This window comes from Vipera berus (genome assembly GCF_964194415.1).
Source record: "Vipera berus genome assembly, chromosome: 1".
NCBI classification, from domain to species: domain Eukaryota; kingdom Metazoa; phylum Chordata; class Lepidosauria; order Squamata; family Viperidae; genus Vipera; species Vipera berus.
This window is the reverse complement of record NC_138202.1, coordinates 217,915,694-218,059,872: the sequence shown is the minus strand read 5'-3', so window position 1 is coordinate 218,059,872 and position 144,179 is coordinate 217,915,694. Positions and strand designations below refer to the sequence as shown.

The 144,179-nt window shown below is 40.3% G+C and overlaps 4 protein-coding genes across 14 annotated transcripts in view; 1 reads left to right on the top strand and 3 right to left on the bottom strand.

Annotated features, from left to right (window-relative positions):
* Positions 1 to 574: 574 nt before the first annotated feature.
* ODC1 (ornithine decarboxylase 1) lies at positions 575 to 10,025 on the bottom strand. 2 transcript variants are annotated; one of them, XM_081342773.1, is made up of 11 exons: positions 9,766 to 10,025; positions 6,054 to 6,201; positions 5,767 to 5,940; positions 5,512 to 5,684; positions 5,103 to 5,237; positions 4,929 to 5,010; positions 4,575 to 4,658; positions 3,641 to 3,803; positions 2,386 to 2,498; positions 1,551 to 1,765; positions 575 to 1,053 (listed from the first exon to the last, which is right to left on the bottom strand). In XM_081342773.1, exons 2-11 carry the CDS (start codon positions 6,153 to 6,155, stop codon positions 912 to 914), a joined length of 1,383 nt encoding a protein of 460 aa, XP_081198899.1. In that variant the 5' UTR covers positions 6,156 to 6,201; positions 9,766 to 10,025; the 3' UTR covers positions 575 to 911. The 2 variants fall into 2 exon arrangements, with proteins under 2 accessions (XP_081198899.1, XP_081198898.1); XM_081342772.1 differs by having other exon boundaries at positions 9,771 to 10,025.
* Positions 10,026 to 67,562: 57,537 nt separating this feature from the next.
* On the bottom strand, positions 67,563 to 107,862 carry NOL10 (nucleolar protein 10). Of its 2 annotated transcripts, XM_081333008.1 has the most exons (22): positions 107,773 to 107,862; positions 105,828 to 105,873; positions 104,498 to 104,596; positions 103,832 to 103,909; positions 102,290 to 102,327; positions 101,129 to 101,265; positions 99,962 to 100,027; positions 99,127 to 99,187; positions 96,612 to 96,697; positions 96,388 to 96,466; positions 95,174 to 95,323; positions 90,463 to 90,549; positions 89,580 to 89,646; positions 87,419 to 87,471; positions 76,968 to 77,094; positions 76,043 to 76,122; positions 75,647 to 75,745; positions 74,539 to 74,628; positions 72,198 to 72,371; positions 70,230 to 70,477; positions 69,577 to 69,679; positions 67,563 to 67,936 (listed from the first exon to the last, which is right to left on the bottom strand). In XM_081333008.1, exons 1-22 carry the CDS (start codon positions 107,836 to 107,838, stop codon positions 67,817 to 67,819), a joined length of 2,154 nt encoding a protein of 717 aa, XP_081189134.1. In that variant the 5' UTR covers positions 107,839 to 107,862; the 3' UTR covers positions 67,563 to 67,816. The 2 variants fall into 2 exon arrangements, with proteins under 2 accessions (XP_081189134.1, XP_081189135.1); XM_081333009.1 differs by lacking the exon at positions 90,463 to 90,549.
* Positions 107,863 to 112,353: 4,491 nt separating this feature from the next.
* ATP6V1C2 (ATPase H+ transporting V1 subunit C2) lies at positions 112,354 to 140,396 on the top strand. 9 transcript variants are annotated; one of them, XM_081313276.1, is made up of 15 exons: positions 112,354 to 112,692; positions 112,974 to 113,038; positions 113,892 to 113,983; positions 114,343 to 114,506; positions 115,829 to 115,896; positions 119,262 to 119,347; positions 125,509 to 125,603; positions 126,376 to 126,467; positions 127,837 to 127,935; positions 130,881 to 130,949; positions 131,996 to 132,088; positions 133,937 to 134,030; positions 138,375 to 138,472; positions 138,813 to 138,942; positions 139,697 to 140,396. In XM_081313276.1, the coding sequence occupies exons 3-15, from the start codon at positions 113,935 to 113,937 to the stop codon at positions 139,790 to 139,792; spliced, it is 1,233 nt and encodes a 410-aa protein (XP_081169402.1). In that variant the 5' UTR covers positions 112,354 to 112,692; positions 112,974 to 113,038; positions 113,892 to 113,934; the 3' UTR covers positions 139,793 to 140,396. The 9 variants fall into 9 exon arrangements, with proteins under 9 accessions (XP_081169402.1, XP_081169403.1, XP_081169408.1 ...); XM_081313277.1 differs by lacking the exon at positions 112,974 to 113,038; XM_081313282.1 differs by lacking the exon at positions 113,892 to 113,983 and having other exon boundaries at positions 112,356 to 112,671; positions 112,971 to 113,038.
* Positions 140,397 to 141,310: 914 nt separating this feature from the next.
* The window catches only part of PDIA6 (protein disulfide isomerase family A member 6), a 19,135-nt gene continuing 16,266 nt past the window's right edge, over positions 141,311 to 144,179 (bottom strand). The window contains exons 11-13 of the mRNA XM_081313274.1: positions 143,799 to 143,957; positions 143,105 to 143,201; positions 141,311 to 141,793 (exon numbers count right to left, since the gene is read on the bottom strand). Coding sequence (XP_081169400.1) covers positions 141,719 to 141,793; positions 143,105 to 143,201; positions 143,799 to 143,957 — 331 coding nt within the window. The 3' untranslated portion in view covers positions 141,311 to 141,718. The remainder of the gene's footprint in view (positions 141,794 to 143,104; positions 143,202 to 143,798; positions 143,958 to 144,179) is intronic.

Here is a 144,179-nt window from a genome sequence, read left to right as displayed (position 1 = left end):
CACCCAAGCCGGTCCGAGCTTCCTATTTCCCTCTCTCCGGCCAGGCTCCCGCAAAGCCTTTCAGCCAGCCCTGCTACGTACACATGGTTCTAAAACACTGAAAAATAAGATTATAAAGTTGAGTAACAAAGTTGTGATATTTGGTAGTGGTTACATCAGTGAAATGTGTATGGAATGAGTAACCATGGATAATTTCAATACTGAGAGGCTAAAGCATATATTAAATGTGAAGAAATATAATCACAAAACCTATAGTGAAGATAAAATATCCATCAACTGTTTCTATATAGGGATTACTTAGAAAAGCTACTATGCTTAATGAAATGGATTCCTAAGCAATGTAAACAGGAATGTACAAATCATTCTGGGTTTGTTTTGCTAAGATGATCCTTAAGGCATATATCCCATACTGTTAAAAGTGCAGCCCCTGAAAAGATGCTGATTTGTGTGTACTGTAGTTTTCAGCTTAAACTTTACAGTCAGTATGCAGTACTTTCTATATAAATCCAAAGGCGTGACAACTGAGAATCTTAACATCTACTCAGTCTAGTTCACAAACAAAAAAGAACTGCTGTTCTATTATTTTAATAGACTTTATTGAAAAACAATCAGGTCACAATAATATATGCAGACCATTCTGCCAAATATACAAGCTACAAATGCTTGCTTGACAGTCAAAGTTCAGTTTTAGTAGCATACTTGAGAAATGAATAGAAATCCATATAAAACAATATTCAGTTTCCATAGGAACACACAGATAAATGTGACCTCCCCTTCTACTTATCTATCTTGTTACATTTACACATACCCTAAGCTTTCCAAACATTTAAAAATTCTAGGAAGAATTAAGTTAATGGTCCCCAAAGTCCTATAAAAATTCATCCCTAAACTTGCACATTAGCTAACAGTATCTATACGTTAATGCTTGCTGAAGTACAAGCTGCCGGATGGTGTTCAATTCCACTTTCCCAGGCACAAGAGAGTGGCAAAGGGACATCCTGGTCCCCTACTTCTGCTTGAAAACCTTGCTTCTTTATCCGTTCCATTAACTGCCTAACATAGGAGGGAAAGGAAGAAAAACAAAGAGTTCAGCACAAATCTAAAAAGGATTAAGATATAATAATTTCTAAATATACCAACTAACTCTCAACAACTATTTAAAGAATGAAAAGGTGACACAGATGCCTATTTTGGTGACATCATTCCAGCTGCCCTACAAAAACTGAGCAGTGGATCTTGAGTTAAATATTGCTCTGCCCGTGTCATTCAGCTCTTCCAAGTCATCAGATTCCCTTCAGTTGCAAGCTTTATTTTGTAAATCCTTGGGTTTTTAAATATGTGTGTGTGTATGTCTTATAAAATTTTGCTACAGAGGGAGGAAGCCTGGTGAGAAATCAGCTCTGAACAAGGGCACTATACCTTGTAGAAAACCCAAACTCTTTCCTCTTCACCAATTTTTCAAATCACGTTTATTCACATTCAAATAAAATTAAAGGGACTCTCATTGCACTTTCTAGAGAATGAAAAACATAAACGGCAGGAGTACTAACCATGCTGTCCTTGACATTACATAGTGTATTGTTGGCCTTTGAAATCCATTGAAGGTAGAAGCAGCTGCCACAGTATAGGCTCCCATGTTTTCAAACAACATCCAATCCCCAACCTGAAGTTCTGGTAGGCCACAACGCTCAACAATACGATCAAGACCATCACAAGTTGGTCCCCATATACTACAAGAGTAGACTCTCTCATCCAACTTAGATTTCTGGGGGGGGGGAATTAAAACACATCATCAATTTGCATAAAGATCAATGCAAGATAATATATTGAAAATGTACTTTGTTAAAGGTACAGAAAATCAAGGAATAATCAAATCAAAGAGAATTTATATTCAACTAGAAAGTAGTATCTTTGCAGACTTGCTCAGAAAACATTTTCTAGTCCTCATGGCAGATAAAAAGATGGACGTTAACGTCAATAATCAAGAAATGCCGCAGAACAGCCAGGCTCTCTTCTCAAGCTGTCCCGAGACGTCACGAGTTTGACATGTCTGTTCTACAGCATTGTTGAGTTCTCTGGTAATTATGCCAAGGGATAAAAGCCCTGAGGGAAGAAAGTAAGTCCGCTATGACTTTCCTCCTCCCAAGACAAAACATAAATAAAACTGCTTAGTGTGGATTTTGAACTTTGCTCTTCTTCCACTGCATCGTGCTAAAATAAGAAATGTATACAGTAATTATAGTACTCCTGAGTGATTTCTCATTTCCTTTTCCTGGAAAGGGGATACATTACTGTACAGAATCTGGAGTTACTAAGTTGTCTGTCAACACCTGTTACCTAAAGCTATATTCCTATAGACAAGTTATATAAACATGCATTCTGTACCTTTTGCAAAACTGGCTTAACATGTGCATGATCATACAAGATGCAATTAAATGATCCATATACTCCATCATTAACATAATACATAAGAGTTTTGTCATTCAATTCTTCTTCATCTATTTGGAGAAAAAAAATGAACACTTTTATTACAGGTAGAAATTCCAATTCTGAACTTTCTGCCATATTTTCATTTATTAAAAAAAAAGCAAGCATGGTACTAAATCAGTATTGTTAGCCTTTGCATTCAGGTAGAACTTGAATTACGACCACAACTGAACTAAGAATTTCTGTTGCTAAGCAAGAGAGTTAAGTGAATTTTGCCCCACTTTACAACCTTTCTTGCCATGGTTGTTAAGTGAATCTGATTTCCCCAGTGACTTTGCTTGTCAGAAGGTCCCAAAAGGTGATCACAGGATCTGGGGACACCGCAACCATCATAAATATGTACTGTTTGCCAAGCATCTGAATTTTGATCACATGATCATGGAGATGGTGTAAGGATCATACGGGTGAAAAACCATTAAGTCACTTTTTTCAGTCCCATCGTTAACTTCAAATGGTCACTGAATGAACTGCTGTTAAGTCGAGGATTGCCTGAACCTTTTCACGTATGCAGTTTCACCATTCACACAGACAAAAAGATGGTAGACCCGTATTAAGGACAACTGCAAAATACAATTATTAAAAACGTGTGTGTCGAAAAACAAATTAGGCCAACCATCCCTCTACTTATTTTAAATACTAAAAGAGGTAGATAGGAAAAATGGATAGGCCATTTCTTGGTTCACTCTGCATTTTTTTAACCAGTAACAAGAGGCCTTTATAGGGAAAGGAGGACAGCAATACCAACATTTTCATACAGTAATGGGGGGGGGAAATCCTAAATAATAGCAAAAGGAAGGTTTTTTAAGTGTGAAGGTTAACATATTCTCATTAATGTGAATTCCACAGCAAATATAATTCAACTGCTTTCATATTACAAACTAGAAATTGTGAAACATAAAGAGAACTCTGGGCTGGGCTTTAAATGACAACTGTACCCTATTGTCTTCCTGATTCTAATGTAGCAAAGAGAGAATATTAATAGCCGGTCATTAATACAACTGATTGCTTTTCTCTCCTCTCGGCTCCCCAGTTTTGGTGAAGTTTTTATTTCTTTATGCCTTCTTGGCTATAAAATTTCTAATTTTAGAATTAGAAATTGTAACTGGAACTTATTTTTCCAGTTATAAAAAAATTCTACATTATTATTACATACCATCAGATCCAGTCTGTTCCTTTATTACAATCTTCTTCGCAATTATGTTAACAGCTAGTGTAAAAGCTGATGCAACATAGTATCTGCCGGGTTCAGCAATAATTTTCACCCCAGAATCAGGAGGAAAATACTTGTCCAAAGCTGGATTAATTACATTCGTTATCTTAAAAGTGAATCAGAGAAAAACAAAAATTAGAAGCAGTTTTTATGTAAATAAGATGTTTTTTCTGTAGTTTTACATTTTAGCTAGCTTTCTCCACTCAACTTTTACTCCAAGAGATTGCAAAAGAATATAAATGACAGGATATATGAAAAAACAAATTTGGCACTTAGATGTTAAATTAAATGTTATACTCTTTTTTAGGGAAAAGTACACTAATGCATGTTTAGAACAGAGGTTGAAACAATAATAGTTTGCACATCAATTTGATCATGACTTTTAACGTTTTCTCATATACAGTAAATTTCCGGATTCAACTAGTTTTGTAATATATTTTTGTGCATGTTTCAGCTATACATGTTCTTTCATGTTAGATTGGTCAGATAAAATTAGATGGGAAAAATGATTTTATCATCCTAATTCCTCAGATACATTAAAAGTCAGAGTTCCATTCTAGTACATTAAAATATCTAATTTAATCTATCCAATTCAAGCTTTCAGTTTGATATTTAGTAACAAAATGTTCCTGGGAACACTTTTTCAAGCTATAATACTGCTTTAAAATACAGGAATTCAAGATCATACAATAAAAATCCAGTGTTTGATTTTATCATAAAACAACTTGTTTTAATTTTAAAGATATACTGTTAACACTGGATATGCTTGAAAAGAAAACCAGAATCAAGATGGCAATGGAACAGAATTGTGAAAGTTTCTGTGTGAATCAAAAGTAATAACTATGTGTGCATGTTATGTGGTTTAAAACAGTCATACCTCTTCAAACTTGAGTTTTACATCTTCAGAGCCAGGAAAGCCACCACCAATATCAAGCAAATACATGTTGAAACCAAGTTCAGCCTAAAATGCAGAAGTATTAATTTAATAATGTTCCTAAAGCACCAATTTTACTACCTTTTACTACCATAAACACCAAAAGGACTTGTTAACTAAGCAATTATAAAAAGTTGTTTTAAACAAGATATTTAACTAATTCAAGATATCAGTCTAATTGATTCATAAAGAATATTAATTATATTTTAATACTTTGCATTCAACAATGAAGTAGAAACTTCCCAAGAATCTTATTAATGCTCAAATAAATTAGACAAGTGCTTAGATTGTACTTACCCCCATATCGAAAACGCAACGTGCATCAGAAATGGCTTGCACAAAAGACTCAGGATCCGTACATCCACTTCCAACATGGAAACTTGGAGGCAAAATTGGGTAGAGTTTAGCCATTTTTAAAAAAAAGCTAACGGAAAGAAATAGGTGCGTTTTTTCCAATTTTTTTTTACTTACCTGACTCCAATAATATGTAAGTCAAGCTCTTTTGCTCGCTCAAGCAACAACCTGCTATTTTTTAGTGTGGCTCCAAATTTAACACTCAGGCGACAAACTGCTTTTGAGTCATCTGTTGCAATTCGTAGGACCAGCCTAAATAATAGTTTAAAATTAATAAAAACTCTTAAAAATTTAAGCATATGCATTTGTATGTTTTAAAGAAAAAAAAATCTCTCAAGCATTTTAAGGAAAATAGCAAATCCTTTTTGCCAAACAAGTTGCACCTGTCTTTTTCTCTAAAAAAAATGAGCAAAACATTATTCCGCTCCAATTAACAAACTAGTAATTTTATCTGTTTTTTTATCTGTTTTTTAGTTACCTATAAAGACCAATGACAGAAAACCATTTGCTTGCAAAGATATCTTACTTGGCTTTGGGGTGGGCTCTTGTAATTTTCATCAACTCAACTTCGCTATCAAAAGTCATCATCTGTACACCGTTATTTGCAGCATGCTTAATTTGTGAGACCTGCTTGCATGGATTTGCATATATTATACGTTCTGGGGACACTCCAGCACTTTGGACCAGTTGTATTTCAGTCTAGAAGAGAATAATTAATTTCATATGCACACACATAAAACCTCAAATTCAATAAACCAACGATTTAAAGTTAGCCACTTACTTTACTGGCACAATCAAACCCTGCCCCAAGACTAGCCAGAGTCTTCACTATAGCAATGCTGTCGTTGCATTTGACAGCGTAGAATGGAAAAACTCTAGGAAGGGCTTTGTACCAACGCAAGTGTTTTTTCAGCACATCTCCAAGGTCGGCAACGTAAAAAGCATCTTTATCATCCTAAGGACAAAGACAAGATTCATAATCAAACATACAATTGCCAACTGTTGAACATTATGAATAGTTCCAGGCATTATTTTTTTAAAAAAATGTTAATTAACTAATATACTTACTGAAGAAGAAACTTCATTTATTTTTTGGTCTACAATATCCTTTGCAGTAAAGCCTTCATCAAGGAAACTAAAGTTGAATTCTTCACCACTAAAGCTGTTCATCTTGTTCAATATTCAATTACACCAAATTGATTTTTAATGGAACAAACTGTAAACAAAAAAAAATTTCTTTTTTAATTCATCATCTGAGTCAAGTCAAATGAAATAAGAACTACAGGAACTTGATGATACGTTCTTTATAGTGCAGTTTGACCAGAATAATTAGATGTAAAAATAGAATGCAAGTCAGTCTATTTGTGCTCATTACTCTGAAACAGCATGTGTATATAGTCTGATAAGCACTAAGGGGAAAGTCTTGGTACAATTACTTCTAGTAACATATCAAATTATCAACACAAAATACAATATGCAACAGCCAAAAACAAAATCATAACATGGAATTAAAGTGACCAGTTCTGTCAACTAGCTGCTTCATGAAATCCTGAAACTGTTACAAATGCCTAGTTTTTGATACCTTCAAGCCCCTTAATAGGATTACAAAAGTACAGACATCATTGGCATATAAATCACAATCACAAGTTACAAAATACTACTGAACTTTATATAATTAAAAAAATAAGGCAACTGGGAGAATGTGGATTTATTTATATCAGTGGTGGCTATAGGTGGAATGTGATAGTAGTCTACAAGCTATCTCCATACTTGGAGCCAAATGAGTGCAACCTACTCAGAGTATAGATATGTTCTGAACAGAACTGTCTTATAAAACTACTTGCCAAATGCAGAATTCTTGAAATCTCAAAAGCTTACTGAGAAAGTGTAAAAAAAAATTCAAAATGTATTTTTGCTGCCTTCTTTGCGCCAAACTAAAGCAGCTAAAATGTTTAAATGCACAGTAATTTTCCAACACTTATATTTTGAAACTGTTTCTTGGCAATCAACAAGAATATTTTTTTAAAAAAACAAGTCATGTTATCAAAAAAAGTAAGGAAAGCAAAATTCCTGAATACATCTTTACTGACTGTACTAAACGTTGTTTTATTACATCTCTACATAAGTTATAATACCTCTCCCTTAAATTCTACAAGGCTGCAATCCATTATGCAAGTGCACCATTATGGGTTTAAAATTCATACTGTAACAGTCAAATTCCCACAACAAACCCAGAATATACCTCTTGAAAAGCAAATACAGCTGAGCTTTCACCACAGTACATTAACAAGAATGCAAGAACATATGCTACTCTAGTTATTGTAATCATATTCCTCTTGTAATCCTAAGGTACCTTTATGTCCCAAAATTCCTTTTTTGGTGCCAAATAGTATCTTATATTTATGTGTGATTTTTTTTTCCTTGGCACTGTCCTGCAGGTGCAGGGGTCTACTTTTTTTTCACACCAACTGAGCATTGGGCCATCGGTTGCAATAGGAACTAACCAACTTATCACCAGAGCCTCATGTAGTGGGGCTGAAACTGGCCCAAAGTTACCCAGTCAGCTCACATTCCTCAAATGGGACTGGAACTCGCATCGCCTGATGAATTGTCCCCCAAATCACCCAGCTGGTCTCCTGGTTTCCAAGGTCTCCTGGTTTCTATGCCCCGCGCTAGATCAAACGGTCTCTCATTGATAACTCAGAAGCTCTAAATGAAAGCACCTCTTATTGATTCAAGTTGATTCACTGTTGATTCAAGTATGTCATTATTTTCCAGGAGTAAATATCCTTGCAAGGCTGCATTGCGATTAACCAACCTCATTTTACATTAGAAATACACCCAGGGCTTTTTTTCCTCATAGAACGTTCCGGCACCTTTTTTTGGATGGAACCTTGTAGGGTAGGCAAGGCAGGTTGTATGACACGTGCCGGCACCTTTTTCTTTTACAAAAAAAGCACTTGGAAATACCTCATCGGTTACATCAAGTAAACTCAAGAGCGGCAGGAAAAACTAGGCCAGCCCCCTCTCTGCCTTAGGGCCACGTCTGCCTTTTCAACCAAGCAGAGCTCCAGAGCCTCAGGATGACCAAGCATTCCCCCCCCACACTCCACCCCAGCTTCTCAAAACTGACATTACGTGGCACAGCACAGCTCTCCAAAGGGGGAGGATGGATAAGGAGGTCAAGAACCTACGGTTGCAATATGCATTTATTTGTGTGTGTGTGTGATACTACGGTTGCAATATGCATTTGTGTGTGTGTGTGATACTACGGTTGCAATATGCATTTGTGTGTGTGTGTAATACTACGGTTGCAATATGCATTTGTGTGTGTGTGTGTGTGTGTGTGTGTGTGTAATACTACGGTTGCAATATGCATTTATTTGTGTGTGTGTGTGTGATACTACGGTTGCAATATGCATTTGTGTGTGTGTGTAATACTACGGTTGCAATATGCATTTGTGTGTGTGTGTGTGTGTGATACTACGGTTGCAATATGCATTTGTGTGTGTGTGTAATACTACGGTTGCAATATGCATTTGTGTGTGTGTGTAATACTACGGTTGCAATATGCATTTGTGTGTGTGTGTGTGTGTGTGTGTAATACTACGGTTGCAATATGCATTTGTGTGTGTGTGTGTGTGTGTGTGTGTGTGTTTTAGGACAACGCTTAATAAAATAAAAGTAAAATCGACAGGCTTAAGGCAACAAGGCTGGCGGGTCCGACAGCCGCTTCTAAGCGGCTTCTGAAGTCCCTTGCGGAAGGCAGAAAAGCAAGGGAACACAACAGCAGCAATTTTCATTTTCTTCTTCAGATCTCCCCCCCCCCTTTAAAAACCAACAGCTATGCAGGCCACCAGCCACTCTGGTGAAGTTTCTCGTTTGGTTGTTTTTTCTTTCCTCCCTCCCTCCGCACCGTTTCAACACTTTCCCAACGCCGCTTATGTATCACGCTGCATCGAAGCCGCAAAAAGAAAGCCAAACCGCCGCAGTCTGTTTCATTCTCAACTTCTCCTCCCCGGCCCTCCAAACTCTATAGAGGGGGGAAATGGGGCTGGGGGGTGTCACAGCACCAGTCCCCCCCCCAGCCCGACATATTTCCCCGAAACTTCGTCTCTTTCCCTCACCCACCCACCCCCTCCCCTCCCCTCCCGTGGTCGTAACCGCTAAACCTCCGCAAAGGGGCAAAGGGCCTGGCCGCGGAAGGGAAAGGCGGCGTTATATTACAAATAGAGAGAGCGGTCAAAATTTCAGGGGTCCTCAAACTTGGCCACTTTAAGACTTGTGGACTTCAACTCCCAGAATTCCCCAGCCAGCGTAGCTGGCTGGGGAATTCTGGGAGTTGAAGTCCACAAGTCTTAAAGTGGCCAAGTTTGAGGACCCCCTGGGTCAAATTAAAGCAGCGAGGGGGAAAAAAAAAACACAAAATGGCTTGGGAACCGGCCCTGGTTATTTTTATTTTATTTTATTTTTATCATTGGACGCCGAAATGAATCTGCCCGGGAAGTAATTTAGGGGAGCGTTTTCAGGGCAGGAATCGGGGATTCATTCAAGGGACCCCGTAGCTGCGAAGCTCCCCCCCCCTCCCCGCGTCCAAACGACCATTTCGACGGGTGCCGCGAGATGGCTCTGAATTTCCCCACCCGGATCGATCCTTTTTTTCACCCCGTCCCCCACCAGCCAGCCAGCCCGGCCTGGGCTTTTTGCCTTCCGCCACCCCCCATCCACGTGGCCGGCCCGCCGCCCGGCCTCTCCGCCCGGCCTCTTCCCCTCACCTCACCTCACCTCAGGCGACGGCGGTCCCTTTTCAGCGGCGGCGGCAGCAGCAGCAGCAGCCTGTTTTATCCCGCGCGGCAGCTGGCGGAGGCCAAGCGGGCGAGTCTATACCCCTCACGCCTCGCGGCCTGGTGGTCCCTGAATAAAACCGGCGAGAAAGAGCCCGCCCCCGCCGCCGCCGCCGCCGGTGCTGCTGCTGCTGCTGCCGCGCAGGTGAGCGGCTACTGCCGCCGAGAAACCTCCCGACGTCCGCGCTTGACAAAGCCCGACGCGCGCCGCAGAGCCTCTATTTATAGGCCCCAGCCTGGTTACTATGACAACGCACCAGCTCAAACCAGCCCCGATCGGCTGCGACCGGGCCGCCGCGTTCGCCAACTGCTATTATGACGTCGGGCAGAGGTGGCGAATGTGGCGTGTGGCCGAAAGGAGATTCTATATATATATATATGTATATATATACACACTCATACTCACACACTCGCACACTCACACACCCATACACACACACACACACACACACACACACACACCCATACACACGCGCGCACACGTTTCGTACCTTCCCCACCCACCCCCACATACACACCCATATTTTTTTTTTATTTTTTTACCCAGAGACATTGCATAGAAGGGAAGAAAGTGAGCTTCCGGCCCAGATTAAAATTTTCACACGTGCGGCATTAGTGACAGGAGGTTACCATGTAAAGGTTATAAAACTCGGGAAAGGCAGTAGAGCTTCTGGTTGTTTCTTTTTATTGACACAATAGTATCTTGTCTTTTCTTCAGTATCTTGTCTTTTCTTTCCCAGATTGTTGGGGGCAATAAGCTGACTTTGTAATAATGCCGCTGGGGGGGGGGGGGCGAAAGCCCTAAATAAGCAGGCATATACATAGAATGAAGGCTATTGCTAAGCACATTGGTTTGTGCTTAAAATTGTAAGCCGCCCTGAGTCTTCGGAGAAGGGCGGGATATAAATGGGATTAAAATAAAAATAAATAAAATAATTATTATTGTTTATTCAATGTATATATTCGTGACTCTGGCCTGCTTCCAATTAAAGCATAAACCATGCCAACCCCACCCCCAATACAACACGCATTTAAAATGCCGGCCAGGTTGACGCATTTGTTCAAACCTACTTTTGTTCAACCTAAATGACGCAACAAGTCCTTGTGGTGGCGAGCCGGAGAGTAACTACAGGCGTTCACATTAATTCCGATAAAAGCACAGACAGCATTTTACACCTTCAAATATAAAGCTTATATGTGGCAAGTGTTATGTATATAGAGGATGTTTCCGCAGTAGTGAGCCACTGATACCACCAGGTGGCATGGTACCCTGTCCGGATTGGCAGGGTAGTCCTTGGCTGGAAATCCAGATAAGGGGATTGGTCCCAAGTATACCTGGCTAGGTATATAAGAGGGGCTAATAGCCCTTTGTCTCCAGTCATGTGTTAACTTCAATAAAGTTCTATTATGCTGAGCCCTGTTGTCCGGAATCATCCATGCGGTCCAGAACCCAGAAGGATGGAATGCTGCTTCACGCAGATCTGAAGTCACTTGGAAAGGGGGAAAGGCAAATCTTTCCCGAGAAACCTTCCAAGCGAAGCAGTATCCACGGACCGGGCGCACCATGGCGAGGTTCAGACACACCAGCGAATTCCGTTTTAACATCGACGAACCCGAGCAGTGGGAAGCGCACCTGGGACAGATCGAAGGGTTCCTGCTGATCAACAAGATCATGGAAGACCAGATGAAAGCAGCAGCCCTGCTGTGCCTCAGTGGCCAGGATGTATATGATGTGGCCGTCGGATTGTGCACACCGACGCCCGTCGCATCCGTCCCGTATGATGAACTCAAGAATAAGCTAGCTGAACATTTCATGCCGTCGAGGGCTCTAATTTTTTGGTGTTTCCAATTTTCCCAGCGCATCCTGCTCCCGGGCAAGACAACATCACACTACGTTGCAGCTCTGAGACAGGCTGCTCATTTGTGTAAGTTCCCTGATCTCGAAGATAGAATTCAAGACCAGGTGGTGTTCGGGCTTAGAGACCATCAGTGCTGACAAAAAATCCTTGCAAAACCGCCAATGAATCTGCGAAAAGTCCTAGACGAGGTAATGGCTCACGAGGCAGCCAATGGCACCAGCAAGCCCACACACCGTCCTGGCAGTAGCCCAGGAGGGACAATACATCATGAATGTGCCACGAACAGCAGATACGGAGAAACGGACAGAGAGGCAGAGATAGATGTGGTCCAGCAAAGGCCCGGGAAACAGCCAACATGGCGGGACAACGACAGAAGCCATCGAAAATACACATCAGTCAGCAAAAGCACTGCTTGCAGCTGCAGCTGCAGCGAACCAAGAGCAACCAACTACGCCAGCCAAAAATGTGCCAGCTGTGGAGGAAACCATCCGAGAGTGACCTGCAGATTCAGATCTGCGAAATGTCGCTCCTGCGGCAAGACAGGGCACATTGCAGCCGTCTGCCGGAACCGCAACTGGGACTGCCTGAACGAATTACAAGCCATGGCGTCGGCACTTGAAGGTACTGGGTCCCCGCAGCAAATATCACTGAAATCTGGGGGGAGCAGGTGGACCGTGTCTCATACGGAGATTCACCAGTTGCTCAAGCCTAAAATTATGATACAGGTCCATCTGCAAGGGGTACCTTGCACGATGGAGCTTGACTCTGGTTCCGCAGTCTCAATAATTTCATATGAGACAATTAAAGGAATTTGCAACCGGAGCAAGCGGAGAATTCCTTTAAAGCCCACCACATTGCTGCTGTCTGACTTTCAGCATTCCCCCATTAAAATCAGGGGAAAGACCACCGTGATTGTGGGGTTCAAGGAATTCCAGGGTCCTTTGGATGTCCTTTTGACCGACGGGCGGAGGACCAGTCTAGTGGGGCTGGACTGGTTCGATGCCCTGGGCATTTGGTTGGGGGGAGTACATAACATCCAACCCAAAAGTCTTGAATCCATCTGCAAAACGTTTGCAGACGTATTCGATGACAAGCTGGGTAAATACACACACCCCATTTAATTTAAGCTAAACCCAGGGGTCTTACCTATTCGTATCAAGCCCCGGAGAGTCCCATTCGCTCTCAAGCAAAAGATTGAGAGCGAATTGGATAAGTTGGTAGAACAAAGGGTGTTAGAGCCTGTGGAAGGGGGAGAATGGGAGACGCCTATAGTGACCCCACTTAAGGCTAATGGGGAAGTAAGAATTTGTGCAGATTATAAGGCCACGGTAAACTGGGCCTTGAATCCGCACACTTACCCGGTCCCGACGCTCCAGCATGTCCTCTCTGCAATACAGGGCGGCACCATCTTTGCAAAGCTCGATGAAAACGGGACTTAAATCCCTCTCCATTTGTTAAAAATTCATATTTCCTTTCCTTTGCCTCCACGTGGATATTTCAGTAATTTGCAGTGGAGAATTGGAAGTCTGAGCCAAAAATTCTCATACATGCATCTTGGTACCAATTTCCTCTTTCCCCTCCCATCGAATCTTTCAGCCACGCATTTCTCAAGTCAGCAATTAAGTATTTATCTCAAATTTTTAAAAGGCAGAGGAGGAAATTAATTAATATTCAATTGTTCTAAGTTCAGACAAGCAGGGCAGTTCTGAGTTTAAATCAGGGGCCACAGGCTAGAGCAGACTCCTACATTTATGGACCTTCAGAAATCTTGAACTCTCTGCTGGTCTTTGACCAAATAAAAGTTTGATTGGTGCTTGCTGAATTTTCTTTTGACAGGTACTACACCAGTCTGAACCATTACTTTGGACTAAGCATTCTTAAGGAAAAAGACTCTGAAGCATGCAGGAAATCATCTTTAAGTACACAGCCCCCTTGTATTGTTGGTTGAGTAGCTTATTATTTACTTACTAGGATTAGTATGGTGCCTAATACATTACATTATGTAATACAAGAATAACCAACTCATAATAATTTTGACCTGGAGAAAATATTCTATGGACGACTAAACTTTGATCACACCTGTAAAATTTTGAATGTTGCCTAATGCAAATCTGTTTGATTTTAATGACCTTAAAATATTAATAAAAAGGACCAGAATCTGGTTTTGACGCTGGACTGCCTGCAATGACTCTCTTTAGGCAAATGAGCTTCCAGGAAATTATTGTGATAGAATTTCTTAAACTTCACCAAAGCGAATGTTTCAGGTCATTGTCAGCTATGAAAAAACTCCAGGCTGGAGGTACAGATCCTCCTAATCTTCGCAGGAAAGCCATCTTATGCCCAAACCTGGCTTTCTAATTATAGAATCCAAGAAAACTAAAAATCAGGTGTCTATGATTTTGTCTATTTTGTTGTGTGCCAATACTTCTTCTATTGATAAATCAGGATCAAATCAAATATTTGGCAGATTCAAATAAACCATCAGCCACAGATTCTTTTTCGAGATCTATGTTTTTGGGTTATGGCAGATCACATAACAGTGGATCTGTGGCTTTCATAAATCTAGGTAGGTGTTCTGATATGTATTTTCATATAAATTACTGAGGACATATATTGTGTATTTGATTTTGTGCCATAGCAGGATTTCTAACAGTATTTTTGATACTGACAAATATATACATTTGCATATGTATGGGATCTATGACCAAGATCTAGGATTTACAGAAGAACAGTTCTATAAAACTACATTTCTATTATTGTTAGTGCCATCAATGAGCATCTAGTTGGCATTCATGTATAGGATCCATGGGGATCCATGTCTATCACCTTTGATTTCGATTTTGCAATACATTGGTACAATAAAGTTTGATGGCTATAATTTCAATACAGCCTATCTACATGAATAACAGCCATCTTTAGAGCTATGATTTTGAAAGCCTTAAACTGAGAATCTATATCAGAGAGATTCTATAACGATCTGCCTCCCAAATGTCTAACTTTGACACTGACATTTAGTGTGGATTATGTGCCATCATTTATTTTCCTGGGCTCCAAGATCACCGCAGATGGGGACTGCAGCCAAGAAATTAAAAGTTGTTTGCTCCTGGGGAGGAAAGCCATGGCAAATCTAGACAGCACACTAAAAAGCAGAGACATCACCCTGCCAACAAAAGTGCGTATAGTCAAGTTGCAATGTATGGTTGTGAAAGTTAGACCATAAGAAAGGCTGAGTGCCAAAAAATTGAAGCCTTTGAACTATGGTGCTGGAGAAGACTCCTGCAAGTCCCTGGGACTGCAAGGTGATCAAACCGGTCAGTCCTAGAGGAGATCAACCCTGACTGCTGTTTAGAAGGCCAGATCCTGAAGTCGAAGCTCAAATACTTTGGCCACCTAATGAGAAGGAAGGACTCAACCAATTAGGGCACTATATCAAAAGCAAACAGCCCGTATAATAGTTAATAATAGTTTGACGGAAGTGTGTAATATTGAAAAGGGCACAAGGCAGGGGTGCCCGTTGTCACCTTTACTATTTGTTTTAACATTGGATATATTATTGATTAAAATACGGGACTCGGAAAAAATTAGGGGAATTCAAATAAGAGATCAGGATTACAGACTGAGGGCGTTTGCAGACGATCTGGTTGTTACGGTAACCCAGCCTGAAGATTCAGTTGTAGAACTGATGGAGATAATAATGCAATATGGGAAAGTTTCTGGATTCAAGGTTAATATACAAAAAACTAAAATGTTGTCTAAGAATATGACAGTATCACAAAAGGCTGTTTTAGAAGAGCTAACGGGATTTGAAATTGTTAAAAGGGTTAAATATTTGGGGATATATTTGTCACCCTCAAATGTAAAGTTATATAAAAATAATTATGAAAAGTTATGGGGAAAAGTTCAAAAAGAATTGGATAGCTGGAAAAAATTACAATTATCTTTATTGGGAAGAATTGCAGCAGTGAAAATGAATGTTTTGCCAAAATTTTTATTTTTATTTCAAATGATACCTATTCTTAAAAAGGATTCAAACTTGGAGGAATAGCAAAAGGGTATTAATAAATTTGTCTGGGCAGGGAAAAGGCCACGAGTTAAATTTAAGATTATGCAGGATACGCGTGAGAGAGGTGGTCTTAAAATGCCTAATCTTAAACTATACTATGAAGCTGCTGCTTTGTCAGCGATAAGTGATTGGATTAATTTAACACAAGTGAGATTATTAAATCTTGAAGGCCATGATTTGTTATTTGGTTGGCATGCATATTTATTGTATGATAAGAAGGTGGATAATGTGTTCAAGGTACATATTTTAAGACATGCTCTGTTGCGAGTTTGGAAAAAGTATAGACATAAGTTAAATTATAAGATACCTATATGGGCAATACCAAAACACGCAATAAAAAATATAAGCGTTGGGTTTAAACATGATGTGACTACATATAAGGAAATTTTAAGTTTGGAAAGGAATATATGGTATTTGAAGCCGTATAATATCTTAAGAGAAGAAAAGATCGTACAAACTTGGTTTCAGTATGGGCAATTACAGGCCAGGTGGAAAGAAGACCAGAAAATTGGTTTTTCAACGACTGATGAAAATCTGGTAAAGCAAATTAGAGATCAAGGTCAAGCACATATTAAAAGGATATATCTTGCATTGATAGAAATTGATTCAGAGACAGAACTTGTTAAAGACTGTATGATAAAGTGGGCTCAGAATTTTCAAGAAGTCATTACAATGGATACTTGGGAAAAGATTTGGGTGAGAAACGTAAAATTTACGCAAGCTCAAAACTTGAGAGAGAACTTTTATAAAATGTTTTATAGGTGGCATTTAGATCCTAAAAAATTAGCAAGTATGTATCCGAACTGCCAGTCTAAATGTTGGAGGTGTGGTGGTGAAGATGCAACGTATTTTCATATATGGTGGACCTGTAAAAATGTTAAAGCTTTTTGGATTAAAATTTGGTGAAACATGCAAAAGATATTTAAGAAAAGGATAAAGTTTTGTCCGCAATTGTTTTTACTGGGCATTATTACTGATACTACTGTTGTGGACACTAAGTTGATGTTGAATTTAATTACGGCAGCAAGACTTTTAGTAGGGCAATATTGGAAGAAGGAAGAACTGCCGACTATAGAAGAATGGACTTTAAAAGTTTCCAACCTGGCGGAAATGGCAAAGTTCTCAGCGTACTTGAAAGACCATTCGCAACAGAGATATATTGTGGAGTGGAAAAAATGGATTGATTATATCCAGAACAAATATGGGACTAAAAAGTTTCACCTAGCATTTGAATAAGTATTGATGTGATATTTATATTGCTTGTAGTTATTTTATAAGAGTTAAAGTGCGATAGATTTAATAGTTTATTGTAGTTTGCATAAGGTAGATTATGATTGTATTTTTATACCTTGTATTCAGCTCTGGGAAGTCGGGGAGGGGGGAGGGAGGGGGAAGGGAGGGAGGTGTTGGGGAGGGTTGGGGAGGGGGGAGGGGGTTGGGAGGGGTTTTGTTTTGTTATAAAAATGTATTGTAAAATTTTTCAATAAAAAAAAGAGAAGGAAGGACTCACTGGAGAAGAGCCTAATGCTGGGAAATATTGAGGGCAATAGAAGAATGGGACGACAGAGAATGAGGTGGCTGGATGGAGTCACTGAAGCAGTAGGCGTGAGCTTAAATGGACTCCAGAAGATGGTAGAGGACAGGAAGGCCTGGAGGAACGTTGTCTATAGGGTCGCGATGGGTCGGACACGACTTTGCAACTAACAACAACAACAACATGTGCCATCAACTCTTGGCACATCAACTCAGATTTCTGTAGCTCAAACTTTCCTTTCTCAAATTGCATGTTTTGCACATCCTTTTTTTTAAATCTCTACTAACTTTAAAATGGAAGCCTACCTTCAATGTACTTGCCAGTGCATGGTTTAGGGGGGGGGGGGAAAGTAAAAAAGCAATTGAAACATCTACTTATAAGATTTCAGTAGCACAGAAGCTTACATTTTTATACTTACAAGTTTCTTAAAAAAACATTTTTTCGAATTCTGATTAGTAACTATTAGTAATTATCCAACATTGTAGCACAGCTTAGAGACATTCAAGAACAGGCTATACATTATATATGTATAATATAGATACATGTATCTATATTATAGATACATGTATCTAAGATACATGTATCTAAGGATACAAATCATTGGAGAAAGGATTCAACTGATGGGGAGGAAAAAGCTTGTTGAATAGTTCTATATTTACCACTAGATATTGCCTCCCATATTACAAAATATATTCTGTAGTGTAACAAATATGTCCTTTTTAGAAGACAAATGATTTATAGGTTTGATTTTTTTTAAAATGACAAGTTATGAAATACATGTTATGAAGTAAGATAACATGGATGCATCTGCCTATATCTGCACTTACCTGTACCTGGTTTTAAATCAATAGAGGTTTAATGTGGGACACAAAGACTTACTTCTCCGAACTTACTCAAAAACTGTCTTACAACACAAGGTTATAATAGCTCGTGAGGTAAACCCTAACAGCTGGTCTTTGATGATTTACAACTTACACATGGGCTTTTGCTGTCTTAACTAGCCGTTGAGAGAACGTAATCAAATCTCATTAAAATCTCTCCACACGTCTTCAGGGGAGGAAAAGCTAATTGTGTAAAGTTGCTGAAAGCTACCTTTCCATCTTTGTATTTTTTTTTTTACTATTTCCTGCCAAAATTCATTCATTTCAGATTTTAGAAGTACAATTCTGTTGAAAAATAAATTATTTCTGTTCATGTCAAAGCAAAGTAAAATTAGTGCCACTTGCAAGTGAGCTAAAGAGGTTATTTATGTAACTTACTTTATTTATTTATTTATTTATTTATTTATTTATTTATTTATTTATTTATTTATTTATTTATTTATTTATTATTTGGATTTATATACCGCCCCTCTCCCGAAGGACTCGGGGCGGTGTACAAGGCAATTAAAACACTATATACAACACATAATATACAAAAATTAAAATAAATTAAACCAAGTAGCCCTAAACAATAAAACACGTTCTAAAATGTAAAATTTAACATTTAAAATCTAAAATCCAAGTCCCTCAGTCCAGGCCGGCAAGTTCAAATAGCCAAGTCTTCGGGTCGCGGCGGAAAGAGCGAAGTTCGGGAGCCATCTGGAGCTCAACAGGGAGCTGATTCCAGAGGGATCACTAGATCTAGTGTCTAGTGGGCTTCTTGCTGATATTTGCTACAGCCTTGAAATAAGGTCCTGTAATACATTTTCTATGTCACATGGGGAACCTTTATCTGGAGGAATCCTCTTATAGATGGCAGAAGACTATATCCTAAAAGAGAAGAGACGAGGATCTTCTTATGTATTTGAACCTTAAAGAGGAATTACGGTGTAACTTCCAACCTCTCTTTAAATTAGGGGTGTCCAATCTTAGTAACTTCAGATCTGTGGACTTCAATTCCCAGAATTTCCCAGCCAGCATTCTGAGAATTTGAACTCCACAAATCTTACAGTTGCCAAGCTTGGACAACCCTGGTTTAAATGATACCATTCACTACCTATCCTTTGCATCTTAGGATTCTTCTTCACAAGTTAGTGCTGCTGTTTGGCCTATGGGGAAGTGCTGCCCTAGTGATGTATAGGAGTTCCAAAAAACACAGCGCACATTGGGAGATGGTTTAAAGTCAAGTAGGCTAGAGGCAGCATAGCTCTTTCCCTATTGTCATGAAGTGCTTCTATTTCTCTCGGGCTGCATAAAAAAAGATCTGGACTAATCCATATCTATAAAGAATCCCACTTACAACTATTGCTCTGCAAAACTAGATCTCAAGCCATCCTTCTCATTCCTCTGATTCTTTTCTTCCGATCTGAACATTCCCTGCTTTCCCAAATTGTCTCAGTCCTTCAAGATAGTGTAGCCGAGACAGGAAATCCAAACCATGACCACTAATACACCTTTTATGGTGACAGCATCTTGCAAGTCTGAAAGCATTTCCTCCCTCCCCTTGCCTAGAGAACTAGGGAGGATCCTGTTTGAGATGCTTTCTCTACTCCTGTTCCTTCTGTGGGCTGAGATATCTCTTATCTGAATATTGCCTGGCTGTGGCTCTTCTTCCTGTCTCCCAAGTTTCTTCTCATAGTCCAGGCATGTCAAACTGCCGGCCCATGGGCCAGATACGTCATGCCGAAACCACACCCATCCCATTGCCAGCAATGGGGAAAAAGTCACGATACGTTGTGCGACGTCATGTGACATCATGAGTTTGACATGCCTGTCATAGCCCATTACAGTGTGATTGAAATACACCAGAGATATTCCTGCAGATAGAAGAACCAGGCCCTTTCTTTGTTCCCTTGAGCCTCAAACACCAGATAACACTGGGAAACTAAGAAAGCATAAAAATAGAAATGTATTTTTGTTGTTGTTATTGTTATTATTTAGTGTATGATGAGAACATGGAAGAAGAGAAGAAAACATATATACCCAGGCCATGTAATTCTAAGTAAAACTTCTATGGGGGTACAGCAGTGGCCTCATAACTGGATGTCCAATTCAGCTATCCAGGCTTCTGGCTTTGCTTCATGCAGATCTTCTAGGCTAGGGCAAAGTTCCCCAACCTTTCTGGCTTGGCGACCTGGAAGGAAAGGGAGCAGTAAGGAAATGTGTGCATGCACAATGCACAATGCACAATGGTGATGCTAGCCTGCATGCACATGCACGTGGGCTGCATACACCCATGGCATTGTGCTGGTGCATGCACTCATGTGCAAATGGGCCGCTGGCACCCGTGTGATGCTGGCGGAGGTGCCAGCATCCCTGCGCATGCACAAATGGGACCTCTAGTGGTGCTACTGTGAGTGGGGTGGGGCTTGTCAGCTATTCCCAGGGCACAGTGGCCAACAGTGGCCATGGACCATAGATTGGAGTTCCCTGTTCTAGAGAACCAGAGAGTGCACGTTGTGGGCAATGAATTTAATTCTTTGGATATCAACACCATAAACGCAACATGGGGAATCTTTCCATCCCCATGGAAAGGGCAGAGGCCCTTCTTCCAGTATCACACCTAATTCTGTTCCATTTCAACCAGACGGAGCGAGTCAAGTCAAAACCAGGTGGTTTGGTAGAGGGATCATTAATGGTCAGTCCACAAGAAGGTACGTTGGACCATTCCCATATCCAGGCATTCTCTGGGTTAAACTGGGTAGATGTTAAGTGAATGGCCATTTTCCAACCTGGCTTATGAGATTTTAATCTTGTGATGGGCTGTGCTTTGTCCTGGTGAATAAGGAGGACCTTGTGGTTCAGCATCCTTGACCATAGCCAAATGAGAGCTTGTTGTCTTCTAATGTGAGGTGATATGATGTTGCTAAGTAATGGTAACCAGTGCAAGGAAAGGATGTGCCAGAGTTGATACTCATTGTCTGGAGGAGTTGGCTATCGACCATTTGGGTGTGGGCATTGTTAAGCCACACACTGGCACAATACTCAGCTGTGTAATAAACCAAAGCCAAGGCTGTTGTTCGGAAGGTTAATGATCTGTCCAGTGTTATTGCCAGGTACTTCAGGGAGTTATTATATTATAAAATACAGTTCTGGTACTTCAGTGAAGGCTGGAAATTTGTGTACCTATTGCTGAGGTGGAATATGGCTAATTCTGTTTTTTTAGACATGGTTGGAGGTGACAGTTTTTGAAGTAGTCATACATTTCTGGGAGATCTCGAGATAACATGCTTTCTGCATCACTGAACTTGATCCTTTTGACTGTGAGATTGATACCATCGGCATAAAGAAATTTCCCAGAAACAGTTTGATGTACAAGTTAAAAAGAACAGGGGATAGCCTGTTCCTTGTGGTAGTCCATTATTCATCATGATATCTGCTTTTATTGAATTCTGTGAAAACCTGAAATAATAGATTTCAAAAAAAGAAAAATAGAAATGTACATATAAACAGTTAAAAAAAAGCCAATAATAGATGCCAACTAAATATTTCTCACCAAAACCGTCAACACAGAAAATAATACTAGCTTCTGACCTTGGAGTTTGAGGGAAGAGCTAGATTGGTATGGCCTTCCAGAAAGCCAACAAAATGGGGTCATGTGGACTTCAGGAGGGAGACTCCTCCACAGGTCAGGTGGCAGAGAAGAGATATCTCCTAGGTCCCACAAGATTACATTATTTTACAGAATGAATTTGCCCCAGGTCCACATGAGACAAGTAGAAATCACTGAAAAAAAGCAGTCTGGGCCCATGCCCTGAAGGACTTTGAAGATGATGACCAGGACCTTGAATTGGACATAGAAACCTTTTGGGACCTATAGTGTAGCTCAGATAGCATACCAGCTGCAGCTTTCAAATCCTTTTCAAGGACAACCCCATGCAAATAAAGCACCTTGAAATAGTCAAACAGGGAAGTGACTAAGGTATGAGTAATTAAGAACACAATCTCTCAACCCAGAAACAAGTGCAACTGGCTCGTGAGCTGGATTTATACTAAAACCCTCCTGCTCGTGGCTGCCATCTGTTCCTCAGATAGTTTAGGAAGGCCCCAGATTTTGTACCAACTCAGTCTGGGGGTGATGTGACTAACGAGGGTAAGGATTACGCGGAGACAGCAGGCTCGGGTTACAGATTTATTGAGGGGGAATGGCAGCCTATCCAGTTAGCAGTGTGAGGTCTCCAGATCTGTGGGGTTCTTAAAACTCAGCTTTGCTTGGTTGAGACAGAGCCTGTTTTTCCCCATCCAGATTGTCACAGCCTCCTGGTCTGGAAAAGAACCTGGGGAGAAAACAACCCAGGCAACCCATGGTTAAGTTGTATATAGAGTATTGATAAGCCTTAACCCCATGCCAAGGCAGATTTTCATGGTGATCTTTGGGAAGGGACACCTTCTATTAGAAGTAATGTGCTTTTTCTGATGCAAAAAGAGCAGAAGCTGTTTGCCCCATGTAGGAAGTGACCTTGAGCACCCTTGGCAAGGTAATCACATCCTTGAGGCATACCACAACATAACTTGTACTTATCTCTCAATAGATGGGCCCTACTTCCCCTTCTCTTTTGCATACATGCACAAAAACACAGAACTTAGTTGTCTCTCTCATATATGCACTTGATTTATTTCTTAAATACACATTGGATATAATATGTACATGTAGGATTTTCCCACTAGCTTTCAATTCGTCACTACATACTACACATACTATAAACTAAATAGGATTGTCTTTCTACCCAGGAGAAGAGAAATTTTCTCCTTTTTGTCACAATGGCATTTAGCTAAGGTTTACCTCTACATTGTCAGATCTTAAAAATCATCACTTAAAGTTTCTTTCGAAAGTGGGGTTAACTGCAAAAGCAAATAATTATTATATTGTTTATTGTTATTATTATTATTGAGATAAGACAGATTATTTTTTAAAGAAAAGTCTGATTTCTTAAACAATGTAATAACATACTTTTGAAAGAGTAGTCCCACTTTTTTAAAAATAATTTTTTTAATTTAAATTTAATTAATTATGCAGCTCTTTTCCTGGATACAAAATAAAATTTAGTAAAATGTGCTGGTTAGTTTTTAATGACCCTAGGAAGTAAGCACAAATGTAAATAGGTTACAAAGCCCTTGTCTGTATATGTCTAAACTCTCAAGAAGTACATCCAAGGTGTACAATTTAATTTTCCTGCATGAATATCCACCCAATGCTGACAGGCCAAATTGCTTTTACTTTGAAAAGTAGGTCAGTGGTTCAGCAGTGGAGCATCTGAGGTAAAAATTAAAGGGAAAGTGGCAAGTTAGCACATGATATTCCTTTGCTCCCACAGCAAGTTTCTCTGGAACATGGCCATGTATGTCAGTGCAACTATTCACTCCAGCACAACCTGCTTGGGCTGGGTCATATGACCAGAAATCTACTTTATATAGTCTAACCAGAGATCCAGGTATTGGGTAGAGGTATCAAAAGTTGGAATTAAGATTGCCAGGAGAAATATCAACAAACTAAAATATGCAGATGATACCACTCTAATAGCAGAAAGTGAAGAGGAACTAAAGAGCCTCTTGTTGCAGGTGAAGAAGGAGAGTGCAAAAGTTGGCTTAAAACTTAACAGTAAGAAAACCAAGATCATGGCATCCGGCCCTCTCAGTTCCTGGCAAATAGATGGGGAAGTAATGGAGGTAGTGACAGATTTCATTTTCCTGGGCTCCAAGATCACCGCAGATGGGGCCTGCAGCCAAGAAATTAAAAGACGCTCCTGGGGAGGAAAGCCATGGCAAATCTAGACAACACACTAAAAAGCAGAGACATCACCCTGCCAACAAAAGTGCGTATAGTCAAGGCTATGGTCTTCCCAGTTGCAATGTATGACAGTGAAAGTTGGACCATAAGAAAGGCTGAGCGCCAAAGAATTGAGGCCTTTGAACTATGGTGCTGGAGAAGATTCCTGCGAGTCCCTTGGACTGCAAGGTGATCAAACCAGTCAGTCCTAGAGGAGATCAACCCTGACTGCTCTTTAGAAGGCCAGATCCTGAAGTTGAAACTCAAATACTTTGGCCACCTAATGAGAGGGAAGGACTCACTGGAGAAGAGCCTAATGTTGGGAAAGCTTGAGGGCAAGAGAAGAAGGGGACGACAAAGAATGAGGAGGCTGGATGGAGTCACTGAAGCAGTAGGCGTGAGCTTAAATAGACTCAGAAGATGGTAGAGGACAGGAAGGCCTGGAAGAACGTTGTCCATGGGGTCGCAATGGGTCGGACACAACTTCGCAACTAACAACAACAACAATCAGCCCAGGGTTTGTGAAACAGGCTGTTCTCTTTTCAGATTATCACATCAAAGTTAGTTTTATTCAAATGGGTCATTTAAGGGTTTGCTAATTCTGCAGTCTTTGACTAAATTTGTGTATTGCATTATTACTGGAGCATAACTTTCTCATTGTGATGCGGTAACTTCTTACAGTATGTATGTATTATATTAAAACCATTGCAGTAATTTTGTTCTACCTATGTCAGCAGCTTTAGGCAATTAGATCTTTATATTTATACATTAGGTTTTCATACAACAAAGTGGTTTCAGTTTTTTGCTTGTCAGAAGCAAAACTACCCTGTCTTGATAGAAAACATTAGGGAGGGATTAAAAGTAGTTATTCAGAAGGAGTTTCAAATAGGATGCAAGTATGTTATACATTTCATATAATTTATGTTCCAATATATTTGTGCGTATATGCAGAAATCCTTGACATGTGACCACAAATTTTCCGTTGCCCAAAATTTCCGTTGCTAAGCAAAACAGTTATTAAGTGAGTTTTGCCCCATTTTATGACCTTTCTTGCCTGAGTTTGTTAGGGGAATCCCTGAAGTTGCAAAGTTAATAACACAGTTGTTAAGTGAAACTGGCTTCCCCATTGACGTGGCTTCCCAGAAGGTTGCAAAAGGTTGTCACAGGATCCTGGGACACTGCAACTGTCATAAATACACGCCAGTTGCCAAGTGTCCAAATTTTGATCATGTGACCATAGGTGACCCACAGTCATAAGTGTGAAAAACACTCACTTTTTTAAACTGCCTTTGTAACTTCAGATGGTCACTAAATAAATGGTTGTAAGTCAAGGACTACCTGTACTGGCGAACATGGGCACCATTTGTCCATGTTGTATATTCAATTATCTTCTTTCTGACTTTTACGAGGTGAATGTAATCTGAGGAGTATTGACATGTTTCTGCCCAATTTATCTCTGCTCTGCTTTGGATCCATTCGCATATAGCGTCCCGATGGAAGAAAAGGGCCATCATTTTATTGAATTGATCTCCTGTAAGATTAAAAACTAATTCTTGAATTAATATAAGAACATTTAATTATCTTCTTACTTCATAAATACAATATTTACAGAGAATAAGATGTGATTGTAAGAAGCATAGCTTTAAAAAAAGGACAGCACCAAGAGTGAGAAGGCTCTTGGCATAGTTCAGTGGAAAATGTTCTTAAAATGAACCATATACCTTCTTGGGTTAACAAGGCTAAAACCAGGGTAGGAGGCTAGTTTGTCTTACAATATTGTCTTCCAATAAAGGTAATGGTGGGTTTTTTATCACTTAATACAATAATCCAGAAGTAGATTAAATGTCTAGATTACCATGTGCAAAAAACATAGTTGCCCTCAAGAACAAAGGATTGGATGGTCAACTGAGAAGCAATTGTCCAAGGATGTTTCAAAATAGTATCAAGATATGAGGCCAATATGAACTTAGCTCAGAGCTTCTAAATGTCCCAAGAAAAAATAAAAATAAAATGTAGGGAAATGAGTCCAGTACAAAAATACTGAAGATACAAAATAAAATGTAATACAGTATATAGTATACATTACTGTATACACTAGTGGTTCTCAACTTTTTCTTCACCATGGACCCTGTTTAACTATCTTTTGTGGCCATGGACCATGGCCATGGACCCCCAAGATTTAACTGAAGACTCATAACATTTCTTCAAAACTTTGCAGACCCCCTCGAGAGGATATCACAGCCCCCAGGGGCTCATGGACCACAGGTTAAGAATCACTGGAATACAGTAATTATACAAAACAGAATGTTAATTACATTCTGTCAGTCACAAGTAGACAATATTAACTTAGAGCAAAGTACTAGATTTATAAAGAAGACAAGCATAAACAATTTTATCCTAATCAGGGATAAGCAGGAAATTTAATAAGCTATGTTCCATCGTAGCTCTCAGCAGGGAAAAATCATACCTTCCATTTTAAAGGATGGATATGCTGGTGTTGATATTGGTATAATTATACTTTTCCACATAGAACAAAATATTAATTTAATGACCTAAGATGAGAATTACAGGTAAGATAACATCTGCTTTAATTTCCAGGAGTTAACTGCTTAATAGATGGACAAAATAAAGCAATATGAATTAAGAATATTGTCATAATGTTTGTTAAATGATTTAATATACAATAGGAATAGACGTATTCACAATTTTCACCTTTTTAATATAAAATAGTTCTGTGGAAAAACCCAATGAAAGAAACACAAGACAGCAACACAAAACAATAATTCTTACTTTAAGATTCAGAGTTTCAGTTTCAATTTATTACAGCCAAAGGCCACACATAAATCAAACATCCAAATAAAACTAAACAGAACCATCACAAGAGGACATAGCAACCATGCAATGACTGGGCGACCAAGGTCTGCCTCGTTTTACAGACAGTATATCAAAAACAAGCTAGCTTCAGAAAAACGATTCAGAGGTTTATTTTGCTAATAATTTTGGAACATAGCAAACATAATAACACAATATCACTTACATTAATAACCCATTGCAATGAGGTCCAATGACACAGCAGTTCCAATAAGGACAGCTATAGGCCAATGGCAAAATCAATCAGGTCCAGTCCCAACTCTTTATGCCCTTTCTCGTCCTAAGACTGTTGACAGATGGTCAGCAATCTTACACCCTCTGCTGATTTTTTTGCTGACTTTTGCTGACTTTCTACTGACTTCCTGCTGACCTTCTGCTGAACGTACAGTAGTGGCCAAAATTGTGGAAACCTTTTGAAAAAAAAGTGTATTTTTGAGGTTTGATGGCTAATAACACCACCTTTTGGGGAGTAGTACCATAAAATTATATATCAATGGAAAGATAACTTAATCAAGAATGCAACAAAGTTTGTTCATTTATCTGTTCTGTATTCCATGAAAAGTTATAGCCAAATAACCAGAAAAAGGAAGCACAACTTGTTTAGGTTGATATCAGGTAGCTTTCCTTTTATCTGATTGTAGCCAATGAGTGTTTAGAGAGCCAATCAGGTGTCATCTTGTTTTGGCAATGAGCCAATCAGATCACAGTAGGATTCAGTTATTGATGTCATGTATTGAAGCTGAGAGGAGGATATTTGTCAATGTGTTATGTGATCGCTATCAAGTTGGTTGGTTTTTTTTTCATTTAGTGAGCTTGTAAAATGTAATAAAATTAAAGTAATGGTGCAAAGAGTTGACTGGTTGCCTAGAAAGCCACGTACAATAGTACCGTATTTTCCGGCGTATAAGACGACTTTTTAACCCATGAAAATCATCTCAAAAGTTGGGGGGTCGTCTTATACGCCCAGTCGTCTTATACGCCGGAAAATAGTACATAAATCAATCGAGCGCCCCCGTTCTTGCAAAGCAACTTCAAGCCTCCTTAGTCCAGTCCCCCCTCCAACGTGACTCTCCCTTCCCACCCCCAAGAGCCTCTCAGCCCCTTCCCCTCCCCCTTGCAAACGCCAGACCCCGGGAGCTCTTGCGTCTATTCCAAAGGGTGGGTGGAAGGAAAAGCCCCTTTCGGCTCCGGCTTGGCTGCAAGTCAGCGAGCCCGGGAAGGCATGCCCTCCCCTCTCACTGTGGAGGAAGCAGGGCAGGTTGGCGTCTGGCGGGAGCCGGCAGGGCAGTCCTGCGCACGCGCGTGCTCCCCAGCTCCTAAGGAGTCCTCGGGGAGCCATGGCAGGCGCCTCACGCTCTTCCCTCTTGAAGCAGCATCAGCGGAGCCGTCCGGCGTCGGGCGGGAGCCGGCAGGGAAGTCCTGCACACGCACGCACTCCCCGGCTGCTAAGGAGTGCTCCTTAACAACCGGGGAGCGCGTGCGTGCGCAGGACTGCCCTGCCGGCTCCCGCCAGATGCCAGCCTGCCCTGCTTCCTCCACAGTGAGAGGGGAGGGCGTGCCTTTCCGGGCTCGCTGATTTTCCGGCGTATAAGACGAAAAATCTTGAAAATCATCTCAAAAGTTGGGGGGTCATCTTATACGCCCAGTCGTCTTATACGCCGGAAAATATGGTATTATTAAGTGAGCAAGGCTACAGTTATAAAGAAATTAGAAGAAACATTGGTGGAAACGTAACCAAAGGTGGCATTTCTACTGTACACTTTTCCCAAAAGGTTTCCACAATTTTGGCCACTATTGTAACTTTCCACATATACCCATGTACTGTACATTGGAACCCGCATCCATCAGCTACTTTCAGTTCCCTATTTCTTACTGTTCCAAGCTTTATGTTCTAAATATATTTGAAACAAGCAAGCTTAGCAAAATCACATTAAGTAAAGTACAATTGCAAACTGCAAAATTAAGCATTGCACAGACTTTGGTTCAATACTTTTTCCATGAGGCCTGATTTAGTTCACCTGGGCCTAAACCTTGCATAGAAAAACAACAGCCAATATTTTCGTTTTCCACAATAGCAATATAAAAGTATAAAACTAAAAACTGATACATGACAAAAGAATTGACTCTGTCATTTGGTAGACTACAGCTGCCATTTAAAGCAACATCTAGAAGATGGCATCCTTAGCATATAGGGCATTGTGCTCAGCAAATTGTTGTCCCACGGCTAGGGATGAAGTAAAATTCAATAGGAAGTCTAATCAGACTCACAAAAGAGATACAGTCCATCTTGCTCTTCATCTCAGGCTGCAAGGCCAATCTATTTGGTAATTAACAAAAGCTTTTGAAACATTTGTCTCATTGTTTTAATCACCTTCCTCCAGAACCTCTGTTTCTTAATAAATTTCTGCTTCACAAAGTATATTTCCCTCTGACGTTAACATTTCTAATATATTCCATCCCAGCCTAATATTGTATAACAGTCTTGTGTACTTACTTTGAAACAATGATCTTATTAAACTACCACAGTAATGGCTTTATATCATGGGTGGGCAACTGTTTTAGCTGGAGGCTGCAATTTATAGAAAAAGAATAGGAGGCAAAGGGAAGGTGAGGACAGTGACCTCACAACTTCACTTAAGGGGGTGGAGATGGGATTTTGACTTAATGTACCAGTTTTTCTCAGTAGACTAGTTTTTCTTTCTTTTGTGTGTTTGCTGCCTGCCAGAAAACCAGGAAGAAATCATACCATTGTCATCCAACAAGGATATGCAAGCTGCCCTGCCAAGAGTTAAGAATATGGGATCTTTGGGCCACAGGTAGCAGCCACACCTGATTTACACAGAGGTCTATTTATCTTCTCTGGGAGGGAAACATCTTACATTGTTGCACAGGTTGTTGGCATTTAATTCTACAGGGTGGCTTTGTTGTCATCTGCAATAAATCCTCTAATCCAGTCAAGCCACATCTGAGAATTTTGGGGCAACTCAAGCTAAAGAGTTAGGCTAAACCAGGAGGGATCTCTGGGTTTTTGTTGTTGTTGTTGTTGTTGTTGCTGAATGCAGTCTGAAAAGGCAAGTACATTTTTCCATCAATTTTTAAATTCCTCTTTCTAGTTACTTCCATACATTCCCTAAAATGTCCCTCTATCCCAGGGCTTTTCAACCAGTGATACGGGTACCACCTGTGGTACATTAGCACCTGGCAGGTGGTACATGATCATCCTAGAAAAGTAGTGGGGGAGGGGAATGAGCTGAACTGGTGGCAGCACCACACAAGCCTGAGCGAGAGATGGCTGGAGCTGCAGGGCTGTCAGGGCTCAGTGGAAGCGCCAGGATCAGCGCCAGGCTCCAGCTGGAGCTTGGCGCTGATCCCGGCACATCTGCTGAGCCCAGAAGAAGCGCCAATCAGCTGGAATGTTGCAGCATCTCCAGGGTCTTGTGATTTACATTCAGATGCTTGGCAACTGATTCATATTTATGACGGTCACAGTGTCCCAGGGTCATGTGAAGTGACCAAAACCTGCTGCAAACACCCAGCAGAGGGGGGGGAATAAAAACCAAACACACCCCACCCCACCCCCGCTGCCAATCCTCAACAGAAATGCTCACAACAATGAAAACCTCGGACAGGAGGAAGTGCGCCGCCAGGCCGGCAGGCAGGTGTCTTGCTCAGCTGTGGCTTGGGGGACACGTTTTCCAGTGCCATTGTAACTTTGAACAGTCACTAAGCGAACTGTTGCAAGTCGAGGACTACCTGTACTTCATCACTTTTTTCCTTTTTTTTGTCATCACGTTTTTGACATCTTGCTAGGCGACTGGTGGTACTCGGATGTTGCCATATCCTAAAAGTGGTACAATGGGTGAAAGAAAAGGTTGAAAAGCCCTGCTCTATCCATCCATACATTTTTTTAAACTAGATGAAGAGAATGAGAAAATGTCACTCATGTGCACATGTTGGAGTGGACTTTGGATCAGGGCCACTGGCCATGGCTATTAATGTTGGACAAATCTTTATTTAATTATGATGTTGCTGTGTAAGACTACATATGCCCACTATCATAGTAGCTTGAACCAATAAATGATTTTATTACAATGTCTTGCTTTGACATTCATTCTGCATATTTAAAAAAAAACTTTGTTGGTAGATGTCATGCGAATATATTTTAAAATCAGCTGTCTATGTATGTTTCTGCATATTTTCAGGTTTAATGAACTTCAGCTAGTAGCCTAGAATTCCTCTGTTCGGCTGGGGAATTCTGGGAGTTGAAGTCCACACATCTTAAAGTTGCTGAGATTGAAAAACATTGGTCTAAAAAAAATCTTTTTTCACTAGAGAGACCAGAGAGACTCTGCAGCACAAAGAGGAGGCAATGAAACCTCAGCAGAGTTCTATGATTATATCCTAAAGAGTGATTACGTCCTAAATACAAAGTCTTCAAGTGGGAAAAAAATGTCTTGTAGAGTCTGGTCCAAACATAATAGACCAGGAAGCAAGCTTTAGACACACATGAATGCTTTACTTGGTGTTCAGAAGATATTTGGCTAGTGAGAACAACTCTCACTGACATTATAACCTGGTTGGAAATAGTTTGTTGTCATTACATATTCTGAGGATGGTCAAATGTAAGGCAAAGTTCTGACCCAGAATCAGAATTTTCCTTTGCTGGGGAGAAAGTGGGGGGAAAGGAAACCACAAAATGGCTGTTATAGCTATCTGATTAAATTAGCCTCAGTTCCAGGGACTGGTGGCCTGAAAATAATTTTAGATTCCGCCCCCCCCCCAGTTCAATAAACCAAAACAAGCCTCACCTAATCTGGAAAAGTATCCTGCCAGCCTGCACACATCTGAAATGTAACACACCAAAGTGTACATAGACTGGCTTGAATGATGCATTCTTCAGAGTATCAATTTTGGGTTATTAACTTGTGAAATGGGTTGAACAATTGCTTAAAAGGTAAGATGTTAACAGGCAATTAATTCATCCAAACAAATCAATATTAAATGAAAGAGGATATCAATGTAGCAGACTGTTATAAAATACAAATGAACTCATGAATAAAAATGAGAGAAAATATGAAAACCGGCAAAATATCAGCTTAAACAGAGAATTACATTGCTTCTTTTTCTAACTTTGCTTTTTTTTTACTCTTACATAATTAGCACATGCACTCACATAACTCAGAGAAAAGCCCTTTTATGTGTCTAATGGTCTTTCTTATCCACCAATGAGTGTCCTACATTGATCATCCAGATGCTTCCAGATATTTAAAGTCAAATATGGAGAGTTTAATCTCCTAATTAAACACTGCAGCAATAATCCAGTAAGGGGCCCAAATCCAACAGTCCTTGTGAAGTGTGCAGAGATAGATTTTCCTGATTGCCCAATGCAGGACATTATAAGCAAGAGTAAAGAATTGGACAGCTTGGCCAAATATTATGACCACAGGAATCAGAAACAACTGCCCCCGTCACAATGGTTTTATGCTCTCCTATAGTTGTGAGAATTGCTCCAACACACCTGAAAATGCAATGCTAGAAGAAAGTGTAGAAAATAACACTGATATTTTCTGCAACTTCTTCTAGGAGATATCTGGCTCGTAAAAATGAAGAGAAAACACCACAATGGTAAATAAAATTGGCATAAGAAGGGAAGACGTCATATTGTATTTTAAACTGTAGAATTTATTACCATGAGATGGAGCGATAGCCTTGGCTAGTTTTCGAGGGCAATTAGATAAAGTCATGGCAATGAGTCACGATTGTTGCTGTGCATGTATTCAGGATGTGTCTCCGTAACACTTGCTGGCAAACATGCACAGGAGGGTGCTATTGTACTGGTGTCGCGGTTACGTTCTCCACATTGGCATCTGGTTGGCTGCAGTATGCTGGTTTAATATGTCTTTGATCTGATTGATACTCTTACATTTCATGAAATTGCATGAATTGGTCCTTTCTACTTTAGAGTAAAATGAATATGAGCAGATAAGTACCAGATTTTCTTGGTTTATCCTGAGGATTTGAACTAGATGTTATCCATTTTTTTCTCTTCCAATCCAATGTCCAAAATTGCTAAAAAAAACAAAACACTGTACCATTTTGCACCCATTACTGAAAGCATTGGGATGGAGAAGTGGTGCTTTCATATAAAGGACTTTTTTAAAAAAAAAACTGAGGGTTCAAACCATTTTTTCCATGTCCCTCCAAGGAGCTGCCATTAGGACTAACATCCTTCATGTCAGTCCTAATGGCAACTCCTTGGAGGGACATGGAAAAATGGTTTGAACCCTCAGGTTTTTTTAAAAAGTCCTTTATATGAAAGCACCATTCATTCTTTATTGAGAAAAGCCCTTAGTTATGGAGAGTTTGCTGAATGAATGTTGGTCACGCTCTGATGGGTATTTAAATGCTGCTACGTATCATTTAAATATGCCATTTAAAGTTCTTAAAATAGGCCATTTTTTGCCACAGTTTGCCTTGGCTTAAGACCCATGAACCCTGCAGGAAAGATAGAATAGAAAACTTTGAAATAAACGAAGGAATGAATGGAGAACCAGAATCATCCAGTACCGGAAGAGCAAAACAAATCTTTAGTTAATTACAGCACTGGACATACTTAAGCTTCTTGTGAAAGGAATTCAATTTGGTTTGACTAATCTGTAAAATACTAAGACTATGTCAGCCCCTGACTGAAGCAGCATCTTCCTTTTTCCTCAGGGAGGAGTGATAAATCATGGCTGTGACCTAGTTTTAGACAGAAATCATTTTCATCATTTGAAATGTGAGTCATTCCATTGTATAGTTGACCTGTGTAATCCCTAAGAGTGTATTCTGGCTATGAGAGGACATTTAGCAACATTATGGGGTATTCCACAACTAAGTCAATCCTTCCAACTACAGATAAAATGAGATTTTTTTTCACTGGTGCTGGTTTTCTATTAAATGTTACGAATGCATAGAATTCTAGAATTCGAAAAGGCGCTTGAATGCAGCAGAGGAACCCAGGTTAAAGTACCCCAGACGATGGCTGTCTAGCCTCCACATGAACATAGTCCCTGTAGAGGAGGCTCCTTACTTCTCTAGCACTCTTCCACTATTAAACTGTCCTTATCATTGGGAAGCTTTTGCAACTTTCATCATTTCATCTGAGTCCTACGGGAATAGGGCGGTATATAAATTCAATAAATAATAAAATAAATAAATAAATCTACGTTCTCATAATTTGAATCCCTTATTTCCTATTCTACTGTATACTCTGGAATAAAAAAACAAACTCCAGATCTTGTTTTTGCTGTATGTGTAACCCTTCAAATATTAGAAGAGGGCTGTCATGTCTCCCATCACTCAACTTTTCTCAAGGTAAAACATATCTAACACCTTTGATCTCCTCTTACAAGCCTTAGTTTTGAGACTCCTGATCATCCTCTTTACCCTTTTCTGAACATGCTTGTTTTTTTTTAAAAAAAATCCGTCTTAACTTGTGAATCCCAGAACGTTACAGTAGTTGAGGTGGGATCTGACCAAAACAAAATGCAATCAAATAATTTCTTCCCATGATTTAGAATCGATACTTCCGTTGATCCAGTCTAAATTGTTGTTGCCTTTTATGCAGCCATATCACACAGCCAACTCATGTTCAGGTTTCAATCAAGGACTACTCTAAGATCTTCACAAACACCATCACCATGTCTGATGTACCTCATCTATCACCATCTGTAAGTTGCTTTCAGTCAGAATGAAGAAAAAGGAAGCCAGTGACATACCGCAAATTCCATACGTGTGTGGGATGACATCTTTGCTCTTATGTCTCTTAAATTTCTGGTTCTTTACCAGAGCCTTTAGTTTAGAAAACAAATGTCTTTCTGCATACAACTGAATATGCACTGATGATAAAGCAAGGTTCCACACGGGTGCCAATGAACCTAAAATTATGTCCACACTGGGTTTTGTTCTCCTGCAAACATGTGCTTTGAACATTGTTGGTGAGGATGGGGCTTCTTTGGAAGGCTAGCCTGATGAAATCTCTGGCTTTCAGAACATTTAAATGGACTTCTTGCTTTAACATGAACTTAATTTAGATCTTGTTTTTAATTCCTAAAATAATTAAGTTCTGCAAGTCATACAGAACAAATTAAAAGGCGGTAGTGGGGGCTTCTAAAATAAAGTTGGAACATGAACAGAGAGATTACTATAACAACAAAATTTAGCAGAATAAAAAGGCTGACACTGCGGGCTTCCTTGCCAACCTATCCGCTGACATCTCCATAGTTTGGATCATAAAAGTTGCTTTTTTGTGTGTATTCTGGGGACCTCTTTGATGTGCTGTAATTTATATTAGAAAATGGGCACCAAAAGCTACCAGTATTATGGCAAGCCAAAAGCTGAAAATGAAGACTAGTAGCATTAGAGTTCTATTTATTATATTCAATAATGTCATTTTCCTGCCTTGAAATGCAACAGGAAGAAGGAAACATGTATTCTGTTCTGTTTTTAAGATTTAGATTCCACCTTCCTGCTAGATAGAAGCTCAGTCATAGCCCAAAACCTTAATACGTAAGCCTTAGTGGCTCTTTTACTACCTCTTGAAAGCATGGGTTTCAAGCGGAGAAAGTTAAAACATTAACTGAATGGGATTTAGGCCCAATTATACATTTAAATAGAGGAAATTTCATACAGATTTCTTTGGATATAAGCAACAAATTATGATTTAGTTAGCAATCTGTGACTCAGTACTTTAAATCAAACAGAACCACCTGTCCAGGGGAAAAATATATATTGATGTATACAACTCAGAATAGTTGTTTCTAAGCTCAAAAGGGTTTTGTTGTTGTTGTTTTAAGTTCAAAACAGTTGAGTGTAGAATGTTCCATTCTTAGAATATTTGCACATCCATAATATGTTGAGGTTAAAAATTAGTGACTGGTTTGGAAAATTGTGAAGCCATATACCAGGTCTAGCACTATGAAGAATAGGGCTTCACCCTTGCTTCAGCTTACCAGACATAGGACAAAAGGTTCACTGTTCACTTTTCCTTATGCCCTCCATCTTCCAGGCATAACCTTAAGATCAAATATTGTCTAGCTTTTTAAGTATCTTGGTTCTTTTTTGAAAAATGGACTATTTTTACAATAGTAGTTATTCAAACATTTGTATGCTGTGACCTTGTAAATGGTTTGATTCTTCTTCATCCATCAACAGACTTGATGGCTTTGAACAGTGGTTCTCAAACATTTTTGTCCCAGGCTGCCTTTACATGCTTAAAAATGATTGAGGACTCCAAAGAGCTTTAGTTTATATGGGTTATATGTATTAATATTTAGATATCAAAACTGAGAAAATTTTAAAATATTTATTGATTTGATTTGTGGCCCCCTTGAAAGAGTCACAGAAACCCCCAGGATCCCGAGATCACAATTTGAGAACCCCCCAACCTAGATTTACATGAATTTGAAGCAACTGGCTTCAATCAAGCATTGTCATAGCTGAGATTACTGGAGTCTGTGGTTCACATGGATCATCTTGTGTGTCCTTTGATCGACTTGTATTTTTCAATGAAAGCTTGGAAGAGAGGCTGCTTAGACAAAGTAGCTCTTCCTATTTATTCTTGCAAGCTGTGAAATAATAAACTTCCAGCTCTAATCCCATCAGATAATTAGTTCCCTCTTTTGTCCTAGCAGGCTCCCAGTGCCTGCTAGGTATGTAATCCTCATTAATATTGGATCTTCCTTTGCTGATGCTTAGATCAAGCAAGTCTGGAGGTGGAGAGGGAAAGAGAGGTTGTAAGACTATGAAACATGACTAATGAAAGCAAATCCCTTTGTGAGTCAAATTCTGGAGATGGAGAGGTCCTTGATGTTGTAAGTAATTAATGGGGAAAATTATATGATATTGTTGATTCATTGCTGGCATCTCCTTTAATGTCCTTTTGATTCAGTATCCATTCTGCAAATTCTGGATTAGCTAGCAACATAAAAAATTGAGAAGATGTATTTCTATTTGAAATTTGAAAAGCATGTATCATCAATTCTATATTATGGTTAGCATATATTTTGGAAAATAAAGATCTGTTGCAAAAATATTGCAATTGGTGAATAAGTCTCCAAAGAAGTAATTTTCTTTTTCTCTCTCAAAATTTCTTAGTTTTTATACAAGAGTTAAAATACAAACTCACAAAAGAACAACTAAGGACAGAATAAAGAGGGCAAAAAAGTGCATTTAAAAAAGAAAAAAAGAAAACCCACATATATTGTCCCCCCAGTTGAATACTGATAAATAAATTACAACATTAGCAGTTTTTTCCCCTTGCTAAACAGATCTACAATATATAAGCTTCTAGAAATCTATTCACCGAAACAATTTGACCTATGATTGATTTACTGAAAAAAAAAACCCACAGTAAAGAGGTAAGCCCAACAACAGAAATTAACTTCAGAACCCTCTGTGAACAATCCATCAAGGTGCTGGTGATGACCTATAAAGCCCTAAATGGCGAGGGTCCAGAATATTTGAGGGAACTCCTGCTGCCAGCATCAAGCTCCCTTCGTCCAGTGCGCTCCCACAGGGAGGGTCTTCTCAGGGTGCCGCCAGTTAAAGATTGCCGGCGGGTAACACCCAGGGGTAGGGCCTTCTCAGTGGGCGCGCCTGCCCTTTGGAACCAGCTGCCTGCGGAGCTTAGGACTGCCCCCGACCTCCGTTCATTCCGCCGGGACCTGAAGACCTGGCTCTTCGAGCTCTCTGGCCCAGGCTGAGAATTTTTTAATTTTTAATTTTAACTGGGTTTTTATTTTTTTCTCAGGGTTTCATTTAATCTTTTTTAAATTTGTTTTAACTTTTGTATTGATTTTCTTTTAAATACCCTGTAAACCGCCCTGAGTCCTTTGGGAAAGGGCGGTATATAAATCTAAATAAATAAATAAAAATAAATAAATTATTGTGTGTTACTCGTAGAAAGTCTGCAATGGCTTCAGTTTCAACCTTAACCACATTGTCTTTGGTCCATCCAGGATCAAGAATCCTTGAATAATTCTTAATAATAAAACTTCTCCTTAAAATTATAGCTAAGGTCTTTATTCCCCAAATGTCGTAGCTCTGTTGTAGGTATCTCCACAGCATTTATTACCTTCTATCATTCTAACTGTGATGGCTCAGTGATTAGAATGCAGTATTGCAGGCTAACTCTGCTTTCATTGCCAGGAGTTCGATTCCCTTGATCCTGACCAGCTCAAGTTTGACTCAGCATTCCATCCTTCTGAGGTAGGTAAAATGAGGACCCAGATTGTTGGGTGCAATATACTGACTTTGTAAACTGCTTAGAGAGGGCTGTAAAGCACTGTGAAGTGGTATATAAGTCTAAGTGCTATTGCTATTTATTGTTCAAAAAGTCCATAAATTCTCTTAAGCAAGTCCAATTCATCACTCCATTGTATCACCTCTAAAATTTTTGGGATTCACAGGTCTTTCAGCTTTCTCCACCAAGTAATTTTCCTGCAAAATTCCTTCTCTTCCAACTCTGCCATCAAGAAATCAATTTCCAATTCATCTGATTGCAAATCTGATTCTGCTATTGCCTGTATAATGGCCTCTTTAGGTTGATATATAATTGCTATTGCTTCATTAAGCCTTTTATCCAAATTTTCGAAGAAAGCTAGTAGGTTAAAACACATTTTTTTCCAAGGGCTTCCAAGAAAGCTTTTAATGTCTTCATTTTCATTTTTAATGTACAGTAAAACAGCAAGTTATTATAAAAGCAAGTGAAATACAAATTCCTTACTGTAACAATCCAGCATAAATCAAAGCACTCTCACTACAAAAGAAGAAACCTTCGTGCCATCAACTTCCATGCAGTGAAAGGAGAAGTATTTCATTAATTCAAAAAAAAAAAAACCCAAGTAAGACTTTTTTTAAAAAAATCATTACATTATAATGATTTTTATATTACATTGTAATCCAAAAAGGGGGAAAGGATACTTTAGCATTCAGCCAGACGTTTAACATTTGAAAGGTAAGTCAAAAATGAAAACAAATTCCAAAAGTGATGTTAAAACAAAAATGCCTTCCAAAATCCAAATAGCTGATGGGAAAAAATGGAAACCCAACACTCTGGCCACTCTTCACCGTGCATTGTAACCATCCAGGTTTCTCTTCACAGGTAAATAGTACAGTCTTCTGAGAGTCATGTACAAGTTCTTCTTTGGCAGCAAAATCAGCTGTTTGTTGGCAGGAAAAAAAAATCCTAGCCACTCAGGATACTATTTTTGGAAGATCTCCTGAAGAAGTAATTTCATATACATGTGGGCCTAAACAGATATTTGTTTTTCACTATAATTTTTGTTGCAAATGCCAAGAAACTTAAATAATTAGTATGTCCTCTGCCCCCTCCCCATTTGCCCTCCATTCCAATTGTTCATTTCCTCCTTTGCCTGTTCTGCTATCTTTGCCCTGTCAGTGAATAGGAAGAAGAAGAATAGGAACACAAGAAGCTAAACACTTCAGTTCAATTTGAAAGTTAGGTTTTAATAAATGAATATACCATATCATTTTAAAAACTACTTATTATTGCTAAAATCCAAGTTGTACAGGTAGATTTCTCTTACTTATTGCCTCATTTAGTTATTGACTGAAGTTAGAATGGTGTGAAAAATAGCTTTGCAATTGGTGCACATTTATAACCACAGCAGCATCTGCAGTCACTTGATCACTATTTGTGTGCTTTGCAACTGGTGCACATTTATGACCATTGTGACAGTTACCAGTCCAATTGTGGATATTAAGAATTACTGTCTGGTTAATGCTAATGACCAGATAATCCTATAACTCACTATTTTGGTTTGCATCAAATATATATTCATGCAGTCCATGCAGTGGTGGGATTCAGCCGGTTCGCACCAGTTCAGCAGAACTGCAGCTTAATGCACAGTGCTTCTGGAAGTCCAGTCTAGGCCTCGGAGGTCTGGAGGAGGCCTTCCAGGCTTAGAACGACCTGCCAGAAGTGCATGGATGCCACTGCCAGAATTATTATTTATTTATTTATTATTTAATTTAATTTATATACCGCCCTTCTCTCAAGAGACTCAGGGCGGTGAACAGGGCAATACATACAGAAGTCTGTTCTAGGCCTCGGAGGCCTGGAGAAGGCCTTCCAGGCTTAGAATGGCCCGCCGGAAGTGCATGGATGCCACTTATACAAGTCTGTTCTAGGCCTCAGAGACCCAGGCCTGCACTCAATAAGAGAACCGGTTGTTCAGGTATTTGAATCCCACCACTGAGTCCATGTATAGGTTGTGTTCCTTCAGTGGAGAGAACCTAACTATAAGGTGATAGGATCTAATCCAGGGGTCTTCAAGCTTGGCCCTTTTATGACCTGTGGGCTTCAACTCCCAGAATTCCTCAGCCAGCATGCTTGTTTGAAGACCTCTGATCTAATCGGTAATCTGTAAAATAGCTAGCTTGATAATATAGTTTAAAGTTTGGGGTTCATTGACTCCTTGTTCTTTCAAATCCTGTAACATTTTAGTCATGGGATTTTTATTAGACAACACAAAATACATTACTTATATCTACCTATCATTTAATACCTTTTAAATTTTTATTACAATTATTTGTTACAGAAAATTAAGGCTCGATAGATAGAATGTTCATTTTAATGGCTGCAATTCCTCCTTATCAAGACATTTTTAACTTTCACCGTTTAAAAGCATTTCATTATATTTTTCTCAATCTATGAAAAATTATATTTAAATAATACTTATTGGTTCTTGTCAAATAAGTCCCTAGGTATTTTATCTTTTTAGCAGTAATATTAAAACTAAGTATGGTATAAATGTTGTTTCTTCAGCTCGGATCCATGTCAACAATTGAATTTTATCCCTGCTAATCCAATATCCTGAAACTGTAATTAACAAATAGTTATAAGTCACTTTTTTCAGTGCTGTTGTAACTTTGAACCGTCACTAAACGAACTGTTGTAAGTCAAGAACTACCTGTACAATTAATAAAGAAATAGGTCTGCAGATGACAACATTTTAGAAGGATAAGGCCGGGAATAAACAGGGCTTCTCCCAATCTTTTACTTCTTCCAAATAAACAGATAGTTGGTCTTCCCTTTCTTGCTTCTGGTTGATGATGGTGGTGATGTAATATTCATCCAAACCAAACAGTGATGCAGTTTGTTAAAACGCTCTCAATTGCGCCTCTGTAAAAAGTCATCAGGACAGAAGGAGAAACATGTGCTCTCCTCATCCGAGGCAGGAAATGCAGATGCTGGTTTGCACACTTCACTAAGGATGAAGTGTGGAGAGACCAAGTCAGATTGTTAGTTATCTGCACCCCCAGATACTTAATGCTGTTGACCACCTCCACAGCAGCAGCCTTGATACAAAGTGGAGTATGACTATGCTAGCTCTTTCTAAAAATTAATCCTCAAATGGATTTATGCACAAGTATACACAGTATTTCCTTTTCTCCTGAGATTAGAAAGTTGCAAGCTGAAGTGAGAAACTCAGGTCTCGAGGGGTGGGTGAGTGGGTGGGTGGGCTGAATGAATATTTTGGACAGGGGGCTACAAGAGACAGAGCAAAACTTTTTCTGAACTGAACTACACAGAAATATTGACAGGCAGAACGCTTGGACCTACAACCACCACCTTCGCACATATTCTGTCTGATGATTGGTTGTGTGTGACTTTTCTCTTAGTTGATGACATTCAAATTTCAGCCAGAGAAAAATACCACTCAGTACATTTACCGTGCTGTGTGGAAGAGATATGGGTACAGTACAGTTTATTCCAACTGTACTTCCTTCAGCTCCAGCAGACGGGTGATTGATTCATAATTCACAAAGGAGTATTGGTCAGTGCTTAGGAAACATCCACAAACTCATCAGGTCAAGAGAACTACCTACATCTGAGGTCATAACCTCTTGCTTTCATGAGTTTCAAAGGGAAGGCAAACCTCTCTTTGAAGAGAAAACAATAAATTAAACCCCCAAAGGAGAAAGAGATCCTAAGATTTGGCTCCACTACATTCTGTGCTGGCTTTGCAGCATTAATACAACTATCGTGATTGCTCACTTCAAGGAAAATATTTTTCCAAGCATGAGATCAAAGGGGGGAAAAAGCATTTTGGGTCCCAAGCACAAGGAACTTTTGAACAAGTGAGTCGGGATTGTTTATGTATCTAGAAATGCTGTGACAAAGAAATTTCTTTTCATGGGGCTTAGTCACAATAGCGTAGATCAAGCATTAATCAGAAGTGGACAGCAACTACTTTATATTTTTCAAGGGACTTTTACCGAGATTGAATTTTAGGTGGACCCAATGTAATTCTTGTTTTTAGTAGCATGAAGGCAGCCAGACAGAAGGCGCCACTGTATCTTTGTCCTAAAGCATAACCATGTTAAATATAAAAGGATAACTGAAACAATATGAAGCAGCTGGTCCAACCCCTTGCAGGAGACACCTAGAGCAGGCCATGCTGATGAAGCTTGCCTCACAAGTTTGATTGGCTCTTTAAATTCTTTGCAAAGTAGCAATTGGATTTTCTTTTCTTAAAAAATTTGTATAAATGTATATTTAGTTGCTTGGGAGATGTCTACAAAGCATGTCAGATGCAAAATTGCTGTATTTCTGTTAGGCCAATTCTTCAGCTTCAGTGCCAGAAACACTGAACGTAAGCACCTACAAGGGATAAGCTCTATGGTTTCTCGGCTATATTGTAGGCATGGGTCTAATCTGGTGTTTCCTAACCTGAGAGATTTTAAGACTTCAACTGTTGTGTCTGTAGATTAATTAAAAGGGGCCTTTCTGGAAGCGGGAAGCTCTGAGTGCAATTATTGGCTGTTGCAATTTAGGCGGGAGTTTCCGGGCTGGGGATTGGCCACTGTTTGAATGTAGCTAACTATATAAGGGGGAGTTAAACGGTTAATTGCCAGTTGACTTATGCTTGTGTTAATAAACGTTCTTGCATTAAACCTCACGGTGTGATCGTCTATTCGAACCTAACAATTGGCGACGAAGGTGGGATAGACGACAGATCGGTGAAGGAACGGCGGAATCAGCTGTGCGCGAGGCGGGAAAATTCGAACGCAGTCAACCGAAGTACAACGCTGCCGAAAAAAATTCACAATGGCACAAGTCGGCTCACTGAAAGAGTTTGACCCGCGATTTCCAGAAGACTGGGAAGAATATGTAGGCCAGGTTGAAGGGTTCCTGTTAGTAAACGGCATTACGGACGACAGGAAGAAAGCCGCGGCTCTTCTGACCATTAGCGGGACGCCTGTGTATTGGATTGCCGTCGGCCTGTGTCAACCGCTGCCGGTCTCTAGCGTCTCGTATGCAGACTTGTTGGCAAAATTGAAGGTACACTTCACGCCAAAAAGGTCTGAGTTATTTTGGAGACGGATTTTTGAGAAAAGGAATCAAAGACCTGGCGAATCGATTACACAGTTCGTGGCAGCGGTTAGAGAGGCGGCTTTGAGGTGCAAATATGACAACCTCGAGATCCGTATCCGAGATCGAGTGGTGCTCGGCTTGCGGGACGAGAATCTACAAAATCGAATCATCGCTAAGCCCACGGGAGATCTGCAGGAAGTCCTCGATGAGCTATTAACGTATGAATCAACTGGAACGCGAGACCCCCCCCCCGAAACAGCATGGCCTCTGCAGCCGAAATCAATCTTGAAAGCCATGTGGACAGCGGGGAGGTGGACCAGCAATGGGAGGCCGACATAGCTGAGATCTCCAGACGATTCGGTAAGATGGCAGCCAGACCACCGCGGACCGAAGCTACTGACCAGGCCCGAAGACAACAACCACAAGCAGCGCAAAGAGTGCCACGAGACAGCCTGCCCAGATCCAGAGACCAGGACACCAGATGCGGTAGCTGTGGGGGCAACCACCCCAGATCAACTTGTAGATTCCGCACAGCGAAATGCAGATCGTGTGGAAAGACCGGCCACATCCAGGCCATTTGTCGCAACCGGACGCGAGACAACAGAATCCACGAATTGGACGTCTGGGCCGAAGGTAAGGTAACCCCCCGGGAGCATGGCATAGAGACCCTTAGACCTAGGGCACAACAATCCAACCGCGGGGAGGGGGCGAGAGTCAACCACATAAGACAACAAAAAATAAATCACGTACTGAGGCCTAAATTAAAGATCGTAGTCCAGTTGCAAGGAATACCCTGCAAAATGGAGGTAGACTCAGGGGCCTCAGTATCAATAATTTCATGCGAAACCCTGAAGTACATTGAACGGGAAAGCGGTCACAAAATTCCGCTTAAACCGACAGAAATCCAGCTAGCCGATTTCCAAAAATCCCCCATAAGCATTAAGGGAAAAATCTCCATTAGGGTTAGTTATAAGGGGTTCAATGGATCATTGGACCTGTTAGTGACTGAGGGCCAAAGGACTAGTTTAGTAGGCCTTAATTGGTTCCCTGCATTAGGAATTTGGGTAGGGGGAATAAATACAATTCAAAGTAAGACCCTCAAATCTGTTTGCGATGAATTCGCAGACGTATTTGATGGATCTTTAGGCAAATATAAAGGCCCCCCCATTAATTTTAATTTGGACCCCGCTGTAAAGCCAATTAGATTGAAGGCCCGGAGGGTGCCTTTTGCCCTTAAACAAAAAATCGAGGCCGAGCTTGATAAGCTTGTAGGCCAAGGCGTACTTGAACCGGTCGAGGGAGGCCTGTGGGAGACACCAATCGTCACACCCCTTAAACCTAATGGGGATGTGAGGATTTGTGCCGATTATAAAGCCACTCTAAATTTGGGAATGAAAAAACACGCTTACCCGGTCCCAACGGTGAAGCAGGTCCTCACGACGATCCAGGACGGCGCCATCTTTGCCAAGCTCGACTTGGCGCAGGCGTATTTACAGCTTACCGTGTCTAAGGAAGCCGCCGAGGCCCAAACGATTGTAACCCACAAGGGGGCGTTTCGAGTTCACAGGCTTCAATTTGGAATTGCAGCAGCTCCAGGCATCTTTCAAGAGGTGATGGAGAGGACCTTAAAGGGCATACCTGGTGTATGCCCTTACTTTGATGATGTCCTGATTGCTGGAAAAACTGAAGAAATCTTAGCTGACCGATTGGAACAGGTACTGGGAAAATTTAGAGCTGCAGGACTTAAATTAAAAAGGGAAAAATGTTTTATAGGAGTTAAATCAACAGAATTTTTAGGGTTTAGAATTGATGAGAAGGGCATTCACCCAACAACTGAAAAAATTAAAGCAATTAAATTGGCACCTGAACCAAAGAATAAGGCTGAATTACAAGCCTTTTTAGGATTAGTCAATTTTTATCATACATTTTTGCCACATAAGGCTGCCATAGCTGAACCATTACATAGACTCTTAGAAAAGAAAACCCCTTGGCAATGGCAGGAAAAACATAGAATCAGTTTTCAAACGTTGAAGGACATTTTGTCTAGCCACTCCACTGTTACACACTTTATTGAAAATAAGCCAATTTATTTAGTGTGCGATGCTTCACCCTATGGTGTGGGTGCTGTCATTAGCCATATGGATGACAAGGGTCAACAAAAGCCAATTGCTTATTATTCGAGAACACTTACAAAAGCCGAAAGAAATTATGCCCAAATTGACAGGGAAGCCTTAGCAATAGTGGCAGGTGTAAAAAAGTTCCATGATTACCTTTATGGTAGGAACTTTACTATTTACACTGACCACAAACCCTTATTGGGATTGTTCACCACGGATAAGCAGACACCTCAGATCATGTCCCCTAGGATGCTTAGGTGGTCCATATTCCTCTCAGCATACTCATTCTCCCTAAAACATAGACCTGGCAAGGAAATGGGCCATGCAGATGCCTTAAGCAGGTTGCCACTGACTGACACTGAGAGGGATCCTGCTCCAGTGGGCCAGATTCTGTCATTACATGAAATACCTGAGTGCCCATTGACTGCAAAGGACATTGCCATAGCCACCAAGAAAGATCTCACACTTAACAGAATTTCAGCATGGGTTCAGGGGGGATGGCCTAATAAGAATCCAGACCCCAAATTCACACCTTATTTTAGGAGGAAAGATGAATTATCATCTCATTTGGGATGTTTGTTGTGGGGCAGCCGAGTGGTGATTCCTGAGATTCATAGGAAGTCAGTATTAGCTGAATTACATGATGGCCACCCAGGAATAGTACGCATGAAGGCTCTAGCTAGAAGCCATTTGTGGTGGCCTGGGTTAGACACTGCAATTGAAGAGTGCGTAGCTGGTTGTTACCTATGTCAAAGATCTAGGCCGGAACAGGCTCACATTACTACACACAAATGGGAGGTGGCTAGGAATCCATGGTCACGTATCCATATTGATTTCGCTGGCCCATTTCAGGGCCTAACATTCCTAGTTGTGGTAGACAATTTCTCCCGGTGGTTGGAGGTTGTGCCTGTTCAAACCATGTCATCAGCTAAAACAATTCAGGTTTTAAGGGGCCTCTTTGCCACCCATGGGTTACCTGACGTGATTGTCTCTGACAATGGGCCCCAATTCACCTCTGCTGAATTTCAGGATTTCCTCAAGGCCAATTGGATTAGGCACACGACTTCGGCACCTTTTCACCCATCCACCAATGGCTTGGCTGAACGCAACGTCCGAACAACAAAAGACGCTCTGAAACGCATCATCCGTGGCAACGGGCAACAGAGATTGGCACAATTCCTTCTGTCACAGCATACTACACCCTGCACAGCTACAGGGAAGAGCCCAGCTGAGATGAGGTGGGGAAGAAGATTAACCACAAAGCTGGACAGACTTCACCCCGACAGACTACCCACAGAAGCTGAGGCGGCTATACCAACCCGGTCTCTCAACGTTGGTGACTTAGTGTGGGCCAGGAACTATGGTCCGGGGGACAAATGGGTACCGGGAGTGGTCATTGATGTCACGGGGCCATTGTCTTATTCTATTGAGGGGGAAGGGAATAGAGTAATGAAGAGACATATCGACCAATTAAGGAAAAGGGCCCCAGAAATTGATATTGGGAAAAATGATGTGGGCAATTACACACAGGCTCAAGATGTCATACTCAATCCTGACCGCCTGAGCTCGACAGTTACCGGGGACGGTGAGGGTGGAGTTGAAACACAAACCAGGCTACCTAACGTAGTGCCTCACCTGGGCAATGATGTCGGGGAGTTGATTCCAACGGGTAGCTCAAGTGCATCTCATAGTGGTCAACAACAACAAACTCAACAACAACAACAGAACACTAACATTGTGTCATCAGAGCCCTTGGCCCAAACATCTGGGACAGGTGCCAGTAGCCAGACAGCAAATGAGACGGTTGCCAACAAGAGTAATAGATACCCCACCAGGGTTCACAAGCCACCATCATATCTGAGAGACTATGTTAATAAATAACATTAGTGGGGGGGAAGGGGTGTTGTGTCTGTAGATTAATTAAAAGGGGCCTTTCTGGAAGCGGGAAGCTCTGAGTGCAATTATTGGCTGTTGCAATTTAGGCGGGAGTTTCCGGGCTGGGGATTGGCCACTGTTTGAATGTAGCTAACTATATAAGGGGGAGTTAAACGGTTAATTGCCAGTTGACTTATGCTTGTGTTAATAAACGTTCTTGCATTAAACCTCACGGTGTGATCGTCTATTCGAACCTAACATCAACTCCCAGATTTCCTCAGCCAGCATACTGGGTGGGAAATTCTGAGAATTGAAGTTTATACATCTTAAAGTGAGTCAGGTTGAGAAAAATTGGTATAACCCATTACAGGATCCCACTTAACCCAATGCACACTAGCAAGTTTGTTGTCCATTTCTCTTTTGTGTGTTCTGTGATACTCCTTACGAATCCAGTATCTCACTCCTTTTTTGGACACATTTCCCCAAATAGAAAAACAGAGAGTCTGTTGCTCATTATTCTAATTTAAATAAAGAATATAAAATGCTTCTGGGAGTCTTTAAATTTCTCAAAACAATAAATTATTTTATAAAAGTTAGGGCAAAGAGTCTAGGAAGAGTATCTCTACTGTTTATACCCTGATCTCAATAAGACCATGTTTAGAATAAATTGGTTTCTGGAAACCTGTGAATGTAGTAACACTGCAACACATAAATGCTTTAAAAAAAGACACTTGCCAAAGATAGGTCAGATCCATTGCCAAAGCTTCAACGGGAAAAACAGATTGAGTCTAAAATAAGAAGGTATGGTATGTACAAGCAATTCAGGCAGATAACTCCCTAACTCAGATGAGTATAAGGGTTTCTCGTGGGGGAAGGGAGTAAAGCGTTGTCAGATTTTCAAGATTCTATTACTATAATAGAAGTAGTTTGAGCTTCCTTGGGGAGTTGGTTTCTTGGTTTGGTCTACATGATGGGGCTGACAAATGCTTTTTTTTTAACTTCTCCCTGAACTTTCCTTGTGTATGTATTTGCATTGGTTTCAAAGTATATGCATATTGTTTTCAACTCCTTTCTTTGTCCTGTAATCCAATGCCTCATATCTCTCTCTCTCTCTCTCTCTCTCTCTCTCTCTCTCTCTCTCTCTCTCTCTCTCTCTCACACACACACACACACACACACACACACACACACACACAATCTTCCATTGTCTTGGATGCCAGGATCTTCCATCTGATTGTTTTGTTTTTGGCATGTTGTATAGATGTTGTAGGGATGCGGTGGCTCAGTGGGTCAGGACGCTGAACTTGTCGATTGGAAGGTCGGCAGTTTGGCGGGTCGAATCCCGAGTGCCGCATAACAGAGTGAGCGCCTGTTACTCGTCCCAGCTTCTGCCAACCTAGCAGTTCGAAAGCACGTAAAAATGCAAGTAGAAAAATAGGGACCACTGCGGTGGGAAGGTAACAGCGTTCCGTGCGCCTTTGGCGTCTAGTCATGCCGGCCACATGACCACGGAGACGTCCTCGGACAAGCGCTGGCTCTTGGGCTTTGAAACGGAGATGAGCACCGGCCCCTAGAGTCGGAAACGACTAGCACGCATGTGCAGGGGAACCTTTACCTTTACCTTTTATAGATGCTTCCTTCCCTGTTAAATCTAACCTGGTGTTTCATTGGATGAAGGGAAGGAATTCCTGACAGATTTTAGACATAAAAGCTGGAACGAATGAAAAGAAATGATGAATGATGAATGAAAAGAAATGTTCCAGCTCACCATTGTTAAAGACTACATAATACTGTAAAAGGGCCTTTAATATTCTTGCTTTCCTTTCCCCCCAAATCTTGGGATTTGTTGGCATCTTGGCATCTTTTTAGATGGAGTAAGGAAAGGGGGACCCTTTAGATGCAGTCCCAGCAGTTCCCAGCATCCCAATTAGGAATGAAAGGTATAGGGTACTGGGAATTGTAGTTCAGCAAACTTAGAAGAGCTTAGAGACTTCAAGGCAAAGGTGAAAGAGCAAGTTTGTCGTTCTCATTGAGCTCTCAGCTGCTTGGAGAACCTGTCCATTTGAAAGACAGAAAAACTTTAAATAATAAATAATCCATCAATCAGTCATATATTTGCTTCTGCTTGTTTTCTTGTCTGATTTAGTGGCAATGGTGTTCTGAATATACGGATGGCTTAATTTTGAAAATAATCTGATAAAACTGCTCCATTTTAGTTCCTCTTCATTTTCCTTTAAGCTTCACTGACTAAAGAAATGGTAAGTTTACTTTTCACGGGGCTTACTTGCATTATCTTCAGTTAGTGCATGCTTTTGTTTCAGGTTGGCTGATCAAAGAGGCCGGGTCTTTGTTTTTGCTGGATTTTTGCAAACAGAAACTAAATAGCCATCTCTCCAGAGCGCTTTCATTTGGATTCCTGCATTGAGCAGGGACAGGGCTAGATGGCCTAAACAGCCCTCCTAACTCAGTGATTCAGTGATTCCTAAATTCAAGGCAGACTTAAAGACAAAATTCAGGGATCTTCCTGAAATGTTCAGCTTTTGTATTTTAAAAAAAAAACAACACACAAAAAAGAGAATGCATCATTGCATGCTGATTGGCATGCCCTTGGAAGTTAGTTTTAAAAAGTTGTAAAAATGTAGTTTTAATCCTAAAAATACATACCTTTAATTTAGTAAATTAGCATGGCAGGGCAATGCTAATTTGGAAATAAAGCATGCTGAGATTAGCAAGATTGCCAGATATAATGCGGCATTGTTTCCAGTGTTAGTGCTGATTTACAGATAGTCCTTGACTTACGAGCGGTCACTTACAGGCAGTTCAAAATTACAACAAACCTTCCTGGAGATACTTATGACTCAGTTCTGACGTTCTGGCAGACACCGCTTCCCTCACAGTTACGTAACTGAATTTTGGGCACTTGGCAACTGGCTGGCTTTTATAGCCGTTTGCAGCGTCCCACAGTCACATGACTGCATTTTAGCATGTTTTTGGAGAAAACCAGAATTTACTTTTTGTTTTTGTCAAAATCTGTCCATAGTGAAACATTGGTTTGCTTGACTGCTGCATTATCTGCTTAATGACTGCCACAAAAACGACAGTAAAATTGGCTCAGTCATGTGGGTGACTCGCTTTACGATCATCACAACTTATGACTGTGATGTGCAGATTCCATTACGGTCATAAGTCAAGGATCCCCTGAACAGTAGAGGTAGCTCTTGACCTAAAACAGTTCATTTAATGACCGTTCTAAGTTACAATGGCAGTGAAAAGTGACTTATGACCTTTTTTCACACTTATGACTGTTGCAGCATTTATATTCGGATGCTTGACAACTGACTCATATTTATAACAGTTGCAGTGTCACAGGGTCATGTGATCTCCTTTTATAAACTTCTGGCAAGCAAACTCAATGGGGAAACCAGATTTACTTAACAACTGTGTGACTAATTTAAGACCGGCAGTGATTGATTTAACAAATATGGTGAGAAAAGTCGTAAAGTGGGATAAAACTCACTTAACAAATTTCTCACTTAGCCACATAAATTTTGGGCTCAGTTGTGATTGTAAGTTGAGGACTTACCTGTACATCTTTACTCTCCAATTGCTGGTTTGAGGTTTAGTTTTCTCTGTAAAATTCTATATATATTATTGGTAATAAAATAAAATAATAGTCTTGAATATATTGATAATCCTTTGGGATGGAGCAGTCAAGAATTAGATTTTACAGGGAGAGATAGGCTAAAAAAGAAAGCATAAAAAAGTTTACAAAGTGACTAGTTATTCCCACCTGGTCCATTAAACATATTCAAATAATTCATAGAATAGAGTTGATGCACAACTGCTAACCCTGTGAATCTCTGAATAAAGGAATAACTAGGGTAGTTTTCCTTGTCGATAGTTATCTTCTGTAGCTTAAACAAAGATAAAAATGTTTAATCACCCTAAATGTTTTAAATTGTTCACTGATGAACAGCATCTACTGAATGTAGTATTCAGTCACATTTTTTGAATGGTGACAAACATATCAAATTTCATATTTCAGATATGTGAACTGAGAAAAAGATGTGGCTGTCTTAATGGGCTGTCCACAGGTGCTATGTTTGTACTCCTTCATGTTTCAAAGTACTTTCATTTTCTTTGTGTGTCTGTTTGTATCCCACTGTTATTTTTACAAATAACTCAAGGGTGCAAACATACCAAATAATTCTTCCTCCTTTTTTGTTGTTAGCTGCGAAGTCATCTCCGACCCATCGCGACCCCATGGACAACGTTCCTCCAGGCCTTCCTGTCCTCTACCATCTTCTGGAGTCCACTTAAGCTCACACCTACTGCTTCAGTGACTTCATCCAGCCACCTCATTCTCTGTCGTCCCCTTCTTCTACTGCCCTCAATCTTTCCCAGCATTAGGCTCTTCTCCAGTGAGTTCTTCCTTCTCATTAGGTGGCCAAAGTATTTGAGTTTTAGCTTCAGGATCTGGCCTTCTAAAGAGCAGTCAGGGTTGATCTCCTCTAGGACTGACCGGTTTGATCGCCTTGCAGTCCAAGGGACTCGCAGGAGTCTTCTCCAGCACCATAGTTCAAAGGCTTCAATTCTTTGACACTCAGCCTTTCTTATGGTCCAACTTTCACTACCATACATTGCAACTGGGAAGACCATAGCCTTGACTATACGCACTTTTGTTGACAGGGTGACGTCTCTGCTTTTTAGTGTGCTGTCTAGATTTGTCATTGCTTTCCTCCCCAGGAGCAAGCGTCTTTTAATTTCTTGGCTACAGTCCCCATCTGCAGTGATCTTGGAGCCCAGGAAAATAAAATCTGTCACTACCTCCATTTCTTCCCCATCTATTTGCCAGGAATTGAGAGGGCCGGATGCCATGATCTTGGTTTTCTTAATGTTAAGTTTCAACCCAACTTTTGCACTTTCCTTCTTCATCCACAAAAAGAGGCTCTTTAGTTCTTCTTCACTTTCCGCCATTAGAGTGGTATCATCTGCAGATCTTAGGTTGTTAATATTTCTCCCGGCAATCTTAATTCCAACTTTTGATTCATCTAGCCCTGCCTTTCTCACGATGTGCTCTGCATATAAGTTAAATAGGCAGGGCAACAGTATACAACCTTGCTGGACTCCTTTCCCAATTTTGAACCAATCAGTGGTTCCATGTCCAGTTCTCACTGTTGCTCCTTGACCCGCATATAGGTTTCTCAAGAAACAAATAAGATGGTCTGGTACTCCCATCTCTTTAAGAACTTGCCACGGTTTGTTGTGATCCACACAATCAAAGGCTTTAGCATAGTCAATGAAGCAAAAGTAGATGTTTTTCTGGAACTCCCTAGCTTTCTCCATGAACCAGCATATGTTGGCAATTTGATCTCTAGTTCCTCTGCCTCTTCGAAATCCTGCCTGTACTTCTGCTAGTTCTTGATCCACATACTGCTGGAGTCTAGCTTGTAGGATTTTAAGCATAACTTTACTAGCATGTGAAATGAGTGCAATGGTGCGATAGTTTGAACATTCTTTGGCACTGCCTTTCTTTGGAATTGGAATTTCCAATCCTGTGGCCACTGTTGAGTTTTCCAAATTTGCTGGCAAATTGAGTGTAGCACTTTTAACTGCATCGTCTTTTAAGATTTTGAATAGCTCAGCTGGAATACTGTCACCTCCACTAGCTTTGTTGTTGCTCAGTTTTTCTAAGGCCCACTTCACTTCACATTCTAGGATGTCTGGCTCAAGGTCAGTGACCACCTCATCGTGGTTATCAGGGATGTTAAGCTCATTCTTGTATAGTTTTTCTCTGTAATTTTGCCACCTCTTCTTAATCTCTTCTGCCTCTGTTAGGTCCCTGCCATTTTGGTCCTTTATCATGTCCAGTTTTGCATGAAACTTCATCTCTCCAATTTTCTTGAAGAATTCTCTGGTCCTCCCTATTCTATTGTTTTTTTTTCTATTTCTTTACGCTGTTCATTTAAGAAGGCATGTGTCTTGGCTTGTTGGAAAAGAGTGTTTGCTATGACCATCATATTCTCTTGACAAAATTCTATCAGCCTGTGCCCTGCTTCATTTTGTACTCCAAGGCCATTCTTATCTTTTCTAGCTATTCTCTGGAATTCTGCATTCAATTGGGTGTATCTTTCTATTTCTCCCTTGCCTTTCGCTTCCCTCCTTTCCTCAGCTATTTGGAAAGCTTCCTCAGACAGCCATTTTGCTTTCTTGCATTTCTTTTTCTTTGGGATGGATTTAGTTGCTACCTCTTGTACAATGTCCATAGTTCTTCAGACACTCTGTCTATCAGATCTAATTCCTTAAATCTATTTGTCACCTCTACTGTATATTCAACAGGGATATGATTTAATTCATACCTGAGTAGCCTAGTGCTTTTCCCTACTTTCTTCAGTTTAAGCTTAAACTTTGCAACGAGAAGCTCATGGTCTGAGCCACAGTCAGCTCCTGGTCTTGTTTTTACTGACTGTATAGAGCTTCTCCATCTTTGGCTACAGAGTACATAGTCAATCTGATTTCTGTGTTGACCATCTGGTGATGTCCATGTGTAGAGCCGTGTCTTGGCTTGTTGGAAAAGAGTGTTTGCTATGACCATCATATTCTCTTGACAAAATTCTATCAGCCTGTGCCCTGCTTCATTTTGTACTCCAAGGCCAAACTTGCCTGTTATTCCGGTTATCTTTTGGCTTCCTACTTCAGCATTCCAATCCCCCATGATGATAAGGACATCATTTTTTGGTGTTAGTTCTATAAGGTGCTGTAGGGCTTCATAGAACCGGTCAATCATCCTCTTCAGCACCGGTGGTTGGGGCATAGACTTGGACTACTGTGATATTGAATGGTTTGCCTTGAAGTGAGATCATTCTGTCATTTTGGGGATTGTATCCCAGTATTGCTTTTCCTACTCTTTTATTGACTGTGAAGGCTACTCCATTTCTTCTGAGGGATTCTTGCCCACAGTAGTATACCTGATGGTCATCTGAATTAAATTCATCCATTCCTGTCCATTTTAGTTCACTGATTCCTAAGATGTCAATGTTCAATCTTGTCATCTCTTGTTTGAGCATGTCCAGCTTTCCTTGATTCATGGATCTTACATTCCAGGTTCCTATGGAGAAAAAATCTTTAAGCATCGGACTTTCCTTTCACCACCAGACACATCCACAGCTGAGCATCCTTTCGGCTTTGGCCCAGTCACTTCATTCTTTCTGGCGTTACTAGTACTAGCCCTCTGCTCTTCCTCAGTAGCATATTGGACGCCTTCCGACCTGAGGGGCTCATCTTCCAGCGTCATATCGTTTTGCCTTTTGGTATTGTCCATGGGGTTTTCATGGCAAAGATACTGGAGTGGGTTGCCATTTCCTTCTCCAGTGGATCATATTTTGTCAGAACTCTCTGCTATGACCTGTTCGTCTTGGGTGGCCCTGCACAGCATAGCTCATAGCTTCATTGAATTACGCAAGCCCCTTCGCCACGACAAGGCAGTAATCCATGAAGGGGTCTTCCTCCTTATATAATTACATTTATCTGCACTCTAAAAAGTGCATCGTTGTCTCTGATGTTTCCATTGGTGTCAGTAATACAATATTCCAGTTTGCTTTCCTGAAGCATCAGTATAAAATAATTATGAAGATGCAGGACTTTTGCACCATGGTAGAGTACAGAGTTTGTGGACATTTCATTTGTTACCATCTGTTCCTCTGGTTTAGTGATTTTTCAAATTTAGTGACATTAAGAAGTGTAGACTTCATCTCCCAGAATTCCTGAGTCCACACCTTTTAAAGTCATCCTATTTGAAAAACACTATTCTAATTCATCCCTGGTAAGTGTGTAATTAATGCAGTTCTAGCTCAATGAAGCTTGACATGGTTTCGGAAATGTCTCGGACAAACTGATGGAAATCAAAACATGGCAGGCAAGCTAGTTATCTTCCTGGGGCCCTTCCAAACATCTTGAAACAGGGCAGGAAGTGTAGTCCCAGCTGAACTGATAAGTAACCTCCTCATTGAAAAGAAATGCAGTTGCACACCCTCTACGGGCATCATCCTTTCCGAGAAGTGTGCCAAATGTTAAGTGTCTTCCCTGATTCATACTTCCTGCAGATGTGTCTCCTTGGATTTCCCTTCCAAGTTGGGCCTTATTTTAAAGAAAATAGATGGTCCAAAGGGAAGATGCTTTCTATGCCAATGCAAGTGGACTGAGATATACTATTCACTAAGGAAGCTGTGAGCCTGTAAGCAGAAATTAGGTATCCCAATGCTATGAGGAGTTCACATGATCAAATGCATTGCTGAATCTCCTAAAGTACTGCACACGCAAAAGCTGGGCTGGCACTGGTGTTGGGTTTGCATTTAAACCTTCTAAATTTCTTTGTCGGAAGGCATGCAATTACCCTCCTGCCAATGTAGGCATACCTGTGAGGGGAGGAAAAGATAGGAAATCACTAACTATGTGTTGCAATGTCACCATGCAAATCTTGCCCCTTTTGTGTTTGTGATGTAGCTATCATGGGTAAGTAAGCACAGGCTTGCCCTGTGACATCACAACCCATGTTTTTATTCATTTGATAAATACTTGGCTTGCTGCAGATGTCCCTGGAATAAAGTCTTGGCTTCTGTGTCTGTGTCTGTGTCTGTGTCTGTGTGTGTCTGTGTATAATTTATATACCTGGACTTCTGCAGCAAGCTAAGTATGTATTATCAAAGGGATAAAAACATGGGTTGTAATATATCAGGTCTCACTTCCAGAATTTGTGAAATGTGGGGTCCTTGGTGGTCTTGCAGACATTTTGTTACCCAACTAGGTAACCTCATCAATGCTAGAAGAAACTGGAGTTTGGCATCTACAGAAAACAAACTCCATTCATTTCTAGCACTGATGAAGTTGGGTAATGAAACATCTGCAAGAAAACAACCAAGCTAGAGCTCATTTTTAACCTTGAGCTACAAATATTCTTTTTCAATTTGTGGACTGCAATACTGCAATGCATAGTTTTATTTTAATGTGGTGTTCAATCTATACATCACCTCACTGGTGCTAAGCTAATTTACAGATATAAAGCTTCAGGAAACAAATGTCTTAAAGTTACATGTTTTAGAATGAGTTTCTCATCCTGCTTCTCTCAGATACAAATCTGAGTACAACTCAGACTACAGAGTACAATCCCATTATACTTAGCCAACCCTATCCCTATCAATTCTCACTGGGGATGATGAGAGTTGCAATTGAGGCATTGAAGAAATTAAACTGGGGACAAAAGGGTTAAAAATCTTAATGCCATTTTCACATGCTATAGTATATATCAAGTCAAAAATAGAATGTAACTAATGCTTTAATGTGTATAAATCGGTTGAACATTAAAGAAAAAGACTGGAAGAATACCAGGATCAAGCCACAGATTATAGTTTGTTGTAAACTGCCAGTTTTTTTTCCAAAGTAAAAGGAAAACCAGGGCCTTAGTTACTATACTACATTATAATATAATTAATGTATTTTTGTATATTTATTTGTTTGTTTATTTAATCTCCTCGAAGAGATAGGTATTTTAAAGCCTTGGCCAGATGTGTTTGAGGAGAGATGTTTTAATCAGCAATTGTTTTTATCTTCACTGCAAAACATGCAGCCCCACAGACACCCTCACAGCACATTATGTTGTATAATTGCTTCTACATTTGCAATGTCTATTACAATTGAGGAAAGCAGTGCAAAAAAGTCATTTTACAAAGTCTGGTGTTTGTGCAAGCAAAACATCCCCCTTTGAAGCAGTGTTATCCAACTTGGCAACTCATATGTGTGGACTTCAACTCCCAGAAATCAGCTACCAACACTGGAGATTTGGGGGGATTCTGGGAGTTGAAGTCCACATATCATAACGTTGCCAAGTGGGGCATTGGCTCACATAAAACTCTACAGGGTTTTCTCTTTCGTACAGTTTAACATCTATTTTGAGACATCCACTGGAAAATCTCCCCTTCTTTCCCTCTCACTTCAAAAAGTTCTGGAGATCCTGAAGTTTGGGGTAAATTAGATGAGGTCTAACAAGAGACAGTAATATCTCCTACCCAACATGTAAACCAAAATGTGAATGGGTAGTAGTCCTATCCTGAAAAAGGACACCTCTATAAACCCATATTCCATATTTGATGGAAAGCAAGAAATCACAACAGTGTGGATCGCCAAATGAGGTTTTCACAATGTTCCTGATTCACCTAGTCACGGAGCTGCTACTGATAGAAGACAAATAGGGCCCTGCTGACACCAGGCTTTGATTACAATCACTTTCCATTGCTTAGAATCATAGGACTGGAAAAGGCTGAAAGGCAAACTAATGGTCAGTGTGCCCATTGACAGTTGTATCACATGGTCCTTGAAGCATCACATGCTCACAGCCTCCTTTGGGTTGCAGAATCTCTGTGACCAATTTGTCAGAACTCAGATTAAAGCACGTAATGGGTGCAAATCCAAGCCATGGAATAATTGGAGAAATTAAAAAGGCAGCTTGAGGCAAGTTTGAAAATTACAGGGGAAAAAAAGTTGTGTGTCTCCTTGAATCAAGATCTGAAGCACATGACTTGGAGGTTATGGGAAAGATGTATCTTCACAAAGCACTAAGTATCCATCAATGCACACAAAATGAGAAACCATAACATCAGATCATGATTCCTGTATGATAAGCATAGAGAGAAAATAAATGCTCTGGAAACAGTGCTTTCAAAAAATCAATTCTGTTGCCGGATCCTTGGGGTTATTCAGTGGATATACTCATCCGTAACGGTACATTAATAAAAATAAGTTCACATTACTTATTTTTAATTTAAACATGTTTGAATGGAAAAGGAAATATTCTATAGTTTCCATCACATGCACAGAGGTCCATGTGACAGATTTGAATGAAGCACTGGAAAAAAACTTGTTCACTATATCGAAATTAATACAAGGTCTACTATATAGTCCATTCTTGTTCAAAAGCTTGGGGTCACCATTCACCCAGAGCCAGAATGAAAGTTAAAGGTGCCAGGTCTTCCCATGGATAATTAAGCTCTTGTTCAGTCTGCTGCACATAGATTTTATGTGGAAGCAGCATGATTCAGGAGTGGCAATCTTTTTAAGCATCTGCTGCAGTGCTTACACACTATGTGAAAAAGTATTTGTCTGGTTAAGGTTTATCTTTGCTTTTTTTTTTTTGCCCCTAAGTATTATCAGAACTTTTCGCGGTTTCTAATAATATACAAAGGAAGTCTGAGTAAACAAATAATATCCACTTTTGGTGCTTGTTTTGTTTATCTCGTCAGCACATCCAAGATGTGAGGTGTCAGTATGAAAAAGTGAATGCTCCCTTTAGATTCAGTAATTGCAGCCAGGAATTTTAGCCTTTTCCACTATGACAGCTGCTTCACCTTGTAGCATAAGTATGAGCTGCTCATTTCTAGTCCTACCCCCACCATTTCTAGGCCTGTCCTTTGACTTGGTCATTCCAAAGATTGTGTTTGTTCTTCTTCATCTATTCTCGCAGAGTCTTGCTTGTAGGCTTGGGGCCATTGTTGTATTGAATAATGTAGTTATGCTTTAGCTGATGAATGGATATTTATACTTGGACTATTTGTACAAAAATAAATTTCTGCTTCATTCAAGGTCAGTAAGGCACTCACATCCAAAGGTAACAAAACATCTCCAAGCCATAAGTTTGCAACTCTCAAGCTTGATAATGGTATGAAATTCTTATGGTGGAAAGCAGGGTTTGGTTTCTGACAGGTATAAAGACATCCTAGAATAGGTGATACCTGGCTCAATAGTAGTAAGTGAGAGAGGGATCTTGCAGTCTTAGTGGACAACCACTTAATAGAGGGATAGAATCAAGATCACATGAACTGTTAATACCACTTTACAATGCCTTGGTAAGACCACACTTGGAATACTGTATCCAGTTCTGCTCGCCACAATATAAAAAAGATCTAGAAAGAGTGCAGAGAAGAGCAACAAAGATGATTAGGGGGCTATAAGCCAAAACATATGAAGAACGGTTGCAGGAATTGGATATATCTAGTTTAATGAAATTAAGGACTAGGGGTGACATGATAGCAGTGTTCCAATATCTCAAGGGTTGCCACAAAAAAGAGGGGGTCAACCTATTCTTTAAAACAACTGAAGGCAGGACAAGAAGCAACAGATGGAAACTAGTCAAGGAGAGAAACAACCTAAAACTACAGTAAGGAGAAATTTCCTGAGAGTTAGAACAATTAATCAGTGGAACAACCTGCCTCCAGAAGTTGTGAATGCTCCAACACTGGAGGTTTTTAAGAAGACATTGGACAACCATTTGTCTGAAATGGTCTCTTGCTTAAGCATGGGTTGGACTAGAAGACCTCCAAAGTCCCTTCCAACTCTATTATTCTGTTATTCCATATAGCACCCCCCACTTCCACTTTTGACTCATCTGTCCTTAGATCTTTCCTTCAGATATTTGGAGGGTTTTGATATCAGTATTTTTTGGCCAAATAGAGCCAAGCAACAATATTCTTCTTAGTGACCCAGTGGCTCCTGCCTTGCCATTCTCCCATGAAACACAACTTAATCTAGCCCCTTTCTGAAGGCATCATCATCATCATCATCATCATCATCATCATCATCAATAGTGAATTTAGTCCAGGTGATGGAGGCCTGAGAATCTCTGGTTGTTGTGTTGGGGGTCTTAATGATTTCCTGGGCAATTTTATGCTGGGCTCTTTTCAAATCAAATCAAATCAACCTTTATTGTCAGAGTACAACATGTGTACAATGAGATTAGCTGAGCTTCCCTTTGTGCACCCCCCCCAACACAATAAATCTTAGTAACAAGCACACAATCTTATTGCACCATGTGAACTTATTGCACAATGTGCCGGCCCCACAAGTCTATCATACTATATTGACATGAAGTTATTTTCCATTCAGGAGTCTGACAGCCCATGGGTAGAAACTGTTCTTGGAGTGGGTTTTAACAGGAGAGCCCATTTTAAGAAAATGCACTACTGTCCCAAATCTCTATTTCAAGACTGTGTGTCTTGACTATGAATTGGTATAATCCCCAAGTTTTACAAATGGCTTTGTAACATTTTCCAGACTGGTAAGCTCCGAACATATTTTTTTACCAGGGGTCTTCAGAAATTTCTTTGGAGGAGGATATATTGTGCCTTTACAATCAGAGCTTCACTCTGATGAGGGAAACCAAAGGTTGTCAGATTGTATATTAACTCTGACTACTAAAGGACTTCACAAGTGACCCTTGTTCATCTTCAACAGCCTAGTGCTTTCCCACAATTGCAGCATTTGCTTTTCATATCAGTTTTCAGGTGATTTTCACATCTGTGTTAATTGTGTCATGCAATTGCTTTGGTCTTCCGTATGGGCATTTGTCATCGATGTTAAAGTGATAGTGCAGGTAATGGTGTGGCCGATAGAATGTGGCTATGCCACTATAGGCATTTTCCCCATATTTTCTCTGTTATTGGTGTAGTACCGATCTGTGGCCAGATTGTATCAGTGCTGATGTATGGCATTCTTTATGAGTTTATTTATAATTAAAAATATTTGCCACATTACTCTGACATATAAAAAGCTGGTTTGAGGAATACATATGTATGTATCTGTGTGTGTGTGTGTGTGTGTGCGCACACACACACACACACATACATATATATATTCCTCAGAGTGTGTGTATGTGTGTGTATACGTTTGTGTGTGTAAGTTTTTTCCGGTCAGACCGGTCTGATCAATGCACCTTAGGTTTTTGAACTGCTATATTGCAGTTTTATTATTAGGATTTCTTTTGCCTTGCAGCTCCAACGTAGGAGCGTTAAGCAGGGCTCAAGTCACTACTGCGATCCATTGTGTATTCAAATTTCTTTTTGCTGACAAAAACTCTTTGTCAGCAAAAAGAAATTCGAATATATATATATATATATATATATATATATATATATATATATATATAGAGAGAGAGAGAGAGAGAGAGAGAGAGAGAGAGAGCAGGGGTGTCAAACTGCCGGCCCGCGGGCCGGAGCGTCACGGGAAACCGTGCCCATCCAATTTTCAGCAATGGGAAAAAGTTCTGATACGTATGCCTGATATATATATATATATATATATATATATATATATATATATATATATATATATATATATATATATATATATATATATAGAGAGAGAGAGAGAGAGAGAGAGAGAGAGAGAGAGAGAGAGAGAGAGAGAGTGTGTCACATGTTCATGGTCACATTGCTCATCTTTTTTAAAAAATGATTTCATGGTAGTTTGTGTGGAATAAACTGATAAGCATCACAACTTCAATAAAATGCTTAGCCTGCAGAGCAGACAAAAAGAAAAAGCGATATTCATGGATACAAAACCATTCATCAAGATTAAAGTCTTGGAGAGAAAGCAGGGGGGTTTATTTCACAACTTAAAAGCAAAGCATCCAATGTTTAGGGCATTCACCAGATAACCACTTTGATTTCACTCTGTATGGAATAGATTTATTGGCTAGAAGCATGAAACCCACACCTGAGCTCAATTTGGTCTAATGTGAAACTATATATATGCAGCCCAGCAGCCCCTTAGCAGAGAGCAGGTAAGTCAGGGTAGAAAGTTTTGGGCACCTATGGGCCGCTTTTTGGGTGCCAATTGCCCCAAAGGGACCCAAACACTTGTCACCTGAATGGAGATCTGATAGAGACTGGAAGCTCCATCTGCTTGCGAATGGGACGCTTGGAGATGGAGCTAATTGCTACGTTTCAAAGTGTCCCATTCATGAACAGATGGATCTTGTAGTTTCCATCAGATATCCATTCAGGCAAAAGTGTTTGGGCGCCTATGGAGCCCTTGGGGCAGCTCCATCCCCTTCCCCACCTGCCTTGCCTTGTGGTGGTGGCATGGCACGGCAGGCCACACAGCCTCCTGCTGCAAGCGGCTGTGAGCTGCCACAGAAGTGGGCCAGCAACCATGCAGCCTGCTGCTGGATGGGGCTGTCGGTGCCGCCACCATGAGGCAAGGAAGGTGTTGGGAAAAAAGACATGCCCCCAAAATAAGACCTACTACCATTTTGGAGGCAAAAAATTAAAAAAAATAAGACTGGGAAACACTGTAGATCAGACATGTCAAACTCGCGATGTCACGTGACATCGCATAACGTATCGTGAGAGTTTTGCCATTGCTGGCAATGGGGTGGGCGCGGCTTCCGGATGACGCATCCGGCCTGCGGGCCGGCAGTTTGACACCCCTGCTGTAGATGGATAGATATAGATAGATGGATGATAGGTAGGTGGATGATAGGTAGGTGGATGGAGATAGATAGATAGATAGATAGATAGATAGATAGATAGATAGATAGATAGATAGATAGATAGAAATAGAAGACAGATATAAAGATAATAATAATAATAATAATAATAATAATAATAATAATAATAATAATAATAATAATAATAATAATAACAACAACAACAATGTTTGAAGGGACCTTGGAGGTCATCTAGTCCAACCCTCTGATCAGGCAGGAAACCCTATACCATTTCAGATAAATAGCCTATACATTTCAGACAAATGATATAGATAGATAGATAGATAGATAGATAGATAGATAGATAGATAGATAGATAGATAGATAGACAGACAGACAGACAGACAGACAGACAGACAGACAGACAGACAGACAGACAGACAGACAAAATATCATTATCTCTCTCATGTAGTTGGCTGAGTCTGAGCCTACTGATGGGAGGAGAGAAACTATAGTTAGTCCCTACCAGAGCTCAGCTAGAATGTGTCAAGGCTATCTGTTTCCAAGCTGCATACACTAGACATAGCACAGGATGGTTGACACAGGACAACCAGATCCTGAGTTATGCCTCATTGTGCAGCAGAACAGCTGATTACAAATATTAGGCACAGGAGCTTGAAAAGTCTTTCCTCTGCTCTGGGGTCCAATTGGCTAAAAATGCAGCTATGAAGTTGCTTTCTCTTAGTAAGAATGCAGTTACCTGTATCTGAAGCCATTGTTGTAGGAGTGTTGGGCAACTCCTGTTTTTGCAAGTCACTGACAGCATTCACATATGTATTTGACACTGGTACCCAGAGAATCCATCTTAAATTAGGACTGCAAAGGGGCCAAAGCTATAGGATTGGTTTTTGGTGGTGCATCAAGTTGTATTTTTAAAGAAGAAAAACTTCCTTCTGCATATGTTTACATGGCAATATTATAAGAGGTAGACCCCAATCACATTTGTTGTCTCAGACTGAGTAATTAAAAATGCCTCTAGCCATAGAAAATAGAATAAACAATGTGGACTTTTATAAGCATCAGAAAAGAATGGGCCGAGTCCAGTTAACATGTTTTGATCCGTGGAAGCTGTGTCACATTCCTCCCTATCTTGGATGTGATCAGGATCAAACTGAGTTCCTCTCTTTGCCTAATCCCCATCAGATCTTGATTAACTCTCCCTGCCCCCAAAGCTCCTGCAATCCCTTCTACAACTCAAAAGGCGGCCCTAATAAGGAAGTTGCAACACAGAAACAAGGTTAGACACCCCAAGGGTGCAACTTGAATCAGTTTCATTATTTCAACTTTCCATCTTCAGATCTTCTCCAGCTCTGCTGCTGCTCCTGAAATGGTCAGGTTGAGAAAAACCATCCTTCAAAGAATCATTTTATCAGTCAGTGAGTTCATTTTCCCCCCTCCCAGGTGGCTCGCTGACTTCTGCCAGATAATCCTTCCATGTTTTCTTCCTTGCCTCCAAAACAGCTAACAGCTGATTGGTAGAATGTTTTGGAATCATCTGTACTCCTAGCAGAATAATTTCACCTATCGTAGTTGGAGCCAGTGCCCACTAAGACTATTTGAGAAGTCTCTTTCCATTTGATTTAGTATTGTCTGATTGGGCATTTTGCTCCTAGAAGTAGAATCCTCATCTTCCTTCCTTCCTTCCTTCCTTCCTTCCTTCCTTCCTTCCTTCCTTCCTTCCTTCCTTCCTTCCTTCCTTCCTTCCTTCCTTCCTTCCTTCCTTCCTTCCGTCATTCAGGGAGATAGGAGGCCCTTTAAATAGTTGTCTGCTCTGGCAGTTTTTATTGTTTTTATTTCTGCTGGGGATTTTTGCCTCCCTCCCTTTAATTTTTGATATGGTTTCACTGAATCCCTGCCGGTGGTTTAAAGTACAAAGCTGTTTTGGAAAAACTTTGGCTTAATAAAGGAGGCCATCCCCTATACATTAGCTTTACGAACCAAGTCAATCATACTCTGGAGGAAGAAATGGAGATCTGCATTGGTTGAGAATCAGATACGTCAACGGTCCCCAACCTTTCTGGCTCCAGGGACTGGTTTTCGAAGAAAACTTCTCTCCCATGGACTGGGAAGGGTGATGGGGACGGGGAAATGGTTTTGTGGGCAGCAATCTAGATCCCGCGCATGCGCAGATGAAGCTTTGCTCGGTCACCCACCACTTGTGTAGCCCAGTTCCCAATAGGGATTGGAGACCCTTGACAAACATAATTGAATAAACACACATATTAAATGTGTTTACAGAAGCTGTTTGCATAACACAGATTTTAAATCCTCTCATTAATTTGGACTTTCTTGCTCTAACGAGGATAGAATTAAGGCAAGCAACGAACCAAATAACACTTAATACACAGAAAGAAGTGGGTCAGTGATTCAGAAACACATTAGTAAATCAAATATAAAATCAAGGAATAGACATACCCACAACAACCATGGGACTGGCTGGCACCATGAGAACCCCCTGCCCCACCTCTATTAACAACTGCTAATCCACCATCTTGGAATTCTCCATCTTTAGAAATTTTTATAATACTGTTTTATAATTTTAAGATTGTTAATCCTAAATTATTCTGATTTTAGTGGTTGATTCTATTATTATATAATTTATAATTGTACACTGCCTAGAGTCCCTCTCTGAGGGAGAGGCCGGTTAAAAAATACAAAGCATAAGGTATATAAAGAAATAAATACTTTATCCCTCATCACCACAGCATAGACACTATTCAAGCAATGGGCAAAACATTATTCTTGACTCCTTAATGGAATATTAAGAAAAGAAATTCTGTAAAGGAAATGATGTAAAAGGAACGGAATCTCTCTCAGCACAATTCATTCTCTAAAAACTGAGCAGTGAAATTTGGTGTGGTTAAAAACAGAAAAAAATGGAACTGTAGACCGTCTACCCCAATGCTTCCCTAAAAGAAAGGAGAGTGGTCTGGAGATGCAAAATGAGGGTAGAACATTTATTTTATTTATTTAGCATATGGCATTCTTGAGATCTTCTCATAGTGATGTGTTTTAAGCCAGATCACAAGGGACTGTCTGGCTGCCATTGTGGAAGAATTAGCCGACTTTGTGCCGTTGCCCAGGAGACGCCCCAGTTTAGGATTCCTACATTCTTCGGGAAGGCATCTTCCTTGTCCCCTGAGGCACAGTTGGCTAATTTTTCCACAATGGCAGCCAGACAGCCCTTTTATGACTTGTGGACTTCAACTCCCAGAATTCCTCAGCCAGCATGCCTGGCTGAGGAATTCTGGGAGTTTAAGTCTACAAGTCACAAAAGGGCCAAGTTTGAAGACCGCTGGGTTAAACAAACAACACATTAAAGAGAATACTGTATTTTCTCTATTGAAGTCACTGGGCCAACATTAATCAGTGTTCTTATTAGAAAAAACACTTGAAGCTTTAGTTTCCTTTAGTAGCAATGATTTCAACCTATTACCTGTCAATAATACAATCATCACCCACACTAGCTACTTCACATGAGCTCTGGGTGATGCCACTACTACTACTACTACTACTACTACTACTACTACTATTATTATTATTTTATTATTATTTTGAGTTCAGGTGAGGGTTGATTTGTCTATTCCATAATGCAATGTTTCTTCTACTTCAGCCATTTTGTTGTAAAATCACTTATTTGTTTAGGATGCTGTATGTCTCACACTGGTTTAAGCTTTAATCATGCACTTTCTTATATTCTCCTGTAGAATGTACTGATGCAGATCTTGCAACCTCAAAGCAGCCAAAACCACAATACTTCCATCGCCATGAGTCACAGTTAGTCTAACGTCGGTGAAGCCTGTAAAGGACTAATCCGATTTATTTTCTACTTGTTAGTTGATACATAGGCACACTCATGCACACTCTAACATACAATTTCTTAAATAACCTACAGTGACTCCCATTAATGGCTTATTAGAAAGAGATAGCACCTTACCATAAAAGTAGGATTTCCTGAAACTCACCTACTGTATATTCTTCTCTGGTAATGTTTAGTGAATAACCACATGCAATGCTGGTATCTCATTTAATTCTCCAAGGGCAGACACCAGTGGAAACGCCATTCTAGCCTGATTATTTTTGCCTTATCACAAAGATAGGTAAAGTCCACAAGTCATAAAAGGGCCAAGTTTGAAGACCCCTGGTTTAACCAGAACCTCATTATTAATTGGATTTAAATAAAGTTCAGACACTATTGGAGGTATGTACTGCAGAACTCCTAATAATTCTACAGAGTTCCCAAATTTCCTTTCAATTTTTTCCTTCTTAGCTTTTCCACAATTTTTTCTCAAGGTAATCACTTTAATTATGCTCTAAAGAAAATGATGGAAGGAGGGTTTATTCTGAGAAATATATATCTCTTCTGGAGGAAAAAACTGTTGGTAAGATAGGAAGTGGGGATAATAGTTGATTAAATTCTCCCATCTAAAGTAGAAGTTATTTTAAAAGAATTCATAAAACTTTAGCGCTCACACATAGAAGCATGAACCAGCACCTGAGTAAACTGACACTTGACTATTTAGAAACTGCTGAAATGAAATTCACATTAAATATATACTGTAGTTCATATTGATAGACTGTAGGCTCAGTCTAACCCTAACCTTAACTCTAACCCAGCGTTTGTCAATAGTGAAAATAAAAAGCTACAGTAAGTGAAATGTAGGTAAAATCAGAGCAGACATGAAACTAGTCCCCAATGTAGGAAAGATTTCTTTTCAAGTACTGTTTAGTAAAATTGACATCCATGGAATTACATACAAATCTCCTGTACACCGATTTAAACTTAGCTCCTCTTCAGGAACACAAACAGATTACTATCACCAAGGAGAGCTCTAAAGTAAATCCTTCCTTTTGTTTTGCTAGAATAAAAGTTCACTTTAACCTCATCGGTTGGGAAGAAGTGAAGCAAATGTTATCTTAACTGCTTGGTTGTCCAAATATACAGTATATATCAACAGGGCTGCGTACTGTTGTTCACATACCATATAGCAAGGTTTTCCAATACTTAAGAACTAGAGCCATTCGAAGTGTCACAATATTATTCATGTTTATTCACGTTCACACAGAATGTACACCTATCAGCCACCACACACAAGGTTATACAATAACCAACTGCTGTCTCTTCAGAAACATTACAGTAACACGTACATCCGGGGCAAACAGGAGATCCACTATGCTTCCCCACAACATAATTGGGCTATGGACTGTTTTCCTCTGTCACAGTGGAGGACAATCCACTATTAAAAAGCAAACTTCTGGGTCCCCAAAAGAAAAAAGCCAATCATCAATGGAAGCGTCGCCTGTTTCCCTGTTTACTTCTGAGATGGCCAGCAGACCGGCGGACTTTTCTCCTCTCTTCGTGATGGAGTTTCTCTGCTTCCTGCTGCTTTTTATGGTGCTCGGACTGAAAACAAATGGCAAAAATCACTTAACGATAACCTCATAATTTATATCCAATGGAGTTCCTTTTAATAGAACAGATTGTCTCTTAGTGGAGGGAAGAGACAAAGTGCTGCCCTCCTCCTTCCATTTGTATCTTTTCCCTTCTCCAAAGCTTTGGGGATGAGAATGCGATCATTAAATTTGCAAGCAGCTTCATATTCCCATAAAAGAGATAAGAAGAAATAGCGTAAACATGCCAAAATAAAAATAAAATAAAATAAAACTTAATGAAAAGTTTATTAAGGAACATAAACAAGTAGGTAACTTTTTTTTTAACCTGCTTATAATGTTAAGAGTTCACAGTTACGGTTAGATGTTAACATTAGAATGGTTTGGTCCACTATGGAAAAAAAACAAACCCCAGAGTTGCTTTGTTCTAGAGGTAGACCAAAGTGCAGTTTTTCCAGGCAGAAATACAAGTGTGGCTGGAGGAGCAAACGGGAAAAATCTCAAGGAAAATGTCAAAAACATCTCCTCTTCCACTCTCTCAGAACTGACAAAAACCTTAAAGATGTCTACAATTGCAACTGAGGCTGTAGGCTGAAAATTCCTTCCAAAATATTTCGTAGAAGCCAGTTAGTTCGCCAAGCAATCTGGATTACAATTAATAGAAGCAAAATTTGTCTTTTTTGATGTGGTATTTTAAATCCCCATTTTAGTTTATTTCAAACAAATCTACTTTTTTACAGTTATGTAGTATAAATTATGGCCTGGTTTCTAAGAAATTGGTAGTAGTTTCCTATTCCCACTTCCTTCCTCCTGTCACCTTGCCTATGTGCTTTCTGTGAATGTGGGATGACACCTGAAAAAATGATCAAAGCAAAGATGGTGAGAGGGGCTGCTAGGAAATTGGGGGGCCCTACAGGTAATGGTTCAGTGGGTTAGGACGCTGAGCTTGTCAATCAGAAGGTCGGCAGTTTGGCGGGTCAAATCCCGAGTGCCGCGTAACAGAGTGAGCGCCTGTTACTCGTCCCAGCTTCTGCCAACCTAGCAGTTCGAAAGCACGTAAAAATGCAAGTAGAAAAATAGGGACCACTACGGTGGGAAGGTAACAGCGTTCCATGCGCCTTTGGTGTCTAGTCATGCCGGCCACATGACCATGGAGATGTCGTCGGACAAGCGCTGGCTCTTCGGCTTTGAAACGGAGATGAGCACCGGCCCCTAGAGTCGGAAACAACTAGCACGCATGTGCGGGGGAACCTTTACCTTTACCTTACAGGTAATGTGTGTGGAGGGTGATGATGATGATGGTGGTGGTGTGAATATGAAAGAAACTAAGATCTATCCCATTTCTGCTTTGGTTAGACTTCTGCAAAATCCAAGTCAATACCCAGCAGAAGCGTAATGCTATATGGATCTAGCTGTCACGACACAACCAGACAAAGGTTTAGCACCCCTCTCACAGCTAGTGGCAGCAAATTAAAATGTGCAAAGCAAAAAGGGAGATGCAAGTCTGCCGAGTTGGCCCAAGAATAGACCATTTCCCTCTAGAAACAGCAATCCACCCGCAGTGCGCAAGAGGAAAGCAGTCTCATCTGAAGGACAACTTAGTACTTTTACTGCATTGATCTTAACAGTTTTAAATTTAGGATTGATGCTTACCTTTTTTAATTTAAAGGTAACCTGCTTACTTCCTACAGTGGTATCGTGTACACTAAGTGCACCTACTCTCTCTTCAAGTTTCAAGCGATCTCCAAGTGACTTTCTGCAAATAAAAATGAGAGGATGAACTCAGCATCTACTTTCATGGTCACCATATCATCTTCCACAGTTTGTGCTTTCAGAGCAAAGGGAACAGAAATTCACCACAAAAATGAGGAAGGGAGGGAGGGAGGGAGGGAGGGAGGGAGGGAGGAACCAAGCTAATTCAACTATCTTAAGACCACTTATAATGATCTTTACATTAGGATAGGCCAGTGGGCTTGGCTAGTAGACTATGGATCCTATAACATATCAACCTGAGACTATATCCGGATTTAAGGACCCATGACACTAGCACAATGATGCCACATAGGCTTGGTGCCTCCCTATGCACAGCCCATCAACATTTCTAAGGAGTCAATGGAGTTTCTAGTGGCACCTCTTTTAATTGGTGTGCAAATGAATGGATGAATTAAGAGAAACCTCTTCACTGTATCTGCGCTATGAAATCAACTGCCTTTAGCAGAAATCTGAAATCCACAGTACATCTTAATCATGAGCGATGGAAAAAAATGAGGACAAATCACTGGAATGGAATAAAATCGTAGTCTTACTTCTTTAACTTTTGCTTTTGGGCAGTGTCTTGGAAACTTCTAAATTCTTCCCCGGCTTTAATCTCAAAAAACTTTGGTTCCAGGACTGTTTTCTGATCCTCCTTGAACCTTTCCTGCCGTTTTACTTTTTCCTCTTGGCGTAGAAGTCTGCGCTGTTTCCTGACCTCTTCAACCCATCCTTTTTCATCATCTGAAGACTCCGAAGTTTCTGCATCACTTGGTTTTCCTTCTGGCTCTTCCTCTTCTTCCTGAAGACAAAAATAGTCAGTTAAAAAAAAAAGAAGAAAAGAATTAACATTCCTTAAATGAACCATTTACCTAATTAGGAGTACGTGACGCCTTACAGATGCACTGTTTGGAAAGGACGTTAACACAAGATTGGGCAAGACATTTTCAACAGAATGCCTTTATTGCTAATTACCATCACCAATGATCTACAACTCTACCTGTGCTATTGAAAGATTAAAGTAGCCCTCACTCAAAAGGACAAAACATATCCAATATAAATTAGATTTAATATTCCTATTGTTGAAAGGAGAAAAAAAAGGATCCTAGACTGCTAAGGGAAGCAAAGCGTGTGCTACATATGGCTTCCAACTGCCCAACTTAAGAAGCAAACATCTGAAATTAAGAACCAACCTATCAGAAAGTAGCAAAAGGGAAATTAAGAGACCCATCCCTTGATTTTATAATAATTCAACAAAACAACAACAACCCTTTCCAAAGATAAACAATGGCAAGAGAAGACTAACATAAAAAGATGCATTCTTAAAAAATACAGACATATGCGAGAGCTGGGGATCTGATGTAATGGGAGGGAAAATAATTCCACAGCATACATGCTATCAGTGAGTAACCCTGTCTTCACAATATCTCCCAGGACCAATCTGCAAAATTGTGGCATAGAGAACATGGCCTCATCCAAAGACTGCAGTTGCCTGATGTATTTGAAGATGATTTTAAGGTAGCCTGCTACAGTACTGAGCTTGTGGCAAAGTGCCAGCTAATGCCAATCTTTTAGCAGAGGGGTGATTGGTTCATGTTGAGGCATTCTAGTTAGTAACCTAGGCATTGAATTCTGCACTAATGGTACTTTCTGGACTACTCACGAGGGTACGCCACAAACAGCAGTTATAGTAGACCACTCCTGAGGTTGCCTATGCAATGAATTACTATAATTAGGCAATTCTTCCCAAGGACTGAGCAGAACTAATCTACCAGTTTAAATTGATAATATGCTTCCTAGCCATGAAGGTAGCCATCGGTAGATCCAGAAACAACCCTAAACTGCATATTTGTTCCTTTGTGGGAAACCGGTCCAATCTAGAACAGGTAGATCCCCTACTTTCTCTACAAATTATAATTACCTTATCCATCTCATCTTTCCTATTACCATCTCCTATTGGTATCTTATGATTTATCAATTTGTTGTTCATATGTACACTGAGAGCTTATGAACCGGAGACAAACTGTCCAATCACACTTGGCCAAAAAAAAAAATTCTATCTATGAAGCAGATACTCCTAACACTTTAAACTTACCATGCAACAATATTTTCACTCCTGGTAAAAATTTTAAGACCGTCACCTACTTGCATGTGAGTAGAGTGCATGCTGCATTCCCATTTGGTCCAAACTGTCCACTTTTTTCAAGGTTTTGTGCTCAAAGGACCAATACCGTATAAAAGGGAAAAGCCATTTGTCGTGTTTTATTAGCTAGCCACGTGTGTCTGTGCACAAGCAAGAATTGGATGTCTATGCAAAAGGAACCACACAATTATCTCAAATCTTGCTAGGGATTCTTAGCACACATTAACTAAACAAATGGTGGGGATAGAAAGGTTGAGAAAATATGATTATATTGAATCCTCCTGGAATCCTTCTCTAACAGTAGAGGGAAAATTACATCTCATTTTTTTATAAATAGCTATTGGAGAACACTAGAAATTCTCAGATTCTCGGATTTTACCTCTCCCAAGGTTTCATGGTATTCTAACATCTTTAACTTCTTCTTCCTTTTCTCGCTTATTTTAGAAACAAGTGGATTAAGCAGCCTAAACTCTTCACTCTTCTCATCCACCTGGAAATCAGGATTCTCAAACATGATTTTGAAGCGGTCATCACTAAGGATGCTAGGCATTTTCTGGAAGAAAAATGAAAATGAAGTTGAGAAATAGTTCCCTTGCTTAAAGTTTTCGAAATACATCTGCTAAATGCATTTAAATCGCCAAAGTCTTTTTGCAAAGCAAGAAGAAGCTTTGTAAAATAAAATTAGTATTTTTTTTCTCCAATGAGCTATCTATTTTTTATTATTTATTTAACATCAAGCTAAACCAACTTTTTCCTGCCTTTTAAGAGTTTGCTTGGGGGACTATAATTTCCTCTTCATATATTCTCTATTAGATGAGTTTTTATGTTTAGCTTTTCTTTTACTGTCAGTTGTTTTGAGTACCATTTGAGGTGGAAAGGAAGGTTGTAAGTTAAACAAATGCAACAGCAGGTTTGTGGAGGAAGAAGGAAGCTGCCAGGCAAAATGTTTTATGTGTTTTCTTCCAAATTCTTCACCAGTCCTTGAAATGTCCACATTACTTACCTAATAGTACGCTGACTTAGATTTATTTATCTTACTTTAGTTTATTTTTATTTCATTTGTTTTACTTATTTAACTGATTTCATATGCCTATTTGCACTTATGCATAATTCAAAATAAAGATTATTTTAAGATAACAGTGACAGAAGTGATGGGAGATTGCTGCATTAAATGTATGAGTGATAGCCCTCAACAGAATCCTTTGCGGATAGAATAAATGGAAATTTTCTGTAATAACTCCATTGTTTGGAGAACATCTTTCTGAGGAGATTCATGTATCCTTTACTCAAAATTGGCCATAAAGATTTGAATAAGTATTGATGTGATATTTATATTGCTTGTAGTTAGTTTATAAGAGTTAAAGTGCGATAGATTTAATAGTTTATTGTTGTTTGCATAAGTTAGACTATGATTGTTTGTATTTTTATACCCTGTATTGAGCTCTGGGAAGTCGGGGAGGGGGGAGGGGGAAGGGAGGGAGGTGTTGGGGAGGGTTGGGGAGAGGGGAGGGGGTGGGGAGGGGTTTTGCTTTGTTAAAAAATGTATTGTAAAACTTTTCAATTAAAAAAAAATTGGCCATAAAGAAATAGCAGGTATTTGGTACGTAAGTGAGGTTCTTCTAATATCATAAGGTGTCACACTTTTAATTCCACACAGTGATTTTCTTGATAGTGTGGTTTTATTGCTAGCGTTTGAAAAATAGCATGCATAGATACATCAATTGTGTCTTGTTGAATTGCTCTCAACAGCCCCTGTCAACTAACCTTAGGAAGATTTTTTTTTTAAAGAAAATCTGAAGCCCAGCCTATATTAGTCAAGGTACTCGGGATTTAAGCAGGGTTAGTATGGCAATGTCTCATTTACAAATTAAAAGGCAGTTTCAGCTTTAAAGTGAACTCTAATTTTAATTAAGATTACAATGTTCTGACAAAGCTATTTAATCACTATTTGCATTTTAGGAGTTAGAAAAAAGGTCACTTGAGCCTGGCTGCTGGAAAAATACTAGCACCTGGGAACTAGTCTTGTCCAACAACTTGTTTGGACAGCTGGCCAGAAAGGAAAATTCTCTGAGTCACTAAAATTGCTCTAAAATATGCATTAAGTTTAACTAACACGGATTGCTTTGTAATCCAACAGGAATCAGAAGTTGCTGGGATAAAATAAAAACAACTTACAACGCAAAGCCGAATTTAAAATACCAAAGAGGCAGGAGCACCGTATTCTGATCAAATAACTGTATCACCCCGTTTATTGTGTAGATGATTTTAGTTCATATTACTTAAAACACTTTACATTAGCCTTACTATTGCTATTACTTTACTATTGCTACATCACTATTAATTTCAATGTAACCTTTCTATACAGGGACGTGCCTAGTGCACTCTCATTTCTGATCATAACACGCCTGATCGTGTTTTGATTAACAGAATTCATCTTAGCAAGTGAAGCTCTTTTAGTTCAGTCACCCGAGTGCCATTTCCTGTCAGGCTCTCCAAGGATTAGGATGATATCGGTCTGAGCCCTGTCATCAGAGGCCCAATAACTGGAGATAATAGCATAAGTCAAAATAGGACTTTCAAAGTTTCTGATCCCTCATGAACTTATTTATACCCCTCCATCACCTCACACATATCTAGATACAGGCATCTTTGAAACAGCACCCACCGGTCAGTTTCACTTCATATAACTAATATAACAGGCACAAGGAAGGCCAACCCACCTTCTGTTTCTTCTTTCGAGCATTTTGTAGCTCCTCTTCTCCCTCCTCAATCAACTTCAGTGCAAGTTCTTTATTAACTCTGGGAAGTTTCTAGTGAATAAAACAAGCACGGATTTCTTTAGTGTGGAACCTGGCACCTTCAATGTACTTGCTGATTAAATATACAAATCACTGTACGGGCAGTAACTGTATATAGGCTATATGATGATTTGGAATATGTTAAATTATGTATTAAGTGAAAGAACAAGCTCTAGTTGCATCTACCAGATTTCTTGGATAATTTGAGAAATCCCAAATGATTTAGAAGGTGCCCATACCAGGGATTTCAGTAGAAAACATCAAGAACTTGGATCTTGCTGAGCTAGCCAAGGACTTTACCAAGGATTTTACCAGTGGCTTAAGAAAGAAGAGGATCACACTTATTTTCACAACAGTGCAGTGCATGCTTTGGAAATGAGTTTAAAAAAATGGTCTCAGACTTTGTCACTGGTTCTGGGGAAATCCACTTTTAAAAATCAAGAAGACTCTTAAGGAAACTGAAAGGGCAAACTTGATGGACCACTGGGTGTTTTCCTGCCATCAGGTTTCTACATCTCTATGTTTCTTCAAGCAGCAGCAGTACCTTTTTTTTCAGATTCACAAAGAAGCCTGAACAATGCTGGGATCCCTCCTCCATGATGCAAAGTGAGCCCTAAGCACTATGCCATTCCTATTACAACCGCTGGCATTTTTGCCAAGCTAGCACAAAATAAAATTCAGGTTGCTGACTTATCACCTGGTTCAAATGTCATTTCTCATCAGGAAAACCCAATCTACGTAGGGGCTACCTAATTCCTTCCTTCAAGAATCCTGAAAAGGGGGGGAAGGAGAATATGGATTCCTGCCGATAGCTGAGCCAAACGCCAGTAGTGCCCTTTGAGATCTCACTACTTACCCCAGCAAGGTCAAAAACAAGAAAAAAAACTCTGCAGCAGGTGACACGCTGTGCTCCTTTCCTTTCAGGCGTAACAACTCTCAAACCCTCCAAATGTACTGCTTATATCTAGGACTCTCTCTTTCATTCTCTCTTGGATGAACCTATCCTGAACGAACCAAGCTTCTTCTTTACCTTTAGCTGCACTCTCTGTGCGCGTGTTTCTTCTATCTTCTGTCTAATTTTCTCCCTTCTGTATTCCTCGTAGGCAAAAGGGTTTACCATCATTTTAACCTGCAAGCACAAAGCAACCAGGGAGAAAAAGGAAGAAACCATAAATCATTGCATAATTCTTCCACTTGATTTAACACTCTTATTTGCTGGATTTATTATTCAGGATTGCCAGCCAGAATGAGAATAAATCTAAAAATCAGGCTACGTTAAACGTTGCTGAAAGATGGCAATAAAATGAAACTCACGGCAGCCAACTAATTAAAAGTCATCTCATCCATTCAACCAAAGGTCTGCCTGAAAAAAAGGTGCTCAATGAGAAAGGGAGCTACCTTGACTCCTTTGGGCAAACCCACGTACCTTATGATACAATCGTATGTCCATGAAAAAGCCATGCATGTATGCCCGAAGAAGGGGTGATCCAATAAGATGAGAAAGCCCTGGAGACAAAATGGAGGTTGGGGGGGGGGGAAACAGAGAGAGGGAGATACATATATTGAACATGACTTTAATATAACACAAAACTTAGAAAATAAATTTCAAAGTATCCATGGCAAAAAAAAACACAATCTCGTGTTGCCAACATGATTATAGACTTTTGATTCCAGGTCACCGTCACAGACTCCCTGCAAAATCTAAGATAACCACTTTGTGTTACTTAGCTATAAATCTTTAAAAAATGACAATTTTAAGTACTCCTAAAGTTTTAAATGCAAGGAGCAAGTAGATTTGAAAAAAAAATCATATTAGATTTAATGTAAATGTTACATCCTTTTAAGGTTTATTTTTTTAAACGCTTAACTGGCTTCTCCCAGGTAAAATATATTTATAGAGTTTTAACAGTTTATTACTAAATTAAACAAGTTTAATTTTCCTCAATTACTAATAAAGAATTGAGTCTCAAGCAGCTTTTAAATTAAGGTCTTCAGCAGGAAAATTATTCCTGCAAAAATGCTAGTTACATTTGTATTTCTTTTGCATAATACTGTTAAGGTACCAAAATTGTACCTTATTCGTTATTTGAATCAGCTAATAATATAAGCCATTCTTTCAACTTAATCAAGGTAGAAATCAAATGTTCTCAATTTGGAGTAGGAAAATAACGAAATCAAAACAGGGGTCTTCTACCAAAGACCTGGTAGTGACAGGATTGCAAATACATTTCATCTTGAAGTACTGTATGTTGTAGTCACTAAGATACATACCGGTATAAGTAAATCTGAGGTCATACTCAAAGGAAAGAGGCAAGACAAAATAAATCACATCTACAGCAGTAATACTTTACCAAGATTGTCAAGATCTTTTCTTGTTACAAATTTATAGTCATCATAAACTGTTGTCTCTGGGTTCTCCTCCAGCTCTTCTGTCAGATTATCAAGAAATGAGCACCACTTGGGAGCAGGACCTAAAACCTGTAGATATATTAAAATCAGATGTGATGGCAAATTATTTCGATCAAAACACAATGACCCAATAAGTCTGAAAGTGATTGCTTCCCTTTCCTCTAAATGAGGGTGGCTTAGCCCTTTTCCACTGTTGATATCAATCTCTCTCCTGCTACTCGGTTCATGCCCAGTGAACCCAGATTAACCGAGTAAACTTCAATATGTACACAACATTATCAAGGTGCATGTTGAAAGCTCGCTCTTTCTCCAGAGGAAAGGGGGAAAAAAAAGAAATAATGGCACCTACAGAATGGAACTTTTAATGCCCCACTTCCTTTTCAAATCAATCAGTGACAATAATATAGGGAGAAGATAAACAAGACATTTCAAAAGAGAACAGCTGCAATCTAAGCAACCTGGATCTCCCTACTCCAGAGCAAAATATATTTTGGGGATGCTAGGCCTATGTGCTCTTCATATGATGATTCATGTCACTGTAGCTGAGACCACGTCAACCTTATCTACCACCTACACAACTCAGCTCGAGGAGAAAAATATTTGTACATATCAATAAAAACAGCCAGTGCCAATGATTTAAGTACACATTCACTGCCAGCATACTCCAAGTACTTCTTTGGAATTGTTACTGAGTTTAATTTTTCAATACACACATGAAAAGTTGTGTACGTGTGGGGGAGGGTCTACAAATTATTAATGATGAAGTTCTACATAACTGTGAATAAAAGAAGGCTCAGTACAGAAAGATTCAACCTGTGCTGTCAAATGTCTGAGTGGCACATGGCAGTTGCCTTAGCAAGAAACCTCAGCAGTGAAACGTAAATTTTCCTGATTAAAAACAGCTGAAGATTTGGGTTCCAATCAACATGTTATTTCATACTACTATTAACTGTAATCTCCCGTCTATTTTTTTTCTCTACCCTTCTACATTTCAAGGCTCTGACCTGAAAAGTGCAATTATAATTTTCCTCAAACACCCCGAGAAAACATTCTTTCTGAATTAGCCATTACATCCTCATCTTGTAGTTGAGTCTGTGCAAACTACTGACAGCTTCCCCATTAACCTACTTTCTGATTTATTGAGAATAAGGCTGTTAACCTACTTCGCTTTCCTTTCAGTGTAATTATGCCATGCTTTGACACAGGCTTCCTTTTCTTTCCTACAAGATACACCCAAGGGTGATCATTGCTACCATTCGTTTTTCTCCTCTGCTCTTGACAAACTCAACCCTAGCAGTCTTTTAGGTTCCCTTCCTCTATTGCTCCTGAGTACTCTCCCTGTCGGTGCTGTCAAAACAAGTATACCTGCTTTCGCCATCTTTGCCTTCAAACAAATCTTCCCCCAAAATACACAAGGTCGCATTTCCCCAACCTTAGTTTATACCATCATCTATTCTTTCTTGGCTTAAAAAGGTAAAGGTAAAGGTTCCCCCGCACATGCGTGCTAGTCGTTTCCGACTCTAGGGGCCGGTGCTCATCTCCGTTTCAAAGCCGAAGAGCCAGCGCTTGTCCGAGGACGTCTCCGTGGTCATGTGGCCGGCATGACTAGATGCCAAAGGCGCACGGAACGCTGTTACCTTCCCACCGTAGTGGTCCCTATTTTTCTACTTGCATTTTTATGTGCTTTCGAACTGCTAGGTTGGCAGAAGCTGGGACGAGTAACAGGCGCTCACTCTGTTAGGGGCTGCCTAACGATGGGAAAAGAGTTTATGAAAGATCAACCTGACTGCAGATTTCAGTATTTCCAGGTAAAGTTCATCGTCATGTGTTGGTTTTCTACCATTCTATTTACAAGCACTGACAGGAAGCAGATGGGTACTATTTATCTACAGGCACTAATTTGAGCCCCTGGAACAGCTCCAGGTAAGCAATTCTGTTAAAACCGCATCTGAGAAGGAAAGCTTTTAAACTCCCCTCCACCGGAAGCATGCCTAATATTCATTTATGGCCATTAGACTGGCAGAGCAAACTCCAGCCCATCGTCCAGGAACCGTTCCCTGTTTCTCTTCCTCTCCTCTGAGAAATCAGAAGCAAAGGAAGGAAGAGCTACTGGATTTTAAAGAGCTGAAGGAATGTCAGCACCAGGGACTTGTCAAGCAGGGGTAAGAAAATCTGTTTCAATGAAAATGCTCAGTTCTACACAGCTAGTAAAGGGCCTCCCTCTTCAGTCTCCGTTTTTGCTTCTCTCTCCTTTTCTTCAAAAAGAAAGTTAAGGGAAGGAGGGGAAACAAAAGAAAAATGAAGTTTTTGCTTTTCTTTTCGGTCACCAGAGGTCTGGGGATGAATCCGTTGCTGGCTTTTACACCCCACCGAGTGAAGTATCACAGCAGCCTTCTCCAATCAGGTGGTCACACCACGCTGGGAGTTGCACCGCAATATACCGGGAAGGCTGTACTAAATATCCAACAGAAAGTCAGTGGGCCATAATGAAACTCTGCCTAGAACTGTATCATGGAGACTATGAGCACAATCTTAAAAATACTGAATCCTATGGATCTTCCCATGGATAAGCAGTTTTTCCCCCCTCCGTGGACGTCCTGCTGGAAGAGGCTGCCCACACAAGGTATAATGGGCATTATTATATTGCTGTGCTAATGTTATGTGTTAACCAGCCTAGGGAATTCTAACGTTATCATCAATCCAGACCAATTCAGCATTACGCTTTATGCGTCATCCTTCAACATCCCACAATGTCGCTTTGATTTCTTTCCTCTCGATCACTGTTGATCACTATGAAGATTAGGGATATATTTGCTTAGTCTTGTGAGCCAGTTGCTCCAAGGAGAAGCCATGAGAACTGCAAACAACAAGAAAGCTTTGACAGAGATGATTTGCATTCATTTCCTTCTTGCTGTGCTTTTTTTTTTTATTTCTCTCCCAGGCCTGTGACTCCTTGAACAGCCCTACTGTAAGATCAGGCTCATCTCTTATTCTGAAGCTTGCTCATTTCTAGGCCAGATATTTAATATAGGCTGTGTCATCTATATTAGAAGAGGGAACAAATGGCAGGGTTATTCAAACATACAGTGGTGAAAGAAATTACACGAAAATTTAGAACATTCATAACCTTGCAATGCTGTGACCTACAATGTGATGTGAGTTTCATCTAAACCTCATTAAGAGATGAAGAGAGTCTGGTTAAATAAACAAAAAAAGAAAGCAATGTCAAGACTTTTTACTGAACACACTCTGCCAACATTCACTGCCTTTGTTGGGGGAAAAAACCACACGTGCCACCTCTTTTGACAGCCGTAACTTCAATCTAATGTCTTCTGTATCTATTAATCAATCCTTAACATCAGCTTGAAGATATTTTGACTTCTTTATGGAAACTGCTTCAACTCACTTCACATTATGACATATTTAGCTAGATTCATGGCAGGACTCTGATTTAATCATTCAAAAAATTAGCTCCATTTACCTCAGGGGTCTTCAAACTTGGCCCTTTTATGACTCGTGGACTTCAACTCCCAGAATTCCTCAGCCAGGCACGCTGACTGAAGAATTCTGGGAGTTGAAGTCCACGAGTCATAAAAGGGCCAAGTTTGAAGACCCCTGATTTACCCCCTTAAGAGAGATGACTATCCTAGGGCTTCACGTACATTCTAACTAAGGAAGTAAAATATTAGTCAGTATGATCAAATAAGGGATGACAGAGTATACTGTTGGGCTGGTTTGTTTAAGCAGAATTTTTCTATTAATTGAATTTAGATGAAGTGGGCCAGAGTATTGTTAGATTACAGACAGATCTAAAGATTCAAATACTTTCTGGTACTACTCCAAAATCATCCTGCTACACATTTCTCCACAATAACCAACTGTCACAGAACAGAGATGCAGGTCAATAGAAGCTAGTTAGGACAGAGGAGGCAATCAGGATTGTTTCCAGAACAGGAACAGAACAGCCAAACAAAATACACGTTGCCTTGCCATCTTCTGGCCAAATGAAATCTTGTATAAGTAGACTCAACAGTGCTCTTCATTATTTGACAAGCATGCTAGTCCATCAATTTGGGGAAAGCATCTTCTCCTAGTTTTACAAGCTTTGGAAGGATGCATTATATTGATGGAGTACGCCAGTTTTTCCCCCTAAAAGTTTGAATACAAAAGCAGTTGCCTGTAATTTCCAAATATTTCCCCAGACCCTTCCTGTACCTAATTCTACAATTACTTTGTAAAGTAGCAGAAAGGCCACTGTTTAAATGGTCTTCTGGCCAAACAATGATAGGTCACTAAATTAAAACTTCATATTCGTAATAGAAAGGAGCTGTCATGACAGCTTCCTTTGGTTAGACATCAATTAATACCTGCCCTCCTCACTAGGTGTAACTACCCGATGCCTTTTATTGCTTCCAAAATGTAGAGGTGGAGGTATAATTCCATCAGCTTGAGGACTTTCCATGGCATAGTGAGGGCCATACTCCATAGGTCAGGATGTTTTATAATGCTCATGGTACCTATAGGGCTTTAAATCTTCCCAACTCTACACACACACACACACACACACACACACCCCAAAGGAGAGGGGGAATTGGCTTGAATTTTTTTTGGTTTTCCCAGCTCTGGGGTCATAACATGGGTTGCTGCAAGCCACATCTAGTTTTTTTGCTCTCCTGTTCCAATACAGCTAAGGTACTCCTGACCAGAGGGATTCTATTTAAACCCAATGTGATGGGAATCCCAAAGCCACATTGGTTAACTACTAAAGGCACTGTCTGTTTTCATATCTCTGAAGAGCTTCCTAATTCTATTTCAGGATAAAAATTCACATTTTAAAATAAGGATGTTACAACAGATGGGACATACCGTATATACTTGAGTATAAGCCGACTTGAGTATAAGCCGAGACCCCCAATTTCACCCCCAAAAACTGGAAAAAGTTATTGACTCGAGTATAAGCCGATCCGCCGTTCTGCAAGCCTCCGCCGCCAGCAGAGGCTCGATCCGCCATTTTGCAAGCCTGAATACACAGGAATACCCTGTGTGGCCGCGGCTCTCGGGGAAGCCCTGGCTGTCCGCTTCCTCGCTCCACGCTGCCAGTTGGGGCCCGCGCGTTCCCCGGGCAAATCGCGGCACCCAGCAGGCGAGGAAACACGCCCGCTCCAGTCGCCCCCCCTTCCCTCAGGAGACGCGAAGCAAGTGACCGCCCGGAGCTTACCGAGGACTTGCGCGCGGCCGAGGCTTCGGTGCTTCCAGGATCGCGCGCACCTCTCCCAAGCCGCCGCCGTCCGGAGACCTGCCGAAGTTTGGGGAGGTTTGGGGAGGTGCGCGCGCACCTCCCCAAACCTCCCCAAACGTCGGCAGGTCTCCGGACTTCCGCGCCCTGCCTGCCTGCTTCTTTCCGCTGCGGAAAGAAGCAGGCAGGCAGGGCGCGGAAGTCCGGAGACCTGCCGATGTTTGGGGAGGTTTGGGGAGGTGCCCAAACCTCCCCAAACGTCGGCAGGTCTCCGGACCTCCGCGCCCTGCCTGCCTGCTTCTTTCCGCTGCGGAAAGAAGCAGGCAGGCAGGGCGCGGAAGTCCGGAGACCTGCCGACGTTTGGGGAGGTGCCCAAACCTCCCCAAACGTCGGCAGGTCTCCGGACCTCCGCGCCCTGCCTGCCTGCTTCTTTCCGCAGCGGAAAGAAGCAGGCAGGCAGGGCGCGGAGGTCCGGAGAACTGCCGACGTTTGGGGAGGTTTGGGGAGGCGCGCACCTCCCCAAACCTCCCCAAACGTCGGCAGGTCTCCGGACCTCCGCGCCCTGCCTGCCTGCTTCTTTCCGCTGCGGAAAGAAGCAGGCAGGCAGTGCGCGGAGGTCCGGAGACCTGCCGACGTTTGGGGAGGTTTGGGGAGGCGCGCACCTCCCCAAACCTCCCCAAACTTCGGCAGGTCTCCGGACGGCGGTGGCTTGGGAGAGGTGCGCGCGATCCCGGAAGCACCAAAGCCTCGGCCGCGCACAAGTCCTCGGTAAGTTTTTTTGTTGACTGGAGTATAAGCCGAAGTGGAATTTTTCAGCCCAAAAAGTGGGCTGAAAAATTTGGCTTATACTCAAGTATATACGGTAATTAAAAACTGAACAGGTATTTTTTTTTTAAATGAAAGAACGTATCAATCCAAGTTTTGGTATGAACGTTCTTGTATTATTAATGATGTATGCTTATTTCCACATGGTCATTTTCCAATATTCATCTGCTATCCATTAATATAAATATCTCACCTTCTTCACTCCAGTTTCCAACCTATTCAATGGTGCGTCATATTTAGGAAGTAAATCAATAAATAATCATATGACTCCTATTTCTAACCATCCCCTCAAAATTTTGAATTGTCTGTGCAAAATCTGAGATCTCTCAACAGAAATCCCAAAAGGGGGCAGGGTGTGGTTCATGACTCCCCCACTTCCTTCCCTAAAGCCTTCGCTCCTGGTGTGGTTCTCCTGCCCCCACCTATCACTCTCTATTTTCCCTATAACCATTTCCCCTTTGGGAGGGTGGGGTCCCGGCACCCTTTGTGCTGAAGGCCACATGCAGCTTTCAATAGCCTTGATACCTATCTGTAGACTCCCAAACTATCTTGCCAATTAACATTAATGTTCGATGTGTGAGAGCTGGGGAAATTCCTAATTCAATGAAGAATAATCATATTAACTAGTCAGTATAATTTTGTGAAACTATTCAATTCAATCACCCTCACTCTTTCTTTTTTGCTTTAGCCCTGCCTACATTGTGAAGTGCAGCCTACAACATGCTACCACCTAAAGCATTTCCCTGTATAGAACATTTTATGCTCCCAGAAAATGTTCCCTCCCATCCAGATCCACCTTGGTCCATAGTCTACTACCATCCTTTAACTGAAGTATCTCTCTTTAACATCTGCTTATCCAGCTGCTTATCAGGACCACAGGGTCTCCTCCCACACCCGACACAGAGGTCCAAATGTGTTAAAAGATTCTACAGGATGGCCACAAAATTACTTCCTGAGAGTCACACACTGGATGGTTTCCGCACCTATGCCCACACACGCGCATTTCCTTTGAGGCAACATGTTATGATGGGAAGTAGAGGATTTCCTTTGTTGTGAATAAGTCCAACGTGCTACTTTTTAGATTGAAAGTACTTATCCAAAAACAGATAGGAAGCCCACATTTCCTGTTTTGTGGAGACTCAACAATTGTCTGGCAGATTATACTCAAAAATATTGGCAGATGAAACCACAAGCATTTCGCCACATTACCACAAGAAGACCCAAGAAAGAGAAGGTAAAATTTCTAGGGAAATAAGTTAATGCTGGGCGTGAAATGCACAAGTAAAGCAATATGTTTCTTTCAAATCTATTTTCTATTTTATTTAGTGCTGTTTACAGTTTTAACACCATTTATTGGTGAAAAAAGTTGATATCTAATGATCAACTATTTTACATTTCACTGTGACTGCATAAGACAGAAAAAGTCTATTAACCAAGCTTTGTCCACAGTGGAAATCAAGGGAAAATTATCAAGTTAACTTCAAATGACTGGAAATTTTTAAATAAGTTTATTGTTTTATCATAGACAATAAATACAGAACACTAAAACAAACAAACAAAATGAAACAAAACAAAAACATACATTCGACCCTAACCAGAACAAAAAAGGAAAAAAAAATAAGTGTACAAAAACGGAGGAAAAAGTGGTCAATTACATTTAACATTTAACGTGTAGGATCCACCCTGGCTGACTGTAGCATTTTTTGTACATAAGCTGAGCTTGATTTTAATAAAAAAAAAAGCTTGATTCTGATAAAAGGTGCAAGACTAGAGGTCAACAGTAGAAAATTGAAACACAGAATTCTCTTTTACAGCATCATAACCTTTTTGCTCCTTCAAATACATGTTTTATTTATTATTTGTATTATTATTAACTATTTTCACAGGTCCACAATCCTTTGGCAATATTTTCCATACATTCTGGAGGAGACTGATCTGAGTTATCATGCTAATATCTAGGGATGATATTAGATCCTAGCCACATACTATTTATGAAAAAGCAATGTAGTCAAGCAATGTATTCATGGGAACAAATTGCCTCTAATGGCACCCTGCTCCCAACTCCCTTATTAAAAGTGTAAGGGCCCATCTGAACAGAACTTGGAAGATGTATGGGGTAGAAGAGATACAAGCGAAAGTTCTTTGATATGAGTGTATGTAATGCTTATGTAATGCTACACATAATCTAAAATCAACCTGGGCCTTTCTTCAGTATGCCTGACCTTGATGAACCTGGCCCAAGAACTATAATGCTTTAAAATGTTTTATCTTAATGAGTTTCTCATTTGCATTATGATGAATTGATGGCAAACAATCTTTAGAAATATGACAACAAAAATAAGTAATTCCCAGGCTAGTCATCCCATTAAAAGAAATCTAAGCAAATTAATTGAACTACTCTCAGTTCATTAATTCGCATTAACATAAATGTGCATAAAAATTCTGAAGGAAAGAAAGTATAACTTGTTTTCTAAATGACCGATGAACATGTACTAACATTTTCCCCAACTTTTAAGGTAATTCTTATTATTCATGTTTTTAAAGGACTATTATTCAATTAATTCATTTATTTTCTCTCCCAAATAATATGTTAAAAGACCCTGTGGTGTGTATTTTTTGTTCAGAATGAATAAAACCAAGTTGCTTATTATATATTTTATATAGGTGACAGAAAGTTGTTTTCATTTAAGTTAAAATATATCTAAGAAAGCTAAGTATGACTGCAAGCCAAATAAAAAAAAATGGAATTTCTAATACAAGACTCAGTATTTTGAGGGATTTCATAGTAATGTTTTTTAAAATATTATTATGAGAGTGGCAATCCTAAAACTTTTCAAGATTTTACAAAGTTCAGTAAACACAAATGCACTCAGGATGTCTAAACACAACTACACTAATATCATGTGGCAATAAACAGCGCCTTCAGTTCTTATATGTGTGTGTTTGCATAATCTGTAATTTACACTACATGCATAGTTTGTTTCCCGCTCTTGTCTGCCAGCATGCTTGAGATAAATATTCTCCCATTAAAACACTGCTTGGTCTTAGTAGTACAGGTTTTGAAAGCCAATTTGCATTTTGGATTCATAATTCTCACCCAGGACCCACTCCTAACCCAACTTAAGATAACAACAGGTGAGGTAGATTGGAAACCGCCAAAATCTCATGAGCATGCTTTGAGTCTTTAGCTATTAGATTAGATGATCTACATATACTATAAATGAGTCCTCCTTTAAATACTCCTAGAGGTTTCAACTAATTCTAAATGCAGCTACTGGACTGTTTTTAATAGGTGACATTCAGACCATATGAATCTACTGTTAATCCAACATTATTACGGTTCCTGTTGCGAGCTACCCAGAGTTGTGTGAGCAGGTGAGCAGCCATGTAAAACTTTGCAATGAGTAAATAAATTACTGGTTATCTTAATTCAAAATGCTGAGGCTAAAATTGTTTTCTTTTATTTACTTAAATTTGTTCTGGCTGCCCACTTTAATAGCTTCTTGGCAGCTTACAAATCCAAAACACGGTTAGAAAGAGTTGAAAACATGAACAAGGCAGCCTGGACTAAAACAGCAAAAATAAAAATATGACAGCCCGCCTCTCCTCCATACATTAATCCCAGGGCTGGAAACAAAATAGGTTTTAAGGACTTTTTGGAACCCCAGGATAGTGGGCACCCTTTTGTGATTCTGGGGTGGTGCTGGGGGAGATGCTATTCCAAAGGATAGGGACAGCAACAGAGAAGACAACTTCCTTTGTCCCACATAATGACAATGTTTAATACAAGATACCTGGAACACACCCACTATTTGAAAATATTGGATGAACAGAAACAATTTGAGATAGGTGGTCCCTCAGATCACCAACCCCGAAAATGATTCAATAGTGGTCTCACTAGACCACTGTGAAAAGTGGGGTGTCAAACAGAACCCTCTGGTTGTGACCTTACATTTTTCAACTACTTCCCCACAGGATCCAATAGCTATATAATCAATCTCCCAATCTAACTGCAACTCTGGGATCTTCTAGTGATCCTCTATTGCAATACGAATGAAACACCGCCTTGCTTAGGTCGGCCAAAGAAGGTACTGCCATCATGAAAAGACACCGTCAATGAAATAAAGTAAACTGTAATTTCAGTGGGATGGGAATAAAAAGCACGCATGAAGTACTGCTGCTGTTTCTTTTTCAACAGCAGTGTAACTCATAGACTGAAATATGTATATAATCCTTGTGACTGAATGCCAACTTTAAATACAAAAAGTACAGATTTATTCTATCATGCCGAGACAAAACAGCAAAGCTCACTTAACAACTCATATTACTTACGGGAATGTAGTAGATGTTCATTTTAGGGGCTTCATTGGCTGTGAACAGCATTCCTGCGGATCAAAAAAATTAAGATTGTTGGTCTCAAATGCAAAACTTTTCCTCCATTTTAAATTTTGAGGAGATTGAACTAAGATTATTAGTGGGAGTAAAGCTAAAATATCATACATTCCAAAGTCTTTAAAAAAAAATTAACAGGTCTACTGATATAGCAGCAACTCTAACTCACACAGAAGAATGTTTAACCCAAACCAACAGAAGTAATCACCTTTTCTCCCATCTTTCAACATGTACCTTGCATTCAATCAAGTACACTTGCAGATTAATTAAGAGAAAAACATGAATCAGTCCAACACCGATATTTGACAAAGGAGAAATTGTTTTTCTTCCATAATACTGATAGCATTGGAGCAGCGGGCAGCATCTTGTTTATCTTTAATTGTCAACAATGTCCATTATTTTTATCTCGGATATTATACCGACAACCAGATTCTAACAACCAAGAAACTTAGAATAAATCTGGATTTTTGAATGTTGCATTATCCAGTATAGTTGACTTCTAACAATAGTAAGAGATAAGTTCTAATTAATATCTATAACTTAATCCTTGAACACGGGACACAAAAGTGCCATTTTACAGCCAGATGGGATTAAGACAATCTTTGCAGATTTCTTTTTTTAAAAATCCAACATTTATTTCCATAATTCCACCCTCCTCACTCCTGGACAAGGAAGTTAATAATATAAAACAAGAACACTAATCAAACTACAGCGATCACAAAGACTTTGTAAGCATGACCATCCATAATAACTTCCATACATTGCAGTAAAGATGCAAGCAGTAAAAATCCACAGCTTCCTGTAAGCACTCTAATTAAATTCTGCCAATCCCATCAAACGGTATCAACTTCCTGCAGAGTTACAGATTTAGAGTGACAATCTGCAGGATCCTGGCTCATGTGAAAATCAGCATGTATACAACTGTGTGCAGCTTCTAGCAGGAAGCCAAGATTGTGTGAGTGACTTTGGGGGAAGGGAGAGGTAGGGCTTAACTACAGCACAAGGACTCCAAGTTTCAGAACATATGAATGGAGCATGGAGCTCAAGGGATACCCTATTTAAAGCAGGTAGGTCTTGTATTTTTATTTTCCCATTCAAAAAATAACAGGCATCCAATAAAGATGCTTTCCCCCCCCCCCTTCAACACCAAAAAGGATATAATGGACTCCTTGATTAATTCAGTAGGAAGAATCTCTACTATTCCCCACTCCAATATAAACTTAAATTCAAAACAATTCATTAACCAGGGGAAAATGTGTACTCATGCTGTGGAGGGACCGTTTCTATATGCCTGTGGAAGAGGACTTCCAGAGAAGCTCTATAAGGACATGATATTATAAAACACTTCTCCAGATAGATGCCCATTGAGCTGCAAGCTACACATTCTCAAAGTGGTACCTGTAATAAATCAGGAAGGCATCACACCCAAACATGGGAAAAAAAATCCTGTCTGCTTTGAATAATCTCATTAGTAAAAGACAATGCACAGAGACACTCTTAAGACATCAGAGACATCTGACAGTGAAATTTTGTAACGGGGGAATAAAATGATCCAATTCTAACATGACGATATTTTGAATGAGAGATGAAGATTTTGGAATTTAAAAAATGAACTGATTAAAAACCTCTATGAAGAATAATGACAAAGTATATGTCTATCTTTAAATCTTAAACTCATCACCCCTTGAATTGGACAGGTTTTTAGGAAATCACAACCAGCTCTCTATCCAATCCTCATGAAGGATTCAGTATACAGTACAGCCCAGTGCTTCTCACTCTTTGAATCTGTAAGAGATGTGGACTTCAATTCCCAGAATTCTTCAGCCAGCATGGCTGGCTCGGAAATTCTGAGTTGAAATATTTTAAAATTGCTAAGGTGAAAAATATTTTCACCTGTAAGAGCGAAAATGCTCCAAAGCTGTTTAAAATTGTTAAGAATTCTGAAATGGTCAACAGATGATTCATTAAGCACTGTCAGAGGAAAAATGAAAAGGGTCAACTCCTCCCACATTCTCAAGAAATTATCTTAACATTGGGCAGCCAGAAAAGCTATGAGTCAATCTGTATGACCAGAAAATCCAGATATTATTTTGTACTTTACCTGAATTGGGGTACAGGCAAACATCATTAATATTATGTTCAGGTTCTATAGACGTGAATATTTTCCCCTGAAAAATAAAGTCACACAGTTCTTAATGAAAGCATACAAAGGAAGTAAGGAATTTCGTATTATAGAAAGAGGATTATTTGGGTAGTGACATGGATAGCATATAAATTCAATAAATTCTTCAGACAATAACTCATTATCTACAGAAATATTGTTATTGCCTTCATATTGCTAATATTAATTTGGAAGCGTGTGCACTTAAATAGAACAATTTCATTACTATTTCAGGAAAGAATTGGTTCAAAGTCTTCACTTCCACTATGTTGTGCAAAGCCTTATTTTTATAGCTGTTGCAGTCTGAAATTTTAGTACTTTTTAAGAGTGTAAATCTATCTATCATCTATCTATCTATCTATCTATCTATCTATCTATCTATCTCCATCCATCCATCCATCCATTAAATTGTTACTTGAACCATGCAAAGAACATCTAGCAGCAAATTTCTATGTCCATATTACATTTCCTTTTAATAAACGACATGCACCAAATCATAAGACTAATCATATTGTCAAATGGTGCAGTCCGGTCTAAATCTATTGATTTAAGTGGTTGTCAAATATATCAAAATCTCTTCTTCAGAAAAAGAAAGGATTTCTTAGCTCTGGCTAGACTAGACTCATCTTTATTGCCAACAAGCTCTGCTCCATAGCACATAACTCTTCACTTTCACAATGTGTCCTCTCGTATTTCCAGTTCAGTAGATAATCCATAACTGAGGCACAAGATGATTGTAGCAAGCTCCATTTTCTATCATTTGAAGGCACGTTCTGCAGCCATTTTAAGCACCCCACATTCCTTGGCAGCCAATTCCACCTACTTCCAAAGTACTTAGAAGAGGACAATCAGACAATTGTATTGCTAGGTATGAAGAAAGCAAATTACTCTTCTGGTATTTTTCTGCTGGCTGGAGTTGCAAAAAAAATTGACAAGCAAATTTTGAGGACACAGACGTTGAAAGATTTTAACACAACAAACATACTGGCAAGGCTCATATACTGAAGATGTTTTCCTTGAGTAAGTGCCAATTGAACAAAGTACTACAAGCAAATCTCTAACAACCCAGAATTCCTATCTGTCTGCTGGATCAGCCATTGCCTTACACTTTTCATCCAACGTGCATGAACATATGTTTTTCTGGGCCTTCAAAGTAAGTATTTTCTCCCTTTCCGTGGGAGGTATGTGGATTTTCCGTTTCCACTGTAATATTTTCCACACCGTTTTCAATGTTTTCATGTAGAGGAAAAAGATGTTTGGCCAGAGCCAGATTTAATTTAGAAGTGAGTGTATGTATAGGGAGGTATGAAAGAGGAAAGAAAACCTACTGCTTTGAAGAGAGCAATTTATTGTATTAATGACCGCAAGATGTTTGAGGAAGCCCCAACTCCTTTCCTCTCTCCCGTAAAAACAACTCTCCCCCCCTCGAGACAAGTGAAAAGTTAAAAATTATTTTTGTTCCACAACATGCTGGGATCAAAATACTGGGAAAATATTATGCAAAATCATGGTTGTAGCAGAAGAGGTTTGTGGTATGCCGGGAAAAAGGTGAGGAGTCCACATTTTTAGTTCTTACACAGAAGCTCCCTTTGTTCGGATATATATTCCTAAACTGGTAGCCTTCAAATATGGGCTTTGTTTATTGGTATCAAACAAATTTATACCCTGGTGGAGTCACAGGATTCTTGGCAGCTCATAAATTTTTTTATTTTAATTTAATTTAATTTAATTTAATTCCATTTATATCCCGCCCTTCTCCGAAGACTCAGGGCGGCTTACAAGCTTAGCAGTAGCCTTCATTCTATGTATATGCCTGCTTATTAGGGCTTTCACACACACCCCAAGCGGCATTATTACAAAGTCAGCTTAATTGCCCCCAACAATCTGGGTCCTCATTTTACCTACCTCAGAAGGATGGAAGGCTGAGTCAACCTTGAGCCTGGTGGGACTCGAACCTGCACTAATTGCAGGCAGCTGGTGTTACTTAAGGAGGCGTTAGCCCACTGCTCCACTAAGGCTCTTTATTTATATATACAATATAAATGTACAATATAAAAACATACCGCATAAAATAACTAAAACTCAGAGATAACGTATCAGACCCGCAAACCCTTCAAGAACAAAAACCAAAAACAGTCTTCAGCTTTTTTTCAGAAGGCAGTGTCAGAAATGGAGAAAACTCCAATGGAAGGGCTAGTCCCGTGGTGGCAAACCTATGGCACGCGTGCCACAGGTGGCACGCAGAGCCCTCTCTGTGGGCACAGGCGCCATCATCCCAGTCAGCTGGGTTTTATAAAACCTTTTCACTTTAGGCCTCCGCCGCCATGTGCAAAAAAAAAAGAGGTTCAATCAATCAATCAATTTCAACTTCTCGCCGGAAAAAAAAGATTTCGCAAAGTTGGAATTGATTGATTGAACTTTTTAGTCCCACCCAGTCTGCCGTTACCAGCGCAGCCACGCCCACCCAATGGGCCATGCCCACCCAATTGGCCACACCCACCCAATGGGCCACGCCCACCCAGCACCTGACGATACATAAGTGGGTTTTGAGTTGCAGTTTGGGCACTCGGTCTCTAAAAGGTTCGCCATCTTGGGCTAGTCCTATCTCCCTGAAAAGCAATGCTTCCAGACTCTGGACCCCCTTGATTTCTAAGTATGAGAAACAACCAGCTGCTTCTCCCAGCATAATCAAAGAGGCCAGGCCAACTCTAGTGAGGAGATGCAATCCTCTAAGCAACCTAGCACCATGCCATAATTATAAGTTGAAACCAGCACCTTAAATTGCAACCAGACTTCAGTCAGCTATCGGCATGGCCCCCGCTGAGAATTCTGGAGCTGGTGGACATCTGGCAAGTGAAATAGCTGTACTAGAACAGCTTCCCAAAGGCCAGATGTGTGAAGATTAGTCTGTGAAGGTGCCATGGCATAGACGTAGGAGTGACCACTCTTAGGGGAAAAGGTAACCATCCTAAACTTAGTTCTCACTGAATCCAGGATGAGTCAGCTAAATAAAGGATATGAATAGTCGTGACTACAAGTCTGACACTGAAATAGGATATTTGTTTCCCCTTTGTGAATTCCTCCCTTCTTCACTTGTTTCTTTAATAGTTTCATTTTGCCTCTAGGTACAATACTCTTCCTTTCCCTCCCTGTTTAATTCTGGACCTCGCCCACTTCTGCTGCTTTCTTAATAATTAAGAAAAAAGATTTTCTTCCAATCTCAACGTTGAAACCAGAGGATGAGATACTTTCCAGCTCCAGGCAAAGTGGAGACATAAAGCTGCTTCCTATCTTACCACCTTCCAATTACACACAACCAGAGGTGATTAGGGAGTAGCCAAGGCAGATCTATTAGATCTGTTTTGTAATAAGGTGACTCCTCATTTGGAGGAGAACTCACTGAGTTCTCTATAATCCCCTATGGTAATTTTGCTGTAGATACAGTTTAAAAGTCCTTGGGGTGGGGTGTGTTGTATAGCTACCAGTCAAGAATGGCTACTTAAATCATTATGATTCTACTCCCCAAAGTGGACAATGACCAAAAGTGAATCTGTATAGCAAAAAGTTGAGAACTCATTTCAATTTTGATATTCAAAATTCTTGGGTGCTGAAATCATTAATTCCAACTGTATCTTTTACACCTTGGCTTCAGTTGGTGAATTTTAGAGTTGACATCAATAAACAGATTCCACAAGTCTGATATCTGCTCTAGCTCTCTTCTGTATTAAGACGTTATTAAGCCCACAATTCAAAATTAAATGCACCTTAATCTTGTGCATAAGCACATAGACTAAAATGCAAAGGTGAAGCATAAAGGGAGACAAGGTAATAGAACATTTGCTTCACACTCATGAGGTCCTAGGATCAATCTATGGGGTATCCAGAGAAAACCTTTGATCTAAAACCCTTGAAGGTCCTTGTCGGTTCCCACAGAATAGATTATTGCCTCTGTATAAAAGTTTCTTTTGCTCATAATCAATAAACAAAATTTTAAAAGGACAAATCTCTCCAGAATGGTATTATATGTAGTCCTCATTTATCGATCGCAATTGGAACTGGCAACTTTGTCATTGAGAAACGTGGTCATTAAATGAAATGTCATGTGACCACACCAGATTTATAAGTACCACTGCATTAAGTGAACCACCTGCGGTCATGAAGCACAGCACTGCCTGACAGCGACTTATGATTTCCTGCTGGCTTCCCCACTGACTTTGTTGGAAGCTAGCTGTGAAGGATGTAAATAGTGATCATGTGACTGAGGGATACTGAGACCATTATAAATGTACAGTGGTTGCAAACTGCCCAAATTGTAATCATATGATTGCAATGCTGCAATGGCAGGAAGTTCAAGGACTAGTTGTAAGCCTACTTTTTCATAATCTTGGAACAGTCACTGAATGAGGTAGTCGGTAAATGAGGACCACCTGTAATATAAAGAACGAAAGAAATATCTTTCTCCAACCAGCTTGCAAATGCATTTTTAATTTTAAATATCATGTAGGGAAGGAGATTAGAAAAACTAAAGAATTGGAAAAGCATGAGCACGTAGGCAAATGTACGTCAAGTAAGATCAAGCCATAGCACACCATTTCCTATAGTAATGAACAAGGGCAGATACCAATATTAAGCAGAAGACCATTTGTGAGAAGGGAATTTGCGTTTCTTTCCCCCTTCTCTAAGAAGAAGCACAAGGACCGTAGGGAGAAGGACATCTGCTCTCTTAAAGTTACGTTTGCAGAAATGGGTAACAGTGTCTGCTCAAGGTTCAGTCAACCCTATTCAAAGCAATGACCAAATCTTATTTTACGACCATATAAATACATCTGAATCCCAGGACATATCCTTTGGTGTCTCGGTTAGTGATGTTTATCTATTATTCTGTGAACAGAAGGCTTCTTTCTGGACAACTGTGACAGCAGGAAAGATCCTTTAAAGCAGAGGCACCCAACCTTTGGGGAATCAGGGACCGGTTCCGTGGAGAGAGGTTTTTCCACGGACCGGAAGGTGTGTGGTTGTGTGTGCTGCCTGCATCCCACAGATGGGGCTTTGCTTGTTTGTGAAGACCGGTTGCTGGCATGCCCCAGACCAGTACTAGTCCACTGACCGGGGGTTGGGGACCCTTGCTTTAAAGAGCTGGGGAACGAGAATGCCACATGGCTGTATAATAAGCAGGAAGACTAGAAGAGTGAGAGATGATCAGCAGTTGTATCACTCCTGCAACTGACCTTGTTGAATTAGAATGATAATATGAAATATGGCTTAGCCCACAAATTAAGCATTTGGGGATTGTAGCAATACCACTTTCAGTTTTTACAAAATCCAGGACATGCAAACACCTTTTATAGGAGAACTGGAGCACTTCTACTTAACTAAACAGAGTTCCCATTATGATTTATCTGCATACTAAACATGAATAAAACACTATTTTTATCTCCAATGGGGCACCGAAAGTAAGCATGCTATTTATGATTTAGTTATAACAGTAGAAAGTAGACGGTGTTCAGACAGGAGACATGAATCAATATCCTTACCGTGTCCTGGTTCCATAGTTTTATAATTCGTGAGTCAGCAGAAATAATCAGATCCAATGCATTGTGGAACTGGATTGATTTGACCGGTAGACCGTATTGGTGATCCTTCATTATTAATGGATTATTCGACCGAAGATCATAAAGTAAGACCTGGTATCCAGAAACGATAGGTCAATTTTTGTGGTGGTCAGGTATTGTTTAATACAGGTACAAGCCTAAGATAACATTTATATTTTCAAATTGAGAATAATGAAAGAGATATTTTGGGTTATTGAATATTCTGTAAATCCACCCCAGGGACTTTTAAGTAACAAAACCTCTTAGAATAATCCATAGTATTGGTCTGCAAATCAAGCAGCATTAAGCATTATTTTATTTAGAATAACTATTACGTACTTTTATTAAAACACTATGGAACAGACTAGATCAACCCTCATCCATTGCACACTTGACAAATCTCTATTTATATGTTGCAAAATACAGGTCACGGTGTATCATCCAACCATCAGTTTGGCTGGCCTACAGTAATCTCATTACATTCATGAGCAGGGTTTTATTTACCCTTTAAAACTTCAGAGGAGCTATCACAATAATCTCTGGGTATGAATTATACTAATAATTAAAATTAGATTTCCATCCAGTCTGGTTTTGTTTGGTTGGCTGAAGTTTTTTTTATATATACAAAAAAAAAACCCCACAGGAAGCTCTCATCGATAACCCATCTTAACATACAACACATCAACTAACCCTTTTGAAGAATCCACAAGTGTCTTAAGTTTAGACTAGAATTAAGCAATCCGAATTACAATATTCCAGCACCATATTCCCTTCACAAGCTCGCCTTATTGAATTTTCTTTCTTTCTTTCTTTCTCTCTTTCTTTCTTTCTCTTTCTTTCCTTTATTCACTCAGCCAGCCAGCCAATTTATATGCCACCCATCTCACACTGCAAAGTAAGTCTGGGTGGCTTACAATTAAAATCATAAATATTAACATATTAAAAACATTAGGTACAAAGCTAAGAAACAAAAAGACCTATTAGTCCCATCAGCCACCCTCAACACAGAGCACCTCCGTCAGAAGCCCGAGCCACCAAATCCAGGTTTTAATGTCCTTCCAGAAGGCCAAAAGGGTGGGGACAACCTGACCTGTCAGCAAGAAAGTTTACTTCACAGCCCTCAAGGAGTGTCGTAAGAAGGTGTACACATAGCGTACCTGCCCTGTAGATGTTCCAACAGCCATCTTCAAGCTTCCATCAAACTTCAGGGCGGAAACAGCGGGCAGGCCCCCTACCCTGGGAAAATTCGAATACACTTCATTCAGACGCAGTAAAGGTCATCATAATCCAGACCCAGACTTAACACCCCAAATCTGAATCTGGCAGCATATTATTTCTATTAGGAATACGACACCGGAGAGATGTTTAGAAATGTCCATACTCTTGATCAGCAGTCACGCTGCTTAAAGCGCAATCCAGCATCCCAACACGATTTCTCACTCTAGGGTCCCAGCATTCCACCTTTCCCTGAGAAAAACAAAGAAAAATGAAACCACTCGGTTATTCTGAGTAGTTCACCATGGTTCGCCTGCTTCCTGGTCAGCTTTTTACAGAAACCACCAAACTACTTTAAGGCACATTTATTCCTCCAGTTTAAATATTTCGCTGCATTCGAATCTGGCATGATTTCCCCCCCGATTCTGAACAATAACTCGGGAGATTCCAAAGGCAGAATAACACTGAGCTCCTGCAGAACATCAGCCAACTGAATTACATGGAGCACCTGAGCTCTGTTTGGGAAGAAAGGGCCCTAAGAACCAGTTAGTGTAAACTGTGATTGTCTGGTGAGCCCCCGTAGATAGGGCTCGCAACTTGGGAGTCCTCCTAGATTCACGGCTTACTTTGGAAGATCACATAGTGGCCGTGACTAGGGGGGCCTTCGCCCAGGTTCGCCTGGTGCGCCAGTTGCGGCCCTATCTAGACCGGGATGCCCTGCGTACGGTCACTCATGTGCTCGTGACCTCTCGTTTAGACTACTGCAACGCTCTCTACATGGGGCTGCCCTTGAAGACCACTCGGAGGCTCCAACTGGTACAGAATGCAGCCGCGAGAGTTGTGTTGGGAGTTTCCCGATACTCCCATGTTACACCTCTGCTCCGCAAGCTGCATTGGCTCCCAGTTGTCTTCCGGGTGAGGTTCAAGGTGCTGGTATTGACCTACAAAGCCCTACATGGCATGGGTCCGGAATACCTTGGGGAGAACCTGCGGCCGGCATCAACTTCCCTCCGTCCAGTGCGCTCCCACAGAGAGGGTCTCCTCAGGGTGCCACCGGTCAAAGAATGCCGACTGGTGGCCCCCAGGGGGAGGGCGTTCTCTGTGGACGCGCCGGATTTATGGAACCGTCTTCCGGTTGAGCTCCGGATGGCGCCCGACCTTCGCTCCTTCCGGCGCGATCTAAAGACGTATCTTTTTGAACAAGCTGGCCTGGCCTGATGGGAGGGGGTTGGGTTTTTATTATTTTTAAATGCATTTTAATCTATCTAAGAGTTCTGGGCACTTGTTTAATCTTTTTTAATTTTTGTATTCTGTCTTTTTAACATGTATTGCCCTGTTCACCGCCCTGAGTCCTTCGGGAGAAGGGCGGTATACAAATAAAATAAATAAATAAATAAATAAATAATTTAATTGGTATGATTGTTTCCTCAGTCCAAGCTGAAGCTGGATAGAACCCCATTACGATTATAGAGGCAATGTCTACCAGTACAGGTAAGTCTTCGAATTACAGCTAGAATTGGGAATAGAATTCATTTCTTACTTGTTAAGTAAGTCTTGCCCTATTTTATGACCTTTTTTGCCATGTGTGCGAAATGAATCGCTGCAGCTGTTCAGTGAATCAGGTGGTCGCTAAGCGAATCCAGCTTCCCTCGCTGACACTGCTTGTTGGAAGCCGGCTGGGAAGCTTGCAAACGGTGACCACATGACCCCAAGATGCTGCAACCTGCTTGCCAACCACCCAAATTTTGATCACATAACTGTGGGGATGCTGTAACAGGTCTTAAGCACAAGAACCGGTTGCAAAGTCACTTTTTTCAGTGCCTCTGCAACTTCGAACCGTTGCTACATGAATGGTTGTTAAGCCGAGGATTACTTGTATTGCCTGGGTGGCGTTTGAGCTTCAGGAAGTGGAAGAGGATTTTTCAATTATGGTGTGTGGAGCCTGCCTCGCCAGGCTGTTCATGATGGCCAGCTGAATAAGGATAAGCAGCTGAATCTCAGCAATGGCCAAGACCTCTTTGAAGGAAGGGAGGAGGTTCCAGCAGCCCTGAAACAGGTGCCACCTATCTGACTCCTCAAGCAGGCAGCCTCTGATCCATCTTTGATGGATGACCACTATCCAAACTTGTTCCACAGAAGATTTTTGTGAAAGCAGTAGGTCAATAATTAGAAAGCTCTAGAGGATGCAGCATTATCTGGATCCGTGGCAGTGTGGATTCAGGCCTGTCTACTTAGGAATAAACCTTGTTGAGTTTAATAGAATAGATCTATCTACTCTTAGATAAAAGGGTAGATAAAAGGGTAGAGAAGTGAAGCTTCAATAATTGATCATTATTATTTAACTTTTTTACAGTAAAATGCCTCCAGCCAAAATGTATCAAACAACAAAGAACAGCCAGCAACATCCTTTTCCAGGATACATTTTTCCATTTCCCAGTTATCTTTTCTTACTTCCAAAAATCCAATGCCCTTTGCTCAGTATTTAATAGGTAACATTTGTAGAGATTCTCCTGCTAACATTTTCCATTAACAATTTGGAGATGACTTTTTAAAATATATTTCTAGAAGCTTTACATTTTCCTTACATATTTTCCTATCTCCCACTTCTGGGCACGTGATGCTGTTCTGACCCAAAAATTGAACGTTCTTGACCACGAGTACACAATTTTAAACTCGCTTACCTCAATCGTCCCAGTGGCAAATAAACCATGTACAGGATTTATGTCGCATACATGATTCTCTCTAGAAAACAACAATAATAAATGTTTAATACAGACAGGGAATAAAATCCTCAAGAATCATGTTTGTTAGAAACATTAAAACCAATCAAAATATATAGAAAGCAAAAACATTATAGGACAAATCGAATGCAGTGGCTTGCATTTGAATTGCTGTATTTTCTTTCTGATGTAAAATATGCATCATAATATAAATTCAAAACCAGAAATTATCACAGAAGAAATAATCAAACATTTGCTTTCCCCCTAAAATATCTCAAATACAAATGTTTTAAATCTTAATAGGCCATCGTGGTCCAATATGCAGGTGATTTAAACAAATGCTTTATAATCTGGGTACAAAGCAGAGGGATGTGTATACTAAACTCTCAGCACTCAACTATTATTCCTAGTTCAAATGTCATGAGAAGGTATCTTCGCCTAGTGAATCATGGCTTGTTTTACAACTTGTGGAAAGAAAACACCAAAGCTAAAAAGAAAGTGAGGGCTGCAGGCAGAAAGATTCCTTCTGCTTTTGCTGTACTATTCAGCCGATTTTAGAATTAGTGCAATAACCCAATGCTGACCATGAATAGTTCAACATTTACAATGTACATATAGTATTGTATATAAATGTACAAACACAAAGACATACGGACACATACATATAAATGCCAATACCAGATTGCTTAGAAATTAGCTTGTGATCTATCTATGGTGTTTTTACAGAGATCTTACATAGTTTGGCTCCACCTACTGGAAAAAGATTCTTACATTAGAAAGCCGAAGATATACTTACGAAGCATCTGTTTGTAGAGAATTCAAATACCTTCCTTGTTCCAGATTTAGCCTATATATTTCAGAACTGTAACAAGAAAGAAAACACTCACTTTGCTTTTGATTCCTGAGTTTTACAAAGAAAGATAAAAACCATGCAGGCAAGAAAGGATGAATTAAAGACAGTTCTGCTAAAGATAAAGAAGATGACTGTGATGGAATGAAGAGCCAGTGAGTAGATTGGCTCTTCGCTATTCCTCTCTGGACAGGAAGAAGACTTGTGATGGTCCACAAGTGCTCCACACAGCTGTTCGTCCCAAGGAGACTGCAACACAATCGTTTGCTGCATGTTTAGAGCTCTTGGAGACAAGAAAATAACCATCCTGCTCAAACCACAATCAGCAACTTTAAGGACACTAGGTTTGCATATTTCCTTTTCTAATAATTTTTGGCCATTGCTTGTGAACTGCTTTTTAGGTAACAGGAACATCTGGATTGACATGACTGAACACACCGGGTGAGTGACAAAAATCCCAGTACTGTACAATACTTCTGTATTTTTGTAACAAAAACGACATGGAGCTGTCTCTGAAGTCAAGAGGAGATCAGCTTGCCTTGAAAGGGAGTTTAAAATAATATGTAATAAATGTAAAAAGAAACTCAAAAATAATCCCACCTCCATTTTGTTTGGGGCAGTGACAAACACAATCAAACTCTCAAGATTCTGTAATTCTATCCTACAATAGTAAAGAATATTTCAGCAATCTCAACTGTGTCTGTTTCTTGACCTTGCCAATCTCAAAGGTTGATAATTCTTATGCTTCCATGGAAAGGACTGGATTATGTTTCAAAGTTGTAATTAAACATAAAAAAGCTTTTTAAAATCTCATTTAATTTTCCAAGATTTCCAGTTATGATTTTTGCAGTTCTTTTACAAATATTTTTAAAATTTAGATCCTTATCCATGTGATTGAAATGCGCACAAATATATTAGAAAACTATTCGATTTCAGAAAAGCACTGCAGCAACTGTGCTTGACTTATATAGAAATGTTTATCAAATAATTTTATCACTTTACTCAGGGAGAGAAAGAAAATGATTTTTTAGGAAAAAAAGAACTAGTCAAAACTATTTCCCGTATAGAAAAATAAAAGTAGAATTTAATAATGATTCAAAACATCACAAATACCTTGCTCCTACAAAGTATAAGTCACAGGATGGATAATGATACGAGAAATCTCTTCCAAATTTTGGTATTCTTGTCCTGTAATAACGGCCATGTTGTGAATGGAATTCCACATATCTGTCATTGTGCAAGAAAACTATCTGAAAAATACAAGCCACAAAACTGCATTGGAGAGGATTACTTCTCCCAACTGATACTCTTATAAAGCGTTATTGAAACAAAACAAGGCGATTGTTTAAAACAAAGAATTTATCATTCAAAAAAACTACATCACTAGGGCTCTGTAAATCCTTGAAAGGATGATTTGCTCCAGGAGTTAACTAGGGCCTTTTTGAAGCAAAGCTGCAAAATGAAGCCGTACCACACTTATCTTTACTGAAACAAAGGGGAATCTATTTCTGCATACAAAGAGATTGTCCCTGGTCACAGTGGCTACTGCTTGTACTGCAGTCCCTTGAGGCAGATCACACCCGGCCTCATCTCTGCCAAGGTGGACCAATGCATATCCAGGAAGTGCTTTTTCTCACTGAGACACAACAAGGGTCTTCCAAAAGTGATGCTCTTCAAGCATCCTCCTTATCTGGGATGGTCTGAGGATTTCTCCTCTGGGCAGGGAGTTGGACTGGAAGACCTGCATGATTCTGTGACAAGGTAAATCCTACGAAGCACGTGAAGCTTGTTTCAGAAACGGAGAAGATACAAGGCAGAGGGACGTCACATTCGTTCAGTTTAGTTCTCTCTTTTGTAAGGGTATATCGCAGGAGTTACAAAAAAAATGCATTGCGAATTTTACTCTATTAGCTTCACACCCGCACACACAGACAGAGAGACACACACACACACAAGAGCCGGTTTAGTGCAGTGGTTGAAACCGGGAGCCCTTGAGTCCTAGTCCCACCTGGGGCACAAAACCAGCTGGGTGACCTTGGGCCAGTCCCTCTCCCTCAACCCTGGGAAGGAGGCAAAGAGAAAACACGTCTGAAAAACCTTGCCAAGAAAACCGGAGAGACGTCTCTGGGTAGTCTCCAAGGATAGGACATAACTGAGCAAAAGAGGAGAAAAGGTTCACACTGCGAGCTAAGCCACGGTATTTTTTTTAAACCGTGGTCCCAGATTTACTACTATTTACACATATAATTTAAAAAAAAATAAAAGCTGACATACCTTGGAGTAATCATCTGATAAAATGTCAAATGTGACTACTGGGGAGATGAAAAGGAGATTACAAACGGCAGTCAATCACTGAGTAACTATTTCACATCATGCTTTACCCCACTGTCTCAACACTTAATTTCACCACCCGTCAAACGCTCTCTGATCTTGCAGCCAGAGTCAGGGGCCAGAGCTGGACCAGGCATGGCCATTACAGCTCTCCACTTGCCTCCTCACCCCAACTTTTGTCCCCTGGGCTTTTGATCCATGGTGCTGCCCCATCTTGAACCAAGAACCTCCACAGCAAGAAGAGCAACCTGTCTTTCAGTCCAGACTCTTCCTGCTGTAGAAAGGTTTCAACCTCTCCCATTAGGTTCAAGGGCCCAAGAGAAGCAATGGCAAGATTTATTTTTTGTAGGACATTTGTACACTGCCTGATTCTCTTTGACCCTGGAGCCCCTCCAAAGTTGCTTTCGTAGCTCTCCATAGGCTGCCTGCTTTAGAATCAGTTATATGTAAGCCAAGAGGGAGTAGCTCTGCACTCATCCTGGATAAGCAACAAATGAGTGCAAGTCTACTTATTGTTTAAATATCCTGCCCAGAACACAGCAGTATCGGTTTGTTACAGAACGTTGTATCTTCTAGGTGTTATATTAGAAGATAATACTCAAAAAACCCCAAGAGATCATTCCCTCACAGAGCCCAAAGAATGAAGAGGAGGATCCATGTCCAGCAAGCTTTGTCTTTCAATCTTTCTTTGTTTAAAATCAGGAATATTTCAATTTCAAACACAGTGAAGTTTTTTTTAAAAAATTCTGGTTTGCCAGAGTCATATTATTTTTAAAGAATTAATACAATTCAGTTTTCTACAATATATTTTCCAAAGAACAAAAATAGCATGCATTGAAACTGCTACATCTTCATTCTTGGAAGACCTAGCTTTTCCCTTGGCATTGTGGCCAAGATGTTGGCTAAGCCTGATTGGTATGAATGTTTTATTATATGTTACGGTTAAGTTTTGAAGTCTCGATTACATTATAATTTACTGTATTGCAGGGTTCCCCAACCCCAGGGCCGTGGACCAGTACTGCGCCGCAGCATGCCAGCAACCGGTCCACACAAACAAGGAAAGCCCCATCCACAGGATGCAGGCAGCACACAAAATCACGTACTCTCCGGTCCGTGGAAAAACCATTCTCCACATAACCAGTCCCTGGTGCCCAAAAGGTTGGGGACCTCTGCTGTATTGTATTGGTTTTATTTTATTTTGCTTTATATTGGGTTTTTCATGTATTAGCTTCCCAGAGTATTATTAGGTTGAGATGATTACCTCATAAATTATAAAAATAAACATAGTGCAACTATTGCATTAATAAGAAAAAAATTCAGACCACTTAAGGTGCAACCCCTATCTGCTCCCCAAGAAAAATACTTCATAGACCAGAGGTGTACTTATTTCTAAATAAATGTGGATTGAATTACTCTCTGAGATTTTGTTTTTCCTATGTGCCTAATTTGTCCATATTGTTTTCCATCATAATCAAGATTACTAACCTTCAGCATCCAAGCATCTTTCAAATTTCATGGATAACTGATAGGTATCAAAACATCGGACCCTTGGCTTGTATGTGCCTGTTAAAAATATATTTCAAAGTGAAAAGGAAGATTCAAAGGTTGATTTCTTTAAGAGATTTTAATCTAGAAATTAATGAATGGGGAAAACAAAAATCGTCTGAAATTTTGTTTAGTGAAATTCAACAATGAAAATGGTCCTAGTTCACACAGTATAAGTTCATGCTTCATATGCAAATGAGTTTCCATGCAGGCCAAATATGTACATATTTTATAAAAACTGCCATCCAGGGCTCCCATAGCAGCCATTTTATAACAGCGACCACAATATGTCCTTAATACTGTTTAAGTGTGTCCTTGGGACCAACAAATCTTTTTCTAATTTCAATATTACATCAAAATTCTTTTCAATGCTGTAATATAAAAGAAAATTGAAACATTAATGCATCAGATATAATCTCTACTCACATTATCTTTCTTTAAGGCTCCCAAATACACAATGATTTACTCTCCTAACCTTTGCAAGATTTAATGCCAATAGACACTATATTAGATTTGTGTGTAATCTCCAGAATCCAACCCAGCATTCCTCAGTCATAATTTGATTTTGCAGGTTTATTAACCGGACCTGGTTTTAGTCAAACTTACCTGTTGCCATTACGTACTGCCCATCTTGTGACACCTTGATCTTGGTGCTAACAGCAGGCATTTCAAAATCTTGGATAAGTTCAATTCTTCTATGAATATCTTTAAAATATGAAATAAAATTTGAAGAAAGACTGCATAGCAAACGCATCACTACCGTTGCACAATAGTGGCAACAGCACTGCTTAACATTGCCCCACTTGGCCCTAAATACCTTTTGTATACCCTATCCTTATGCAATTTCCTCTGTAAAATGTTACTGCAGAAACACCCTCGCCTTTTGTTCCTCCTTTGCAATTTACCACACAGCACTGCTATGAGCCTTGCATCTTTTTCCACAAATGTGCTTCTGACACACTAACAAAAGGAAAGAAAATGTATCCTTCAAATTATCTTCAATCCTTGCTAACAACATGAACATATCTATGTGGGGTGTTTTTTTTAACAGTATAGTTTTCCCATCACTTTTTTCCTATAATGATTTTTCTATTTCTGTCCAGCCTAAAGCCTTTGGATTTGCTGATGATCTCTCATTAAGGTATTAACCAGGTCCAATTCTGCATAGCTTTTTCAAGAACAAACCCAGAAGCTGCCACCTGCAGTGACAATAAAATATATTTTTTCTTTTGTTGATCAATTTTTTTTTGTCAGTTTCAGAGTTTTCAGTGTTCCCATTACAACACTGAAATTTTGTTGTTTATGTCTCTTGGGTCAGTGTTTCAGGGAATTATCTCATTTTTTTCCTCCGCATGAAAAATACTTTTTAGTTTAAAAAAATCTGGCTTCATGTATACTATGCTAATTTGGAAAACGTGTGCTCTGCTATTTAAAACTCCTTCTGTGCTCCTAAGCTTTTAATCAAACATAGTAAGTTCAGAATATTCTGTACTGACTGACACAACATGCCAACTCTCAGAACAAGACTAACTAGAATTGAAAAAAGGAAGAAGTCACAAAGGCACTAGAATTACACTTCTACCAGACATTTATGCACTAAAGGACCTCACTCACGGAACATGAAAAAAATAACTTTCAAATCTAGATGCTGTAAAAATGTCTGTAGCAACCGTTCAATCAGCTAAATTTCACAAGACACTGTATTATTTTTTTAAAAAAAATACTTTGCCGGTTTAAGCACAGACAAGAAAACACCAACATAAAGAGAAGGCAGTGAATGTTCTTCCTCCCAACATTAATAAAATACAGAAGCTATGGTTGATAGGAACATGTCTTCACCTTGGTATCACGAAAAAAATTGTTGGAATCTGAAATAATATTAACATGCACGAATGAATATAAGAACTCTTTTTAGAATAAAATAAGGGCAACTCACCAACATTTTTCTTTTGCAGTGCTCTTTTTTTTCTGTCAGAAAGCCACTATAAAGAAACACAAACAAAAACGCTGAAGTTTAATGATTTGTGGAAAAGACTAGGTTGCTCAAGGCCAGTTTATATTTTAAAAAATCTTCAGCTATACCCTCTCAGTTTACAAACATTAAAAATACAACAAAATCAAATAAAACAATAATTGTAGCAGGATCCAACACAGTAACTGCGTATTCACAAGTGCTGAAAAGTCACCTGATTCTGTAACTTTACAGCACAATAACATGTTACCAAATTAAGAACTTGGGGAATATGTAAGCAGTTGATTAGAAATTTTAATCTCTACCGTGCAGGTGTTTTCAAGATAATTCACTGCAATCCCTGTAGCTTTGTTTTTCTTTCAAGAAGCTGGAGACATTATATTTGCCTTATCAGCTTACAAATCTTAGATCATGCAATAAAGATCTAGTGAATTTGGTACAGTAGTACGGCCAGAAATGTGCTGTTTCAAAAAAATACTCCCAACTTTCACACAAAGGAAGTATAACATTTGCAAAATAACATGTTAAATACGTAAAAACAACTTTTGCCAGTTTTGTATCTGTCAGCTGTAGTAGAATTTAATTTCTAGCCAATATACCAATAAAATATTGACTCTTAAATAGCCCAAATGTTCACAAAAACAAGAGGGGGGGGGAATGCTGCATTTTTTCTACTTATCCTGAGAATTAGTTCAAGGAAGGTACACTTCTTTTTTTATAAGATTTTTATTGATTTTTTCATACATTCAATACTACTTGTTCATCAAAGGTGTTGTTTGAGTTTTACATTCACAAATGCAGATTTAATTCCTAATCCTTTATTCTTTCCTCTAGCGGCTAGCCATTGATAAAATAAGTCCTAAGTTTGATAATATTCTGTTTCTTTTTCTTTCAACCTCAAAGTCACTCTACCCATTTCCACGCGTTCTAGTATTTTTTTAATTATTTCATCATCTGATGGTATTTCTTCATTTTCCCAATATTGTGCGAATATAATTCTTGCCGCTATTGTTACATGTAAAATCAAATATATGCTTTGTTTATCGGCCTTTTCTGGCACTATGTCTAATAAAAAGAAAGGCACACTTCTAAATACCTGTACTTACACTTTGCAGAATTCAGTATTAGACATACATAGGACCACACTGTGAGCGATATTACTTGTTTACCAACCGGTCGTTCAGCAACCATTCAAAGTTACAATGGGCTGATTTAAGACCCTTCCTCGAAGCTGAGGCCCTGGCACCCTGCCCACGGTCATGTAATCGTGGTTTAGGTGCTTGGCAACTGGTGCACATTTACGTTGGTTGTGATATCCAGCAGTCACATGATCACCATCTACGGCAGGGGTGTCAAACTCAATTTCATTGAGGGCCGCATCAGCATTGCGGTTGCCCTCAGGGGGCCGGGTGGGTATGGCCAGGGTGGGCGTGGCCTACTGGGTGGGCGTGGCTAGAGTGCGTATGGCCTACCGGGTGGGCATGGCCAGCTCTACATCGTTCGCATCAAGAGTGCCTATGGGGGCCTGGGCAGGAGTGGGACAGATCTGAGGGTCTCTGGTAGGAGGAGGGTCTCTGGGCCAGGGCCAGGGCAGCGGGGACCGTTCCCTCACTGTTTCCAGGATGGCTTCAGGGGCCACATGAAACCACTTCGCGGGCCGGATCTGGCCCCCGGGCCTTGTGTTTGACATGTCTGCAATAGATGTTTTTCGTAAGGCCAGAAATACCCTTTCCCGGTAGCGATCGCCTTTTCGACCTGTATTGATAAGGAACCTGAAGCGCAGGATCCGCCTTTGGGCACAGCGCGGAGCGAAAAGGCGCGCGCTCTATTGCTAAGAAGCGCAGCGCGCGGGAAGGCGGAGCGCGCGGGGAGGGCAAAAGGCGGGGGTTTCGCGCTCCCGCATTCTCACCTCCGGCAGGCTCCGGCCGGCGCTCAGGCTGTAGATTTTCACTTCGTTGAGGCTGGAGACCTGCATGCCGCCCCTCTTCCTGGACGAGTACCGGGCTTCACTTCCGGGAGCGAGAGGGAACTCTTCCGGCCATAGAGTGGAGAGAGAGAGAAAAAACAAAAAACAAAAGACTGGAAAGGCGGCGGGTCGGGTCATCACAGATCGTCAACCACGTGGTCCTATCTGAAGCGCTTTTCGCTTCGTCCTTTCGGGTTGGATCTTTTATTACTTTTTCCATTTGGCTCAGAAAGGAGAAACTGGAAAGGAAGGTTTCCGGCAACTCTGAACTTGGCTCTGGGTTAGGTGGGAAGTCCCTTCCCGAAGTGCATACTGGAACGTGTACACGGAATCCTGACCCCCCCCCTCACCCCTTCTCCAAAGAATCAGAATCAGAATAGAGCTTGAAGGGACCTTAGAGGTCTTCTAGTCCAACACCCTGCTCAAGCAGGACACCCTATACCAGAGGTAGGCAACCTTGGCTCTTTTATGACTCGTGGACTTCAACTCCCAGAGTTCCTGAGCCAGCACAGCTGGCTCAGGAATTCTGGGTGTTGAAGTCCACAGTCATAAAAGAGCCAAGGTTGCCTACCCCTGCCCTATACCATTCCAGATAAGTGGCTGTCCAGTCTCTTCTTTAAAACCTCCAGTGTTGAAGCACCCACAACCTCTGAAGGCAAGCTGTTCCACTGATTAATTGTCCTCACTGTTAGGAAGTTTCTCCTTAATTCCAGGTTGCTTCTTGATTAGTTTCCATCCGTTTTTTCTTGTCCTGCCCTCTGGTGCTTTGGAAAATAAATTGAACCCTTCCTCTTCATGGCAGCTTTCTGGCAAAGCAGGGCCAAGTTCCCACTCTTCCTTCTTCACTGCTGTATGTGGCCTCAGATGTGTTCTTCTGTGCCAGTTGGTCTTTATGCCCAAGTTTTTCCTTGGGCTGAATGAGGGCCCAGCAACCCCCATCCCAAAAAAGAGCAAGAAAGAAAGCCGGAGGTGTTTGGTCTTGGTTGCCATGCTGATCCTTGGAAATTGTCTTTTCCAGGAAATCCCATTTTATTCTGGAGGAGCATAGTGATGGCTTTCTACTCTCCATTGCACCACACCACTTTTTGCTCAATTTCCCCAGAGGTACTGGGGTAAAACTACCTTTTCTAAAGATGTGAAAGTCCGTGTCTGACAAAAAAGGTGGATGTTTAACTCTTGAGTCTTCATTCGTCCTTTGGATTAGCCAACTGCAAATGACAGATTTGAAGTCTGCTTTTACAATGGTAATCCAACACACTTCTACAATAGGCAATAATAGCAGCAGCCAGGGTAGTTTGTTAAGTAGTTTTATAAAATTTGTAGGTAGCATACAAAGTCAGTCCTCAGCTTTTGACCATGATTGAGCCCAAAATGTCTGTTGCTAATCAAGGCAGTTGTTAAGTGAGTTGTGCCTCATTTTACAAACTTTTTCACCACAGTTGTTAAGTGAATCACTGCAGTTGTTAAATGAATCGTGTGCAATATAATATTCTTATTTTCATTATGATTTCCACATATTGAAAATTAGCCAAGATTTCTTCCATTTTAACATTTAGTACATCCTTTCATATCATTACATCCAAGTATATTAATTACATTATATCATTCTTAACATAACCTTAACCTTAATCAATTTCATTTAAACAGCTCAATATTTCAATTTAACTGTTAAGCAAATCTGACTTCCTCTATTGACTGTCAGAAGCCAGCTGGGAAGGTTACTTCTGACAAAGTCAATAGAGGAAGTCAGATTTGCTTAACAGGACAATGCAACTATCATAAATACATGCCGGTTGCCAAGTGCTTGAATTTTGATCATGTGACCATGAGGAGGCTGCAATGTTGGTTGGTGTGAAAACCATACATAGCTTTTCTCTACTGTTGTAACTTCAAACAATCAATAAACAAATGGTTGTAAGTCAAGGACGTACCTTTGAAATTAACAGAAATATATTAAAAGCCTTGGAAGAATATACTATAACCATCTTTGCTAACTGCTAGGCATATCTTTCTGGAAAGCCATTCTGGAATAAGAGGGGCTATCATTGAAACAGCCCTTCCGCTGCCATCTTCAACACCAGAGAGTTCCCAGAGCAAAACTGAAATAAAATTAGGGTGCACACAGAAGTACAAAGAGGTGTCCCCCCCCCCCAGGTACTGTGATCCCAAGCTACAAAGAGCTTGGTGATTAAAATCAGCACTAGAATTGTGACCAGAAATCAAATAGAACCAGTGAAAAATCATATTAAACTGGCCAATTATGTTGGTAACATCCTATTACAATCTTGCTGCAATGAGTATGTATATTTCTCTGTGAATGTATTTCTTATATGAAAGAGAATAGCTAGGATATATATCTGGGGGATTGATTTTAAGCAGTTAATGTTGATCAGTACTTATTCAATTAATTTCTTTCTTTTAATTTAGAGTTTGTGAATGGCATATGGGCACATAAACATACATGATGTGCAAGTGTGTCTCATTTGTATGTTTACTTGAAATGAAATAACTGTTGACATTTTGAACTTAGATATACTAATATCAGCTAAAAACTTATTTTAACTGATGTTTTAACTGCTGTTACTATAGCTAAGTTCATAATATTGGGAGCTAGCCCTAGAGAGGATCTTTGTCTCCATTTAAATAGATTATTTTTGTCTATTATTTATTTTAGAAGTGGGTCATCATAATGTATGTTTGTGTTCCTTTCTAATATAAATACAATAAATGAATATTCTAAAGCATCTTAAAGGCAACCACACAAAAATTACATTGCAATAAACTGAAATATCCAGGCAAATCAATAAGGCTTTATTCTAGGCAAAAGTCATTCTGCAGGACAACAGCTACAGTTTAAGTACCAAAACAAGCCTAATCCCTGGTTGAAATAAATAATGAAATTGACTACTAAATATTTTGTGTAAGAACTGAAATTCGTAAACTGGAAACCACTGGTTTTCAGGCTAGACCAGGGGTCAGCAACCTGAAACAGTGAAAGAGCCACTCAGAACCGGTTCCCTCAGAAAAGGAAAAACTGGGAGCCGCAAAAAATGTGTGCGCATGTGTGTACATGCGTGCATGTGCAGAACAGGGTTTGACTGAAGAGTGGAGACAAGGCGAGATATGCACCTACCCTGCATATTTGAATTGATTGGTTGAACTTTTTTAGTCCCACTTTTTTTTGGGGGGACTGCACATGGCAGAGGACTGGGAGCCGCAGGAGATGGCTGAAAGAGCCGCATGCGGCTCCGGAGCCGCGGGTTGCAGACCTGTGGGCTAGACTGAATCTTTATTAAACAGATGTCTCCCAGCTTTAAGGTCACAAAAAGGACATCCAAATTTCACTTGAATTGAAAGGTTGAAGAAATGACCTGGAATTTAAATATTGGATGAAACATATAGGCAAATTGTCTATGATTTCTGATTTTTCTGCAAGAAAACTTATCTAGCCATATCATCTGAAGTTCCTGTTTATAATCAAGTTGCAGAAATATGAGGTGAAGTGTCTGTAGATTTATTGCTGGTCTGGGCATGAAGTCAGCACATCAACACAAAAATATTGATATAAAAACTGGCAAACAGCATACAGACATTATTTCCAAGAAGATTATGCAAGCAGAGTCATTAAATCAGAATAGCATATACAGTCTTTATTTTTTTTATTTTTAAAAAATCACTATCTGCTTTTGTAAATGGTCACCAACCCTTTGGTCATAGATTATTATTTGGGATCAGAAGGTCGGCAGTTTGGCGGTTGAATCCCAAGTGCTGCATAACAGAGTGAGCACCTGTTACTCGTCCCAGCTTCTGCCAACCTAGCAGTTCGAAAGCACGTAAAAATGCAAGTAGAAAGATAGGGACCACTACGGTGGGAAGGTAACAGCGTTCCGTGCGCCTTTGGCGTCTAGTCATGCTGGCCACATGACCATGGAGACGTCCTCGGACAAGCGCTGGCTCTTCGGCTTTGAAACAGAGATGAGCACCGGCCCCTAGAGTCGGAAACGACTAGCACACCTTTACCTTTATACATTCACAAAAATTGACATCAGTGGTGTTAGTTTCACTGGGTGTGCAAAACCCTCTGATCAAAAATTTCTGAAATAAGTTTTACTTAAATGCAGATTTCCTCTTTTTTATTACTTAGATCAATATATTATTATTAATTATTATTATTATTATTATTATTATTATTATTATTATTATTATTATTATTATTATTATTAATTATTTATTCAATTTGTATACCGCCCTTCTCCCGAAGGACTCAGGGCGGTTAACAGGGCATATATAAATAACAGTATATTGATATATTGATATTCTGCTCTATTGTCTTGGAATTTTTACAACTGGAATTATATGTTTTTCCCCTCACAGAATCTTATTTTGTGAGGGGACAATCATATGATGACAAGATGACCTCTTATTTTTAATTTGAAGAGGGAAGGAAGGAAGGAAGGAAGGAAGGAAGGAAGGAAGGAAGGAAGGAAGGAAGGAAGGAAAGAGGCGCCAGCCCTGAAAAAAGTTCTAAAGCTTCCCCGTCTGGATGTGTGCGCGCCTCCATCGTCTGACGAAGGACCCTGAGGAATCGTCCATCCCTGGCAGGCACCTCGAGATCTGAACCAGGCAAAAGCTGGAAGGGGGAGGCCAAGGAGGAGCTTCGGCAAGCGCCACTGGCCAGAGGAAAGCGGCGGGATGGGTCTCTCCTCCCTCCTGCAAAAGGCGAAGCCGCAGCCGGTGGCGGTTCAGCGGGTGGCTCTGCGCCCTGCCAAGTCCATTCCTCCCCCTCCGGCGTCTCTCGGAGCTGCGCCTGCTGCCGGCAATGAAAGGGGCCGCCGCTACAAGGTGAGGAACACCTGTCGTGGGGTAAGTAAAGTTTTCCCACCGCCTCCTTAGGGAGGTCGGTTGCTGCGCTGCTGCGAAGCTCCGGCTGGGAGGAGGGCGCGCTGCGTCGCTGGCTTCGAAAAGAGACCCGAAACGCTTAACGCGAAATGATCGGATCGGATCGGATCGGCCTCGGGGGAGTTTTCTTCTGCTCGGCCCATTTTATTCCAACTCGGATCTCGGCGTTGCGTCTTGGGAATAGAATGCGCTATTTGTTAGTCGTTGAGCTTGGCCGTTTACATCCCTTCTGTTTCTAAAAGCAGTTAGGAGTGATGGGAAAGGCATTTTCGCCCAGCCGTTGTGAGCTACTTTCAACATCCAAGTAGACGTAAGTTATCCCAATAAAGCTGAAAAGCAAGCCTAGTTTGTGATATTTTTAGGATGCTTTGGTTGTTTTGTGTTTGAAAGGCACAAGGCATGGATCCATCCCAGGCCATTTTAGAAAGGGGTCATTTTTTGCCTTGGAATCAATATTCGAAGGCCCGCTACTAGATAAATTAAAGGTTAAATGATGAAGGGAGAATTGAAGAACGTTGATTATGATCCCTTTTTACACCTATTACAGCTATAACCAACCTTTTCCCCTTCCTTTCATTATGCTTTCCATTTTTGAATGATCTTTCTGGCTTAAAAGATGGATACATAGGATCAACCACACTCATTTGTTCCTAATGGTAGTGGGCAATTTCTGCAGATGGCAGCGTCCAACTAACCTGGCTTTCTCTGAAAAAGCTAAGCAAGGAGAGAACTGATTGAGGAAAAGATAGGAGACCACTAGGAAATCCCAGGGCTGAAGGCTAGGTTGGAAAACTGAAAGTTTCCCAAAAGACAGCTGTGGCAAACACCTTACTGTGAACATAGATGTATCCATCTAATAACCAGAAGTCAAGCTCAATGTAGATAATATTTATCTTTTTTAAAACTGATAAAATCATCATAGATGCTCATATATGAAATGCAGAAGGAGAAAACTCCTTCCTCTGCACTATTTCTCATAATGCCTTAGTGATTTTATACATACATTTCATTGTTCTGATACTTCTGAACAGAAGTAGATTTTTTTTAAAAAAAATAAATCTACATCATGGCCAAGCCAATATGGCAACAAATATATATTAACTGCCTGTCAGTTAGATTTTTACAATGAAGTTGATTTTTGTTATTTGTTTTGCTACTTCTAGTATAAAGATGAAGGACAAATACGTCTAGAATATATATCCTAGCATGCTGGCTGGGGAATTCTGGGAGATGAGGTCCACACATCTTAAAGTTGGCAAGTTTGAAAAAAAAAATGCCTGAACATTCTTTTCAGATAATGCTTTTTGGATTGGAATTATGAATAGATCAGCCTATTACTTCTGCAAATAATTGTGAATTGTTCCATGTTCCAGCACCCTTGCAATTAAAAACTCCTCCCTACTAACCAATCCAGGCAGGGAGGGGGGAAAAAGGGAACTACTTGCCTGTTGGTGACTTTGAAGAGAAGGTCACATTTAATTTTAGATTTGAATTGAAAGGTGATAGAAGTTTCCCTGTATGGACTGAAATACCAATACCTTTTTAATTTTTTAATTTTTTTAAAGGTTTAGCTGATCTATTTTTGTGTTTTTGTCCCCCCCACCCCTTCTTTAGTTATAGTGATTTGTACTCAGGGATCCTTTTCTACCATGTCAGAGTTCTGGCTAATATCAGCTCCAGGGGATAAGACAAATTTGCTTGCCTGGGACAGAATGAACACCGTGACTTCGAAAGCCAACCTGTCCAGCAACAGCAAGTTCGCCATCCCTGACCTCAAGGTAAAAGTTCGACGAAAAGTTAGAAGGGGAGGGGGGAAAAGGAAGAGCAAGACAAGAACAGGGCAGGGATCAAGCATATTTCTTTTTCTTTTTCTTTTTTGGTAGAATGGGTCTCCATACGAGGAAAATTAGTCTGAATTATATCTTTCATTCTGTAGCTTTCTGAAGTGCTTGAATTCTATGCGCCATTATTATCAATCAGTGGGTTAATTACTAGCAGAAAAGTCTGGAGGTTTAACTTGGTTCTTACTCAAGCTTGTCATTTGCAGAAAATCTCAAAGAACTTTAGCTAGACAATCTATGAGCATCCTTAATGGTTATTATTCCAATTAATTAATCAAAGGCAAGCTCTGCCATAGATATCTTAGATAGAGACAAATTAAGTAAGATTTACTCACAAACAAATGTATAGGCAATTGTAGCATTAATAAACTAAATCTGAATTAATTCAATAAGGCTTAGCCCTAAGAAACCATACATTTCGTTTGAATGGAGAGTCATCACATTTTAATGGGTGTCTATAAAGAAAAATTGTGTCATATTTTACCATAATTGATTAAAAATCATAATTTGTACCAATGCTGTTAGCATGTCTATTCAAAATAGGTCTTAGTTATTTTAATATTTGTGCTGTATAGACTTTTATCATAATTTAATTGACAAAACTTCAACTTATTAAATTACTTCTTCAATAACATCCTGCACTAACAAGTTAGCTTATTTTGGTTAGAGTACTAGAGGTAAAAAAAATACAGGGATTAATAATATGACTATGATAGAAGTGCTGGCTGGTATCTGAAAAATCACCTTCACTATTGGTAAGATAGTGTTGGTATCTTAAAGTGTAATAATTTCAAGAAGAGATGCAATGAATTTATTTACTGCAACTGCTTTCTGCCCACATTATATATAAATAAGGTAAGGCTCTCTCATTTTAAAGATGAAATGTTTCTTCCTACTGAAGTTTGTGAGGAAAATATAGGTTCTGTTCAGTGCCTTGTGATTGCATATACAATATACTGTGAGCAATAAAGCTGTTGAGGAATACTGAGAATAAAAATAGGGAAGAAGTCTTGTAGAAGTGGGATTATAATCACATGATGACATGCAGTTTTTCTTTATTTAGAATAGAAGAAGAGGCATTTCAGTCATTTTCCATTGAGAGAAAATATTCTCTCTGATTGACTTTAGCTTCCTCCAAGTGTCCTTAATACCTTGATTACACCAAAGGGCATCCATGCCAAAAATAATAAAAAAAGATCAGGCAAAACAGTGGTGTAGCTCTTCTGTTTATGTTAAAGTATTTGTGTTCCTTTCCACAGGTAGGAACTCTGGACACACTGGTTGGCCTCTCAGATGAGTTGGGAAAACTCGATAGTTTTGCTGAAAGGTAAAATAGAACTTATTTACTGCACACAAACACAAATGGATGTTGTTTTTCCAGGTCACAGGGTTCCTGCCTGAACCCAACTCTGACTTGTTTAAGCTTGGCCTTAGAAATCAGCCAGATCAGGCAGGTTTGGCTTTATTCTGTTTAAAAAGAAGAGTTGGGTTTAAACTCCTGTGTTTTATTTTGAATCCAGTATGTTTGGATCTAGGGACACAGCCTTTGCCCCAAGGTAATCAGCAAAGTCCCTGTGAAAAATGTTCCCTGCCCTCTTCATCAATCTATTCTATACAGTTATTCTGAGGAGCCATTACAGATATGAACCCAGGACTCGTGGTGAGAAATGTGGGAGAAATAGCACTTTTTGCAGAAGCACTACGGATGCTTTTAAGAATATTGAAATAGCTCTATTATTTCGGGAAAAATGTCCATCTATAGCTAAATCTGCCCTCCCCACTCCCAACTCTTCACTGTTCAGTAATAACACTGATAATAACCGCTACTAAGAGACACAGGACTACTAAGATGCATCAGCACAGAATCTGGGAAAGAAAATATAGGGGTGAAAATGAAGTGTATATTTGAAACACTATAGTGAGATTTGGCAGCCTAGAACAAAAGTTGGATTTTTTTGGGGGGGGGAGGGTGGATAGAATGCCCCCCAGTCCTTTTCCCTTTTTACAGTGAAAAGCAGAGTCAAATGGGCAAGGCAGATAAGAAACCCTACTTTCTCTCATTTCTTTTTCTGAATGCCCACTTTCCAATTCTCTTTCCCCTTTTGTCTATGGAGATTCTCAGCCATCCAGGTCATGGTTGTCTCAAAGGTGGTTTTTCAAGTCAACTGGATTATGTCCCCCCCCCTTTGAGGAAAAAGACATTTTGCTTCTCATCCAAGAAGCTTCATCAGTTCTGGCTGGATGGCGGTGGGGGAAATATCTTCTTCTTCCTGAAGAGAAAAAAAAACATTGTCCAGTTACATTTTGAAAAAGCAACTTTGAGTCTTTCCCCTTTTCTTCTTAGTCCTTGCATCTCTAGGAAAGGTGAGAAGTATGAAGTTGTGTCTTTTATTGAGCGGTTGGGATTTTTTTAAAAAAAAATGCAGAACATATGGGCCTGTTATTAAGAAATAGATTTGCTTCTCCTCAGTGGAACACTGTTTCTCAGAATTCATCTGTTTTCTAACTAGGCTTCTAATACGGGTACTCTTATGGTCACCAAGAATTCAACTTTGCTCTATGCGTAGACATCCATTCTTAATTACGGTGTTGCCAAAATGACAAGAAATGGGTTGCCACACTGTGATGCACATTTAATCTCTTGCCTGCTCCCCATGCAGATTTTCATTTTCATTTATTTGTTATTTATTTATTAAACTTCTGCATTACCCATCTCCCCTAAGTAACTCTGGGTGGTTTAAAATAGCATCATAAAACAATATAAACACCTGAATAAAAGCGGAGCTAAAAACAGAGTTAAAAACAAGTTACAGCTTACAAGTTAAAAAGTTAAGAGATAAATATTTTTTTAATTTTTTTTTAAAAATAAAGTTTTAGAAGGCTGCAAAGGTTATTAATGAGGCAACAGGAGTGCCACCCAGCCACCAGCCATCCCCAGGGTTGCATCATACTCTTAGACCACCACCCCCCATGCTAATTGGAAGACCCACTTCTTAACTCATTTCTGGAAAACCAGAAGAATGGGGGGAGGGCAAGATTTTCCAAAGGGCAAGGGCAGCTGAAGAGATGCCTCATAATGGCAAGGTTTTTGCCATGAGGATTCAACCCACATTTGTATTAACTGCATCATTTTATAGAAGAAGCCGAAAGTCTGCCGGGGAAGCTCATCTGATGAAAGAACAGACTTGTGTGTGAGGCTAGGGTGTTATAAAAATGAAAGCAACAGATGCTGAAGTCCATGGACAAAGAGGAATTGGTCTGAAGCTAGGCCAATGAACTCAGCATTTATATTACAGTTTGCAGAGAAGCAGGTTGATAGTGGAACTGTTATTAGATCAACATATGCAGGAAATGCTGGTACATCTAGCTAGGCAGCAGAAACCAGCCAGCGCTGCTTCTGACCAGCGTGGCAGGGAAGGGGCAAGAGTTTTCAGGGTCTCTTGTTTCCCTGCAGTTTTATTACTTATTTACACAAGGAGGCTGAGTATTTTTCCATGTCACTTTGAAGCAGCCCGTGGTATTCTGATGCTCTCTGCCCATCCATTCTTGAGTTGTTTCCATCTCGGATGACCCGCTCTCCTTGCAAACCTATTTTTAAATGCTCACCAAAGTTAAAATGGTATAGAATAAAGATGAGAATCCTGGGGAATTTGGGTGGAGACTTAATACTTCAAAAGCAAGTTAATGCCCATTTCTAAATACGTTTATTCTGGAGGAAGCGCTTTTGGACTTTTCCAGTTCTGCTGCAGCAGTGTTCCATTACATGCACAAACGCACACCCGAAAGAAAGGAGCATCTGTGGATCCCATGGGCTTCAAAAGTGCTGCTTGTAGGGTTGCTTGTAGGCTACAGTTTGAAGCAAACTACATATATACACACTCTGATTCCAGGTGTGCTTTTTCCTCTTCTTGAACAAGCCATGCCTTATTTTCTTGACAACGAGAGCAGTTGGGAAACAGACTTCGTAACATAAAGAACTTACTAGGGCTGAATTATTAGTTCCATCAATCAGAGTTGGGGACAAATCAACAGGAAGTCATGCACTTAGAACAGGGGTGTCAAACTCAATTTCATTGAGGGCAGCATCAGCATTGCAGTTGCCCTCAGGGGGCCGGGTGGGTATGGCCAGGGTGGGTGTGGCCTACTGGGTGGGCGTGGCTAGAGTGCTTATGGCCTACTGGGTGGGCGTGGCCAACTCTACATCGTTCGCATCAAGGTTGCCTATGGGGGCCTGGGCAGGAGTGGGACAGATCTGAGGGTCTCTGGCAGAAGGAGGGTCTCTGGGCCAGGGCCAAGGCAGTGGGGGCCGTTCCCTCACTGTTTCCAGGATGGCTTCGCGGGCCACATGAAACCACTTTGCGGGCCAGATCTGGCCCCCGGGCCTTGTGTTTGACATGTCTGACTTAGAATGAAAGAAAAAAGTATTTTCTTATTGTTAGTACCAGAACTCAACAGATATTTTGTACCATACCCAACACATACTTTAAAAAAATAGCCAGTTCCCTTTGTTGTTATTGAAACTCCCTGTTAATCCATCACTGGTTTTGATCTGTCATTTGCTCATTTCTGCCTACACATTGGTTCTCACTTTAGTGACTATGAAAATGATTTTTTTTTTACTATCTAGTAAGTTATTTCATGATTCTCGAATTAAATTGAACTAAAATGTCACTGTTTTGTTCTTGTGTGAAGTGTAATAAAGAAAATTGCCCAGTATATTGGAGAAGTTTTAGAAGATTCAAAAGATAAAGTACAGGAAAACCTGCTGGCCAATGGAGGTAGGCCTTGAAATCATGGATATATTGTTGAGTTTGGATGTTGTTTGTTGTTTTCACTGAGTTTCCAGAAAGAATCGCTGGAATTAATATGCTCGTTTATTAGAAAATTAGATGGTGCTTCTAGTTTTAGAGAATAATACTTTTTCTTCACTGTATATATGATTAAAAATATGATTGTTTTATAAGGAGTCCAGATTCCCAGAGAGATGACTATTACTCTACAATTCCATACAGATTTATTCTCCAGATCACAAAGTATTTAATGGTTTCTAATGATACGGAGAAATCCTTAACGGCAGTCAGCAGTGAAACACTTAGCACAAGAAAAAATTACTATAACAGAAGGAAATCAACTCAGGCTAAAATGACATTTTAAACTGCAATGTCTCAAGAACATTGCAATTGACAGCTTTTCACAGGCTAAAGTGGGACATGAATTGCTCCAAATGCAGCGTTAGTTCATACCTACACACAGAGGTTTTTGTGCAATCTACTGAAAATTACCTTTAATGAACTGTTGAAATGACTATCGATAGCATAAGACCAGAATGGAATTCTGTTCTTTGGCAGACATCTTGCAGAAATAAGGATGCCAAGTGATTACTTTTTAAGTCAGGTATTTTTGAAGATCAATAATTGCACTTACTATATTTCAGGCACAAAGGACAAAATGAAATGTCTAAAGGGTATGTTGTGTTTGGGTGGCAATGTGTCTTGGCCAGCATGCTCTAGTGTTTTTAATAATAGAGTGGAGCCCACATCTGGTTGTAGGGGTACAGTGATCAGGTTACGATGGATTTCTCTAGTAACAACCCCGTAGCTTGATCACCATCTCCCTATGACTCAGATTACTGCAGGTTTGCATCCTAGATTACTGATGATTTTTCCTTTGCCTCGGTCTTTTTCTTTCTTTTTAACTTAACTTTTTAACTTAACTTTCTTTCTTTTTAACTTACTCTGCATGTATAGTGAAAGGAACTGTGGTGACTACTGGAATGTGTGAAACTTTTTGCATGCATCTGTGTTCTTATGATCAGCTTGTAGGCCGCTAAGCTTGTAGGCCGCCCTGAGTCTTCGGAGAAGGGCGGGATATAAATGTAATAAAAATAAAATAAAATAAATAAGTTGTATCATCAGTGTTCTTAAGCGTGCAAAACAAATTATTGTACTTTTTACTCAGTAGATCAGTTGAGGCTACTGGATCTAAGCTGTAAAAATTCAGATGAGGGTTTGGGGCAGCAAACATAACTTGCTGCTGCCACCTAGTAGTTATTTAGATTTTGCAGCCCTTGTCTACTATACCCAGGGCTCTTCCTCACAGGTGAGGGCTGTTCATTAGTCCTTAAAGGGGAAAACAAAAAACAAAACCCCCAACACACACCATGTTGGCATTAGCAATGCTGTCCCTTTGCCAGTCTAAATTCTCGCTGGCTCATCGTACTTTCCTTATGTAGCTATTGTAGCCATTTTAAGGAAAGGAAGTGGTGATTCCCCTTGTTTCATTTCATGTCCACCATGTTATGCTTGCTGATTAGGAAACAGTCACCAATCTATTTCCCTCATGGGTGGGGAGTGAGGATGGGTGAATTAGATGATTGGTTAGAATGGCAGATTAGCCCACTATGAAGTTGCCAGACTTACACTTAGTCCTCAACTTATGACCACAACTGGGAACAAAATCTCAGTTGTTGAGTGAAGTGCTCATTAAGCAAGATGCCCACATGATTGCTTTGCTTAATGGATGCAATCCTGGCACTTGCAGTTGCAGTCATTAAACAAACTTGTGTGTCTCCCAGGGCCTCCCTCATCCCTTGAGACATCATATGCTCATTTCGTTACTGCTCTGTCTCTCCACTCAGAAGCTGAAAATCCTCTTTGCTAAAACCCAAACAGGTTTTTCAGCCCTCGAACAAAGAGACACTCCACACACAACCTAGGCCAGGCCTCCCAACCTGCCTCTCTGCACCTGCCTGAGGAGGTCCATGCTCATTACTCTACCACGCAGCCTCTCTCTGCTGTGCTTGGATTTCAGCTCCCCTTGTCTCTGGAAGCTCACTGAAAGAGCTGCCTGCTGGAGGATTTCATCTTCCCTCCATGCACAGAAGGAAACTCCTTCCGTGGGACTCAGGAAAAGATGAAATCTTAAGGATTTCAGCTCCATTTCTGCACTCTGCTGAAGGAGTTCAGCTCCCCTTGGCAGACAGTTCTTTCAGCCACCCCCAGAGGTGAAAAGGTGTTCTCTCGGCAGGTGGCAGCAGCAGCTTGCAATCTTCCCTGCCAGCTTCCTCAGTGACTTTCTGGGGAAGCCAATAGAGCAGACTTCAAATGATGATCACATGGTTGCAGGCACATGGCAACTGTTGTAAGTGCAGACAGATTGCCAAGCACCCAGATCATGATCATGTCACTGTGGGGATGGTGGTGCAACATTTTGTGATGGTTGGAAGTGCTTTATGGACCGTAAAGCACCATTTCCAAGGACATTGCACTTCCTGACTCTTGTTAAACAAATGGTCATAAGCTGAGGACTATGGACATGGGGATCGGGACATGGGAAGAAGTGGAAGGGACCACTGCCAGAGCTCCTTGGATCACTTGAATTTATCAGTCAGATCATTTCTGAACATGTGTAGGTTGTCCTGAAAAAGTGCAAACCCTGTGTTCCAAGGTAACTTGGATCCACAAGTATGGAAGACAAGCAACAGAGGTGAAACAGGAGTTCCGATGGTGTCAGCAAGTGACTTTCCATTTTAAGCATCTGGCAGTAACCAAAAGAGAACCACGCAGAACATGTGTGTGGCAAAACTGACCTCCTTAATCACACCATTCTGGATGGTCTACACATAATCACAACAGATATCATTATGGCAGCTACCGCTGTCAAAGCCAAAATAGAGGGGACAGACTATCCTGTCCTCCCCTATCAAGGGGGATATATGTGTCCTTGATGGGGTGTGCAAAGGGTCACAAGAAGTGAAGCTACACAAAGTGATCTAGGAGCACGGCCCAGTGGGGATAATAATTCTTGTCAGCAGCAGCAGCATTGGAAAGCTTGTCATGCACCTACTGCTGACAGACCATAAGAGCACATTGTTGGCAGAACCTGACTCTTCCCCTGCAGTACAGGACTCGTGCTTTTTCAAACAACACTAAACCCACTTATATATTTTAATCCATAATATGAGGGAGACCATGAGTTCTAATCCTGCCTTAGCCACGAAAGCCAGCTAAGTGACCTTGGGCCAGTCACTCTGTCTCAGCCTAACTCACCTCAGGGAGTTCTGTTGAAATGAATGGGGCAGACCCTGTGAGCAAAGCACTCTCTGTGCACTTAAGATGACAGTCACAAGTTATAGTTCTGTAATGGATTATTTGCATTCATGGTTTATTCAAAAGAAATGAGTACAGAAAAAATATTGGAGAACTACAGTGAAGTGCGGCACGGTGGAATATTCCTGTTTAAAATCCATTTCCTTTCCTTTCAGGAAGGAGACAGAGAGGCTTAAGGCAGGAGTATCAAATCTTGGCAACTTTAAGACCTGTGGACTTCAACTCCCAGAATTCCTCAGCCAGCCATGCTGGCTGGGGAATTCTGGGAATTGAAGTCTACAAGTCTTAAAGTTGCCGAGGTTGGACACCCCCAGTTGAAGGGAAAGGAAAGCGCCAGTTAGTTAGCACCATGCGCACTTAGGGTGCACTTAGGAGTGTGTACTTAGGAATTTTACAAACATCTTTGGAAGGAGTCCATTTGCTTCTTGAATGTCCCTACTGAGCTGTCTCCTACATATTTTATAGAAGATGAAGCCTGTTGATTTCAGATCTCCAAGTCCTAAATTCTTGCTGTGCTCATTAGTTTTTCCGCACCCAGGAAATATAAGAAGGTAAGGTGACTCTTTCTAGGAGAAGCAACACTCTAGAGAAGGGCTTTGAGATACCAACAGGGAGCCAGTCTGATAACCCAAAGGAAGGTGATTGCTGTAGGCATTTGAAAGAGACACACTGTCCACCAAGGCAGAGGTCACCACACCTGCTTACGTGCCTGTCAGTCATTTATTTCCTTAGACCAGGGGTCTTCAAACTCGGCCCTTTTATGACTCATGGACTTCAACTCCCATAATTCCTCAGCCAGCGTGCCTGGCTGAGGAGTTCTAGGAGTTGAAGTCCATGAGTCATAAAAGGGCCAAGTTTGAAGACCCCTGCCTTAGACCATCTGGATTTTGACTCTGTACGTATCCAAATGCATTGTGAGTGTTTAGTCCCATATGTTTCTTGCACACATATTCGGTTTCGCTTAATAATTCCTTTTTGGTTTGTTATTAAGGCCTCATTAAAAAACTACACAAAGTTGCTGGGGTGTCACTCTAGAAGCATCCTTGAATGTACTTTCTTCTGTTTTTTTTCAGCTCCAGATGTTTGTGTGTGTTTGTCCATTTGTTTGTTCCTGCACACGTGTATTATTTAAAAAATGGCTTTAAAAAAAGTACCTTGCCCCACATTAGGTCCCCCCCTAATGCCGTCGGTCAAAGAGTGTCGACTGGCGGCCCCCAGGGGGAGGGCGTTCTCTGTGGGCGCGCCAGACCTTTGGAACCGTTTACCGGTGGAGCTCCGGATGGCTCCTGACCCTCGCTCCTTCCGACGTGACCTAAAAACATATTTATTTGAACAAGCCGGCCTGGTCTGATAGGTTTAGGGGTATTTTAACATTTTGTATTAATCTATTTAATTGGGCTACTGTATTTAATATTTCTTTTAATTTTTATATATTGTATTTTATTGTATTGCCCTGTACACCGCCCTGAGTACTTCGGGAGAAGAGCAGTATAAAAATTAAAATAATAATAATAATAATAATAATAATAATAATAATAATAATAATAATAATAATAATAATAATTATTATTATTATTATTATTATTATTATTATTTCTGCTCTCCTGCAGTATCTCCACGCTACTTTTGATGTCACAGCAAAGGTCACTTGAAAGCTTTTGGGTGGTACAAGGAGGGCTGCAGCGGGGATCCCAGCATTAAAGCATACAATTCAGGATCCAACCCTTCATGTATTCCTTTAGTTCTGGTTTCTCCCACTGCCTGGCAAAAGGCCCTTTATGCATCCATTAATAGTTATGAATTTGGTCCTTATTGAAATACTAATCCAATTAACATTTTAAAAGCTCCATCCCCACTGAAGAGCTATAGCTAAGTCAAGCAGAGGGGGATTTTTCTCCTGTAACAAGCAGGAAAATCTGTGGATATCTCATTTCAAGCAGCTTTTATGTTCATGCAGAGTAATGTAGGTTGGTAGATTTTTGACACAAGTGAAATTTACGTGAGATTTTGCACACTATGAGTATGTTAGATAGTCTCTGCACATGTTATTTTTTTAATCCCTCTGGAAATAACCCCAACATCTGATAATAAGTTTATAAAAAAAAGCAGTCCCCTTCCAATGTAAATATTTTGTTTGTTTTTTTGTATCCTGGCTTTATTATTTTTACAAATAACTCAAGGCAGTGAGCATATCCCACATATCTTCTGTTTCCTCTACAACAACAATCCTGTGACATGGGTTCGATTGAGGGAGAGCAATTGACTTCAAGTCACCCAGCCAATTTTTCATGCCTAAGGCAGCACTAGAACACCCAATCTCCCGGTTTCTAGCATGGTGCCTTAAGCAGTTTTTTCAAATATATAAAATAAGTTAGGGGTTTTTATGGTTCCCAAGCCAATATGAACTATATCTTTCAGGACTCCAGTTCTTGCTGGTTGTAGCTGTGAAGCATTTTAGTTCAGTGACACATTGTGTGGGCCATGGATTCTCTAACCCTGCCCTAAATTAAACCTATTACTTTTAATCATAATCTTTATTCTCTTATTTGCTAACTATATTGACAAGATGAGAACTAAGATAAATATATTCCTCTTCATGAAATTAACTGGGTGAATATTTTTAAATTGTAAACAATTGGTATGGTGGGCCTTCAGATCTGGATTAGTATCTGGAAAAGGGAATAAATATAAAATGGCAATCCTTATCCAAGCCATATCTTAAATGCAAGCTAATCTGAATGTAGGTTTTCATGCAAAAAGAATACTTTATTCTCAGAATAATTCAGTTCCCTGAATAATGCAGTTCACTGGATTTATTTTTATCATTTCAGTTGACCTGGTTAGTTACCTCACAAAGTTTGAATGGGACATGGCCAAGTATCCAATAAAACAGCCACTGAAGAACATTTCAGAAGGATTAGCAAAGGTAATCATCATTTTCCCCTCCTTTCTCCTATACTGAGAAGCACCTTATAAAAGCTGTTTCTGGGAAATGGTGATAAAATGCAGTTAATTAAGTGCATTTAATTGCTTAGGACAGCTTCCTTAGGAACCCAGGTCTGGAAATGATGGGTACTGATTTGCTTTGAAATTTATCAGAAAGCAAACTAGGGCCTTTTCCCACACTGTCAAATTCTAGCATTATGAAAATATCTTCTTCCTCATCTTTCTCCCCGCAAAGAAATTCTTGTCTGAGAAGAAAAGAAACAATAAATATGTAATATCTATGTCGTCCTAAGTAGTATCTCCTGTGACTTAAGGAGACTATTTAGCTTATAACTCTAAATATATACTTTAAGTCTGTCTTAGAAGCGATCACAAGTCTGTCACACAGCAGTTTTCAGCAGAGAGAGAAGGCATTTATTTCTGTATCTGTAAATCTGAATGACAAGTGTGCGTTTAATGAGGGGTTTCACCCTAGGACCAGGAAGGATTTTCTTCAAGACCATAACAGAGCAAGGATAAATCATTTTCTTCCTTCTCTTCTCCCTCCAGCTGCTGTTAAGAGAGAAAGACAGATGTAGGTATTTAAATTGCAACTAAAATGGAAAATAAGTTTAGTTTTGGCCCTTTGGTAAGCCTAACAACGGAATCTATATTCTCTGTAGAGTTTTCCATGTATGAAATGATTAAAACGCTCGACTTCAAAATGGAGGCAGAGTTCACATTGTTCAGCTGGATCTCCTTTTTATGTTTAGCAAATTACACAGATTGAAGCAGACATGAAAAGCCGAGCAGCTGTCTACAACAACATCAAAGGAAATCTTCAGAATCTGGAAAGAAAAACGATGTATGTGTTTAGATAAGTTTTCATGAATTGCGTTTTCTGTATACATTGGGATACTGTTATGACCCGGGGCTGGGCACAGAAGCGACACACAGCCGAAGTGAAGGGTTAACTTCCTTTTATTGCTCCAACTTTCCCTCAAAATTCCCACCATTCACTACAAGTCCAAGAGCAACCTCTAAACACACACACACACACACACACACACACAAACACACAAACACACACACACACACACACACACCTCCAATAGTTATTGGCTGCTAGAAGTCCAGGGAAGCAGCATACAGCATAGTTCAGGAAGCTTGGTCACTGGGCATCGCAGAGCTGGGTCACTGCGAAGTCCAGCCAGGGCCAAGGCAAGGCAAGGCAAGGCAAGGCAAGGCAAGGCAAGGCAAGGCAGCAAGATGTTGGTAACAGCAAGTGTGGCTAGAAAAATGCAATGCTTGTTCCCGACAAAAGCTGCTCCCCACGGCCGGCCTCTCTTTAAATCGTATTCCTCAGGTGAGCCTTGTCAAGAGGAGCGGGGCACCCTCCTTCTGAGTAGTAGTAGTCGGGTCGAGTAGTCCGTGCTCAGGGATTGGGTGGGGGAGGCAGTTGCTTGCCTCTGGAGCTCCGTCGCTCCTCTGCTCTACTGCCAGCCCTTTCCTCCCCACTCACTCAGTCATCCTGCACCCTCTCTTCTTCCCTGGCGACCCTTCCGAGGGACCCGGGACTGCCTCGTCCACCTCCTCTGGTCATTCCTCCTGGGCCAGAGAGGCAGCGCCATCTCCCTCCATCGGTCCCAGCTCCATCTCCTCCTCCTCCTCCTCCTCCTCAGACCCCGGCTTCGAGGAGGCCATGACAGATACTGACTTCCTATGATGATGTCTTAACATGTTAGCTGCACTGGAATATAGTAATACAGACAAGTAATATGGGCTTAATCAGGGAGTGGGGTTTTGGTGCTTTTGGATCAATATTGATGATTTCTGTCTGGAGAAGTCAGCAAGTTGCCATTGTTTGCTTCCCAGGGCTAAGAGAGGGTGATTGGCCTAATCTGGTTTCATGCCTAAGCTGGGAGTAAAAGTCATGATCTCCCAATTTCTAGCCTAGGGCCTTAATCATTGCATGAAATTGGCTCTCTGGTCAGCTCTTTAGTGGATCTGCATTAATTAATTAATCTGTTTAAATAGAATTTTTAAAAAGTGCCTAGTTCCTCTAAGCTTACTATACAGTATATAATGGCTGGATTTGCTTTTAAGTTTGTCCAAAAATTCCCTGAAAACATTTTCTTTCTAATCATCCAATTAAGCATTTACTTAACATTTAGAAAGTATAAATGGTGCGCTAACCCTCTGCTGAACTTTTCTGCCTTTTTTTTTGTCCCCAGAGGAAATCTTTTGACCCGGACATTAACAGATATAGTGAACAAGGAAGACTTTGTGTTGAATTCCGAGTATCTCATCACTCTCCTTGTTGTAGTTCCTAAGTAAGAAAAAGTTGGCTTTCCTATGGATGGATTGAATTGTAACGCTCAAGGTTTACATGGTATTTTAGAGAAAATTCTCTGTATACATTATGCCAGTTTTGCCAGGAAGATTTTGGTGGAGTGAACTGGCAGAAAGTCCTCTACTAACCAAAGAGTTAGTGGAAAGGGACAAGGTTGGAGCAGGAGACTTTATTGCCTATAATAAGATCCTCGGCTCCGTTCTGCTCAAATTCACACCGTGCATGTATCTATGGGTATTCTTCGCATAATGGCTGCCTGGTTAGTGACCATTTGAAGTCATTCTGGCACTGAAAATGTAATTTTATGATTGGCTCCTTGCACTTGCAACCATTGCAGCCATTTCTGTAGCTACATCAGGGCCCCCAAACCTTGGCAACTTTAAGACCTGTGGACTTCAACTCCCAGAATTCCCCAGCCAGCATGGCTGGCTGGGGAATTCTGGGAGTTGAAGTCCACAGGTCTTAAAGTTGCTAAGGTTGGGGATCCCTGTGCTACATGATCAAGATTTGGGCACTTTGCAATGGCAGAAATTTATGGCCATTGCAGCATCCCATCGCCAGACAATCACCATTTGCATGCTTTCATAACTGGCTTCCGAGAAGCAGAGCTGATTAAGAAGAAACTGGCGGTAAAATCGCAAGTTGTGGTCATTTGGTCTCTCACTTAACCATCATAACAACTGTGGCAGACAGAAGTGAGGTTGTAAGTCTGTTGCAGTCACGTCTCGCTTAATGACTGCATCACTTAGTAATGTAGTTGCTGGTCCCAGTTGTGATTGTTAAGTGAAGTTTACCTGCATTGTAAATATGAGCATTCCACATGACAGATTCAGAATACAGGCGGTCCTTGACTTACAACAGTTTGTTTAGTGTTTGGAGTTACAACAGCACTGAAAAAAGTGACTTAGGACTGTTTTTCACACTTGCGACCACCGTGGCATCCTCATAGTCACGGGATCAAAATTCAGACGCTTGGCAACTGACTTATATTTATGACGGTTGTCGTGTCCCAGGGTCAGGTGATCAACTTTTGCAACAAGCAAAGTCAATGGGGAAAACCAGATTGTCTCACTTAGCAAGAGAAATATTGGGCTCCATTGTGGACGTAAGTCGAGGACTACCTGTACCACGTTGCAGTGAGGATTTCTTTATTTTTCGAAACTGTAGATGCTGTTTTTTCTTTGTAAAATAAATCCAAGGATGCTGGCACACACAGAACATCTTTTGTTTATGCTTACTCAAAAGAAAAACCCATTGGAATAGAGCTTGATATTTATCGACAATTCCTCAGCTCCTCCCCATCACCATATAATAATAATAATAATAATAATAATAATAATAATAATAATAATAATAATGATGATGATGATGATGATGATGATGATGTTGGAAGGGACCTTGGAGGTCATCTAGTCCAACCCCCTGCTCAGGCAGGAAACCCTATACCATTTCATTTCAGACAAATGAATGTCCAGTCTCTTCTTAAAAACTTCCAGTGTTGGAGCATTCACCACTTCTGGAGGCAGGTTGTTCCACTGGTTAATTGTTCTAACTGTCAGGAAGTTTCTCCTTAGTTCTAGGTTGCTTCTCTCCTTGACTAGTTTCCATATTAGTAGTTGCTTCAGGTAGATATAGAGAAGGGAAGGTGAACAAGGGAAAGAAGAGCATCATGGAATCCTTGTAGACAAGACTCGATATTCCAGTAGCCCCTCCAGTTATGATTTACCCCAAAAAAGGGGACTTCAAAGTACTGATGGTCAGCCTCCCTCCATGGTTATGTGACTGAACTTTGGACACTTGGAGACAGGCTGCATTTACAGCTATTTGCGATGTCCCGCAGTCACATGGCCACACTTTATAAAAACCTGACAACTTCCAGTTTCTGGCAAAGTTGTGCAAAACCAAACTTTGGTTCGCTTAATGACCGCAGTGTTCGCTTTACGACTGCCACCTTTACTTAATGACCACTGGGGAAAAAAGGCATAATTTTACAACGTATCACAGTATTCGACCGTAAATGGCGAGCTCCATTACACTCGTATGTCGAGGACTGCCTGTATGTTAGAATGGATAATTGCAATGAGCCTAGGAAGATTCCCCAAATATGGAAACTTCAGTATGAACTCTGAATGCTCACCTCTCAGGTCTTAGGCCCAGCACCATTTTATTTTATTTTTATTTTTATTACATTTATATCCCGCCCTTCTCCGAAGACTCAGGGCGGCTTACAAGCTTAGCAGTAGCCTTCATTCTATGTATATGCCTGCTTATTAGGGCTTTCACACACCCACCCCCCCAAGCGGCATTATTACAAAGTCAGCTTATTGCCCCCAACAATCTGGGTCCTCATTTTACCTACCTCGGAAGGATGGAAGGCTGAGTCAACCTTGAGCCTGGTGGGACTCGAACCTGCACTAATTGCAGGCAGCTGGTGAATCCACTTTTGTCAGCTCACTCGGGAAGACAATTCAAGGGTCTTAATGCTATACCGTTTACACTGGAAGCTGGCTAACCCTTAGAAAAAAATGGAATGGGGATCGGGCAACCTGTGTCCTCCAGGATTTCTGGCCTGTAAAAAATGCAGCTCAGGAAACCCAGTGCTCTCCCATTGGAGACTAAGTGGAGCTTAAAATTTCAGTTCTTCTTCTTCTTTTTAAAAGTTTTGGTTAAAGGGTAAAATGAGTGCCTTGCAGAGAATAGCACAGTTTTAGCCACTTTTGGAATCTGGCACAGAAGATGCTGCCTAGAGCTCAAGCTGATGGAAATTGAACAACCTTGTCACACAGGGTCGATTTCCCTGTGGTGCTTCCCCCCCCATCAACTTAGCATTAAGATTTTTTGAATTTCTGTAAAGAGAAGTGACAATCATTATGCTTAAAGTAGCACTTTATACAGAGATACTGTACAAAATTTCTCTTGTTGCAGATCAAGCTATGTGCAGTGGCAAAAAACATATGAATCACTCTCGGATATGGTGGTTCCTCGCTCTACGAAGTAAGTACAACTTTTGGACTGCCTTGTTTCTCGAACATATTTCAGCCTTATGCTAAGAATCGTTGGGAGTCGTCATCATATTCTGGTTTGGAAATGCTTTGCTCAAAATTTTTCCAAATTGGCATGTTTCTGATTTGGATATTCTGGAATATGAATATTGTGGGGGGGGGGGTTCTTGAAGGAACCTAAATAGGATTAGACATGGCTGAGTCTCCTCTTCTACTCGGAATTTTGAAAAAGAAAGAATTTGGACTGTTGCAAATTGTGACAAGAAATATCTCTTTATTTTTAAAAAGTATTAAATATTAATACTGTCTTATTGCATAAAGTTTTAAAGGATGCTGGGGGAGGTTGATTTAAAGCTGCTGAGTATTTCTTTTTGATATTTCTTCTTATATAACAAGATTGCTTTTTATTGCCAAGAAAAAGGAAAGGAAAGGGAAGGGAAGGGAAGGAAAGGAAAGGAAAGGAAAGGAAAGGAAAGGGAAGGGAAGGGAAGGAAAGGGAAGGGAAGGGAAGGAAAGGAAAGGAAAGGGAAGGGAAGGGAAGGAAAGGAAAGGAAAGGAAAGGAAAGGAAAGGAAAGGAAAGGAAAGGAAAGGAAAGGGTTACTGTAAGAGGAATGTAGGTACCAATTTTTGGAAAGTGTGTTCAATTGTTTTCTGAAGAACCCAGTGTCTTCTGTTAATCACAGAATGAAGGCTATTGCTAAGCACATTGATTTGTGCTTTAGATTGTAAGCCGCCCTGAGTCTTCGGAGAAGGGAGGGATATAAATGGGATTAAAAAAAACAAAACTTGGGGGGGGGGTGAAATGGAAGCTAAAAAAATTCTCTATGTAACAATAGAGTGTACAGTATCACAGTACTATTGTGTGGATTAAGAAACTGCTGAGGAAGTAATTGAACCTGACAATTACCAATTGCGGCAGGTTATAATTATTAACAATCACAATTACACACTCATTGTTAATTGCTTTGGCACCCTATCACGGAAAGGCAGGATAAGTTTCAGAATAACCGGAGCTGCCATGTATTTGATTCTTCCAGGATGATCACTGAAGACGCCGAGGGAGGGCTCTTCACAGTCACCCTGTTCCGAAAAGTGATTGATGACTTTAAGACCAAAGCCAGAGAGAACAAGTACTGCTTCCTTTCTACTTCTATGCCAGAAAAGCAAAATAGTTCAGGCTCTTTCTCCTGTGCTGAAGTGAAACTAGACTCGTCCGTGCAGTTATTCATCGGAGCTCTTGAATAATTTGCACGTGGATGGATCCAGGGGTGGGCCTGTTTGCATCAGCAGAACAGGAAGACGGGGCAGCCAATGCTTCTCCGCCTTCCATGAATCTCCAGGATGCAGTGGGGAAAGTCTGCTATATGAATGGACTTCTATTTAGCGTATGTTAAGGACACACGCCATCCAGCTAGGTTTTAACCAGATTTTAAACTTGTTTAAGAATATGTTCATACCTGAATATCTAGGTCAGGGGTCTTCAAACCTGGCCCTTTTATGACTTGTGGACTTCAACTCCCAGAATTCCTCAGCCACCAAAGCTGGCTGAGGAATTCTGGGAGTTGAAGTCCACAAGTCATAAAAGGGCCAAGTTTGAAGACCCCTGATCTAGGTCAACCCCGAAGAGATAGAAACGAGAGGAAGATCATTTTAAAATATCCAGTTTAGCCAAGTTATATTCACTGAACGGTACTGAGGAATGGATGACAAGTAAGGCAGTCTTAATATGCCATGGCTTTTTAAGTCTATCCAATCATTCTCAAATGTTTGATGCTTACAATATTAAACCTTGAACAGTCCTAACCCTTGAACAATTTGAGGACTCGGTTACCTTTCTGTTGAATCATAATATTTACAAACATTTTGCTAGTAACACCACCACTTGCAGATTTCCACATAATGCTAAGTGAGAGACGAGCTCTCTCGGTGGCATCTTCTATGTACTGTATGAGATCCCCCTCTGGGCTAGGCTTTGATTACAGGTGGTCCTCAACTTATAAATGGTTGCTTAGTGATTGGTCAAAGTTATGATGGATTTCCCTGAGGATACTTCTTACCCAGTTCTGAAGTTCAGACAGCCACCTCCCTAGTCAGGCACCTGACTGCATGTCAGGTGCCTGGCAGCCAGCCTGCATTTATGGCTGTTTGTGGCGTTTGGTCACATGAGCGTGTTTTACCCATAGCAAACCGTTAGTTCACTTAACAGCCATGGTGTTTGGTTAAGAATCGCTGTGAAAAGTGGGTTCGTCACATGCGTGACCTGTTTTTACAACCATCACGACTTACAACCATGATAGGAAATCTCCATTAGAATCCTAGGTTGAGCTCTACCTGGTATCCGTGGAAGATACACTCTGTTTTAGCACACCATGAGTGCCTGCTTGCAATTTATTCTTATACAAATATGTTTTGGATTGTTGCCTAATGAGGTGTCTATTGGGAAGGCCTCTAAAAAGTGAAGATGTTGGGGGCTATCAAAAAATCAAAGTCTTGCCCTTTTTCATGTACCACGTGATGGCTATATAAAGAGACAAGACTTCAATTGGGCCTATCTTCTTGAATGTTTTGGTGATTCTTCCCCCCCTCCCCCCACCAGCTCCACTGGTGCCTCTACAGCCTAAATCATCACTTCTTTTGACCACTGACTCTCCATCCAAAAACACCCAGGGTTGCTGTTAAATTCAGAGAGGAAGGGCAGGATTATAGGGAAAAATAAGAAACCCTTCATAACTTCAGCTAATGAGTCACCTTTTCCAGTCTGATGCATCAGGAGGGAGTCATGGAGCTGAAAACAAAACAAGCTTATTAAAGATGACAAGAGCTCCTGAAAGCCTTGAAAATTAGTCTAATGTGACTTACTCCCACACTGCCTTTCCCAGCTAAGCTTTCAAAGTGTACCTTGTGGTTTAAAAGAGCATTTGTGTTCAAAAGCCCAGGCAGGAAACAGCTTTCTAAAAGCCCAGGTGATGTCTTTTCAGGTTCATGGTGCGGGAATTTTATTTTGATGAAAAAGAACTGAAATGTGAAAAGGACGAAATGAGGAAGTTAGCTTCTGATAAGAAGCAACAGTATGTGAGTAAACTTCCAAGTTGTGCATATTAACTTCTGTGCCCCACTTGCTGACTGTTTGCCAAGTTGCCACATGATCTCACTGTTAATGGTTTGCCCAGAAATGCTATACCTATTCTTGGGATGACAGCCAAGACAATTCATTATCCAAAAGTGTTGTTCACAAAACACATTTAACCCGATTGCTGAATTAATCCATTGCCATAATCCGCATGACTCGTTGACCCATGAATTAATCAATGACCTACGTTTGCACCGCAGGTTAAATCTGAAAAAAATAAGGAACCAAATTTAACACATTGCGAATACAGCTGTTATGTTTGTACTTTTATGTTTACAGGTCTGGTTACACCTGTACACTTTTGGAGTGTGCATGTGTGTGGTTGAGAACTAGTTTGCTGTAGTGGTTAATGTAACATGTAAGAAACCGGGAGAATGCGACTTCTAGGTTGGGGCTCAAAGCCACTTGGGTAAGCTTGGGCCTGAAATTCTCTCTCAGCATTAGGAAGGAGGCAAGGGCCAACCGCTTTTGAAAAACTTTGCCAAGAAAACTGCAGGGACTTGTCCAGGCAGTTACCAAAGCCAATGCTGATTCAAAGGTGCATGCATGCATGCATCCAGATGCACGCGCACGCGCACACAAACACACACAACCTTATTAGGCACAAACCAATGCGGTTTTCTCTCATCAACAGAGTGTTTTAATCTAATATTAGATGTAGTCTGGAATAGCACTCTTGATTTTCTAAAAATGGGACTTTCAAATGTCTTCCCTGTGAATGGATGTTACCTAATTTTGTTTGATTACTATGGCCATCCATCTTACATAAATAACTTTGGGCAGTATATATAAGGATTAAAAGCACACAACCCACAAAACACAAGCCTCAGTGCCCACAGATAAAACAGTGACCCCCACTCTCAACTAGTACTACCTCCTCCCCCCCAACCCCCCATAACAACAGCAATGGACATCGCATAAACCTCCTGACCCAAATGCCTGGGGAAATCCTTATCCTCTGAAGGCTGAACAGAACTCAACCCAACAGACACCATTCAGGTGGGTTGGCTAGCTCTTCTGCAAGTTTTTCCCAGCCAGAGGTAGCACCACGAACTGTAGGCTTGACTCCTTCAGTCGTTGGCTAATATGTTTCACCCATTTTTGGAGGGCTTGGGTTTTGAAGGAGTGAATGGGTAACTGAAGCCTCCACAGACCTTATTTTGTATGAAACCCATGAAAACATGCCATCGAAGAGTATCAGTGAAATAGAAGGTGGACTTTTGGGGCACAATTGCGAGTTCTGGAGGCCATAAAATAGGATTGGACGTATATTATTATTTATTAAGTTATTTATTAATTCGGTTTATATACCGCCCTACTCCCAAAGGACTCAGGGCAGTTTACAAGGCAAAATTTAAAAACAATACAATATAGAGTGGACTTCCGGTGGCTCCGTGGCGCCGGAGACAGCCTTCCCGGGCTGCCCGCCGCCCAGCTGTGTGATTTTTCGCCCGAAACAGCGCCGATCAGCTGTTCGGGCGAATTTGAAGCCCCCTCCTCGGGAGAAGAGGAGGGGGTGAGCCCCCAGGTAGGGGTTGAGTTCTCCGGGGCCGCCTGAGCTTGGAGCTTGGGCGGCTGAAGGATCGAACTCCCCCGCAGCCTGGGCTGCTCCCAGCTGGCTAGCGTCTCTGCTCCGGACTTCATGGAGCAGAGCCAGGCGTCTGCGACCATCCCTGCTTGAAGGAGAGACTATGAAAGGAAAAGAGCAGGCAGAGCAGTACAAGAGGGAAAGATGAAGAGATGAAAAGGATTATTTTATTTTACTCTCGAGCTTGATGGACTTTGCTTAAAACTTAAAGTGAAAGTGCGACACAATTGTAAGTAAAAGATGGCGTCTAAACCTCCCCCTAGAACTTTTCGGAGTGCTGGAAATTCTCCGGTGCAACAACAATCATTACTGCAGGCGTTGCATTCTCCAGATGTAGTGACATCGAAGGATCTTGAAAAACATACCCAGTTAATTTTGGAGTCAATGGGTGTTAAATTTGCACAGATGGAGGAGAAATTGGAGAAATTGGAGCAGAGAATGGAAGAAAGGATGGAACAGAAACTTAGAGAGATGAAGGTAGACATTTTGTCCTCAGTGCATAAAATAGCTAAATGTGTGGAGGTGCTGGATGACAAAGTGGCAGAACTGACTCAAAAGAATGCTATATTAGAAGCAAAAGTATTGGAAATTGAAGATTTCAAAGACAAAATGGATAGCGAACTGAGTTTGGCCCAATTTTATCAGATGCAGTTTGCTGTTAGAATTAGAGGCCTAAAAGAGAATATTAAGGAAGATTTAAAGCAGCTGGTTTCTGAGGCTTTTGAGGTGGTATTGAACCATCCAGCATCTGAAATAAAACAAGGCATGGACAAAGTGTTTCGTGTGAACTCGTGGATTGCCAAACAGAGAAAGCTGCCTAGAGATGTGGTGGTTTATTTTGTAAAAAGGGAAATTAGAGATGAAGTTATACAAGCTGCCTATGATACTAAAGTTGTGATTGCTGGTCAAGAAGTTTTGGTTTTAAAAGAAATTCCTCCAAAGATTTTAAAGAGAAGGAAGGACTTTATATTTCTTGTGCAAGAGCTCAAGCAAAGGGATATAAGGTTCAGATGGGAGATCCCAGCTGGGTTGAGCTTCATGTATGAAGGCAAAAGGTACTGTTTGGGTACTGTGAAGCAAGCGCATGATTTTTACAACAATGTCTTAAAAGCAACCCCATCAACACTTTTGGAAGCTGCAGAGGGATCTGGAGAAGGAGAACATCAAGAGGATGAAGATGGACAGATAGACGAGAATGGTGCAGGAGGAGATCAAGCTGCAACTCTTTTGGATGATCCTAGAGAACAGAGGGTGACGCGTGCTGCCTTAAAACGCTCAAAAAAGAAAAGAAGATAGGTCTAGTAGAAATCTATGGAACTTCCACAACATACTGATAGTCAAGTGGTAGTTGTGTTCTTAAGAGTTTTGGGATGATATGTATGGTAACAGAATTTTTAATTTGGAATTAATGGACAATTTACTACAGAGGAAGAGGAAGAAAGTTTTGTGGGTTAATGTGGGTTAATTTGTGTAAGAATTATCTATTATAGCCTATTTTGGCTAGAGAGGTTAATAGGGATAGGTGTTTGTGATGTGTAAATGAGAATATGTTTAGGAAATAGTGAACTGTGGAAGAACATAGATGGGAATGACGCTAGTTTTCTTTTATTTTAGTTCTTTATACATATTTAGTATTATTAAGGATTGGTTTACTCTATATAAGCTAGAGAGTGATGGATTTTAGAGTTTATAATTGTTAGTATATGATTGTTTATGATTGCTTTTTAGATATATACCTTGTATTTTGCTCTGGGAAGTCGGGGGGGGGGAGGAGGGGAGGAGGGGAAGTAGGGGGGGGAGGCAGGGGAGGGAGGAGGGAGAGGGGGAGGGGGGAGATAGGGGGGAGGTGGGGAGGGGAGGAGGGAGGGGGAAGGGGGGGCTTTTTAAAGGAAAACTGTATTTTAAAACTTTTCAATAAAAAAAAAAAAAAAAAACAATACAATATAAAATTAAAATAAAATTAAATTAAGTCTAGCCGCAAAAAATTAAAATCACAATTTAAAAACATTAAAACCCCTCAGTCCAGACCAGATAGCTCAAAGAGCCAGGTTTTTAGGTCCCGGCAAAATGAACGAAGGTCGGGGGCAGTCCGGAGTTCCGTTGGCAGTTGAATCCATAGGGCAGGCGCGCCCACAGAGAACGCCCTCCCCCTGGGGATCACCCGTCGGCAGTCCTTGACCAGCGGTACCCTGAGGAGGCCCTCCCTGTGGGAGCGCACAGGACGATGGGAAATTGACGCTGGCAGCAGGTGCTCCCTCAGATAATCCGGGCCCATGCCATTTAGGGCTTTATAGGTCATCACCAGCACCTTGAATCTCACCTGGAGGGCAACTGGAAGCCAATGCAGCCCACAAGTGACAAGTTCCGCCTGGATGACAAATTCCCACTATGTCAACTGTATTTTTGCTACCAAGGAGTTGTTTTTTAATCACTTGATGCTGAATCAGATTACCTGCATCCTTCCTGGGAGGGGCCAAGGATCACAATTAGCCATTTTGGTTAAGTATTATGGAAGCATGACAATACCTAAATGTAGTTTAAGACTCTGTTTAATTTAAGAAAGTGGATTACATTGCTCCTCACATATTTCATATTATTTTGTGATTTTTTTTTTTAAAAAAGGGCCCTCAGTTTGGAACCTTTGAGAGTTACACTTACAGCTCTTCCATTATCTGATATTGTATTTTACTCATTAAAGGGTCCTCTGTTGAGATGGTTAAAGGTGAACTTCAGTGAAGCATTTGTGGCTTGGATCCATATAAAGGCACTAAGAGTCTTTTCAGAATCTGTCCTCAGGTAAACATGAAATTTCACAGGGTACATTTTTCCTAAAGCAAAGCACAATCTCGGTTCAATCATTACGGATCTCGGTTGATCAGTTTTGACTTTCTCACTGATTTTAAACATACTTTTGTGGTAACCCGTGGTTCTTAAAAACATTTCAGGAATAAACAAACTGTAATTAGGCAAATGTTGTGATAGAGCTAATAAGGAAAATAAGCAATCTTTGATGCAGTTTAAGACTAAAAACTCCTAGTCACAAAGAAAAGCAAAATGAGGACAGTTGATAGGTAATGTGAAAACTTGCATTGCATTCTGCTGCTGCCAGTTTTAACACCCATTGAACTTGTTCAAGGTATGGATTACCAGTGAATTTCCAGACAATGCTACTTCAGCCTAATAAGAAATCTATGAAAAGGTTGAGAGAAGTACTAAATGCAGTTTTCAAGCATCTGGATGAAGTAGCAGCAGCCAGCCTAATGGATGTAAGTATGCTACTGCAGGTGGCCCGCCAAAAGATGTAGATGGCAAACAAGGGCTGCGGGAAGCATAGGACAAAATGGGTAGTTGTCTCCTATTCTGACCCTTCCCCTCCTCTCATTTTTGACACTGCCTTCTGCCTCCCAATCAGGAGGCTGTTGAATAAAAGGTAGCAATCATTTATAGCAGAGGTGAGGAACTATGCCCCCTTTATGATTTGTGGACTTCAACTCCCAGAATTCCTAAGCCAGCATGAGAATTTTGGGAGTTGGAAGTCCATAGGTTATAAAAGTGCCATAGTTCCCTAACGGAGTATGTGTGGAACCCCAGGGCTGCAGTTACCCCACCCTTAAATTGGCTTATTCCTGTAACATCTGCCATGAAGTTTTCAGAAGATCTAAAGCAGGGGTGTCAAACTCACAATGTCACGTGATGTGTCGCGATGTATCACAACTTTTTTCCCATTACCGGCAATGGGGTAGGCACGGTTTCGGCATGATGCATCCGGCCCACGGGCCAGCAGTTTGACACTGTTGATCTAGAGACTTCTAATGAGGGATCAGCTTCGTTACACTAAGTCTGGGGATTTCCAATTTAACATCTGTATTTACTGCTTGTTTGAGGTCTTTCATTTCACAGTACTTGCTCCTGTTATGGTTATTGATGTTTCTTAAGTATCCCCTTGGATTCAATAAAAATTGTAGCACCTATCTATAAGGTTGAAGGACCTCACCCTACTTTATTTTAATCTTTTCCCAGACTTCAGTTGACATCCCTGGCTTGCAGCTAAGCAATCAAGACTATTACCCCTATGTCTATTTCAAGATTGACCTCAGTCTTCTCGATTCCAGCTAAAGTTTGCTGGGCCAAGTGTGACTTGTTTTTCAGTATTGTTGGATTTGATTGTGAACAAAATGTCATCCACTCAAGCTGTTTTGTTTTTTAATACAAATATAATGGGAATGTGACCTTTTCCATGCAGAAAGAGCAAGTAATTTTAAGCATGTGTTAACTGTAGTTCCTAGATTTGGCTTAACGATAGGTAGACTTAATTGCTTTTTACCATTTTAACAGTTAAGATACTAGAAGCTTTTTTCTGATTATATTAGAAAACATGCTTTGCGAGGTATTGTGTTATAGTTGTATTTATTGTAATTACAAAACAGCCCTGATCGTCTAGGCTAGGTTTTCAAAAATTTAAAGGTAGTTTTAAGGTAGAAATATCCTGGAGTCATACATCTGTAATTTGTTTAATGTATTGATTCAGTCAATACAGCAGTTATACATTAAAATAGGAGGAAATATGTTTGGGAAATTAATTTTAATTTAACTAGTTGCTTCAGTTTAGCATGTAAGAAATCCAGATAGAAAATTTTTCTCCTCTGTTTCAGTGAAACAACTTTCCTTTCCACTGAAGACTGACTCACTCACTGTAGACATAATACAGAATTTGAAATCTCATTTTGTTTCCCAGTTTGCTGAAAGTACTATGGTCTTTTAAGTGTCCAACTTGTATTAGAATAAATGGCAGCACTTCCTCTCACCACCATTGGTTGACAATGTTACAGTATAGAGAAACCACCTTCAATGCTGCTCAAAGGGTAGTTCCCCCCCCGCCCCAAAAGTAAAATCCAACAATTGGCTCCAATGATGCTGGAGCCCTGGAGGCCCTAGAGCAGGGGTGTCAAACTCGCAATGATGTGTCGTGATGCATTGCAACTTTTTTTGCCATTGCCCGCAATGGGGCGGGCATGGTTTCGCTGTGATGCATTCGGCCCCGCAGTTTGACGTCCCTGCCCTAGAGTAAAGTGAGCCTTTTTTTTAAAAAAAGAGAAATATTGCTTAACGTTATTTTGGGCAGGAGAATATAATACTGACATTTGGGATTTTTCTTACATCCTTCCAAAGAAATCACGTCTTCTGTTACAGGAGTATTATACTTTACAATTTAATATTATACTAAAATTAGTCTCAAATCATAATTCTGGTCTATCTGGGAACATTATTTGTCAGAGACAATCAGAATTAGCTGATCGCTTATTATTTTTCTTGAGTTACCATGAAGGAACATTAGTCTTTAAAGATTCCCACTGCATCAAGATAAACCTATCACACATTACCAGTAAACATGGCATTTCTTTCAGTTCTACAGAAAAATAAGAGTTCAAAGTATTTAGAGAGAATCCGAGGACCTGGTTTATAAAGCTTAGTTAGTTAGTTAATGTGAAACATTTCACTATAGTTTGTTCAAAACAGCAGAATTTTAAAAGTGACTGGCTTAATACGAACACACAGACATATATCGTAATATGGCTTCAAATACTGCACTGATCTATTCAAAAGGAGATCTCTGCACACTGTACAACACTGACACCGAGTCAAAAATATTGTTTTATTCTTTCATTGAAATGAAAGCTATACTGTGGGGGAGGAGAGAAAAGAATCACATTTTAAAACTAAATAGAACAAAAGTCTCAAGTTACAATTGACCACATGCCAGCTAGATAAAAAAACAAAACAGAACAAAAAACAAGAGCATTTCAATGAAAGACCAATGTTGTTCTCAAAATATCTGTTGCACCGGATACAATTTCACTCAATAAAAAAAATTCACAGAATTTGTGAGATATTTTTTCTTAAGAGATGCTCAGTTCACTGATGACCATGTTTCCAACTGCGGCAAAAAAGGCCACTGGTAGGTCCATGTGATGCAAAATGTTCTTCTATCCAATCCAACCACAGCCCCAATGTCTCTCAAGAAACCAAGTTATCTTCAGGCTCTCACAATTCATCCTTCTGAGTATCCCAGTCATCAAGATCTACATCGCTGAGATCAATATCGTCTTCAGCTGGGAGCTATGAGACAATGGGAGTGAATTGATGAGGCGTTTATCATGTATCACCAAACACTTCTTAGAACAAGTTTCAACCCCCCCCCCCAAGATGCTGAGAAAATACTGTTCAAAAGCAAACAACGCTACTATTAGATAACTTCTAAAGAGATCTAAAATCCTCTCTTCTGCTTTTTTAGTTTTGTGTACAACCAGCAAGTCACTTTTCTCATCTTCCCTTCAAAGTTGTAAATTACACACCCACAATCTTATTTTGAAGGTAAGATTTCTACCATTCAGATAAGTGATGCAATTAAAATGGAGTTTCACTACCCACAACACCATTCCATCTCATTGCTGTTATTTTAACTCATTAAAATCAGCAGAAAAATTAAAGCTACGATTACTGTCTGATGGCTAAGATAAAAATAACTGGGTTTACACTGCATGCTAAGTCAAACGTTGGCTTAACATGATAAGGGAATTGGGCTACATGTTTATTTACAGGACTTTGGCTTCTTGATTCTTGTTCTGTGTCCTACACTCAAGCTGCTAAATGCCTACAGAGATGTATAGCAAAATCATCCAAACAGTAAACGAATGTTAACTCAAAAAGTGGCCAAACAAGGCATTATTATTTTATCTTTCTACAAGATAAGACTGTTTCTTTTTCATTAAGCAAACCAGGCTTGAAACAAGCCCAGGTGTGACATTTTGTGTGGCTTCAGTGAATTATGGAGCAGAAATTGCATATAAAAAAGTAGAAGTCAACAGCAGACTAAGCAAACAAAGTTGAAAATCTACGTAAGCTTCAATGTAATTAACAGCTGGATAAACAAGCAAAGTAGGAGTGACATTATTATCAAGTTCCTCTTTATAACCCTTAATGCAACAATGCTAAGACTACTTGAACATTTGGTGAGCAACCTGCATCAGGACAGGAAAGAAAAAAAAAGAAAATAGTCTGCACAGGAAGCATATCAGAATAGCTCAAACAGGATACAGAAAATAAAATGATGCCAAAAATAGATAGGTAAACAAACATCAACACTTTCAGCAAAATCCAAAAGAGAACAAAGATACAGAGGCAAGTATAGAATTAAGATGGCTTCTCACAGATAAGGTGGGTGACAGAAAAGAGGAGAAATAAAAAGAAGCAGCAAAGTTTTAATTAAACATGTTTTGAGTACAAGCTTTATTGTATATACTGAAGGTTTATCAGGCTAGCCAAATACTGAGAGACTGACTTCATAGTGAACCAACTTTCAATGCTTGAACCCTAAAATGTCCAAATAAGTTCGGTTATGAACACAGAGATGAAAATGGAGTCTCTTACCTCACCATCTTTGCCATCCCAGGGCTCCACTGTGTTAATTTTGGCAAAAGCGCCTCCACCAACTGGTGCCGTGGACCCTCGTCCAACAGAAAGTTCCCTAAAAATTGAACGAACATTTAGAACGTAACATATAGCACTCTGGTGGTTCACAACTGAGAACCAGTTTGGCCTAATGATTAAGGCAGCAGGTTAGAAACTTGGTGATTATGAGTTCTAGTCTTGTCTTAAGACATGAAAGAATGCCGGGTGGGTGACCATGGCCCAGTCACTCGCTCTCAGCTAACCCACCTCACAGGGTTGTTGGTGGAAAATAGGAGGAGGAAGAAGTAGCAGCCATGATCACCATCTTAAGTTGTTTATAAAAATAATAAAGATGGGATATAAAATAAATAAGCCTGGCGTGATGAATAAATATAGTGAATAGCACTGAGTGAGACTGGCAACTGGCCTACCTTCCCCGTGTTATAATTTCATGAGATTTCAGCCATCTCTTTAAAACATGGGAGTGGAGTTAAATAGGAAAAGATGGGATTCAGGAACGTTCCTGAGCAAAACAGTCTTCTTGTGTTCAGAAAAGAAGTCAACAAACATGCTTACAAAGCAATTGTTTTTCCCTCTGACTGACAACTGCATTATTTTTCACTGAAGCTCGTCAAGCACAACATTCGTAGGATCTGAGGTACCAAATCCTTACCTTAGGAATTCATTAATCCCCTGATCACTGAAAGAGCCTTTCAGGAGAGCGAATTTCATCTTTCGGGCATTAACGGCTGCCATGGCTGGATAGCCAAAGCCACCGATACCCAAAGAGCTTTCAAGGTTAGACTGGGCTCCGGCTTCTGTCCACAGCCATCTTGGATAAAAAAGAATTAGATGTTTTTATCTCAAAAGCAAACCACAGAAGACCACATTTCTCTACAGTTCCAGGTCCGCTGGCATCACCCAATTTCTGTTGAAAGTTGCAGAACAAAAGGGATGGAGACAGTAGATCAAAACCAGCTGACTTCCTTAAGCCTCCCCTACTTCAGTTTGTAAGCACTGTAGGCTAGTCTATGTTGGCCAGTAGCATCTTTGT

What these genes read in the sequence shown, in the direction of transcription:
- ODC1 (XM_081342773.1), bottom strand. Translation starts at nt 6,155, where the DNA reads ATGAACAGCTTTAGTGGTGAAGAATTCAACTTTAGTTTCCTTGATGAA. An exon ending in GTTGCGTTTTCGATATGGGG is followed by an intron (nt 4,659 to 4,928) that starts GTAAGTACAATC and finishes TCTGCATTTTAG; the next exon opens with GCTGAACTTGGTTTCAACAT. An exon ending in TTAAGCCAGTTTTGCAAAAG is followed by an intron (nt 1,766 to 2,385) that starts GTACAGAATGCA and finishes CCCCCCCCCCAG; the next exon opens with AAATCTAAGTTGGATGAGAG.
- NOL10 (XM_081333008.1), bottom strand. Translation starts at nt 107,838, where the DNA reads ATGCAGGTCTCCAGCCTCAACGAAGTGAAAATCTACAGCCTGAGCGCC. An exon ending in GCAGTACGTAATGGCAACAG is followed by an intron (nt 103,910 to 104,497) that starts GTAAGTTTGACT and finishes TATTTTTAACAG; the next exon opens with GCACATACAAGCCAAGGGTC. An exon ending in AAGATGCTTGGATGCTGAAG is followed by an intron (nt 102,328 to 103,831) that starts GTTAGTAATCTT and finishes TCATCTCCCCAG; the next exon opens with TAGTCACATTTGACATTTTA.
- ATP6V1C2 (XM_081313277.1), top strand. Translation starts at nt 113,935, where the DNA reads ATGCTGGCTGGGGAATTCTGGGAGATGAGGTCCACACATCTTAAAGTT. An exon ending in GTCCACACATCTTAAAGTTG is followed by an intron (nt 113,984 to 114,342) that starts GCAAGTTTGAAA and finishes CCCCTTCTTTAG; the next exon opens with TTATAGTGATTTGTACTCAG. An exon ending in CTCGATAGTTTTGCTGAAAG is followed by an intron (nt 115,897 to 119,261) that starts GTAAAATAGAAC and finishes TCTTGTGTGAAG; the next exon opens with TGTAATAAAGAAAATTGCCC.